A 141,088-nucleotide genomic window follows, 5' to 3' on the forward strand; every position below is an offset into this window, starting at 1 on the left:
TGCGAGTGTTCGTTTGTATTGGTGGCAAGGCCACACCCACGCGGCCATGTTTGAATGAAATGACAGGCTGCGCGCCCGACAGCAGCTGAAACGAGAAAGTTGCTCAGCAGCGCCAGAGAAGGGAAGCCGAAGTGGAACGAAATGGCAACGGAACACACGTTAATGGTTTGCAAACACAAACAAGAGGAAGAATGAAAAAAATAACCGTATATTCTTCACAGCAACATGAACATGAACCCAGTATTGAGAATTTAGGTTACACATTTTTAGCAGGGACAGCAAATTGCTGTTATTGTTGCTGCTGCTGTTGTTGTTGCTGTTAACTTAAGTAAGGTCATCGAAATGTCAAAAGTTGCATTTTTCGATTTGACACACACACACACACGCACACATGCAGAGTATAAACAAAAGGCGTCACGCACTCACCGAGTTTCATGTAGCCAAGTGTTTGTCGCGTTGTAATAATTAACATCGAAACACACACACTCACGGCTATAAAAGCATTTCGCATTTACACATACACACACACACACAACTATCTACCCACACACATCGCAATTAATTTGCAAGCTTTGCCTGCGTCACTGTTTTGTCGCCATGACGAAAATACTCGTTTGAATACTTATTGATCGCACTTTTTCTTTTCGTATATTACCCTTTCGCCCAACCGCTTCCCTGCCTCCCGCTTTCTCGCTTGCTCCAGCAACGGTTTGTGGCCAATTTTCGTCGTTGCCTCTTCGCCTCTTCCTCCTGCTTGCTCGCTCTGGCTCGCTTACACAGCTCAACACTTTTGGCGGCCATTTTGACTTCGATGCTCCCGTGGGTCTTAAAAATTCCACCACTCATGTGACAATCACACAAACACACACACACACACACACACACTCACGCATTTATAGAGAAGTTTCTCAATAGATATTTGTTGTTCCGTTTTACTGCTTGCCCATTGCTCGTTTGCCTTTGTTGTTTTGTCTTATTTGATTTTAGTTTATGCTGCATCTCCCTCACCCTCACTGGACTGCGCTGTCTCGTTCGCTTTCCACTCCAACTCACTCGCTCGCTCGCTCACTCTCTCTCACACGGGCTCGCCTCTTGGTTGGCTGCGCAAACGTCAAGCTTAATTTATTTATTTTAATTTTATTGATATTATTCTGTTATTCTGTTTGCGATGATTCCATTATATACATACATATATACTATATTTATTTATACACTTTATGCATTACGAGCTGCTTATTGGCATTTGAGTGCTCTAAAATTGCAAACGATGTTTCCCACTTTCCTGTACAGTACTTACACTCCAGCTCGATTAATTTAAATGCTTATTGACCTTTGGCTTTAGTGGCCTTAATCAATTTATTAGCCACGCTTAAAGTGCGCCTCCATACACATCCCACGCAGCTCTGCTGTTGTAATTCAATTCCAATCCGTTGCAAATTACAGTCCAACCTTCATCCTTCGCCCTTCCGCACGCCCCTCGCCTCTCCAGCTAAAGAGCCGCAGCTCGTGTTGCTCTTGCGTAATCTTTGCAGCTGCTTTGAACACGAAGAACCTCAACTTAAGCCCAGCGACTGGCCAAAGATAGCTCTGCCCAAGGTTACCTTTGGCTGAGCATAGAAACTTGAGAGGCGTATAAATATCTCTCGTAGATGAAACGCGCAGCCTGCAAGCCAGAGGGGAATTCATTATACTGTAACATTCTGTGAAACGAATGTATTTATTATCAAACAGTCTATTTTGAGTATCCATTTCATGTATTTAGAGAAACACGAGCGGCTGTAATCTATGCAATGTAATCATTGTTTACACATTACTCTTCATAAATTCATGAATTTATGCTAAAATATTATATACCTGGAATGAAATGTATTCCAGATGGAATACTCTTTCTTCCATATTCGGATAACTATCCATTTCAAGTGTAGTCACACTTAACTCTTATTCAAGTCTATTTTAAATAGGCCCTACTCAGACTACACCTTACTTTTGCAACCTTAATCAGTGGAAAATTCAGCTAAATGTCTGTCAGTCTGTGCCTGAGTGCCACTCTCAGAGGTATCTGTCACTTTTTAGCATCAAGTGAAGTCAGTTGAATGTCAAAGCATTAAAAATCACTTGCAGCTGCACTCCAGGGGGGCACGCAGAAAGGACTGTCATATGCTGTGAACAGAGGAGCTCAGAGAGTCTGTTTGCCTGGCAACCGCTGTCTATCCGGCTGTCAATATCACAGCAGACAGGATCAACAGACAGGATGAAGCCATCAGGCTTTTATGCCAACAACAGAGTGCGCTCATATTGTACATAGATAAATATATTTTATAGGAAAATTATAATTTAAATCAGTCTTCAGACACGAACCACATTTCAGTTTCAGTTTCAGTTTCAGCTTCAGTTTCAATCCAATTAAGTCAGTGGATGGTTAGTTTATATTTCGAAAGGCAAGCACACTCGCAGAGGTATCACAAATTTATAAAAAATCAATAGATTGTAGGCATATAGCAGGAGGAAAAGAAGGAGGAGGAGGAGGAGGCGGGGAAGGCGAAGGCACTTTTCTACCTTGGCCACAACGACACAAACAAGCCAAAGCACAGCGTGAAATTTTACAAGTGTTGCTTTTGTTGTTGTTGTTGATGTTGTTGTTACTGGTGGTTGGTGGTTGTGTGGTGCTGCGTGTATATACATATATTTAATGTGCGGAGGGCCGTTGGCTGTTGTGGGTGGTGTTTGTCTGTTTTACGGTTCGCCAACGTTCGAACAGATGCCCCGCAGAAAGCCGTCATCTAATTACAAGAAGACACATTGCTTGCCAAGCGTAATATGCCTAGCATAACTCCCATGCAGAGCTCGGTTTTAGCTTTAAGCATACTCGATTAGAAATGCTTCCTCTTCCATTGTCTCACACTGAAGGCATTTGAAAAGGGCTCCAATTTAAGGTGACTTGACTCAAATTTCTGTTTGTCATGCATAAAATAAAATATTAATTACAGCAGGTCGCTAGCTCACAACTGACACAAATGTCAACCCGAAGACCCATTTGCACTTACCTAATTGCTCGACAAAATCCTTTTTGGGTCCACAATTAGCTGCGAATTAGAATTGAATTAGCTTTTTGAGTGCGAGGCAGAGCGATGCTATTCTCTCCTCATCTACAGCGATTCTACACTGAATGTAGAGCCAATGTTGAAAATGTTACGTGTTAACATACATCTCTCTCATCATCTCTCTAACTGTGTCTGTATATATCTGACTGTCTGTCTAACTGTTGCCTATCTGCCTCGAAAATTGTCTCAGTCTATGTCTTATCTCTTTATCTATTGGTTTCTCACTGTCCAGCAGGCCAGATATATACGTATATGTATGTCTATATGTGTGTCCAAATAACATAACTATCGCCCGACTGTTTGTCTCTTTAACTGCGTCTCTTTTCGATAGTTTGTCTGCATCATTCGTTAAGTCTATAGGCATAGCTGTGGAATGGGCAGAAGAAGAGCTCAAGATGCTCAGCTAGGAAGCTTCGTAGAGCAGCTCTCAAATATGTCGTCGGCTGATCGAGCGTTAAGTCTAGCCCAGAGAAAGGCTCAAGAGTTCGGGTTGCTTGCTGATGTCGGAGTCTGAGTTTGAGTTGGAGCTTGAGCTGTTGCTCTCTATATAAAGGCAGGTGTGCAGCAGCCCTGCTTCAGTTGCATTCCTGGCCTGTTGGCGACCTGTTGGCTGCTCTTCTTCTTCTTCTGCGTGAGTATAGGAAATAATAGTAAATAAATTAGCTATTAATATTAAGTATATTAAGTCTAATTAAAAGAGTTAAGGATATTGTTTTGTAAGAATTATTTGTTAACAATAATTATAGTGGTAAAATTCTGTTCTATATTAGAGTAATGATTGTTATGCATTATTATCATTAAGTTAATAATCATTAGAATGGTTCATGATTAGTCAATTTTATAACTGGCATTAAGGTGATGATCATTAAGAATATGATTCTTCTTTTTAGGTAAGTACGATGAATGTGCCGGACTGCAGATGAGCAAATGTTTTATGCCCACCGACTCTACATTCTCATCTCACCTCGGCTGCCGCTCATCTGGGATGTGGTCACTGTGCTCTAGTGGAGCTCATCTTTTAGATCAAGCATATATGATATGATAGGGGAAGCTTCTTTAGGTTGCTTTATAGTCGGACTTCTTCGATAGCATTCATTTCAGTTTTCCCTTCTCTGATTCCAATTTCAGAAACTTCATTTACCACGCACTTTTGTTGAGTGTAGCTGTCCTTCGAAGCATTTAGCTGGCAGCTTAAATGGCCGCAGCTCTGCTCGCCTTTAGTCCATTGTGTGCAGTTAAAGGAGCTGCTTTCTGCTTCCGTCTGCTTTCTATAAATCTGCCTTTGCTCTAGCTTCAGTTGCGTGTTTTGTGTTCATTTCTCTGCAGCTGCTTTTGGCAATGCTGCAGGCGACCCACATCCACGCTCCCGCCCACGCCCACGCCCACGCCCACGGCACATGTCTTCGCCGTTGGCAGAAATAACCTTGTTTTCAACCACTTTCCGACAAGCCAAAGTACGTTAGCCCGACTCTGGCGACGTCGACGTCGGCGCCGACGTCTGTGCTATATAATTTTTACCTCAATACATACATGCATATATATTTATACAGTTATGTATTTAGTTGTGCTATGTGCTGATGCTTAAGTCGTGGCTCACACGCACACCTGCTGTGGCACACCTTGATTTACCTTACGGTTGCACCTGCTTCTGCTTCTGCTGCTGCTACTACTACTGCTGCTTCTTCAGCTGCTGCTGTTGCTGCTGCTGCTGGCCTTATCGATCTGTGTTTTGTGGCCTTAAGCTTCAGTTTTTTCCACCATTTTCCACACATTTTCACTGCGTTTCAGCAATACGTAATTGCCTTTACGTGGCCAAATTTATAAAATTGCATCTCTCTCACTCCCTCTCTCTCTCTCTCCCCATATCTCTCTAAATATATATATATATATATATATATATATATATATATATATATATGTAATTGCAGTTTTAAGTACACTTTCGTAAAACTCTCAGCCAAATTAAGCTCTTTAAGTAGTTCTGAGCTCTACATTTTCCAAAGTTTACGTACGTGTGTGAGTGGAGTGTACAAGTGTGTGTGTGTGAATATACTAAGTAAACATTATGAAATATAAGGCAGGCATTCCACACAAATTCCTAATATCGCGCTTTACCCTTGGTTTGACTTCTACTCGAACTGAATCCAATTCATAGTTGAATGAATGGCGTGGTTTATAAACAAACAGCGAGAGCTTAATGAATTATTTGCCTATGATATGTATGCGAGATAGGCACGTATATCATACAGTATATACGTAAGTTTGGCATAGACATAATGTGTCGTTACACAATGAACAGAGGCATAGGTAAACAAAAAGTTATATTAAAGTTATAAATAAGTTTGTGTGGATAGCAGGGGCAGCAGAAGAGAAGAAGCAAGAATCGTATATCATCCATCTATTATCTGGCAGCAAACGGATTCCGTGGTACGAAGCACAGCAAAAAAGCTTGACATTTTTTTGTGAATTGCTTGAATGAACAGCCACGAGCCATTGTGCAGAACGGGAATCTTCTGTGGCTTCTCTGACTGAGTTCGACAACCCATTGAGACGTCACTAAGAGTTGCCCTGACAAGTTGTGGAACATCGATGACAGCGTTGATGTGTATCGCACTGACTTTTGGGAATATCTCAGTTTTAATGTCAGCCATGATGGTATCACAATGCATTCCATATAATCGATAAATTATATAAATTATATATTTCAAACACAACACACATATTATATACATATAACTTGAACAGATGATCGATTCATATTATATATTTTCATATATATATTTAGATTCTTGAGCTTGAGTTTCCATAACATATGTAAAAATTTATATACTTACTTATAAACATTGGCAAGTTTGTCTATGTATATTTAATATAATTAGCACTTGTAATTTACTAGCTTATAATATATCATAATATATCAATATATATCATAGGTCTCAAGTAAAGTCAATTTGAAAAAGTTCAAAACGTATCTAGATGAGCTAGATGTCAAATAGAACTGAAAATGTCAAAAAATGCTAAACCAAATGTCCTTCCCTTTATGAATTTGAGTGTAGGTCTGCATAAAAGGCAGCAGGAATACCCTGGAGGGCATTTGTGGCTCAACAAATTTGCATAAAACTCAGTTTTTGGTGCCAAAGGCAAGTTATGTTTAGATTGACTAAATCAAGCCCACATTTGACACATTTTCCTTGATTCTCATTCTAAATTGAGCAATCTCAACTATGCATTTAAGAATTTATTCCCCAGTATAAGAAAGTTTTACCTATTTATTCATCTCGCCTGGACTTGGCTCAGTTAATTTTTACTCAGAGACCAAGTTCCTGAGTTCTCTTTATTTTGATGAAAAAGTTCAGAGTAGTTAACACAATTTGAATGCATAATGCGACAGCCCACTTGGGCTAACAAATTCTCATTATAGTTTTCAAGGACAAACCCTTGTCAGAGGCTTCGCTCTCAGTGGCGAATCAAAGGACAATGGCTTCAGCTTTGAGCGGGCATAAGTTAAATCTTGATAAATTGCAACAAAAAACGACTGACAAATGATGAATGTCACAAGGAATTGCCAGCGAGAGAGAGAGAGAGGGAGAGAGAGGGAGGGAGGGAGGGAGAAAGAGGGACAGAGAGAGGGAGACAACTGCAGACAATTGGTTGGCGATGCTAATCAGCAGCAAGTGCAGCTGCAATGCAGTCGGCACATGAAACTGATAGAAACTGAGGCTAAATGCAGAAAAAGAGTTTACTTACGAATTAACCGATTATGTAAATGGATAGAGAAAGGGAGAGTGAGCGAGAGAGGGCAGCTAATGCGTGCCTTATATAAGCCCCAAAAAGTATGCTATATGAAGTGCAAACAGAAATAAACAAAGCAAAAGTACAACAACAAGAGACAAGGCAGGTGAAAAAATAGTAAGAAAAATGCGCGCTGCCTAGACAGGTAGAAATTGATTTTCTTTTGCGTGGGTGAGCCAACGCTGAAGGTAAAGAGCGAAGAACGAACGCGGCGCGAATAGAATTTTATTCAAATGTGCCCAGCGAGCCGCAAGTAATATGCATGGGAAAACTGTGAAGGCGCTTAGCGCTTGACAGTGGGAGGGGAGCAGGTGGGGCGGTTGGTGAGCGAGGCAGGAGAGGTTCAGCCAGCGAGCCAATTGGTGGGCAGCCACAGGCAGGCGCATGCGTCATGTCCTGCGCCGTGGAAAGCTCCGAAAGAGACCTGAGCTGGAATTCCAGCCTGAATACCGACAAAAACACACACACACAGCCACAGCCGCAGCAGCAGCAGCAGCAGCGACAGCAGCAGCAGCAGCAGAAGAAATGAAAATAACGGTATAGCAGCAGCTACGTGCGAGCAGCGCCAGACAGAAGTTACCTTTGCTCCTGCCCGGACGACACAACGCACGCTGCCAACTGCTGCTGTCGTTGCTCACTTTGCAAAATCCATAAAATAAAATAGAAAAGAAAATAGGAAAATTATAAATAAATCAACAGCGAAATAAACGAAAATTCAATTGCGTGGGCGTGGGCAGCGTGAGTGAAACGAAAGGGTATCAGCGCGTTCGGGTTGACTCCGCGTTAAGTTTGTTCAGTGTAACGGTTTTTACATAACTCGACCACAGAGAGAGCGAGAGAGAGGGAGATAGTTGCTTTCCTGCCAACTCCGTTTTTGTGGACGCAACGAACGTGGCGTCCAACGAGGCCAACAGCAGCAGCAGCGCCGCTGGTGGAGCCAGCGGGAGCAGCGCTGAATCGGCCGCCCTGTTCTCCAAACTGCGTAGCTTCTCGATTGGCAGCGGCCCCAACTCGCCGCAGCGTGTCGTCTCCAACTTGCGCGGCTTTCTCAGCCATCGCCTGAGCAATATCACACCGAGCGATACAGGTTAGTCGGATACACCAATACCTATACAGCTATCTATATCTATATGTATGCATACAGCTCTAGTCTAGCTCTAGCAGTGTTTGTCCTCCATGCGAGTGGCTTACATAACTTGCCTAGGATATTCGCATCTAATTAAAATTAAACAAACTTCTCGCATGCAAGCACTGCTAAAAAAGCTCCAAGTGTTTCGGCCTCTACACACACTCACACACGCATACACCGTCTCACATACACAAACACACACACACACAGGCACAGTTTATGCTCAGCCAGGTGGGTGTGTGTGTGTGTGTGTGTGTGTGTGTGCAGGAACATGCGAATTTCGTGGCCCATTCCGTTTCTGCTTTTGTCACTGGCACAAAATGGAATTGAAACACTTACAGTTAGATTTTCAACGTGTCTGCGAGCAGAGGTTAAATCGCTTCTAGTTCTTATGTAATGCGCGACTAAACTGCAATGATGAAGGAAGCTTGATTTTGAAGTTTTACCAAAAATTCCAAAAATGTGCAGTATACAAATTTTGTTTAGCAATCGAAACCATTTGGCTTCTAGGCATTTATTTTATTTTATATTTTCTTACCTTTATTTTATTATTTAATTAGATCTGTTTAAGACTGAAGAGCTGTAAATATTTAAAATCAAATTAATTTATATATTTTTAATTTTTAATTTTTTAATTATCTAGAATATTTCACTATATAAAAATATTTTAATATATTAAACTAATACTCAATTAAAGTTTTAAAAATATATCTTTTAAATAATTTTTATTTATTTAACCTTAATAAATTGTTTCGTATTAAAAGTTTGTATTCATGTTCCTTTTGAGGCCAATTTTATATTCATTTTAAATAAATAAAATGTGAGAAACAATAAACATTTATATGTGTAAAATTGGTTGGATATTATATTCGGTTGTACTTAATACAACAAATTCAAATGCAAAATAAAATGTAAAAATGTTTTACTTAGAGCTTTATTACATATTTTGCCATTCATTTAGCATATACACATACTAAAATACATAATAATATACATATGTATTTCTGTGTCTACAAAATATCTATTAAAACATTTAGAAATTTAGTTTCTACGGATTTTGTTAATATACTAAAAATTAATAGTATATAGTATATATGAGCAACTTTTGGGAATAACTAAAACTCGTCTTTGATTCTTCATCTTTCGCTTGACAACTTACCTTAATTAAGCCCCATGCAAAAGGTTTAATACACTAAACTTATATTAATAGTCATATCTGTGTGTCAGTTCTTCAGTTCAGCTCGGATAACTGCAAGTGGAGCATTCTCTTACTTTTATATTATGATATTCACATTATGCAATCGACAATTATATTTTCAATTAAATACTGTGAAAATAACTGCCATGCCTTACATTCAGAGGAAATTTTTGCCAAAAGCAAATGAAGTTTGTGTTTAGTTTCATCATTAAATCATTAAAAGCAAGAAATTTGCTGAGGGTTGGCAAAAATCATTCCTGGAGACAGAAACCTGCACATGGTAGTCTCTGCTGCTGCTGTGGCTGCTGCGGCTGCTGCTGCTGCTGCTGTAGCATAATGAAGCCAATAAATATAAATTTGCCACAGAAACACACAAAGACAAACAGAGCGAGCGCTGGCTGCCGCCTTGTCATTAGATTGTTTGCCTTGTTTGCCCTTGTCGAGGCGTTTGTAACGCTGATGTGTTCATAGCGGTCTTCATGTCAAAACAAAAGCCATTCCAATGGGGTGGCTGACGGCGGGGCTGGGATGACTGCCTCACTGCCTCACTGTCTCACTGCCAGGCTGCCTGGCAGGAAGGAAGGTAGCTCGTAATAAGCCCAAACGAGAAACAAGTAACGCATTTGTCTTGATGCTGTCTGATAAAAGGAGCGAGCGTACGTCACAGACACACACACATACACACACACACACATAGAGCCCGTCAGCCCCTTTCCCAATCGAGAGACCGCAAACCAGCAGCAGCAACTCGAGGGTTGAACCTGCTTCTATTGAGCCATAAGCAGCAGCAAATGCATCTGCTGGCAATCGACTGCGTGATACCCGCTCAGCTTAGTGGAGCCCGAATTGATAAGAAAACTTTCTGGAAAATTACTTCTAGCTGTATTTAGATATAATTCTGTAGACTTTTACGGTTTATAGAAATGGAGTCATTTGCATATAACTCTCCGATTCCCGCTCACGTGCTAAATCAAGGAACATGAAAAGCTGTCCATATACATAGCTAATATGTAAGAGTAAAGATCTGCACATGAATAAGTCTCTGGTACCACCTTTAAAACTTGTGAAGGTTCTCTTCCATATATGTAATTGCGCACATAGATCTCATTTAGTCAGATTTCCGAAATGCAGACCCACAACTTGATAATTGATGTCACTCTAATCAGGAATGTTGGCTACTTAAACATCTTTAATCTCTATAGCTATAGAGTATCTATATCTCAGGTAGCCTTAAGCTTCACTCTATATAAGATTTGGCATCGAACATTTGTATACCCTATTTATTGGCCATTGTCCTTGAAGGCATCTAATGCAGATTGCATGTAAGAAACTTATTTCACATTTTTGTTCTATATTACCTAAGGGAACTTTTCAGTTCAGACTTAGTTATTCGCCTTTCGATATGCCCGCCTTGCACTCGCTGAGCGCGCAACTTGATGGGGCACCCGAGGACGAGAGGTTACTCTGGGTCTGGCAGCAGCCTTCAGCCACAGCCCCAGCCCCTGCCCCTGCCACAGACCCAGCCGGGATGCTGCTGCAGCAACATCAAAAGTCGTAAACTTGTAAACCGGTCGCTGATGGTGTTGTTGATTGGGAGGCATTTGTAGCGCCACAAATGTTCACATTTTGCGCCTTGTCGCACGAGCTGCGAAACGACAGAACTAGCGATTAATCAGGCTTGGACAGCCGACAAAATTAACAGAGTATATATGCATGTAAGTCTCTATACATATATACATATATACATATAGAGCAATGGACTCGCGCATACAATGTAATTTATTTGACTGGCAATTTGTAAGCGAAGCTGGCCGAGGCTTATTCTGTAGGGAAGGCGCTGCCATAGAGGCGTGGCATGGCGAATGAGGTGCCATTTAGGAGCTGTAGAAGCACGCACACTCACTGCCTGGCCACGCCCAGTTAATGTTTTGATTTATAGGCCAAGGCACGTATACGCCCCATTGTGCCATTAGAAGCCAGGCAAAATGAAGAGCTAGATGAAGCTCGGATACACTTAGTACATATTGGAATGGGAAGCGGCTGAAGCGAGTGTAACATAGCAAAAGTATCTATAAATTCATTAAGTGACAGGCAGGCAGAGACCAGTGCGTGATGCTTCGAGCTTTGCTCTCTGGTGTCACAAAATGTAAATAGCCTTGAGGCAAAGAGTATTCGCTTGCCATTTGGTGTAATAGACACGCTCCTCTTATATTTACGGGCGCTGTAAATGGAGCTGGTGCGACCATAATCTGCGGAGCTGCAGCCTGATCCCGGCTAAGTGGCTACGCAGCCTCCAGGGAATTGACTGAAAGCCATTTAAAGCTGTAGCAAAGACAACAATGATAACAGATAAAGTGGGCGGCCCACGTTTCACTTGTTTTCCTTTTCCTTTTCCCTTTCCTTTCTTCTTTTTTTGATAATTTTTGATTCTTTTGAAAAGTTTTGCAATTAAAATATTTGGCTTACGGCCAATTAACTAAGCTAACCCAATTGCAGTGAAATCGATAGGGCCAAAGCCAGAGACAAGACAATTAAACTTGACAACAGAAAACAAAGCGAATAAACGGATAAAGACGTTGCGAGAGGGCAAGTCCGAGAAATGAGAGAAAAGAGGGTTAAGGTGAAGCCAAATCGATCAAGTTGCGGTTAACACACACCTGAGCACAGTTCAATTAATGGCAAGACAGAGAACAAATTAGCAAACACCCACACACACACACACACACATCAACGCTACACACACGTCTGGTTCACATGTCATTAATCAATGAAAGCGACGCCCGAAATTAGGCAACGAATTTGATTGGAAACAGTGAGTGCCATAAATATGCGCACGGCTCAGCGCACAGCAAACTTTGCCCAGTCCGATCCACTTGAGTAAAGCAGCTTACAACACTTCACAAATGCTCGATGAGGGAAGGGTGTCTCTAAATACATGTGTATGTATGTGCGTCTCTCTCTCTCTCTCTCTATCTCTTTCCATCTCTCACTCTGTGTGTGCACAATGGAACACTTGTAAGGATTAGCGCTGCCTTTTGTAGGCTGACAAATGAAACGCGGCTTATCATAAATATTATGATTGGTTTTTCCTTTCACGCTTTACACGCTGCCGCTCAACACCCACTCCCAGCCAGTGTTGGCTAACGTACTTATATGTGTGTGCGATTTTAATTTGAAAGAAAAATGAAATTGTATTTCTATGCCCTGTTTACCTATTCGAGCAGTCGGACGGCAGAGGGCCACGTCTAGAGCAGAACAGAAATGTAATTTTCTTTTTGATACCCTGCAGCCAGTGGAGTGGGGGTGTATGGAAAGCTGATAAAACTTTATTTTTAAGTGGGTGGAAAGTGAAAATTGGTTTGGTGGCAGACAGAAGAAGGGTAGTTTGATCAATTGTTGATATTTAAATATATAAATTAGTGGAAAATATATTATGCTCCTCATATCCTTATTTATTCTTCTTTTACTACATACATATATTTCTGGGTATCTCACAGTCGAGCACTCCCCATCGTGATGGGCTCCCCTCCGCAGACTTTTTGAGCAACTGAAGCAAACAGAAAGCTCATAACTCAACTGCTTACTTATGTGCACTGCGCAAAAAAACTATGTGAAAAGTAATCTATTTTGCAGCTGCCTCTTATGCCAGGCAGCTTGAGTTGCAGGCGAGAATTTCAATTTATAGTGCACTTGGCCGGTTTTATCTAGTTGTCTGCGGATAGATTGAATTTCCACACACACAGAGAACAACAATATAAGTGCTTAGAGGGAAAGATAACAGTAAGACTTTTCTCTCTACAAGGCTGGGCAGAGGTTGCTTTGGCTTGCTTGTGAATGCTTTAGAATCGCAACAGATGCGCAATTCATACATAAAATATGAACTCGAGGCTTTGCTAATTGAGGCAAGTATGAAAAGGAAGCCGAGAAGGTATAATGAGAGCCGCAGAAGTTGACGTTATGAAACACAAACTGAAACCGAAATACAAATGGAAACAGAAAACGAAAATGAAAACGAATCCGAAAATGTAACAGAAATTGGTTTATTTGCTGGGAAATTCGTCAGCTGCAAACAGAATTTATTTTTATTTTTTGCCAGTCAGCGCGGAAAAATCAATAAAATTATAAAGGCGTAAACATAAATTGCCGCTGTTTGATGTTCAAAGTTTCTCTCTCTCTCTCTCTCTCTCTCTCTCTCTCTCTGTCTGTGTGAACTTTAATAATCCCGATGTTGTGCCAGGCCCCTGGGCTTGGCCTGGTCTCGTTCATTATTATAACCAACATGTTGGCGCTGGCACACGTTTCTGCACTTGACTCGAGCAGCGAGCAGCTGCGAGTGCCAACCCCTGGCTTTGATAAAAAGCAGCGCGTGCAGCCAACCCCAGGGTCAAGTAAAGCGACCCACCTGAGCCACGACTCAGTCGCCGTTGCCGTTGCTTCTATTGTTGCTGTTGCTGTTGCTGTTGCTGTTGCTGTTGCTGTTGCTGTTCCTGTTCCTGTTGCAGCACACCAAAACAAACCCAAAATTAAAGTCTTCCGCTGTATGAATGTCATGTGAACTGGCAGTTATCGACTGCTTAATACTCGTTCAAGCAGCATTCTTATGGATACCATCGACTGGCTTATAGCTTATCAACGTCTTCCATCTCTAAAGTATTTCAGATTTGATAATTGGATGCACTCATCTGTCAATACTCGTTCAAGCATTCCAATTGATTTCGATTTCAGTTCCATGCTGAGAGTTCTACAGCCTTTTCCATCTATAAGGCAGATCACCTTTAGATTAAAATCTAACACATATCAGCTTGTAGGTGTTCGCGAAGCCCTAGCTCTAGCTTTCAGACTAACTGATTGCATTCCCCGTCATTTGAGTTGCTCAACTGCTTCAACCTTTTAGGCAATTAAAGCAAAAGGATTCTCAGAAAATCTCCGCTTAGTTTGTGAATCTATTGCAGTCTCTGCCAAAGGCCATTCAATATAATTCTACATTTCCTTAAGAGACTGGACTCGTATCGAGCTGCTCTTGCAAACATTATAGCTTCTTGCTTTATACAAACTATGCATGTATACAATGGAGTCGACTATTACTAACGAACAGGAATGCAATAACTTTATTGCTTGTCTATTCAGCTCGATTCCAAGGGCTCTCTTCTATGATACATGGAGATTATATTCCTTCGCTTTAACTTTCTATTCATACGGCGCTATAATACCAATACACTCTCTTTTGCTCAGCGAGCGAGTGATAGCAAAGCTCACGCATACACACATATACACACACACAAACACACACACATCCACGATAATTGACTCATGTGCAAGAAGCCCAAGGGCTGGCTATGCTCAGCGCCACCGGCCCCCGCCTTCGATCAGCCACACCCACCCAAACAGAAACGCAAGGCAAGGCAGGTGGGGGTTTGCCCAGCAACAACAAAAAATAAAACAGCACACGAAACGTGGTCATGAAAATTTAATGATAAAACGAAATGTTATTCTAACGTCTCGCATATACCAAAAGACCCCATCAGACAGGGGCTGGATGGCTCGACGGCTCGACGGCTCGACGACTCGATGGTTGGATGGTGCGTTGGTTGTTGGGCTGGAGGGAGTTTGGGTATATTTTAATACCCTGCACACGTAACGTTTTTATGTTGTGTTTGTCTTTTCGGGGGTGGCAACAAGGTAGATAAATGTTGAAATTAGATCAGCATTGATAGCTGGCATGGGAGAGCAGACAGTTGTCCATTGGGTCTATAAATGGCAAGAATATAAAATAGAGCAACTAAAAGGTGCTGAGACTTCAACTTTAAACTATAAAATTGTTGCATAATAATAAAGGTATATACTTATGTACATATGTATGAAAAGTCCTGATAGTTTAAAGCTATCGACAGATTCGATCAACTATAAAGCAGCTCGAGTCGTTTCTTCTTTACTCTTCCTTTGCTCTCCTATCAACTCTTCGCTCCTCTTCCCTACTCTCCTTGCACTAGAACCACTCCATTGATTGACTGCTTTAGTGGACTGGGACTCAAGCCACTTCTTGTGGCTTGCGTGTCGTTCAAGCGCTTTGTCAAAGCTTGTGGTTGTTGTTTCGCTTTTGTGTGGAACAAAGCGAATATTACATGTAATTAGATGATTCTGAAGTGTGGCCACGCGGCTGTGAGCATGCTTGTCGAACTACCCTCGCGGCCCAATTGAAGTAATTGCATATGTATTTATTGTTAATGCCATTGTAGTGGCACTTGGAATACTCTATAGAATATGGTACGGTATTTGTTTTATGATTGAAATGTGTGCAAGCAGCAAGCGCTCTACTTAATTTATGTAAATATGTGTAAACTAATCTTAACAAATACACATTTTTGTTGTTCACCAGCAGGCAACCTTTTGCAACACAGAAACAACATTTCAATCATAAAAACAAATGATCAAATTCTATGATATTTCAATAAAAGTGCCAAATCAAATCAATTATGTTTAAAAAAGAAAAGAGAAAAGAGAGAAAAAAAAAAAAAAACAAAAACAATTAACTACTGTCTGAGCAATAATGAAAGAACTAACGAAATCTTGTTTCTGTGTCGTTAAAGGTTGTTCACTGGCATGCCAACAACTCACACACTAACAACAACAACAACAGCAAACACAGTAGCACGAAATCATGTAAGAAACAGCTGTGAGTGCAACTGCAACCGCAACTGCAACAAAGCAAACTGGAGTTAACCACAAACGAGCGAACCACCAAAAGTCAACCGCAAACGGATGCAGCAGCCCAATTTCCGGCAGCGGACATGAAATCGAAAAGCATCAGAGCAGCAAGCAAAAGAGCAGATCAACTATAAGGGCTACACATAGTACAAAGAAGGAGCGAGCGAGAGAGGCATAGAGAGCACGCAAGCTATTCTACAAATAAAATGTCCCCCTGCCTAAGCTACTAAACTGCAGCCTGCGGAGAGCAAGAGCGAGAGAGAGCGAGAGAGCGATAGAGCTTAAGCAATTCTAGAATCAAATCGAAAGAGCAGCTTGCAAAATGGACGCCTGCTACTGAAGTTGTGCTTGCAGAGTGAAAGAGAAAGAGAGATTGGAAGAGATCAAGCGATTCTTAGTACTTAATCAAAAGAGAAGCAAAGCAAAATGGCCTCGTTCCAAATACCGCTGATCAACCTGGAGGTGCGCGAGGTGAAGGAGATTGTGTGGGAGAAGATACAGGAGCCGGTGAATCAGCGTCGCCTCATCCTGGTCATTGTCTCCATTGCCTTGCTGTTGGACAACATGCTGTACATGGTCATTGTGCCGATCATACCCGACTATCTGCGCGAGATTGGCAGCTTCGATGAGGGCCCAACGCCGCCGCCACTCCGAGATAATGTCACTGGGCGAATCATTCCGACGCATCACGATCATCACGGTCAAGACTCGGCCACGGGCATACTCTTTGCCTCCAAGGCCATTGTCCAGCTGATGGTGAATCCGTTCTCGGGCGGCTTGATTGACAAAATCGGCTACGACATACCCATGATGATCGGCCTGACCATCATGTTCTTCTCGACGGCCGTCTTCGCCTGCGGCAGCAGCTACAGCGTCCTCTTCTTCGCCCGCTCGCTGCAGGGCGCTGGCTCGGCGTTCGCCGACACCTCGGGTCTGGCCATGATTGCGGATCGCTTCACGGAGGAGAACGAGCGATCGCAGGCGCTGGGCATTGCGCTGGCATTCATTAGCTTCGGCTGCCTGGTGGCGCCCCCTTTTGGCGGCGCTCTGTACCAATTTGCGGGCAAAGAGGTGCCGTTCCTCATATTGGCTCTGGTCTGCCTGCTGGATGGCCTGATGCTGTTGCTGGTCATGAAGCCCGTCAAGGAACAGATCAGACAGAGCAAAGAGGTCCAGAACCAGGTAATACCCATCTGGCGCCTACTCATGGATCCCTACATCGCCGTCTGCGCTGGAGCATTGACCATGTCGAATGTGGCACTCGCCTTCTTGGAGCCCACCATCTCGCTGTGGATGGAGGACACTATGACCACGGACAACTGGAAGATCGGCATGGTCTGGCTGCCCGCCTTCTTTCCACACGTGCTGGGCGTGGTCATAACCGTGAAGATGGCACGCAAGTATCCGCAGCATCAGTGGCTAATGGCAGCCGGCGGGCTGGCCCTGGAGGGCTTGTCCTGCTTCGTCATACCCTTCTGTGGGGGCTACAAGACGCTCATGCTGCCCATCTGTGTGATCTGCTTCGGCATCGCGTTGATAGACACGGCGCTGCTGCCCACGCTGGGCTACCTGGTGGACGTGCGCTATGTGTCCGTCTATGGCAGCATCTACGCCATCGCGGACATCTCCTATTCGATCGCCTATGCCGTGGGGCCGATCATAGCGGGCGGCGTTGTGGAGGCCATTGGATTCACAGCGCTCAACTTTCTCATCGCCTTCTCGAATCTGGCCTATGTGCCCGTGCTGCGCAAGCTGCGCAACATCTACGACTTCAAGCCGTTCGAGAACGAGGCCAACATATTGATGCAGGATCCGCCCAACAAGGAGTACCAGACCTACGTCATGCACGACCAGAAGCCCGTCGAGGGCGAGCTCAAGAATCACCTCGAGTACGGCCAGCAGTACCAATCGGAGCAGGAGACCAATCTGGACGAGCAGCAGCAGCACCAGCAGTACGACTATCAGCAGGCCGCTGGCTACCAGCAGGATCAGAGCTACCAGCCGGGCTACCAGGAGCAGGGCGGCAGCTATGCCCAGCCACGCGTGGCGAATCCTTTCCAGCAGGCACAGCAGCAGCAGCAGCAGCAGCAGCCAAGCAGAGGTCCAGCTGGACCAGCGAATCCCTTTAGACAAGGATTTTAAACTGTTGTCTTCAAGAAAAGATATTATCATTTCTATATATACATATACCTATAATTTTGTTGAACTCACCTTGAATTTGGTTTAGGATATTACCTACATATATATAAATATATATATAAATAGTAAGTGGTACGTACACTATAAAACTGCATATGGCATGCAAATAGTTCAAGTTCAGCTGCTAAAGCCCCCACGCACCAGTTTTGTATCATACACTGATTGCACGCAGCTACACATAGGATATACATATATGTAGTATATTGGCACCGTTATCGATGTCGGTCCAACTATACTCAGTACTCTATACGCTGAAGCTAGAGCAACCAAAGCATAGTCATAATTGGATCAAACTCAAGGAGCAGCAGCGCTCGTTCCTAGTTCCGATCTGCAACAGATATCACATATATATATATATATATATATATATATATAGACACATAGTTATATACATATTTATACAAGCCGTAGCACGTAAGCGGCGCAGCGGAGCAGGCTGGACAGGTGCCACAGGTGTCGTCGTGCTGAGGAGCAGGCAATGGCATTCATATCGCAGACATATCACAATTTGCACAAACCGAACTATATACACCCTTTCGTGTGCCATTGCGACGCATCTGTGGGGCATCGTGTTGCCGCCCGACCGGCTGTGCCATATCATTTGGAGTTTTGAAAACGATTTTTGATTTCAAGTATTTACTGATATTTCTAACATAAGACACAACCAAGGTAACGATACATATCAGAGTCTCAATGGCTCGCCTGTTTAAATTACCAAAGTGATATTAACTATTGCTATTAGTACGATATATGTACATATATGGTGCATGTATGCACGAGTATACATCAAATATCGTCTATATATACATACATACATATTTATATATATACATATATATGTTTAGTCCGTAACAAGAATTTGAAAATATTAGATGTTTCATATATACCTACCAATCAATTATTATTTGCTTTGTCGACTCTATGCGACCGTTGGCTAAGCCCCCTCTATATCTATGTGTATACAGGGTATAGCCTAGGCCTAGCAGCTCGATAATAGCATAGCATAAATGTGTGTACCTTGTGTATGTATCGACAGATACATTATCTCAACTTAGCTAACTGTACGTTAAATATATATATATATATATCATTTTAATTGCACTCATATTTTGCAGACAGCTTTTTATAGCTGCTCTCTATATATACATATATTATACACCTATTCTGTCTAGGATCTAAGTCAACTGAACATTTTTGTATAACAATTACTGTACACAGTTAATTATCACAATCTTTTATAGTCTGTTATATAGGTCAATTGGATTGCGTAATCAGGCAGGCAGACTAAGCTGAAAGTGAGGCTGACAGCTATCAAGTCAGATTCTTGAGATATTCTAATGGGATATACTAGTTTAGTGGAATATTGGAATATAGTTTTTTAGTTTCTCTTCAAATTATTTTGCTTTAATGTAAACTTATTTTATCTCTAGCTCATGTCACTGTTTCTAGATCCAAATTGGGAATATCTAAAATGAACTCATTTAACAGTTTAGTGTTATGGATTGATTACAAAATGTCATCAAATTTAGTTGGTCTGTGTTAGCACATATATACATGAATATATATACATATATATCTATTCCATAGATATTTATAGATTTTGAATGTGTATTACATAATAATTACGCTAGTTGAAACTCTTGAACATTCTATATCCGTAAACATATCAGTGACACGGCCATTTTTTCAAATTAACAGCAAAGTTATCTAATCTGCGAGTATATATATGTATATATACATATATACCATATACAGTTAGAGCTTATTTTGAGGAATTTTAAGAAGCAGAATACCAGCCTAGTTTATATAGCCCATATACTGCAAAAATATATACATATATACATACATATCTATCGAACTATATGTCTAGCAAATGCACTGATTTTCAAAGCAATTAGTTAAGCAACCGTTTTGAATAGATCATAATAAGTATATATACATATATATTCAATACCCGATATATACTGTTTTCTCCTTTATGTGGCACTCCGTTTGTAACCTGTATATTATCATTTAGCATACATAACATATATATAAATATATTTATAATACATTTTAAGCAAGCTCTTAGTAAATATGAATGAATGAAAACTCATGAAAAAATCTCCCATCAAACGTATCAATTAAAACAAGTACACACCGTACGAGCAGAATCTTAAAAAAAACACTATATATACTATATAGAATGGAATAAAGAATTAATATATATATAGTTTATGTATGATTACGATCCATGTTAACATAGCATAGAAGCATCAAAGGTTCATTTCAAACACACACACACACACACACGTCACAAGCAGAGTCTTAAAGATAATGCCACGATCCGTTACGAATGAATCGCTACATATACAACACTAAATATATATATATATATATATATATATACAGTCAGTATCAGTATACATATTTAAATAACATTTCGGAAAGCAATATACCAATTAGTTAAAAAACAATTATATATAAACTATGAAACAGAAAGAGAAACTAGATTTACATACATATGAAGCTGTACAAACATTCTGTTCATTCAAAATGGTCTTCTGTTCCGAAACCAAATCCAAATCCAAATTCAAAACCAAAATCAAATTCAAATTGGAAAAAAAGGAAAATTTTCAGAATTAATCCACTGATTTTTTTTTTTTTTTTTTACATATAGCAGAGACCATTTGACAAAATGTTTGAAGTATCTTCCAAAAACAAAATAAAAGTAAATAAAAAAAATATTTAAAAATAAATATGTAATTAGATATATATATAAAAATAGATATATACACAAAATACAAAATATAAAAAAAAGATATATATATATATATATATATATATATATATATATATATATATATTATATAAATTTACATTTAAAACAGTTAAAATGTGGCATTCGGACGCTATCGACTGCATAATACTCGCTCACGACACAAAAAAGGATTTTGATTTATTACCCCATACATACGAAATCTACATCCGATATTAGATGTTTAAAGTTAATATACAAACACACACACAATTATTGTGCAAAAACCAATATACTCCCTTTGTGTTCATCGTGAACGAGTATTGAAATGATGTTTAGTAATTGGATTGGAGTAGCCAATACGAACGCTGCACAGCACTAACGAATACTCTATGATACTTATGGGGTATTCTCATGGTAGGAGTACGTTATTAAGCATGCTAAAGGGCCGGCTAAGTGTAATATCTAACGAAATTTTATAAGAAATTGAACAATTTTTAACAAATTACGACTATATCTGTACGTATTGTAAAAATTAAACAGTGTTGCTAACATACACACACACGTATATATAAATATATAAATATATATAAATATATAAATATGTATTAAACAAATATATATATAATTAATGTACGATGTGCTACATACAGAAACACAAAGTTATAAACAAGAGAAAATTAAAAAAAAAAATAATAACAATAATTTTAAAATTGAACTTAAAATCATAAAATATGTATTTAAAGTGTTGAATGTTCAATAATATATTAAAATTATAATTACAAATATATGAATAATATAATTTTTACATATTATAAAATATTTAAAAGTTAAACAAAAGCAAAAAAAAAAATAATAATAATTTTTAAATGTATACATTTCATTTTCGAGAAAAAGAAGAAGAAAAAACTGATTTAATGAGCTATAGGCAAATGTATTTGTACTATCCGAAAAGCCCTCAAGAAATTCCGCCACAATTCAGTTTTTGTATAGCAAGAAGAAGAGAGAAATTAGTTGCGTATGGTAAGTTTTGATCAAAGTGTTTCAAATACATATATTAAGATTAGATTAAATTATCAAAACTCCACAATTTGTTTCTGCTAATGTTATAGACGTTTGTGTTAAACTAGTATTTGTATTATTATATAAATATAAATATATATTTGTAATAGAGCCTCAAACAATTATGGAAAATGCTAAAGAGAACTTTTAACTCAAACTCAAACTCTAACTCTATTCTATACTCAAAACAGTTCTGAAAACGTTTGCTGTTCACAATTTCAAAGTCTATCCAAAGAAAACTTTAGTTTCTAACTCTTAACTATGTTCACTGAAAGCGAAATACTCTATGCTTGAAGTAATTATATCAAATATACAATTGACGGGTAACACTTCATGCCTATACCTATCATCTATTTATCTACTTTCCCAACCCGCTGCCCCTGCTCTATCAAGAAATCATGGCATTGAACAGCTAACGGCATACTAAGAATACGAATGGAATATACATATATATATCATAAATAAATTATTGTAATTGAAATGCGTATGGATCAAGTGAAATATTGAAAGGATAACGATAATGCATATTACAGAGCAGCAGAATACACACAAATACAAATACAAATACAAAAATACAACAACCAAATGAAATACTATTGAAATATAATTGTTAACCATGAAAAAGAAGTCTTTCAATTGGGACCTTAGCTATAATTATATGAATTACCTAATTGGAAAGGAGCGAGAGAGGGAGAGAGACAGCGTGTGAGAGAGAGAGTAAGAGAGTGAGTGAGAAAGTTGAATGTAGCCAAAGTTCTGTTGAAACTTTGCTTCTGTGGTTTGGTGGTTGCTCTGCATTTGGTGGTGGTTCCACAACAACGAACTAAAGCAAGAGCAGGAGCATTAGCAGGAGGAGAAGGAGCAGGAGCAGGAGCAACCGCTGCTGGTCGAAAGGAAATTATGTGCGTGCCCTGAGGCTGTGAAATTTTGGACGTTGTTGCTGTGTGGAAAATGGATTTTCTGTTTTGCAATTTCCATTAGCAACTTTTTGGCCACGAGCCTCTGGCACGCACCAGCGCTGAGCCCCAAAAATATGAAACTAACTTTAGCTTGCTGTGGCTGCCGAAAAGTGGGCAGCCCCATCTTATCCAGCCATCCCAGGCCACACGGTAAGCGGGCCATGTAGACCAAGTGTCTGTCAGATGCACTCAATAGATGTTGTTGATGTGAAAGCGAGTGTATTAGTTCTAGACTTGAATTTTATGAAAAGCTCTCGAAACTAGATACAGATATATGTATGTATGCTGAAACAATCTAACATTCTAACAACTATTTTCACACTTGACATATTGCTACAATCAAACTTCTCCAATTTGGATTTGTTATTTGAAATTTTAAATATTTTTTATTAAAGACATTCTTGTTTGTCATTTAAAAAATCTTTAATTTTTGTTAATGATATCCGCTTTCAACTTTATGAGATCAATATAAACCGATTCGAAAATATCCTGAATTAGATTCTATAAGAGCTGGATACTTATTTTCTGTTGATAGCATTACTTATGTTCCATCATGGACTTTCCATTTGTGCCATCAATATCCAACCCATAGTAACTCCAGCATAACTCTTAAACTTTGGGCTCTAGATAATTTCAGCTTTCCATAAATCTTTTTTCATATGAATTACTTTTTGTTTTTCAGTTTTGCTGCTTACATGCCATCATCATATATCATAGTATCTATCATAGTATCTTTTGATATACATATGTTTGTCTATACCCAAAACTCGAGAACCATACGAGCTTTATGCAGATTCGATACTGACTTTGAGTAGTTCACTTTTGTGTATTTTATATATTTCATGTGCTTAGGGCATCTTCTAGTCGTCGCTATGATATAATGCAGCCCAAGGGGCAACAAAGCAATACGTAAGCAATTTACGCTTTCCGCTTGTTTCAATTCAAACAATTAAATGAGAAAAGGAAAAAAATACACACAAATAATATGAGGCTGTTCATTTTGTTTGCGGCACAAAAGTCTATAATAAGAGAGGATGCCTGGTTAGGCGCACAAAACAATCCCAAGAACAGGCCGCAGGAGCACAAAAGCGCAGCCAAAGACTCAACGAGAATATATATTGGAAGCGGCGTAAAACAGCAAGCGCTAAGGCCGTAAAGGATTTACGGCTCAATTGTTGCGTGCGTGCCAGAAGCGGAAGCAGTGGGAGCAGGAGTGGTAGCGGTAGCTGGTGTGGCAAGGGCGAAACACCCTCAAATATAGAAGTGAAGCCCTTTGCACCCAGCAAGCGAACAAAAGGAGCGAAAGCTCATTCATTCATTCATTCACACACTCACTCACTCAGTCCCTCACTCATTCAATCATTCAGTCAGTCGAGAATGCTGTGGGCATGCAGCTACCCCCTGCTGCCCCCTGCTGCACCCAGCTGGGCTCACAGCTTGTTCGACTGGTGTTTCGTGTAGACGACAGAGTGAGGGTCGCCTCACGGATTCACGGATTTGTTTTGCCTTTTTAAATTGCTTCGCTTCATTTGCTTCGGTTTCTGCTAAATGCAGAGGGATACGCAGGTCTAAAGATCAACAGTTTCAAATGCAGCATCGATTCCCCTGCTCTACCCTGCCCTGTCCCTTACTGCCGGCCGTTTCCTGCTCCATCTCTGCCGAGCTGTGCGGGCCGTAATGAGCCGCGGTCGTGGGGGTTGACTGTTTTTGCTAAATTGGAATCGTGGCTGCGAAGCAACATTATTTTTCATTGGGATTACATTTTTATCGCCGCGTCTGACAGGCGGCAGCAGTTGGCTGTCGTCTAACCTCCGCCCGGCATCAGCATCAGGTTTAGCTTCAGCCTCATCCAGCGGGGGAGCGAGCAGCGAGAGAAATTCAAGGCATTCGAGCGTGATTTTTGCTGCTTAATAATGAGCTTGTTTGGTTTATTGAAGCGTTTTATTGCTGCCCGTTAAAATGGGAGGCGTGTGGCCAATAAGCTCCATCAGCTTAGCAGACGGGGTGTGAATCGTCCCCACATCAGCATAATGAATATCATAATGAGCTAATGTGCCAAAAAGCAAAACGAGCTGGGAGCACAAAAGCAACATCGGAGCATGAGTCGACAAAATAACTGACAGCCAGACACAAATTGAACCTGACGGCTTCATCAATAAGCGAATCGGTAGACAGCTGCTCCAAGGGGAAACGGAAACGAAAACGAATACGAATACGAATGCGAGTACGAGTACGAAAACGCGAACGGAATGGGAAGCGGATGTACGCCCTGTCTGCCCTGCAATGGCGCATGAATATCTGATTAGCCGCCCTCTGTCTGCCTAATCAAAAATCCCAGCATCAATCGATCAATCAATCAATGGGAAATGTGTCCATGTCAGAGCGCATAATTGAATGCGATGCAAATGCAATGTATCCAATTTGTGCTACAGTGAAGACTAGTCAATAGCGAACGTGCAAAGAAGCGAGTATATTCGACTCCCACTTTGATAGCGTTGCAGGGTATAAAAAAACAATCCAAAATGGATTCACTTACATGTTATGAAACTGGAGTAGGGTATTTTCAAGTCAGTTACTTTCTTGACTAGTTGACTTTCCTATTCAACTCTTGAAAGTTAAGAATTGCGACTATTTAAGATAAGACGAAGTCCTGGATGACGCAGAGTATTAGAGTTGCGTCGAAATGTTCACAAAAAGTCTCATTGAATGCGTTAGTCAAAGGAACTTGTTCTTTTAAATCAGTGAGCTCTCAGTTTAGTCGGTCGTCGAAATGAAAAAGATCTTAACGGTATAGTTAAATTAACATGCTATCAAAATGAATGAACAATTGAACGAGCTCTTCACATCAATTCAATGAATGAGGAGTTGTTTCTGCTTAATATGAGCTAGTTCATCGAATCGAACTGGAATCCCACATTTCACTAAACTAATCCAGCTAATGGAAATGATGAATGAAACAAACGACGTTCATGAAAATGAACATTTGAACTAGTTCACTGAATTCAATAGAACTGCCAGCTTCACAGAGCACAAGCTCCAGTTTAATTACTTAATTTGAATTTCCCTAAAGCAATTTATTATAATTTACGGCCAGGTCAGAGGCTGGGCGTCTCCGTTCCATTCCGTTCCGTTCAGTTCAGTTCAGTTCAGCTGAGTTGGCCTATTCAATCTGTCGTTAGGGGAGCTAAGCTGGAGTTAGACAGGTTGTGGTTAATGTTATTTCTCGCAAAGACAACCGTGACACAGCAAACAATAACAACAACAACAACAATTTGAGGAATAGCAACAATAGAGCGGATGCTCAAATTGGTGCCACGTGCCCCATTGTTCAGAGAGAGAGAGGAGAAAGATGGAGAGGGAGAGAACTGTAGCTAGTTATAGTCCAAGTCTTGGCCAGATAATGAAAAAAGGATAATAAATTGCATTAGACGCCGGGTGCAGGGACTCTGGACGGGGAACGCGGGACGCTACCACGCCACGCGTGCTGTGGTTTAGGTTGGGGTTGATGGCTGTTTAGACCGTTTTGCTTTTATCATGATTGTCGTAAAACCAGTTTTATTAATAACATTATGATAGCCATAAGTAGACGGGAACAATTCAACAAACGGATGACTCTATCCCCCTCGATCAAGTCTACAATCATTTTGAATTAGTTGCTGCTCTTTTTTATACCGTGAACCCATGAAGGCGGGGTAGAGGCATACTAGGCGGGGTAGAGGCGACTCGAGACACTTATTTGTTTCCTCTGAAATTTGTCATCGGATACATGAGTTGTGTCTGGGCTGCTCTATCTCACTTCACTAATAACGGAAATTGCCGTCTCGCTGGGCAACCGGAAGTGCTTACACACTCGACTTACAGTCCAACGAGTTTCACTTTAAAGGACATTCCGAAAATGGAGCCAGCAAGTGGAGGGGGCTGGCATTGAGCTCTTGAGTGTTGGGCTAAGTTTTGCTTGGGCCAATTCTATTGCGTTGCCAATAGCGGAAGCCAATAAAAAGCTTGATGGGCGTTCGCAAGCCGGATTTAGCTAGCTTGTGACCTTGATAGCTAGATAGATAGATAGCGCCTGAAGAGCCGGCAGCCTACGGGCCATTGCTTGCTTATATTCACTGCGGTATCTCATGCTGTCCGATCAGCTCCCAGCGCGAGCGACAGCCTGCCAAGCAGTGCGATAAACCCTATTCTGCTGCCCTACTGTCAGTCTAGTTAACCGATAAGAGACTTACATTTTCTGTGGAATCCAACTGAACACTCGAATATGACAGTGATTAACTAGTAGTTCCATTTAGTCGATATCGAAGAAGACATCTCAGATTAACGCAGTGAACAACACATTAGTCAGTAATTGTTATTTGCCGACTTATAGCTCTTGATTCACCTTTGTGCCTGCGCAATTTCTAATATCACATTTTATTTTGGGCAGTGTATTTTTAGCCCATCTAATCTAGACACCTAAGATTTATTTTCATTTATGTTGATTTTTGTTTTAAGAGTATTCCTAAATCTTTATCTAATGACGTTTCTTTTCGAATTCCCTTGCAGGATGGAAAGACTCCATACTATCCATACCCAAAAAATGGCTTTCCACCGCGGAGTCTGTAGACGAATTTGGTTTCCCTGACGTGAGTTAACACAATTTTCGAATTTCTTTGCAGTCGACTTCAAATATTTGCACAAGGCTCTACAAACTTGCTACTAGACTAATTCAAATACAAATACAAATACAGAGACAGAGAGAGACAGAGAGAGAGAGACGCGCATAGAGACAGACTAATCCTGTTTGTTATAATTACAAATGCAAATAACGAGCGCTTTTGTATGGCAACCGTCGTCCTCTGGGGCAACCGGAACCGGGCACCAGACCCAGCCAGACAACCAGTCCGCCGTACTTGTAAACAAACATCCCAAGGCCCCCAGCCGCAGCCCTCATCCCATGCCCCGTCCCACACTCACCTGTAAAAGCACAGCAGCAACCCCCGAAAATAGAGACACATACAGAGCTAGACAGATAGTGTGTGTAAGAGAGAGAGAGGGAGAGTTGGACAAAGAGAGAGAGAGTATAGCAGCAACTCGACTTCTGTCTGAGTCAAATGACAGATGGAAAAGTTTCTGCATATTATAACTATTTCCTTGTCTAACAGAAACATGCAGGCTTAAATACCCTACAAAAAATACAGAAGTAATAAATTTTTAATTCAGGATTAAATGTCTGGCATAGATCTTTGTAATGTTGTTATGACTACTACTCCAAGGGTATTCGAAGTCAAAACATTCGAAAGAAACCAATCGAAAACAGACTTAAGCTCAGACTCGATTACGAGTCTATACATATGTAAACAATTAAGATAGGTAATCCTATTCTATAATGCTCTACCATAGTAGCCAATCGATCTAGATGTTTACTTTCCCCCTCGACTCATATGTCTTCTGATTCAGCGATATAGTTACGGAAAATAAAATTTGTTGACATTAATTAAGCTGTATTAGATTAAATATTCTTTTTTCTTTTCCACTCTAAAAATGAGCAAAATAAATCCAGATCAACTGCTTACTAATTTGCAATTGATGTAATTTTTGTAGGTATTCATTTTAAGTTTTATCAAATTGGAAATAAGTGAAATCGATTTTTGATTTGGCGCGAATCTTAAATCGATTGTGAGATCCGCACGTTGTTTGTTCTTAAAAGAAATTGTGAGTGTTTGGCCACTAGGGATTCGGATGCTCAGTGCTCGAGAGCTCAGCTGAGCAGAGCTCTTGATTCGAGTTGTCCGTGACTAGGCAAAATGCCGTGGGGGAAACCCAATGTCAGATTCATGCCCCTTCCCCACATTTCTTGCCCTATTTCCAGCATTTTTTTCTTCTCGTTTTCTTTTTTGTGATTTGAAATTTGGGTCCCTGGGGTCTACGCTTTTTGTGCTCTTGCTTTTGTATTCTAACTGCCATAATGTCCTGCATATAAATGAGCTACGACAAAAAAAAAAACTTGAACGCAAATACAATTTGATAGAAGCTCAAAATATAAAAAGAAGGAAATGAAACGAAACGAAACCAAGGGAAGAAGTATGTGAACCCTTTTCCGCCTTCTCTACTTCTTCTTCAGACTCTACCCAAGATACCTGTCCCACCGCTGGAGCAGACCATGGCCGACTATGTGCTCGCCCTGGAGCCCATCACGACGCCCGCTCAGTTGGAGAGAACCAAGGCCATCATCAAGCAGTTCGTGTCGCCGCAGGGCCTGGGACCCCGACTGCATCAGTACCTGGTGGATAAGCGCGAGGCGGAGGATAACTGGGTGAGTTCTGATGCCTGATTGATTGACAAGTTTGTCAACTGATTGAGTGATTGACTAAGAAACCGGCTGACTCACAGATTGATAACTGATTGATTGACTAACACACAGACACAGACAGACAGAGGATCTGACTGAGTGCCTATAGTATTAAGCTCTAACTGATTGATCACGATTGATAACTGACTGAGGCGGCGATTGACAGTGACTGATTCAGTGTTGGGCGGACTAAGTGGAGAAGCAGAGAGTCCTTGCCTCTAGTGGGTAATACTTGCACCTGTTTGTTTCTATGCCATTGCACTGTGAATGTTTATTCAAATCCAACATCGATTCGCGCACTCAATTGTACATATACATTATTAGGGGGTAACGGTATTCATATATAAGCATTTATACGCACATATAGATAGGTTATACAGATTATGGAGCATAGGGCGGCTCAGGGGCCAGGGTGCCGACTGTTGGCTCTGGAGTAGGCGGAGCGGGTATATTGGGATCATTGGGAGATGGGGGCTGTGGCACAAAGATGGTGGTGCCGGTTGGTAAATCGCCATTGGGGGTGGTGATCTGGCCGGGAGCCGCGGTCGTATCATCCGGTGGGGAAGGCACTGTCGGTCCGGGATTCACTGTGGTTGCCTTGGTCGTGGCTGGTTTGGTTGTTTTGGGAGTTGTATCTGCAGCATTTGTAGTCTTAGTTGTTGGCGCTGCTGTCGAGCCCGACGGTGTCGTAGTGGCACCAGAATCAATTTTCTCGCATTTGAGGCCCAACTTATTCTGTGAGCACTCGACGGCGGGTATGTAGTTGGCGCATGTCGAGCACTCCTGCAGCACATAGCTGAAGTAGCCCTTGGGCGGTTCGCATTTCACCGGTACAGGTTCGCCTGTGCTGCAGGAATAATAGGAGGTGGGGTCCGCATAGTTGGGCAACTTGATGCGCGTATTTGCTTGGCACACGGGCACAATATTCTCGGTGTAGACGGGTGTGGGGCAATTATCCTGTGCCTGGATGCCAATGGCCAGCAGTCCAACGACTACGATTAGAACTGAAAAGCAGATGGATCCAGCATGAGGCCTGAGGAGCGTCACCTCCTTCTGCAATGCTCACCTTGTTTCATTGTTGCTGCTGCTGCTGCTGCTTGAGGCGTCTCGCTGCTTTCCAATCGCTGCAATCACTGCTCTAACCCTGCCGGAGGCAAAGCCTTTTATGGCCCGATCGGCGAGCTGTCAAAGGCACCCGTAATCAGCTCGAGCAACACGTCTAGATTAATATTCTTGTTGCGCTTGTCATTCTGCCAAAATTAAAAGTGAATCGAAGCCGAATTGCGCTCGCACGCCCATGTAACCTGGGTAATCTATGCCATATCTGCCCTGCCCCGATAAGAGCCAAACAAATTTTCACTAATTATTGAATAATCGGGCAAGCAGAGTGTGCACACCCTTAACCATGGCACTTAGCATAGCCGGCAGGCGGGGCAACAGCCTCCCTGTGTAGGGTAGCTCATATCTACAGCGTTTCCCCCGCGCGCTTATCATCGTCGCCGCTAATAATAATGGGCGTTCGTATCACTTGACTTTATTTCTGTATTTCTTCGGAAATACAAAGAAGAACGGAAATTCTATAGCGAAATTCCATTTGTGGTGATCTTCCATTTAATTGAACCCAAGGATCGAATGTTCGTTCGCTAATGTTCCGATAGCGATAGCGAGCCATTGCTCAACAACGCGTAATTATGTAAGCACAGCCTCGGATTGCGAGCACCTAGTGAAACGGGACTTGATTACATTTTCTGTATAATCGATGAACCTCTCACTAAACACATACGGGCTATAAAAAGACTTTACGCCACATAAGATAAGACCTTTGAATGGAAAACTACATTTATCTTCAATTTAGTTATTATTATTTTATCAAATAGTACTAAGTCACCCCAACTACAATTAATATTGGCCTATATGCTATAGCTGTTAAATATGATTTGCAATTGATATTTTGAAGTGTCCGACATTTTGATATATTGCAGTATGAAAATCTTTTTATAGTATAGTACTTATAAGCTGGAACAGGGTAGCTGCCAATCAATCAACATTCCTATATAACGATTTATTACTAATTGGCTAACTTAAGTGGTAGCTGCTAGTGTGCATACTTCCCAAAAATGGAAGAGGTATCTGCTAGTCTAAAATAGACTACTATTAAAGGCTTTACCAGGAGAATTTCTCTCTTTTTCCTTCAAATGTAATAGAACAACAGTGCATACCAAATAGTCTAGTTCTCTTCGGTCCTCCTATGTATCTGTTTTACAGTAGAAATGTTCATTATCAGAAAGGTATCTATGCTAGTCGAGCATGCCTCACTAGTTAAGATTTGAACACTTGAATGTTGTTATTCTTCTTTCAAATCTGAAGGAATGTCATCAGTCGTCATAAGATTACATCTTCTATCTCCACACTTGCGAGGTATCTGCCAGTCGAGCATGCCTCACTAGCAAAGATTTGCATACATTTCTTCACATCTGAAGGAATGCCATCAGTCGTCATATAGGTATGTAATTAATTATATGTAATTAGCTAGATGGCATACGTGCGAAGTATCTGCCAGTCGAGCATGCATGAAGTGGTGAACATTTTGACGCTGAATTCTTGGCATGTTCCATTTACAATTATTAATCAATTAAAAGTGTTAACTGTCATCGATATGTTCCGACAAGGTCAATTAGCTAATTGATTCATTCAGAGACTCACCTGTCTCTCAAGTATGTGTGTGTGTGTCCGTGAGTGTGTGTGTGTGTGTGTGAGTGGATGGGCCCCATAGCCATAGAGTAGAAGAGTTATTTGTGCAGTTAGATATTTATTTAGTTGTTATTTTAGAGTTCTGAATGAAATTCCGCTTGCTGAACATTAATTTAGTAGACGACTGACTCCGGGGAGGGGGGTGGAGCGACGAGTTAGGCTGAGGGCTTGGTCGATGGCTTCTTCTGGGACTTGCTGGGCGGCGTTGGTTTCTTGCCAGCCTTGGGCGGAGATGGAGCAGCGGGCTTCTTGGCCGCGGCGGCCTTGGCGGGTGTTGGGGCTGAGCTAGTCTTCTTGTGGGGCTGTGGGGCGGTGGGCTTCTTGCCAGGCTTGGGGGCATCGAGCACAACGGTGGGTGGAGTTGGTGGCTCGGTGGGTGGGGTGGGAGGTGTGGGATCGAGTGGCGAAGCGTGAATGACCTGCATATGCTCTGGCTCGAACTCGTGCTCCTGGCCGAGCATGTGGACGGGTCCATTGGGAGTCATCATTGGTGGCGCCTCGTTGACGACGTGCGTGGTAATGGGCGCATCGGTGGGCAGCACATCCATGGGTGGCGCTGGCACATACAAAGCCGGCGAGGCGCACTGCTGCAGCACGAAGGTGAAGACCTCACCGGGCGGACAGTGCACGGTCAGCTGGTTGCCATAGATGCTCTGGCAGACGTAGTACTCGGAGTTGCTGAAGTAGCTCGGCCAGCGTATGCCCACCTCCTCGCGGGTGCACTGCAGCTTGTAGTCGAGGCGCGCCTGCGACAAAGCCGCCAGGCTGAGCAAAGTAAGAGCGAACACTGCAATCGAGATTGAGCGGAAGATTGGTGATTGATTGAATGATTGTGTGATTGATGACCAAGCTGTTGCTCACCTTTCATCTTGTTGGGGTTGTGGGTTGTCGCTGGGTATCCGTCAGGTTTAGATGAAACTGCTGTACTGATGTTGTCTAGTTGCCTTAGGCATTTTATATAGTGCATCTTATCGCAGATCTGCGATCTCCCAAATGTGATCTCTGTTCTGCCTTATCAGTGTACCCTTCGCACTGGCCTCGATAAGAGGCGCACCCACGCACCCAAACAGCCAAGCAGCCAAGCAGCCAAGCAACGAAGTGCCCAACCCCGATGTTGTTTTTCCCGCTAATTAAGTTTGTATCTCGTGTGTTAATAATGCGCTTTCCATGTACTCCGCTCCACTCCACGCCACGCTCCGACAGGCCTACTACTACTGGCTCAACGACATGTACATGAATGTGCGCTTGCCCTTGCCGATCAACTCGAATCCTGGCACCGTTTTTCCGCCGCGCCACTTCAGGACCGTCCACGACGTGGCCCACTTTGCGGCGCGGCTGCTGGACGGCCTGGTCGAGCACAAGGAGATGCTGGAGAGTGGACAGCTGCCGCAGGAGAGGGCTGCCTCCAGGGAGAAGAACCAGCCGCTCTGCATGGCCCAGTACTACCGCCTGCTGGGCTCCTGCCGTCGTCCGGGCGTGGAGCGGGACTCGCAGTACTTGCCGAGCCGGCAGAAGCCCATCGACAGCGACGAGGACCGCCACGTGGTGGTCATCTGTCGCAATCAGATGTACTGCGTGGTGCTGCAGGCCAGCGATCGCGGCAAGCTCACCGAGAGCGAGATCGCCTCCCAGATACTCTACGTGCTCAGCGACGCGCCCTGCCTGCCGGGCAAGCCGTTGCCCGTCGGCCTGTTGACAGCCGAGCCGCGTTCCCAGTGGGCTGTGGACCGTGAGGCCCTGCAGACGGATGAGCGCAACCAGCGGAACCTGGAGCTGATCGAAACGGCGCTGGTGGTGCTATGCTTGGACGAGCCGTTGAACACCAATTTCAATGCACGTGGCTTCAGCGGTGCCACGCCCAGCGTCCACACCGCCGGCGATCGGGATGAGACGAACATGGCCCACGAAATGCTCCACGGCGGAGGCAGCGAATTCAACTCGGCCAATCGCTGGTTCGACAAGACCATGCAGGTGACCCCCCCTCCACCCGCCTGCCTTACCTTCAGCTAACCTTTTTCTCATTACCAATCAGCTCATCATCTGCACCGATGGCAGCTGGGGCCTCTGCTACGAGCACTCGACCTCCGAGGGCATTGCTGTCGTCCAGCTGCTGGAGAAGGTGTACAAGAAGATTGAAGAGCATCCGCAGGAAGACAACGGCGTGCCCCAGCATCACTTGCCGCCTCCCGAGCGCCTCGAGTGGCATGTGAACGACAAGCTGCAGCAACGCTTCGTCCAGGCTGCCAAGTCGGTGGACAGGGCCATTGACAATCTGGATTTCTATGTCTACCGCTACAAGGGCTACGGCAAGAACTTTGTCAAGTCCTGCCAGGTCAGCCCGGACGTCTACATACAGCTGGCCCTCCAGCTCGCCTACTTCAAGTGAGTACCGCAAGCTAGGGCAAAACAAGCCGAGTCTACGATTTCAAGTCTAGGCTAACTCAGCGCCTAGCTGAACCTATCGCTATCTGAGCTACCGTCGATCCTTCGAGATCCCTTCCGCTAATATAAGGAATATAGAATAATTCTCAACACTATTATTGCCTTTCAGACTTTACGGCCATTTGGTGGCCACCTATGAGAGTGCTTCCACCAGGCGCTTCCTGCTCGTAAGTGTTCAGCTGTCGATCGATGGATCGATCGCTCTATGATCTATCCATTTGTAACCCCCCTTGATTCGACAGGGTCGTGTGGATTGCATACGTGCTGCCAGCACGGAGGCGCTGGAGTGGGCCAAGGCGATGTGTCAGGGCGAGGGTGCCAACGTTCCACTGGAGAGCGACCGCGAGGAGGACGAGGAGGATGCCCGGAAAGTCAAATTTAGCATTTATAGCGTGAGTACTACCAGCCCATAAGCCTTTGCCCAGTTCCGTGTGGGTAACCGCTCTGCTTTCACAGAAGGATCATCTGCGTGAGCTTTTCCGCTGCGCCGTCGCCCGGCAGACGGAGGTGATGGTAAAGAACATCCTTGGCCATGGCATCGACATACCACTGCTGGGGCTGCGCGAGGCTTCGGTGGAGGTCACTGGGGAGCTGCACGAGCTCTTCACGGATGAGTCCTACAAGATATCGCAATGCTTTCTGCTCTCCACCAGCCAGGTATCCACGCTGTCTCACTGTCTCTCTCATTGTCTGCCACCACGCACCGAGCACCTTTTCATTCATTCTATTGTCTCTGCACCACATTTGTCTTAATGCTTAGCTTTTGCACCACCAAGAACAGCACCAGCACCAGCACCTACAGCTGCACACACGTAAGCCACTTAGCTGTAAGCTGCCCAGCCATCTGAGTGCCCTCTGATCTGATCTTGAGTGATCTTCGTGCTGTTTGGCTCTTCTATACGCAGGTCGCCTTCACCACGGACAGCTTCATGGGCTATGGCCCGGTCACGCCTCGGGGCTACGGCTGCTCCTATAATCCGCACCCCGATCAAATTGTCTTCTGCGTGTCCGCATTCTACGACTGCGAGGATACGAGCGCCTCTCGTTATGCCAAATCCCTGCAAGACTCGCTCGACATCATGCGCGACCTTCTGCAAAACTAAATGCAATATGAATAGTGGAAAATGGAAATTGGAACGTGGAATGAGATTTGGAGAATCGAACGTGGTATGTAGACAATGGAACGTGGAACGCCGGAATGGAATGCAGCGAAAATACAAGGAAACTTAGAAAACTTAGAAAAGGAAGCGGAACCAAAGCATAGATATCGTCACATCGGCTTCAAAACTAATTGAAAAACAATGAAAGGTGGAACGGACGAAAATGAAACACAACAAAACAAACATATCAGTAACTGTACCTTAGCAAACAATTTGTCCAAAACAAATATATCCGCAAGGAAATCCCTAACTATACAAAAGACGAGGTAGATCAATTGGTTGCGGCTATGCCGACTATTAAATACCCTTGGAGAGAGGCGATAAAAGAGAATCACATAAACTTGATCTATGTAGCTAGTTCATATTGGAACTATACGGTATAGTGATCCGATTCAAGTATTCATACACATGTTAAACCACTTCATGACTAAAGCCAACATCGACTACCTCTGCAAGGGTATCAAAAGTAACCTATATATATGTAAACAGTAGTTAACTAGCGTCCGCATGACGTCATCTGTTTATGAGCGAAAAAGAACATATACAATATATACTGCTAGTGTTGTAAAACTCATTTCAATCGACACCATTCCGATTGGGTGAGGCCACTCAAACTAAAGTCAATCATCTGTTAATCCCTCTGCTTTCACCCAAGCTACAAAATATACTTAGTAGATGACAAAGAGAAACTCTAGTCAATTAAATGTTTTAGAGCAATTTTATGCGCAATCGTTAGTGCGTTTAAATGATTCAAATAAATAAATATATATATATATATATATGTTGGTTAATTATGCAATTGATTGTTGTGTTAGCTTAGCTGTGTTAGAGCTTTCCCAGGCGAATTTGAATGAGCAGAACCCTTTAATGTGGCAGCCAGTGTAACGCAAATAGAATAGTCCCAATGAAGTGGCCTATTGGTGTGGACGCCACTGTTGCGAGATACTTAAATAGGCCGATTGCCATGAACAGACCCAGCTCAAAGAGGCGCCACTGTGTCTATCAGTTCAAGTAGAGGAAATTCTATTATTGTAGATCTGGTCTATTAATACGGACGCCACTGTAGCGTTCCGCTGAAAAGTATGCAATACTTTCTATGTTATGTTTGCTATGTAGAGAAATGTTATGAAAATTATTGAAATTAGAAATTATTAAATGATATCCGATATATATATATATATAACTGTTAACTATCTTTCTGTTGCTGTTTCATACAAAATACATATACATGAATATAGACACTATCTAAAACTATATGCTTTACCTAATTATTGTTGCTGTTAATGTTTGTTTTACGTAAAAAAAAACGAAACAAAAACAAGAATAGAAAATCATTGTACGTATATAGACTTGAATTGTAACAATACATATCAATAAATTTATATAAAGTATTTACCAAATGCAAAACATATCAAATAAACGAAACGAATATTAGATATATCTATATATACACATATATATGTATGTTTACCCATAACTGTTCTATGGCTAAAAATATATTTAAAAAAAAAAAAATGAAACTATATACTATACTACATATATACCATGTTATACACAACTGAAAATTCTTATATATGAAAATGTTAAAGCGAGCAAATGCATATATTGATAAATACTCTAACTAGTTGCTGTGTTCATTGTTGCTATTATTATTATTATTATTATTACAATTATTAGTACAATTATTATATGTGTATCTATGTTGAAAGCGGTTAAAGAACAATCCCAATCTACTAGCTGTACTACAGGCCTAAGTTCCATTTGAGTTGATTGTTAATGCATGCAAAAAGAGATCACTAAAGAAAAATAAATGAGAATTGACTCAACTCCTTATCTGACCTATATATAGACACACATATATATATAGATATATACCTACGTATATCTATATGTGTAGATAGGTGGGGTATTTGTCATAGCTGGCTGGTATTTCGCTGGTTTCTAAGAAAAGTAGCATATCCAATATTGCGTTTGTGATAAGCCCAAATCCAGGAGATAAGCTTTTGATTAATTTTTTTGGGTTTATTTTGAGAAATTAATTAAAAAGCAGAGCAAAAAAATAGTTTCGATGAAACGCATAAAAGACGCAATCGAACTTCTGCTGGCAAACATTCCGCACTCAATTGTCCATCGAAACACAATGAAGCGTAAGTCTGGTCCGGCATTGGGCTAAGAGAAAAGGATTTTAAAGGATTTCTTCAATTTGCAGTTCTCCATTTGCTGCTGAGCCTTTGCCTGGCCTTCCTGCTTTGCGCTGCGCCGCTGATCCAGGCACAGACGGTGCCACCCATTCCAACAGCGGCGCCAACACCACCCAACGGCATAGGTAACGGTGGTGGCGAAGGTGAGGTTCCACCGCCACCTTATGCGCCGACCACCGTGAAAACACCCACGATCGAAACCGAGTACCCGAATTACGCTGGATAAACGTAGTGTAGAGCATTTGCCAGTCGGCTACTGTAACAGTTTCTTAATAAATATATTGCGAATATCGCATTCGCAAAGGTCATTACGTATTTAGATATTTCATTGGGTATATTTATTGTCCGATAATAAAACTAGGCGCAATTGGACCTTTGGTCGTCTTCACATTAATTATACGGTACACATACACATTACACATACACATACATATCGTACACAGCACACAACACATGCAAAGCTGAACAGGTGAACTGAATTAGCTCTGCGCCATGTTGCGTCGAAACGATCCTCGCATCTGCGCCTGCAGCTGCTCGCTGTTGCCCTCCTCGTCCCGGCCAGACTGCAATTGAGAGGGAGACATCGAGACTAGTTAGCTTCGCCCGTCAGATGATATATATGCATATAGACTTACCTTGCAAAAGTTCAGCTCGAGCAGCATTATGGCCGAGAGACGCTTTTTGGGATCGTGCTGCAGGCAGCAGTCGATGAACTCGTGGCCCTCCTGGGACAGCGAATCCGGCGCCTGCGGCTTCTCGCCCATGCCCACTTTGAACATGATTTGGAAGTTTGAATCGAACTGTGCCCAGGGTCGCTGCAAGATGCAAGAGATAAACAATATATCAAATAATACTCAACGCAGTTGACATCATTCATAATACTTTGGCACTGAGAGCAGATCGAGCGAGACTAGCTGAATCAATCGATCAGTCAATCTACCCCTTCTCAGACCGTCTGCTAATGTGTCAGTCAATCCCTTGTCACTGAGTAACTCAGTCTATTAGTCTATTGATATATCAGCCAGTGATTATATATCAATATGCTATAAAGCAGTTGCATCTATCAATCATTTAGTCACTCTATCAATCAGTCAGTCAATCAGCAACTGAGTCACAGCACAATTCTCATTGCCATTCCATTGGCCAACTCACGAAGCGGTCGAACCATTTGATCAATTGTTGTGCGATTGCTCATTCCGATTCCGAATAGTTTTGGTGGTCAACCAGTGCCGCTTATCTGCTTATCAGTAGCCCCCGAGCCCGAGCTCCGCGCACTCACCTTGCCGGAGGCCATCTCGACCACAACACAGCCCACCGACCAGATATCGGCGGCGCGACCATGGCCATCGCTGTTCGTCTTGGTAAACACCTCTGGCGCCATGTAGGCCTGGGTGCCTACGTAGCCTTGCAGCTCGCCGGGCACCGTGGTGTGGGCCTGGATCTTGACCGCGGAGCCAAAGTCGCCCAGCTTGAGGCTGTTGCTGCCATCCACGAGGAAGATGTTCGCCGTCTTGATGTCCCGATGGACGATGCCGTGCTTGTGCAGCTCAGCGACGCCCGAGAGCAGCTGGGCCGTGAAGCGGCGCGAGAGCGCCTCGGGCAGACTGCCCGTCACCTCCACCAGGGATTCGAGTGTGCCCTCTGAGCAGAGCTCCATGAAGATGAGCAGCTCCTCGCGGTGCACCTCGATGCCATAGTAGCGCACAAGGTTCTTGTGCTTGATGCCCTCCAGAATCTTCAGCTCCTCGGCGACATTCTTGAGGGCGCGTGTCTCGCCCGGTTGAATGGCAATCTCCTTCATGGCCATCAGCTCCCCGGTGTTGTTATTGACCGCCGTGTAGACCTTGCCGAACCGTCCCTGGCCAATCTTGATGCCGCGATGCCAGCGGAAGTGCACGCTGCGTGCTCGGATTTGGACCTTGTCGCACGAGTTGAGCGCCTTCACCTGGCCAATGAGTCGACGCTCGCGCAGATGCTCCTCCAGATCTAGATCCAGGCGATTGACAGCATCGCGCACTCGCTCCTGCCGCGACGCCAGCGGTGTCGATGCGGAGCTGGGGCTGCTGCCCTTGGAAATGGGCGGCGTCTGCGGCACTAGGAGACGCAGCTCCCCGTTGGCCGGGCCATGTGGCGCCTCCACAAAGTCGCCGCTGTCGACGGAACTGTAGGCGGCCGAGTTCTGCTGCAGCAGCTCCTCCTTCAGGCTGAACTGGGGATGCAGCAGCTTGTTGTACTGCGGCGACTGCAGCGGCGGCGTGTTGGGATTCACTATGACGCCCGCCGACATCGGGGTGCGGGTGGGTGTCCTCGATCGGCTGGTCGCTGGCGAGGATGTCTTGCGGGTGCGCGGCGATGCCTTCTTGCGCGCCACCTTCTCCGGCTCCGAGGTGATGCCAATCACGTGCGATATGCAGCGGTCCATTTGCTGCTTCAGCTCCTCGAACTGTCGATCGTCCAGATGCTGGGTGATCTGCAGATCGCATGCCAGCATTAGGAACTCCAAGCCCTGGGAGGCCCAGCGCGGGCGCATGCCCCGGCCCCGCTCACAGCGCTCCATGACGAATTGCATCCACATCTTGGCGAACGCAATGATGCCCAAGGCCAGGTCAACCGTGTGCCCGCTATCCTTTTGGCCCATGATGCGCTGCTCGAACAGCCGTATCACGTCCTTGTGGTACTCGAAGCCGAACTTGTAGCCCTGGTGGAGAATCTCGCGCGTGCGCGACAGCACCGCCAGCCGGTCCTGCTCGTCCAGCTCGAGCAGGTTGTTGAGGCAGCAGCGCTGCTGCACGCCCTTGATGATGCCCGTCAGCTTGTTGCGCACCTCGAGCACATCCTGCTGCAGCAGCTTGAATGCGGCCTTCACGTCCGAGCAGATGAAGTCATGCTGCTGATTGGCCACGTCGTGCTCGTAGTGCTCCCGGTGGAAGTCCGTCGTCTCCACGTCCCGGCAGAAGGTCTTCGCAAAGAAGAGCACCTTGATGGAGCGCTCCCGCTCGACGGTCAGCAGCGCCTGCGTCTCGCGGCAAATGGTGAGCAGCTGCCACTTGAGCTCCTCGCTGTCGTTGCTGTGCGCCGTGCTGGCTATCTGTTCGTCCAGCTCCTCGGAGCGCTGCACCAGGCGCTTCGAAATGCTGCACAGCAGCTTGCTGATGATGTTGCAGAATTTCTGGGAGGCAACCGTGTGCATGCCCTTGATCATGGGACTGATCAGCTTGGTGAACATCCACTCCTTCTCCAGCACCGACTTCTGATTGGTCTCCGGCACGGCGACCAGCACCAGCTGGTCGATGTAGTCCATGTACAGCTCGAAGGTCTTGCGCACCGTCGCATCGTACTGGTTGAGGATGTTGATGTAGCTGTCCAGCTCCGTCTCATTCTCGGCCAGGGCTGTGGTGATGTGGCGCTGGTAGCGCTCGCGATGCGTCAAGGCCAGGGTCAAGCCTTCGCGCAGCTCCTTCATTAGCTGCTCCAGGCTGAGTGGATTGGGCCGCACCGGACGCGTCTCGAGGCGCATGCGCAAGAACTCGTGCATAAACTGCAACGGGATGCCGCTGAGGAACACAAATGTGGGAATGTACGAGGGCAGATTGATTGACTGCGCCTCCTCGCTCCAGTAGCCGTAGGTGCGCAGCTCGATGATCTGCTCGCGGCTAATCTGCGGATCCATGCGCGGCACGTCCTGCTCAATGATCTCCGTATCCAGCTCAAAGTCCTCCAAATCCTCGGCGCCTGGCCGCTCCAGGGCAATGTGCGCCTTGTAGAGCGCCACAGTGTGCAGCTGATGGAGGAAGGCCAACGACTTGGCCAATCCCCGGCACTTCAGCACGTTCTCGATGAACTTGCGATACAGCCCCGAGACCTGCTCGCCATCGTTGCTCGAAGTGCCCAGTGGCTCCACGCTGAAGATGTTGATGTCGTGCATGGAGCCCTTGCGCAGCTGCCCCCCCGGCAGCTCGTTGGACAGCTGGCTGACCTCCGTCGAGGTGGACCTGCAAAGCATTAAAAGGATTAGCTCGGACGCTTCAGCCTCTGCTGCTGTGCACCTACTCATTGCTGCTGGAGCTTTCGCCTGGCACGTGGGTCGAATCGTTCAGCATGAACTGCACTCGGGCACAGGACATGTTGCCGCAGCCTCGGCGCGCCGCCGGCCCGATGCCTGCCACGCTGGGTGGCTTCGACGAGTCCAATGAATTGACCGCCGAGTCATCGTTGTCCACGCCTGAGGACGACGAGTTGCCACTGTCCGAGCCCATGTACGATGTCTGCACCGGCCAGGAGAACTTCTCGTCTTGCAGCCTGTACAGGAATGAAGCCATTAGGTGTGTGTCTTACATTGGAAGCAACTGCCTGACCAGGACATACCCTATACTACACATATGCTCTTACTTATGCACATATTAATCGATATCACTGAGTTATCGATATTATAAGGACTAGGCGAATGGCTGGCTGTTGCTCAGAGATTAGAGCTTGAGCCAGGATATGGTATACAAAAGCTTAGGGACTCCATAGAGACGGACAAACAAACACAGACAAAGCTAACTTCTCCTCTTCTCCCTTTCCTCACCGTGCCAGAATCCGGCCGAGAATGCTCAGCTTGAGCTTGTTCTGCTTGGTAATGTTGTACCACAGGCACATGGCCTTGATGCGACCCACAAAGCTCTGCGACTTGTATATGGGATGCAGTGCACCCATGGCCTGGGACGACGGGTAAAGAGCCTCGGCTGCCTCCAGACGCGTCAGCAAGTCCTCGACCTCACGCAGCGCCAGCTCCTGCCGCTCCATGCAGTCCTTGCAGTACAGCGACATGCAGCCCTGGCACAGTTTGCTGGGCAAGGGGGCTGTCAGGTGGAGAAGACAATCAGAGATCTGACGGATTTATGGTTAGCTTAGCTTTACTCACAGCTGGCATTGGAATTGGCGTCCGAGTGTATGCCACTGTCCAGGCTGAGCAGGCTGGGCTCACGCCTGTAGGGCGGCTGGAACTTGTAGCTGATGATCTGATGGAGCAGATCGGAGACGCCCTGACGGGCATCGTATAGATATTTGTCCTGCTGCTCGACGGTGCGATCGGCCTGCCAGGCCTGCAGCTCCAGCCAGATGAGATCCTTCAGCTCCGTTTGCCACGTGTGCTCCTCCTGCGACAGCTTGCCATCCTGCCTATCCACGCTGCCCAGCTTGATCAGATTGGCGAACGTCTCGTGGAATTCCTTGCGCTTGCTGAGACCTGGCGTCGGCTTGCCGTCCGTCCGCAGCGCCGGCAGCTGAGGCGTAAAGGCCAGCGGCGGCGCCGACGATCGACAGCCAATGGGCCGCGAGGACACACAGCGATAGCGATTGCAGCTCTCCACCACCTTGGAGGCAATGCGTAAGGGCGCGCCAGCTGGCTCATCCGAGTTGAGTGGCATTATCTTGTCCAGCGACTCCAGCGGATGTGCGCCCTCGTGGAAGCTGTTGCCACGCGGCGGCACAATCATTGTGGATGCCAGCGAGTTCTTCATCTCGCGCTCCGAGTCGCGCAGGATCGACTGCATGCGCTTGTCCGTGCGTTTGCCCTCCTCGTTGACGAACATCTCGTTGAGCAGGGCGCAGTCCATGGTGTTGCGGCGCAGCACTCGGGAGCGCGCCATCCTTGTCATGCCCTTCTTGGGCGTGCCCCCCACGCTGGCCGGTGCATCTGTAGAGCTGTGGGTCGAGGATGAGACATAGATGAATGATGGGCTGAACGTCTACCCAGGAGTCCTGGGCTCTACTCACCTATCGACAATAGTACACTTCTGCTTGCGTTCCCAGTCCCGGGTCTTGATCTTCAGGCGGGTGCGCGGGGGCGTGGTGCCGAATGCTTCGTAGTGTGCCGCCAGCTCATCGTCCGGATGCAGATCCTCCTCCAGCGTGCCAATGCGTGCAGTTGACATGGGCATGGGCCGTGAAGACGTTTGCTTCACGCGGAATTCCACTCTGCAAACAGAGCGAGAGAGAGGGGGATCGAAAGAGGGATGTGGGTTTAGTTATCTAAGGCCAAGAGTTTGTTCTAATTTAATTGCAGCACTAATCGACGATAAACCAAGCAAATATCACGTTCATATATATCCCATATATTTGCACCATATTTAAGCTACGTTTGGGCAGGTAGGCGGAAGTGAAATGCTATCTTATCGCTCTGCTTTTATCTATCCAGCACTGCGCTCTGCAGCAGACAGCCAGCATGTCACGCCTATAATTATGCTTTAATTTCATTGCCGTTCTGATTTATATGCATATGTATGTCCGTCCATATCTAATGCTCGACATTTGATTGACGATTGCCGACTCAAAAATCTCTACGCGAATTTCATCATGCAAAGCGCAAAGCAGAGCAAATGAATTTCGCTCTTCGCCAGGTGTCACAGAGACGAAAAGTATACCCTATAAAGTGGAAGCTAGACAGAATCATGATATAGGCATATATTTTGAAAATTATATTATAGCTGAGACTCTTCTCCTTGAATATCTAGAAATTTTTGATGTTTCTTAAAAGTCTTGAGCAACCAAAAACATTTTTCAGAAAAATGAATTTTGTTTTCCCATTTCTGGTGGGGAGAGAAGAAGGTAAAATATACCTATAATTATTATATTGTGTTTGCTTTAGGCCATATAACCCGAATAATATGCATTCATTATGATTTTTATCGATTTTTCTTCTATCAAATCATCGTTTAATGTGAACTGCACTGAAAACCCGGCATTGCTCCAGTTTCTATAGGCTTCTTGATCAAATCGAGCAAAGTTACAGATGGATGGATATACATACATATATACCAAGGTTTCTGCAGTGTATAATTTATAGTGTTGCCTCTATCCGCCGGTTACATACATCTTAATAAAACCTATATACCTGCTTAGCGATTTGCACTGATTAAAATTCATTCACACTTATTGAATTCATATTTGGCATTTCAAATTATAAAATACTTAATTCTAATGTTCATATATTTATGTACACTATATTTTACTTACTTTCTGCGCGGCATTTTGTTTTTAATTATTTTGATTACAGTTTTAGCAGCAGCGCACAGTTGAGCAGTCACTCGAACTGATAAAAACGCGAGCTCACCGCGTCTCGACTGAGTTTTATTGTGTTTCACACAGTTTGGGGCAATTATTGGTAATATTAACGGGGATTAACATTTAAGTTGTGCAGTTAATGCATATAGGGGGAGTGCGGCGATAACTTTCCTGGATAAGAATGCGAATAGAGGCACTCACACAGAGAAAGACAGAGCGAGAGAGAGAGGGGAAACAGAGTAGCACTTGTCACAACAACCGTGGAGAACTTTGAGCTTTGATGAGTGTGCGTCAGCCGAATGAGGGTCTGTCCGCCCGTCGCACAGATCGTAGCAATCGATATGTTGTAGTTTGCCCAATGCGGAATTACGGTTAATGTGTATTTAGTTAATAACCGTGCAGGCGTTGAGTTTGCTGAATTTCACAAGGTAAACACAGAGTTGGAAAAGCGCAGTGCTTGATTTTTGTTGCTTTTGTTTTCGTGCTGGAAGTTGAGGCGACGACCACTTGATGCGGCGGCCATTGTCGTGCGAATTGAAATGCGGCGGCAGACTGTCAATTTATTAGCACTTTAACAACAAATTTACCCCATGTAGTCGCAGAGACAATACTGTGTATTTAGTACATACACACACTCACACTAACGCACACACACACGCGCGCGAGCACGAGCATTCTATATACCCGCATATTATGAATATAAACAGCGAGCAGCGACCGCAGCGCACAGCCAAGCGCGACAAACTAATCGCCGAGGGAACCCACAAAAACAGAGGAAGAAAAAAAGAGTCATCCAATTCCAATTGTCAGCGAGAACAACCACAGTAGAGAGAGCGGCCAAGCGAGCGAGCGACAGAGAGGGGAAGAGTAGCTGGCCACACGGACGGCGAATGCGAGTGAGATTAGTGGGTGGCAGCACAAGTGCCAAGCAAAGAGACAGAGAAATAGAGAGAGCGGAAGAGAGCCAAGCTGAGAGAGTGCAAGTGGAACGTAAGTGCAAAATGTTAGCGTCGGCAAATAGAAGATCGAACAAACGGTAGATCGAACCGAGTCACACATTTGCGAATGCCGCCATCTGCTATACCCTTTAGACATTGGCAACGCGAAACGGAAGTGAGCAATATACGGTTCAGCAGCTAGTTTGTGACATAAAGTTGACAGCAATTAAAGAGTTTAATGTATGAATTGAATTATTATTTGTGGTATTGCATGCAAAGCACAAGCACGTTATTCTTAGGTATTCCCTAGTCGAGCAAGCAGAAATATCGCTAGTCTCTGTGTGTTTATTATTCTTTATTGAGTTATGAAATTTTAGTAAAGTAGCGAGTTTACTCAATAACAAGCACTTGATGTTTATAAATATATTCAAAAATCTGTTCTCGTTTTGGGCCAGCGCAGCGTATACTTAATCTGCGTGTGATGCACATATCCCCAGTGCTTGTCTCTCTATATAAATAAATCAGGTGAGATGGCCAATAATATACGGTGTGAACCACTGTGCGTTAGCCATTGATAAGCATCTATGTCCACAAATAATCGATAGCATAACACGGCGTATGAGTAATCTGTCTGGGAATCTGTTTAACCTGCGACAAGGCACAAAATATTGTGTGCACACACTTGTACATACACACAGTTATGGGTATAAGTATGTACATATGTATGCATCTGTGTAAAGTGTCGCGGCAACAGCTGTGGGGTATATCAAGCCTCCAATACACTGTACTAATTACAAATCACCTTATCATGTATTTATGTATATCTCTCATGTTTTATATTAAAAAAAAGGTAACCCTATGTTTTATGAATTATTTATGGATATTACATCAACCATTTTTTCGCCATGATGCCCCCCTCAATAAACGTTATCAATCAGCCATCATAATATTTCGTTAAACAAGTTAATTAAATATGCTCGACAGACAGACTCATCGACTTAGCAAGCTTTGATTCATGTTCAAATTCTTAGTCTCATACTAACTATAATATAATTATATTATTAATATTAATATCAACTTCTTACTTAATTTATGCCGTCTTTTCAGTGGCAAAATACCCGAGCTATTTAAAACCGTATGCACATATTAATTTATTAGCTATATTTATATTTTAACATACTTAGTTTACCTACTACATACACATATACAAATCAATCAACGACGCCTCTCCTTTTCCCTATTCGGTATTTGTTTAGTAAAATTTATGATGAAAAATTTGTAAACATGAAATCAATTATGAAATGAAAATTTTGGCAGTTATTATGTGTATGTGATTATGTGAGTGTATCCAACAATAGGTGTGTGCGTGTGAGTGCATGCAGAAATGGAAACCAAAAGCTATTTTAAGCAGCGGAAAGGATTTTATGCTCCACAGAGCAAGACTTAGGGAGGGCGTGTGTGAGAGTGAGAGGCTATAAGTCAGTGGACTGCTGCCATCTCACTCTAATGCTCACATTCAAGGCAAGCAGCTTCTCCTCTATCGCTGCTCGCTCTTATCAACCCTCTTCTATGCATATGCTTCTTACTTAAGAGAGCTTTTACAACATACATATATCTGAAGTTCAAGTGCAAGAGATGCGTGGCGGCGGCCTTTTTGATCGTGAGAGACAGCCGGGCGAGGCAATGGACGGCAATGGCTACGTGAGCTGTTACGTGTTTGCTGTCAAATGAACAGTTAACAGGCACAGAAATTCCATTGAGAATTCCAGTGGAAACAAAAGACAATACGGTAACATGAGAAGAAAGCGAATTCGATTTCAAAACAGAATTGGATTTTGCGTCGAGTTGAGCTAAACGCATAACGAAAGAGGTTAACAAAACGGAATGTGCAATCGCACGTATGTGTGTATGAGTATACAAGCACAAGCACACATACACGCACGCACACACACACGCACACATGTTTATAGGTATTAAACGCGTTTTAGTATCAATACCCTACGGCACTCCCCGTGCTTTGCCTTCATCGGTGCAGCAAACTGGTATACGAAGGCGAAGAAGAACAACTGGGACTGGAGGCACAAATTAATTTCACTAAATTTCGATAGGCGACTCCCCACTCAGCGCACACACACACTCATGCACACTCACGATTTACAAAAAAATTATGTTTGACATTTATTTTGTGCTAAAAGCAAAGAAGACATGCGAAAATTTTCATAGGAAACATGGCTCAAAGGCGCAAATAACAAAATAATGGTATATGAATATGTGTGTATGTATATATGTGAGAATCAACAGTGAAAGCCGCCTAAGGCGGATGTGATGACAGTTAGTTGTCCTGCTCAAAGATCAAATAATATACAGAACAGAGGTTAGAGGTGAATGTACAGATACACATATGTATGTATGTATGAATGTATGTACATATATGTTAATGTTCATGTATGTAGGCGTAAATACATTTGTATATCAACACATGCTTCGAGCATGAATAACCGTAGCGGAAAAGGTAGAAATAAAGGTCTCTGATATGCATATGCGTATGTATATTTACGTTGTCTTATCAGACAAATGGCTTTTCTTATCAGCAATATCTTGGAAGAACCAATTTTAAGAGAGCCGATACACACACACTTGCATGCTGACATTATATATATACATGTATGCATGTATCCCAGTATTGGTATTTGCATGATAATTGCCACATTTTTCGGCAAAAACAATATTTAAAAATGAAAAAAAAAATAAATAAATAAAATAAACCGAATCGCGTTTTGAGTTTCAAGTCAAATTTATATTTTTATTGCCGCCTTGCACTTTTTTGCAGTAACAAAATTGGTTCGTGGTGTAATAAAAAGTTAAAAACGCAAATACAACAAAAACGTAGCTGGAAACACGTTGTTTACGTTTTGGCAGTCAAAATGGGGGAAATGTGCGAGCAAAGAGAGGGTGAGAGAGAGAGAGCGCGCACGCGAGCACTCACACACTGTTACATGAACATTCCACTCTCCAAGCATGTAAGCAGCACGCGTGTGTGTGTTATAAGAGAAGACAAGAAATGTTTTGGGCTTTTTTCACGACGCCGGCAGCGACAGAGCGTAAAATCAGAGCTGTGCCCGTTTCTGCTTACCTTGCAACATCCTCATCGACATTGTGCTCGCGTCGTAATCTAACGGGCGGCACTGGAGTTGCTGGTGGATCCGCAGTCGTTGGTGTTGTTATTGTTGCTGACTCTGCAGCAAAAGTAGGAGATGGGCCTGTAGCTGAAGCGGGAGAAGGAACTGGAACTGGATCTACGGGCAACTCCACCGCTGGCGCCGTTGGCGATATTCCCGACAGAGTTCCCAAAACCGCCTTATTTGACATTTGCGTGAGGTACTCAATAGTGCGCACTCTTCGTCTATTGTGTGACATTTTCTGTTGTTATTGTTGCTGTTGTTATTATTGGTTGCGGTCTTCTTGGAATTTCTCAACAGCCGACCAACACATGCACAGCCAGTGCTACTCACGCACGCACGCACACACACACACACATACACTACGTCACATATATACACATACACTCATGTATACATATATTAGCACACGTTCTTTTCACTTTTGTTGTTGCTCACGCTGGTGCTAATCGAATTTATTTAAATTTTGTACTTTCACAGCGCAGCAACGCACACGCGCGCACATAACGGAAGCTTTGATTCGAAATTTTAAAGTTTTTCCTTCGACTAACCGTGGCAATCAGGTGACAACGACGACGCGTCTCACCTGGGCAAAATTGCGGTCTTAACTGACGGTGTGACCGTTTTTTGTTAGCCATAAGATCCTCATAAGAAATGCAACCGGTGACCGCATCAGCTGACCGCAAAATTTAAGAAAACAACATTAAAAGAACGCTAAATATTGACTACGTAAAGACTATGTATATTAATTTCGGTTGAATAACAGCTAACACGAACATATATTTAATATGGGCTGACGTGTCATTTATAAAATGCAACAGTTAGTTTGTTATTGTTTTGTGTGAATATGAACGGGTTGAGAGTGCTGCCAGACTAGTGTAAGCAAATGGTGTATTAGCTCATAAAAGACTGTCTGCTATAAAACTTGCGCGCATTTATTTCGATATAGGTGTTTAAGCACTGGTGTTCAAATTAAAGCTGCTAATTAAATGATTGTAATTAAATTAGAAGATGGCATCAAATCAACTCATGGCATAAACTTCAATGGAAATATTATGAATAGGAGGTGTACTACTTGTGTAAGTCATTCATGATAAATGCCTGATTGCACGCACCTTGCACCTTCGAATGACCTTTCAGCTGCGTTGCTTTCGCGCTCTTGTTTGAAACGCTCGGGATGTACACACTGGCGATCATATATCAAAGTTGTTAATTACATCTTCCGCTCCTAATGAAATTAGAATATGAAATCGAATTCAATGCAAATACCATGAGATAGACGCCCGAGAGGTGTAACAATATTTGAGTTAGCCTTGACTGCTTGGACTGATAACCAGTTTGTTTTTCACAGGTGTCACACACCTTACATTAGTGTCCAATAACCATAATAAATACACACACAAATACACTGAGCGACGTCAGCTGGCCATTCTGTTTGCCCGACAAATTAGTTGCAGCTCAATAATTGAGCCGTAATGTGACTTGGCAGCTGCCAGCCCACTTCTCGGGGCCGATGCCTTTGTCCAATTTATTCAAATATAAAATACTCAAACAAGAAAAGATAAATACAAAAATATATAGAAATGTGAAGATGCGCAAAAATCCTACAAATTCGCATGTTTTCCCAATTAACACACTTTTTCCCCCATTGATTCATAAAACAAATACATATTTATCTTGTATATATGTGAAGATCTTTTTTGTGTTTGAGTTTCACTTTTATTTACAAAGAAATTGAATCATATTTCTCACTTAATTTTAACGGTATTCCACCTAGCCTGGCAACAACTACATATAATATATATGTATGTATGTGTGTATATGTCACATATTTTGCCAACTTTTATTGATAAGTTTCTAACGTTAGTAGGCTGGTTAGGTCAGATAACCGTTATCGACATATTGCTTTCCTATATTCATATGTACATATTTTGTTATTGCAAAAACAAAAAAACAAGTAACAACAACTTGTTCTGATAGTCATGATCAAAGAGTTCGCATTGTCATCGGAATAATATGATGAGTGCTTCTATTCATTGAATACGTAAACGAAAAATTCCCAATTTCCTTCATAAATACATATTGTTTTTTTTTCTTTTTTTTTTTTAGAGAAATTATAAAATATATTTATTTACAGCTTAGCGCACCGCTACCTAATTGGTAACTTAATCTAAACAGATATTTATAAAAATTTATTTGCTTAAAAGCTATATTAATCTTAATATTATATGCATATATTCTTGTCAAATCTGGAGGTGTTAGGTCAAGACCCCATCCAGTAGGTCCTTGGGGTGGTGGCGTTTCAGTCCTCTCCTTTTATTTCTGCGGTTGACTGCAGAGCCTAGTCGTCTGGCCAAGCAATTTGCAAAAAAAAAATCCCAAGATTCTCTCTCTCTCTCTCTCTCTTTCTATCACTGTCTCTCCTCTGTTTTTATCAGACTCTCTGTTTATGTTTAGCGGTTTCATGTTTTGCAACAAAAAAACAAGAGATTCACTATATATTTATTTAAATTGGAGAAATGAAAACTTGTTAAATAAATAAAAAAATGTGTAATATATTCGAGTGCAGCAATGCTTAATGTTTGTCAGTGTAATTAACAGTCACTATCACAAAAACGGCGTTGCCAGATAGTTAAATAGGGCAAACTGATTGCACTGTGTGCGTGAATCAACGACCTGTTGCTCTGTTGTTAGTGCTACAATTTTGTTAGCTTGCCCCTTCCACATGGTGACGAGTGGATTTCTCTTTAATTACATGATAGCAGCAAACAAAACAAATGATTATCACTTAAGCACAATCTGCTCCATGTATATTTTTATACATAAATAAGTGTGTGTGAGACAATATTTTATATGCGTGGGCGTCGAAAAACACACAAAGAAATACTTAAGGTACGCACACATAAGAACGTGCATGTACATGTGTACGTCTGCATAGAATAGCCCAATTCTTCAATTGCATGCACAACTACTCGCTCACTGGTTAATTCACTTGCTCGTTCTCTCTCCCGCTCCAGGCTGTCAGTCCAGCTAACGTATGGGCAAATGAGTAAAAGAGCGCCAGAGCGTTAGACCACTAACGTAAGCGAGAGCATTACGTTAATTTGCGCTCACGAGCAACATATGACGCCCGATCGGTGCTGTCTCTGTCGCTGACGCTGACGTCGCTGCTGTCGCTTGGAGCGCGCTGGGCTGGAGTTCGGTCAGTCAGTTGTTATCGAGCGTTACTTGAAGCTGGTTGGCTGACTGTCCCGTGCCAGGCTGTGTGTTGTTGTTAGTGTTAGTATTTAGTATTAGTCGATTTAGTCGTGTGTACGCGCTGCGAAAATCTGAGCAAACGCCACCCACCCCCACCCTCTCCTGCACCGCTCTCGTTGTCGCCGCCGTCATCATCATCATCGTCGCCGTCGCCGTCGCCGTCAGCCTCGCCGTCGCCGCCGCCTTCACCGTCATCTTTGCTGCCTGTTTTATTTGTGTGAGTGAACCAGTGACTACCAAAAAAAGAAAAAAGCCAAATAATAAATAAAGAGGTTGCGTTTTAAGTACAATAATTACACACACAGAAACCGTGCATAAACAGTCACAGCTGAAGCTTAGGTTGTTGCTAAGCGTCGCAGCATCTGCAACAAGAAAACCTACAATTATTAATTATACATATATTTATGCCCACACACACACACTCACAGTTACATGTGTATGTTGTCTACATTTTCATTGTGCTGCATAAGCGAGACACAAACGGCTCATTGTCTCGCGAAAAAAATCTCAAATGAAAACAGTTTTAAATAATAAATAAATAATTTTTGTAGATAAAAAACACAACGTCAGCTGCAAAAGATCACGAAATGCGGTACACGCGTTGTCGCCTGTTGTCGCTTGACGTTGTCGCAGACGGAAAACAAATTCAGTTTCAGACACACACACAGACCTATTTACACATGCACACCTACTCACACATTCACAGACATACACCAGCATGCGTCGCTTGAAAAGCCGCACTGGAGATTTGCACAAGTGCAAAGACAAAACGATTTATTTGGGTTCCTCATATTTTGCCTTGTCTAAAACCGTTAAATACATTATTAACAGTTCAAGTTAGTCAGCACTGTGCACACACATGTAAACTCATATGAACAGAGCGCGTACAGAGGCTGCGCAGCCTAAACCGAATGAAACGAAGAGCTGATACTATAAGAGTTAGATCATTTTATATTAAACAGAATGCATGATTACATTACATGTGCTGTACAAGTTGACCTAAAAGAGAGGTCCTACAAGAGAGCACGGAATGTTTGTAAGTGTGGATATGTGTATGTACATATGTATATGAATATGTTAGGTCTGTCCTCAAAGAGAGGAGTCTCAGTGCATGCATATGTGCTGAAAATGTCCTAAAAAGAGACAGGGGATATTTTAGGCACATTACTACTATAATTATACATACTTACATACACATATACATACCTATTTGATATTAAAAATAAATATATTATTTATGATGATTTATATATAAATTGACAAAGTATACTAAATAATTATATTATTATGGAAATCTTAACTCAACTTATGTATATATACCATAAAATTGTGAAAGATCGCAAAAATAAATAAAACAATTGAGTTATAGTCGAAATATAAATCAACAATATTTCCCGTTTCCAATAAAAACATATGAACGATCGGCGTCAAGTGAGAGTGAAGTGAAATATTTATTATTCAAATAATATGAAAATATTGTTATATATATGTATGTTTATATTATATACTTAGATAAGTTTACGTCTTTATACGCAGATTAATCATAAAGACCAAAAATAACTACGACAACAACAAAAGACGCGGAAATGGATTATATTGTGAAAGCTTACAAGGACTGGAAATTGCACTCGCAAGTAAGTAGAAAAAGTATATGTATATACCCTTCCAGTATATATAGAGTAGCGAGTGATTAAGCTATAAAGAGTGCTTGAAAGACTGCAGTAAATTCTTATACAAAATATGTATGTACATATTTTTCCTTACTCGTCCGAGAACGGAACACATTATACCCACTTTCTCAGTAGCTACAGGGTATTTAAATTATAAATTATATTTAGAGATCTTTGGGGTTGAGCTAGGTTAGGTTACAAATTACACGAATTTAAATGGTATTACATTAAATTCGTTTTCACGTTGTTGGTTGACTAGAAAATATCCTCTGAAATAGATGGAACTACATAGATCAAACTGGCTGCAAGAAACTAAGAAAACTTATATTTGTATGTATGTATATCAAATATATCTATTGTGAAAAGTATTCTTGACGCGCTATGAACATATAAAAGATACCCAATGAAATGTTTTATATTTGACTGTCTTGCAGGGTATTTTATGATTCGGTAAATCAGAGTTTATCTTCTAGATTAGCTTAGGTCTAAAATGTCATCTGAGTGCACCAAGATTAAGCAAACACACAAAAGATCGCAAATTGCCATAAAAACGAAATCGAATTGAGAGCACATTTCTGCCAAATGATTATACGTATATACCTATATATATATTTTATGTATATATATAAAACTGTACACATCTACATACATATATATTCGTTTATAAGAGCCACGCTGTGAAGTCATGGCAGTTCCTCGTGGCCGTTAACTTTTGTGGGCTTAAAGAGTACAAAAAAGTTATATGTACATGTATATGTAAGTGTATGTCTGTGTGGATGTGTGGATGTGGGCAACAATCATGTCAGACAAAGTCAGACTCAGATCTATTCAATACACACACACACAGAAGCAGAGAGACTGCAGAAACTGTTGCTGAGGCCCCTGTCGAGGTGCTTAACCGCATTTAAAAATATATTTTTTTACCAAGATCAGTTGTTGCTAAAGCCGCAGCAAGAGACGCAGCAACAGCAGCAGCAGCAAAGCACAAAATAATAAATAATTCTCTTGAAATACGATCGTGTCGAAATCTCGCATTACCCAAGAAAAACCACTTTGAATGGAACGTTACCTTTTGCTATTTGCTGTGTTTAAATACCCTGTAATTGTTGAGCAAAACCAGCAATGCAGTCTCAGTGGACAGAGAAAACTGAAAATTGCACAAAATATCTGTAGATATGAATCGATTATAAATAATAGCTAATTAATTTATAATATTGATATATATTTATGCGTAGGCCAGCTTCACTAAGAGTCATTGCCGACATGCTAGCCCAATAAAGTGAGCTTTCCATTGTCAAGAACTCCCGTTGTTTCATCATAGCTTGTTGTATGGACTGTTGTTCGTGCATGTCGATAAATATCGATATATAGAGAAGTCGACATATAACTTGCCCTGCCATACTTTATAGCATATTTATTGAGGTAGGGCTTACAGGGCATCTGTTAGCTGGGCATTGTCAACATGTATAAAAGTTTTGCAAACGCCACCAAAGTGTGCAGCATGGCTTTGGCTATGGCTTCAACTCTGGCTGCGACTGCGACTACGACTATGGCTGTGCGCCGGCTGCTAGTGCGGATCGTAGCCAGCGAACCAGGCGATGAGTAAGCCAAGAGGCACCAGCGAAAAGCTAACAGCCAACAGACAAGGGGCAAGAGGCAACAGTCAGCAATCGCACATCTGGCCTAAAGCAAAAAGGCAACAAGCCAGCCAGTCAGCCACTCAGAGAGTCGGCCAGTCAGCAATGCGGCCAACTTGCGAGACTCTGTCTGAATTGCAAATGAGTGCAACGAGCGAATAAAATAAAAGCCAAATGCATTTATGCACGTTGTGTGTGTGCGTTGCCACTTCTTGATATACCCTATACGCACAGTGAGCATGGGACCTAAAGTATATAAAGATATACTATAGATGCCTTACCGGTGAAAAATAGTGGCCCAAGTTATTGGGATTGCCCCTTCAAAGCTGAGTCACACTAAGATTCTGATGAAAGCAAAGCAGACTTAGATACAGCTAGATATGCCTGCTCATCGGACAGAGTATTGTGCAATTGAGTGGACCCGATTGCAATGGATTTTGTGGCTGTTGCCAGTTTTATTGCTAATTAGGCCAAATCACATGATAAGCACACAAACTCGCAATTGCAATTTGTACGTTTCATTGTTGGTTCGGTTGCCTGGAGTGCGTCCGATATGCGTTCTATAAATATCCTTAGCCTTGGGCTGGGCCCGCACCTTCGCTGGGTTCAATGGCCAAGCCTTCAAGCCAACTTGACGCGCTAAGAACCTGGCCCTGGGCCGGTTTTACTTAGCTTTGCCCAAGTGGACGCCATTTTGAAGAGTTTTTTCTTTTGACGCTTCGCTAGAGGTCCAAAGCGCTCGCATGCATACAGTGAATGCTCACTTTTCCTTTCAGCATTGAGGATGCGACACTCAGAAATAGATTAGAAGTAACTTTAAAGTGCCACCTCTAGCGAGTACTCCACGAGTACTTGCAGTTCCCCTTAGCGAGTACTCACTGTGTACACCTGGTTCTGCCCTTTCGGAATGCACTCAATAGGCAAGTGTTATATCACTACTTAGCCAGAGACCTTTCGGCATTTCAATTAGAGCCATGGGGTATTCAGGGCTATTCGGGGCTATCAAATTATTCAGTGCGTAAAGTCAGTCAAAACTATTTCCATGGTAATTTATTAGCTTGACTCTGATACAGCTGTATTAAGGTGGGCGTCGGCTGACTCAGTTTAAAGTGGAGAAGGTCATGTCAATAGGGTTTTTATTTATCTGTAGTATCTCCAAAGTGAGAGCCGCGCTTTGTGTTTCCTGTTGCAATTCCTGTTTTAGCCAGTTTGCTGGGCATTATCTTTGACGTATTTGTTTAATGACCAATTTAGCCATATTTATTTTTTTTCTCCCCTTCAACCGGTTTGGCATGCTCGCAAAAGACAAAACGACAACAAAATCATTCTAAAGCTTACATTTGAAATACAGTGGGGCGTGCTTTAAATGTAAAATTAATCTGAAATATATAAAACATCAAATTACAATTTTGTATTTGTGTTCAGCTTAGGTAGAGTCTGCTGTGATTCTGTAGAAAATAAAGAGAACGGTGAACTGGAGGATTAAAAGCAACAAATGTGAGAAACATCATAATTCATCTCTTATATTTATGACTTCTAAATAAGTGTGTATTCACTTTAGCGAGACTTTGCTGTAGTATTCAGTAGGCCTCGATATTGTTATCGTAAGCCGATCATCAAAGACATTCGAACTAATTTGGCAGTTATCATATTTTCAACTGCCTTGAGAAGAACCGATGGAATATAAATATGAATGTGAATGTATGCATGACTGTGAGTGCGAGTGTGAGTGGGAATGTGCATGAGTATCAATGCCATAAACGTGTCTTTTTTACTGAAATTCCAAGCGATACCTTTTCTTAATATATATTTATACCTATGTATATCTCTGTCTATTTATCTATTTGTCTCCTTCTCTCAGTAATTTGCACTGTTTCTTTAAAGCGTTTTGAGAAATTCGCTTTGTTTAATTATTGCTCCAATATGGAATCGAGATTGGCTATAAATAGATAGAGGCAATCTAATCTCTGGTCTACTTTAGCCAATACAAACTGCGAAGTTAAATTATAATAAAGTATATATCAACAGTTCAAGAAATCGTCGAACTCGACCGATCCAAAGGCAAACAAAACTAAAATCTTGGCAATAATCAATCAAAAACTCAAATGAAGATTGATTGTTTATATCTGAATAAATATTGCTATGTATATGTGAATATATATAAATGGAAATGTATATACCAGTTATTGTGGAGTTATTGTAAAAAGCTAACGGCAATCGCATATAATTGAATTTGTTGTTAATCGCAGCAAGTTTATGGAAATACGATAGAAATATACAAATGTATATACATAAATCGAGTTGTTAAGCAATACTACAAATTAACAAGCCAATGAAGAATGAAGAATTCAGATTTGCTAACAATAATCGATGTTTTTGTCATTATTTCCAGATATCGATATGTCTGTATTTTTGCGTTACGTATACCCCTCGTGTTTCTCTCTCTCTCTCTCTCTGTCTCGAATACATTAAAAAACTGATAAACATTATTTATAATATTATTGATAGATGTATTATTCCTGCCTAAGTTCCCATACGTTTGATATATATTGGTATTTTACGGCCCGGTGCAACTAGGCGTTCCGTCAAAGGGAATTTATACTTTGAAATATTATAGAAGTCACGTTGAATATTTTTTGTTGCAGCACGTAACAGATGTCTCCAGTAATGGGTAGTACGTAGTAGCGCTCTATACGTACTATATACTATAGCTAGCGTATACTGTGAAGAGCGCATGTGTGCTTAACTAGTGGATGACGTTGCCCTTCAATTGAGCAAACTGAAAGCTAAACACCTTAATCAACAGAAGCATATAGAGACATATTATATATGCTCGCTCGCATCATCTGAAGAGTACTTAGAAGCCATCCATTTAATTTATCAGAAAATATATGTACACGAAGCTATATAAATAAACTTAATACCCCTTAAGATTGTGGCACTTGGCTGTTTGGCATGGGGCTTTACACTTTCAAGTGCAACGCGCGGGCTACACAATTGATATGGCGGAACGAGTTGAGCCTGATGTATAGAGTGTCGGCAAAGTGATCTGATATAAGACCCGACAATTGATAACAAACATGATGTAGCAAAGCTCTGCTCGCCTAGAACCGTCTGTTTCCTGGCATTACGAGGCAGGTGTGCCAGTGCCTCAAGTACAGGTACAAGTCCATTGCTCGCTGAGTAATGATTCGACAATCTCTGTAGTAGCTTTCTGCAGTAGATACAAGTCATTATCAATTAATTAAACATGTTAGGCGGAAAAGAATTAGAGATGAGACCATTACTGACTTATCGATAGATTAAGCCTATGTTCTATTTGTATTTTGTATAAATGATGCAGGTGACAAACATTATATTTCTCTAAGTATATATGTACAATGCTTATATTGAAAGAAACACGACTTATAACACGAAATCTGACTCGTGTCACGCTTGCAGCTCCCCTAGATATCCGTTCTTTTAGCAATTAGAAACTGGAGAAGTGGTACGCCCATAAATGTAAGCATTAGTGATGGATATCGAAATTTAATTTACGCCACCTTCCGAGAAGCATAGTTTATTATTATTAAGTTAAATATCAGCTTTGTCATATCCAAGAATTAGAGATGTCCTCTTGACAAAAACTCCAACTCTCACATAAATACAGTTTGCATTGTTGTTGGGCAACAATTGAATCTACTGGTAGATAATGCACAGTTGATATAGACACGAAAACTGATTAAAATCCGAAATCAACAACATCGTGTCACGCACACAGCTCTATCATAGATCTTGCCTTACACCACAATTGGACTTCGTGTGTGTGTGTGTGTTAATAAAAACGTTCCATTTCGCAGTTGTCATGCATAATAATAATAATAACAATATCTAAATTTATATGTGTAAAGCTTCTTATATTTGAGTCACGTACGATTTGGTTCAGTATTTTCGTTTTCGTTTTCGTTTCGGTTGTTTTTTGTATTTTTATCAATTTGCAATTTCCTATTTTGTTAATTTTAATTAATACTAAAGATAGTGCGACGGCTAAACAGAAACAGTGACTGCCATAAAGTGTACCTCAAGTGTTACTTCAATTTGACCTTCGTCTAATAATTTGTGTGCGCTTGCACGAATCCATAAATTTCTGACATACTTACATAAACAACAACCAAAAAAACAACGATAGCAGCAACAAATTCGAAGTAGATTTCAAGCGATATCATTAAATTTATGGCATTTTCCATACGAATATTTATGTTAGTCACTGTTGAAAGCCGATTTGATTAGCAAACTTTACCGATTTCGACTCCGGCTCTGTTATCGATCAGCTGCAATTAGCTGAGACTGACCTTCGCGCTCGATACGAGTATCTCGGAGGAGTTCTCGAACTTCTTTGGTCGTCGCCACGTCGCGTCGTCCATTCCTACTACTGAGTCACATGCATCGCATGCCGTCTTGTCTGACACTTTCATTTAGCAACTCTTTTGGCTGTCTAAATTTGGGCGAAATCACACACTTGTCTTTTGATAGACATAAACAATTAAATATTAAACAATTATCACTTTCGGCCCGCAGCCTGTCGTCTGGTCTGCAATCACTGAAAAGTCCCCTTTTTCATATACCCATTAAAGGTGAACAGAAATGGGAAAAACCTCTATTTAATAAAACAAATGCTTTGTCGTAAGGCATTTAATAACAGCTAGAGACTCATAAAAGTGTACTTTTAGGCCAAACCCGATTAGATCTCATTTTGTATTTATAATATAAACTGAGAGATATATAATATATAATATATAATATAAATATATTTGACAGTATGAATTGTAGATACGTTTTGTATTTGTATCCGTATACGAGCATATAAAATTAATTTCGATCTATTTGGACTCATTAATTTGCGACAATCGATAACATTGTCGATAGCAACTATTTGCCGCATTTCTAGAAATATAACTTATTATATGTATATATTATGATAATGTAGGGTATCTACTAGTCGACTTTTTTTTTTTTGCATTGATTAGTTAGTTTGTGTTTACCATTTCAATTATGATTGTAATTAAAAACGATCGCCATTGAGCGAAGTCCCCTGATTTGATTCTTTTGTGGGTGGCGATTGCTCATCAAGAGATCAGTTGCCCACAGCATGAACAAATATAACATACGATATATATGTTTGTATAAACATCAATATATATATAATATGTATGTCTAGAGATCCGTATATATGTATGCGTGTGTATATCGAAATCCCATTGAGGGAAACCCGGCGCGTGACTAGCTTCTGCGATTTGTGTATGTCAATGACCGTTTTTTCTGTCTATTCCAAATCGATGCGAAATTTAGGTGAAACTGATTTGTATTGTCATCTATGATAGTCGCTGGATGGGAAGTGCTTATCAGTTGCGCTTAAAAACAGTTTTTATTTACCCTACATACAGTAAATTGCTGTCTCTCTCTTTTCCTCTCTCATCCAAACTCTTGCTTTCGCTTTTTCTTATGGCCGTTGTATACTGCTATTGCAGAAAACAGTTTGACAATAGTTGCGAGGAATTTGTTGTTGACTTTACAGGCACAATGTAAATACATACAGACATACATACATATAAATATGCAAACATTAATGACATGCATATGTATCTTTCTCTATGTATGTATGTGTGCTCTGTCTTGGAGGAAGTAATTGCGGCTCTGTTCTGTAAGTTGTCTTGCAATAATGCATTAATATTGCAAATCAAATATGGAGGTATCATTAATAAATAAAGTCACATGTTAATTGAAAGTCATGCCGGCAATTCGTTTCGAATAATTTCCATATGCAACCCAACAGACCAGCTGCTTTGTCTTTGTTGACTGCTAGCTGCTTGGTCAAACAGGTTTAAGCCTAACAACAACATATACAATGCACACATTGAAAGGCGCTTACGTTGGCCCAGCTATCACGTGAACAAAAAAAAAATTCTCTCTCGTAAGTAATAAAAACAAAAACAGTCGCAAATTAACTTTTGCACAAAACGAAAATCAACGCAAACAAAAACACGCGCTCAACGCTTACCATAGCAACTCTGTGCGCAGCATTGAGTGCAGCAATCGATAACACTTTGAGCGTGGATCTGGAGTAGCGATGAATCTGGCGTGACACGGGGTGCCAGCCACTTAAATGGGCCGCGAGCAAAAACTGTTTAACGTGCTTTTTATTGAGCATTAACAAATTTGTCACCTCTAGTATGCTTTGGTATTTTTGAGGTTTTCTTAATTGAGTGCTACGGGCACACTGACAGTACAATTTACAATGACAACAACTTGTAAACACGTAGTAAACGCAGCTGTAATTCAACGGCGCTGAAAAAAAACTAAGCAAAATAGAAAAAAGAATAACAATAATTTATTGCAACAATAAAAGCAAGTGAATTCACTTAAGGCGAACGATTGCGTTGCTTGAGTAAAATGTGTCTATAAATTGGTTGAATAGCTGCAACAGTATTAGTTTTGCTACAGTTTTCGGTTTCGCTTGGTTGCATTCACCGTTTCGAGGGAGTTCAGGTGAGTCAGGTGAGTGGGGCACCTCCAATGAACAAATCATAGAAATTGCTTGTGCGCTATTTATAATTATAGAAACACACTCACACATGTGTGTATTCGCAAGAGTAACGGTAAATCAATGACATCATAGCCACAGTTGCCAAAAACAAAAAAGCAAACAAAAACGAAAACAAAAAATGAAAACAAAAACGAAAAGAAAACCAAATATAGAAACAAGTGCAATTGTACATAGTTAATTAATACTTTCCCCCTTTCACTTTGCAGTTTCAAGAGATCGTGCCTGATATGGATGACAGCGAATTCATGTTCAACGAAAAACAATCGATACGCGACTCCTCACGCACCCTCAAGAAATATGGCAGCACCTGCTGCAACAATCTGAGAAACAATGAAATTCTTATACGACACACCGTGGAAAAGACGGACACACTGCAAGGAATTTCGCTCAAATACGGCGCCACGGTATGTAAACATCGATTGTAAAGTATCCTAATTGCTCTGTGGGGGCTAAATGAAATAAAAGTTATGGCGTGCCATAAAACATTGATTTCAAATGCATAACGTCGTTTATGCGAGGGCTGTACAATCAGTTTCTGAAAAGCTCCAAGTGAGTTGAAGGATGTGATATAAAGTGAAAACAATAAATTGTATATAATCTATAAACTATGCAAAAAGGGGTAAAATTAAAAAAAAAAAAAAAAAAAAATTCAAAACATTTAAGTTTGAATTATATACAAAATCAAATATACGTGAAGCAATGAGACAAATCACTGTCAAAGTTTAAAATTAAATAAAATGAGGGCGTATTATTTTATAATATCAGAAGGCTATATATATAGAATATATAGAAATAATCAGCCTACCCTCGCATACATCGCATATACTAATGCAAGCAACATTTCCCCAGCCAACATTTGATTTGTAGGTGGAGGCCCTGTAACTAGCAATGGCTTCTTTTTATAATCGTTCACAAAGGGAATAGAGAGTATATTGGCATCGTGTAATATACACATATCCGTTGAAAGTCGAAAGTAAATTTCATTTATATGCTCGTCTTATAAAATTATTCTAAAAGGGAAAATAAATGAAGAATACCATCGATTTTAAAATTTGTGAGTCTCCTGTTACACTATGAGCGAGTATTAGTCGGTCACTTTTCAGCTTGTTGGCTTTCGTTAGTGTCGTGTCGCATGCAAATTGTAGACAATTTCAAATGTCAGCTAACTTTCAACTTTATCGATTTAATAAGTAGACGGAAAGACCCAGTCAGTCGCTTGACATGGTTTAGACAAATAAGATAGCATTGGTTGGTGGCTGGGGGACGTTGGGAGAGGGCCCAGCAAGAGGAGGGGTTGGCTGCTGCACTGCAGCAGCGGGCGACCTACGACCGCTCGTCTAATTTCTTATCATTGTTTGAGTTTTGATTCTTATCAAGGAATTTTAAGCTAAAGGAAATTCTGCAGCCAAATGGGTCGACAGTTTGCTGCATATCATTGCTAGTATACAAAACATATATAGTATTTAGTATAGTATATACATATATATCATATAGTTAGATAATTAAGAATCTGTGTCAACATTTGATCAGCCAATGAAATGATAACAGGGAAAGAGAGAACTGAATTTTATATAAAGTGCTTAGCCTAATTAATCATCATCGTGATTCGGATTTGACAAAAACGAGTCGTGTCCACTCAGTCACCGATCAATCAATCAGTCGAGCAATAAGTCAATTAGATATCAATTTATAAGTTGCTAATATCTTAAGTGTATAGACTCATTTATTGGTAGCTTAAATATTAGCTTAGATATTGTTGTTTATTGATAGATATAATATTTGTATGCAAATATACATATAAGTATATAATATAATATTATATTATATAAAGCTTAAGAGGAAAGATTTTCTGAGATTCTCTGTGAGCTGAGGTGGCGTTCATTAGCAGAGCTTTCACTGTAATAGACAGATACGCTGCTATAGATTCCGCTTATTATAATTATACACAGATCAAATAACAATATTTATATATATATATATATATATATATATATATATATATATATTTCTTATATCCACAGACGGAACAGATACGTCGTGTCAATCGCCTCTACGCCTCGGATAGCCTCTTTTTGCGTCAGTTCTTGCTCGTGCCCGTGGAGAAGACGTCACCCTACAATTTGCAGGCAAATGGGGCTGACCTGCTGGCCGATGCACTGGCCTCGCCGCCCACCACGCCCGATGTGAATGTGCAGCGCGAAGCGTTGAACAATGCAAACAATTTGAGCCAAACAAATTGTTACAGCGGCAGCGGCAGTGGCAGCGGCAGCAGCAACAGCTGCAACACCAACATCTCGTCCAGCTCGTCGAGCACCCGTTCCGGCCAGCTGCACGGCACACCGCGTCCATATTCAATTGCCGGCGAGCTGCTGGTGCAGCCCGGCGATGAGGATCCAGCTCTAATGCTGCACAATCACAATGCCACGTGCAACACCAAGCAGAGCAAGTCCCTGGACTCGGTGGCCGCGATGACGCCCGAGGAGGAGAATCGCAAGTGCATGAATGATTTCCTCAACAAGATAGACAACACGATATCCGAGTCGCGCAAATATGTCGAACGTTCCAAGGAGTAAGTGTTAGAGACCCCCAAGAGACTTTTCTTCTTCTTATCATTTATTTAACCCTTCTCCGTCTCTGTCCCATCCAGCTTGGTAAATAGTCAAAGTGATGCGGACCTTTGCATCAGTGCCACAACGGACGTGTTTCCACAGCGTCGCAATCATCAGCTGAACAACTCCTACAAGAACAACAACCACAATAGCAGCAACAACAACAACCGTCCGTTGCACCACCAAAGGCACAGCTCGACGGGCAGCGGAAATTCGGATACGGCGCAGCTTCTGAATACGACGCAGACGCGTCGAGTGCAGAACTCCTTGAAGCGCCTGGAGAAGCAGCAGGATGATTTCTTCGAGTTGTAGCAGCTGAGCGAGGCGCTGCGTAGCATCAACCACGCGCTACGACATTACAATTAATTAGAATTACTGTGCGAATGAGAGATCTAACAAACAAGAGAACGAGACGAGAGAAAGTTCATTTTACAAATTGTTTTTAAATCTGCGGCGCAGCTCGAAACGCTGCACTAAATGTAAATTATATAAGTACAAGATGAGCAAAGAAGATAAAACAATACATACGTACACCTATATACTATATACCACATATATATGGATATGTTAAGCGCTACGCTATTTAAACCTGTACTATATACATATACACACGCAACATACTATCGTATAATGATAAATGATATCTATGTTATATTTTGATCCTATTGTTAGTCCAATTGTTCAGCCCTTTGTAATTGCCGCCAATTTGCTTGCAAAGTCTGTTACCTTCCCCACTTCCTCCCCGAAGTCTTTTTTGTATTTGTTAGCTTTAAATGAAATACGTACTTTTAGCTATGAGAATTATTAATCTTAATTCACACACACACACACCAACATCCCGCACACACATACACACACACAATTAGTCTTTAGTTACAACTAAAATATGGTTTAACATAACTTGACTGCTCTTTGGCATAAACTGTTTGCAAAACTTTAATTGGCCGATAATAACTGTTACATAAATGTTAAATATATATATAAATATTAGTATACTTGTTAATTTTAATTATTATTGCTTCTTATCTTTTCCATTATTTGTATTATCCCACACAGAGTTCTGTTCTCATCTATCCTAAGGCCAACTAAAATATGCAAATCATGTTGTATGAGAAGATTTTATAAATAACAAAATAAAGTAAGAATGTGTTAAAAAAATCAATGACTTTATTATGAAATATTGTAGAAGAAGAATATAGGTTATACAGGTCTCCCTAAAGATATTAGAATTATTTGTGTTTGGCCCGGTCTCTGATGTATTATTGTTATATATGAACATTATTACGTTAGGATCTAATATAATATGATAATTGCTATATTATATAGGGCTTGTAGGAACTATCAGATCCTTTATGTGTGCTAGGAAACGCATTTTCTTTAGATGGGGCATGTCATGGAATTCCCAGCTAACGCATGCGCAGCTGTGGTGAGGGTTCGCCTGTTCTTGTGCGTCACCTTGGCAACGTTAGGGCCAAACAAACAAAAAGACAGACAAAAACAGTCGTTCGAGAAAAACAACTTTGAATTATTATTATCTGAAGCACTTGTGACCATGTCGGAGCCGGAGCTGGATGCAGCTGTTATTAAGGCCACACAGCAAAGCCTGGGCAAGTGGATCAAGAAGCCGCCGCTGACAGAGAAGCTGCTGAGGAAGCCTCCATTCCGCTACCTCATGGACATCTTCACAGCGGTAAGACTTTAGCCATGGAACTCGTTCAATTAAGCTCTGCTTAGTTTATTAGGGAAACGGGCTGCCTTGAGGGTCTCTATACGCCGGAGGAGCAGCTCTTCGAGAACATCAATGATCGGTAAGGCATCCTTATCAGAACGAGGCTAAACTGAGACTAACTAAATCGATTTGAACAGCAATGATAAAATGCGGTTTCTGCAAAAGATGATCGATGCCACAAGTGAGTTGGGGAACCCGTATAGACCGTATAGAAAGCCTACCCTAACTAATCCAGAGATTCATTGCAGAGCTTACGACGAAGCAGGATCTCAAGGTGCGCACCTCCAAAATTGTGGCCGGACACGAGCCGAAGCTGACGAATGAGCTGCTACAGGCCATGGCCAGCATAATGGAGCAACGTCTGGAATGGCGTGATGCAGTGCAGCAAGTTTTGGCCAATGAAACCGAAAAGCCGAAGCCAGTGAAGGCAAAGGAAGGCAAGCTCAGCAGCAAGCAAGTCTCCCCAACTGCCAAGGAACAGCCGACGGCCCGCAAGGAGAAGCGCATCTCGCCCCAGGAGCAGAAGCTGCGCAAAGCAACGGATCAGGCGACCCAGGACAAGGAGAAGAAGCCTCAGCGCCGGCACAAGCCCTCGCCGGAAGCGGAAGCCAAGCCCAAGCTGAGCCGACAGAGCCCCAAGCAGAAGACTCCATCCCCTGTAAAGCCCCCAGCAAAAGTTAAACAAGCTTCAACAGACAGCGAAACAAAGTCCATGTCGCCAGCTCCTGCTGCCACAGCTCCGCCCGCTCCGCCCGCTGCACCCGTTACACCTGCAGCAGATGCGCCCGCCCCTGTCAGACTACCCTCGCCTGTCGCCTCACCCAAGCCGACTAGCGCCTCGCAGAGTCCTTCGCCCAAGGCTCAGCAGCTGACGGCTGAGCCCGCAGAGCCGGAAAGCCGCAAATCCTCTGGTAAAAGTCGGCGCTCTAGTGCAAGTCAGCGAGCACCTCCGCCCGAATCGGATGTTGCCCTGGTCAACAACGAGGCTAGCGAGCAGAGCCAGGCCTCCACTGTGCCAATCTCCGACTCGACACATCACAATAACAGCAACAACACCAACAACAGCGAAGTCAAGCGGGAAGGCACCTTTACGCGCGATAACTCGAAAGAATCGAACGGCTCCTTGAATCGCCCTCGCACCTCGCTGCGCCCGCCCAGCGCTCGTCCCGCCTCGGCACGGCCTGGAGCACCACGGCGTCGCAATGTGGAAATTGTGCTGCAGCCGAACGATCAGCTGAAGATGTCGGGCATAAATGTCAAGCTGGAGACCTTTGGGGACTTCGATGACGATGGTGAGAATTTGGTGGTCATCGAGGATGCCAATGCGCATGACATAGACACGGGCACAGCGCAAGCCCCGCCAGATATGGATGCACAGCAGCAGGGCCAGGGCCGTCTGGTTCAGCAGATATTGGACACTCAGAAGGAGCTGGTCGCCGCGCAGGTAAGCGAACCAGGCAAGGAAGACGCACAACAGACGCAGAAGACTCCATCGGCAGGCACGCACCAGAGCTCGGCAAGGCAAGTGAACGATCTACGGGATATCATACAGACCCTCACCAAGTCCGTGAATCCGCTGGGTAAGCTTCTGGACTTCTTGCCTGAGGACATCGATGCCATGCAGCTGGAGCTGACCATGTGGCGGGAGGCCTACACCCAAGCAGCGGCTGAGCTAAAGCGGGAGAGAAGCCTCACGGCCTCCGCAACGGAGCCCATGAAGCAGCAGCTGCTCTCCATTGAGGCCAGCATTGACGAGTACAAGGACCTGGTCGACGAGAGTCGTCAGAAGATTCTGCAGAACAACGAGCGACTGCTCAAAATGCTGATGGAGCAATGATATAATAAATTACAAATGCTTAGGCAGCTTGTGCTTCTTCAGGCTACCCTCGCATAATAGAGTGTACTAGTCTATAAGTCTCTAGAAATGTTATAACTGCAGTACGTCGGGTAAATAAATCTATACTCAAATATCAACCAACTGCCATCAGTTTCTCCCCACACCTTCAAGCTATAACTTTTTCAGATCGAATGTTGACTCAACATAGGATATAGATTGACTCAAATGAGAATGTACATGCATATATTTGTGTATATATATTTAATAGATTGCTTTTAAAAAAATAGTATATAGAAATATCGCATGTAAATTGTAAATAACAGTTCAGTGGGTGGTACATGATAATCGTTCATTATTTAAGGTCACTTAGCGTTCAAACCGAAACCAACATGCTTAAACAAATTAAATAATTTAGGTACTTCCCAGCGGAGGCTATTGTCCTTTTCATGCATAAAGAACTGTATGTCATGCTGCCCGACTGGTGAATACCCTCTACATGTATTTACAAACAGGATGCAGAGTAATGCTAGGCCTTAGCTGCGTCAGCTTCATCCTGTCTATTGTCCGAGTCCGATTTGTCTCCATCATGCTCCTTCTCTTTGCCCTTGTCTGTCTCCTGATCCTGGTCCTGCTCCTGGTCCTGGTCCTCATCGCCTAGCACATACTCAATAACATCGTCGATGGGAAAGTTGTTGAGCAGCGCCTTAATGGAATCATTGTGAATGACCACAGTGAACAGGAGTTTGCAGTATTCACGCATGCGACTGCCGTAGTCCAACTCGGCATAGGCTTCGCTGCCCTTGGCCAGATCGTGTCCACAATTCTCGATGACCTTGCACAACACCGACTCCTCGGAGCTGTTGGGCCAGTCGTACTTCTTGAGTGTCTGCGGATCGACCAGCATATCGATCAGTTTCGCAATGTTCTCCTTCAACTTAATATCCTCCTCACTGAGAACCTCGCCGTTGAACTCATCGTCGCTGGACGGGTCATCCAGATTATCCGCAATTGCAGCGGCCAAGCTAGCGGCCAAGGATTTACGCTGCTCCTTCTTGACAGTCGGCGACACAGCCGACTGTGGCTTCTCCTTGGACTCGGCCTTGACATCGCCGCCTTCAGCCGTCGGTTCGGCTGTGCTGGCCGCACCCTCCAAGGGCAATATGGTGTACACCTCGTTCTCGAGCACAATGGTCTGAGCATTGCCATCGCCCTCATCCACTAAGAACTCACGCACCACGACTCCGTTGTCGTCCGTTTTGCTGGAGATGAGTGACCCAGCGGATGTGTTGGCAGCCGGCGTTTCCTTATCCTGGTCTTTCTCTTCGTTCGCCTCCTCTTCGTCATCGACCAGCACGACGGTCTTTTTGGTAGCTTTGCGCTTGGCAGGGGGCTCTGTGCCGAAAATATCATCCGGATCGCACTCGTGCACATTGCGTATGTGATTACGGAGAGTGTCAGTGCTGTCGAAGTTCTTGTCGCAAATGGCACAGTCCGTGCGCTCGATCACCTTGGCCGAACGTTTAGCCCGAGTCGGCTTAGCAGCTGTATTCCACAATTATTCGAAATCAATAAGCGACAGACATTGCATGAGATATTATCAGGAAACTTACGCGAATGATCGCCAGCGTCCATGTGCTCCTTGAGCAGTGCGCTGGTGCGGAAACTTCGTGTGCATTCCGTGCAGGGAAACGAGGGACGTTTCTGACGCGAGTGTTCCTTGACATGGCGCTCGAGCCTGTGTTAAGAGTATGAGCTTAACTACTGATAAGAGATTGAATAGATTGCGTCTCACTTACTGTTTCTCTGTCTTAAACTTCTGAATGCACAAGGAGCAGGAGTAGGGACGCAGGTGCGTTTTGGAATGCGTGCGCAGCTGTGTGGCCTGTATGAAACTTTTGCCGCACTCGTTGCACTTGTGCGGACGCTCGCCCGTGTGCCGTTTCATGTGGCGATTGAGCACCTCCTTCACCGCAAAGGATTGGCTGCACTGCGAATGCAGAAGGACAATAAGAATTAATCAGGACTCGAAGTACTCCATTTACAACAGCTGCATACCACTGTGCAGGTATAAGGCTTCTCGCCCGTGTGATAGCGACGGTGTTTCTTGAGGGCTACCAAAGCCGAAAACTTCTTGTCGCACAGATCGCAATCGAACGGCTTCTCGCCCGTATGTGTGCGTATGTGAATGCTGGAAGAGTAACAAGGGAATTAGATATTGACGCGAACAGCAGTCCATTCAGGACGACTCACTTGAGCGTAGACAGACTGTAGAAGCAGTTCTTGCACACGTGGCACATGTACTCCGGCTTCTTCACCACCTGGGTGCCCAGATGCTGCTTGAGATGGGCGCGCAAATTATCTAAGCGATAGAAGACACGGTCGCACACCTTGCAGCTCATGGTGTCGTTCTCGTTGGCCGAGCACGAAGAATACTTCTGATGGCGCTTAAGATGATACGAGCGCGTAAAGTCCTTGCCGCAGATCTTGCAGGCGAAGGGCTTGCCCCTGGACTGGTGCTGCTGTTCGTGCAACTTCAGCAGAGCAGAGCTGCGCAGCTTGGCATTGCAAATGGAGCATGGAAAATCGTTGAATTCTGAATGCGTGATGAAAATGTGACGCTCATAGCTCGTCTGCGTTTTGAACGACTTGGGACAGTCGGGACAGTTGATATGGCCCAGCTGGAAAGGGATATCAAATGGCAATTAGGTATAATTTAGACTGGGAATGGAATTGCAGTTACATGAAAGGTATCGTAGCTCTCGCTGCAACAGAAGCAGATGTCTTTCTTCTCCATAACTACGGCGTCGCGCTCAATCTTGTCCAGGTTCTTCAGCATCTCCGCCTTGCGCAGATGGTAGCCACTGTCGTAGCGACAGAACTCCAAATGTTTTTTCAGACTCTTGACGCGACGGAATGTCTTGTAGCACTTGCCGCACACGTGCTCGACCATTTCTTTGAGCTCGTTGTTGTTGTTGCTGTTGCCGCTCTTGCGCTTTGTTCCGCTAGCACCGCCGCCTGGTCCATCCTCATCGTCATCATCATCGTCATCGTCGTCATCATCATCCTCGACACCAGACACCACAAACTCTTCGCCATTCTCTTTGGCGGCATCGCCGAGCTCAACATCGTCGTCGGCCAGTATGAAGTCAATGGTGTCATCATCCTCGACCACCACGACACTTGTCGTGTTGTCCGCTTTGCTGTTCTCGCTCTTGATGGCCTGCAGGACGTAGTGGTCCATCTTCTTCTTCTTGCTGGGCGATGTTTTTATCTTGGCCGTTTCCATTGCTGCGGCAGAGGGGCCAATTCGCTTCTCGTTTAGTATTTTCACACCTGGACTGGCAGCTTTGGGCGTGGCACGCTTCTCACCGGATTTCGAGCTGCCCTGGGCTTCATCGTTGTTGAGTATCTTGATACTGGTGCGCTTCTCCTGCTTGGGTCGAGTGGCCTTTGCGGCCACATCGTTGAGTAGCTTCATTCGTGTGCCAGTTCGCTTCGCCTTCAGCGAAACCATTTTATCCACGTCCATTACTCTGATGACGGGTGTGCTCGCCTCTTTGCTGGTGGCAGGTGCTGCGCCGGCGGCATCTTTGCTGGCGCTCATTGTCGATATCTGTGAAAAGATGCAGGACACCAAGGATCAGTGACGTTGCGTAAGTTAGCCTACTTTCAGGCTCGTGAATTATTTTCGATTGATCACTTTGCCAGAGCGTCACGTCAGCAACGCCTAGAAGCAGCGCACAATAAAAATGGCGGCTAGCCACCGATCGACAGCGAGAGCGAGCGAGAGCACGCTACGTGCTTCGTTACGACAAAAAGAAAAAGAAACGCAACAAGTTCTCTCGCTCTGTGACTGTTTGTGAAAAATATATTTAGGGTTGAAAATAATTCGAATATAAGATTTTGAAATTTGTTGCATACTTTTCAATATTGAATATTTTTATTGCCGGCTTTAAAGGAATCTCGTTTCTACAATAATTTCAACACTACTCAATGCCAATTAGCCGATTTAAATTCGACTTTATTTTACATTTGCGTTACAAAAATACGCATGCACACACAGACACATACACAGCAGTGTAGTTTCTCTAATTAAATGTGAAACTTGCGCCAATGAAAGTCATACGTCGTCTGAAGTCGTCGATCTGATCGACTGTAACGAGATGCAACAGATGTATGGGCAAAACAGTTGGCGAGAGCGAGAGAGATAGCGTAGGTTTGTCATACACTCGTTTTTGTTATTCACACTGACTGAAGACAAAGTGTTTATACTTTTACTTTGCCAAATTCTCAATTAAAAAAAAAAAAAACAAAAACATTTGAATACTTTTGCATCCGCTTATTTATACAATTCACTCACAGTTTACAGCTCGTGCAACGGCACGTAAGCGTACACAATGGCGTTAGCGTCTGACTATTCACAATGTTCGTAGACAGGCAAACAGCTGTGCCGAAATAAGAGTGACCAGATATGATATGAATTTAAAGGCATTTTTCATTTATTTTGCTAGAGGTGCAAGCAAACGAGATATTGTTATAATTTGTAACGTTTGTTTAATTGGTAAACATATTTCAGTTCAGTGATTAAATAAAAATCCACAATATCAATAAATCAACAATGTAACAGTGACTGACTTACGACTTTAAAATATTTTTAAGCGTAAGTATTCGATAACAGTGATATTAGACTTATCGTAAGCTATCGTTATTTTGCCATTACTATTGCTGCTAGCTACACAAAGCGAGGTAAGTTTGTGTAAATATTTAAGAAATACTATCGTAAAATATTTATAATTATTGTAGATATAATGGCTGGCTTATTTGACTCCGCACATACCGAAGGCCCCGGCTTTGTAGGCATACGTTTCTGTCAAGAATGTAACAACATGTTGTATCCTAAAGAAGACAAGGACAACAAAACATTAATGTATGCATGCCGCAATTGCGATTACAAACAGGAAGCCGACTCCAATTGCATATATGTGAACAAGATTATGCACGAAATCGACGAACTGACTCACATTGTGCCCGATGTGATATCCGATCCGACACTGCCGCGCACTGAAGACCACGCATGCCCCAAATGCTCGCATCGCGAAGCCGTTTTCTTCCAGGCGCAAACCCGACGTGCCGAAGAGGAGATGCGACTGTACTATGTGTGCACCAATCAGAACTGCACTCATCGCTGGACGGAATAACAGCGGGAACGGAAATGCCAACTCCGTCTACGACTGCCGACCTTGGCTTTGTTTGCACGCATAGCTCTAAGTTCATAATAAAGTTTATAATTTAAGTATATTTGAGAGCTGTTATTCCTAATGCAACCGCAAATATTTCGCATTCAGATATTGTGATCGAGAGAGCGAGCTAGAAATGAGAGCGGAGTACGCTCTCTCGCATGCAAAACGCTAGGCGCATCACTCATCACAGTGACAGTAATTCCAATATCTGTGTATCAAACCGATATGAACCGAAAACAAAGAATCGGCAATTTAATTAAACAAGTTTCTTGTACGCATTCGAGCCGTTTCTCGAGCTGATCAAACGACAGTTGAACGTTAGAACTTGGCGCGACGTGTTGGCGAGCTTAACATGAGAATCGAAGTAGAAGCGTAAAAAATAGATTTCAAGCATGGCAAAAACAAATGATACAGCGGCGGAGCCGGAACCGGAGACCAAGCTGAATTATATGCAAAAACTATGGCGCTATCGTCGTTACATGGTGATCGAGCCATTCTTCTTCTTCTACTTCATGGCATCCGTATTCAACCAGGTGGCCATGGCCAACTTCCCACTGGAGAAGGCATGCCGTGTCAACCTCGGCTACAACAAAGCCACCTGCATGGCCATGTTGGATAAAGCGGAATTGGGCATCGATTGCGATAGCTATGAGTTCGAAAACACTACCGATGGCGCATCCATGGACCAAACTTTGCTGGACGTCTATTCGACAGGCTTCAATTATACGGTCTGCAAAGCCGAAGTGGAGGCCCAGAAGCTGTCCGCCGATGTTTCGGGAAAACGTGCGCCCATAGGTAAATCTCACACATCTATTTTTACCTTAATGATTTAGCCAATTACGTAGTCAAAGCAAGTGCAACCAGTTTTTCCAGCGATTCGCATAGCTTTATCATATCTTCAGGTTCTGAGCTTTATTATTATTACTTTTATATAAAATCAACATTCATTCGGTAAGCATATACATATACTACGTTTACTGTTTATTTGTATGTACATATAAATATACATATAAGTTTCTATAATGTTAGGCAGTCCCCATTCAGAATTTAATACGAATTTGATTTCTCACAAATGCTTGGCATTCTTTTCGCTTACATAATTTATTATCGTACACCTAAATTTTAAACTCCGCGCTTAACTATTCTCATTAAAAACCGGTTCGTTACACATTTTAGTTTCTATTTATTTTTGTTCTTTATACGTTTTTGGCAATTTTTTTATTTTTAGCCTTAACGTGTCTGTCATTGTCATTGCCAATGCCTCAGAAATTGTTATTAGAAATTGACAGTTATTTTTGTATAAAGTCATTTGATTAAATGACAATAAAACATTTATTGACAACTATTGCATCAGCTATGCAGCAGAAAAATAGAAATTAAATTGCCTTAGGCATTGTGCAGCTATTAAATTCCAATTCGATTCGCATTTCTGTCTCTGAGTAGACATTTGTATGAGAAGAAGAAGACTGTACTAAAGTGGTCCATCGGGTACTTACATATGATTGATTGCACGAGTCAACAGAATGTCCATTGATTTCGTGATGAAATATGTAAAGTATAAACGTGTAATCATCTACGATACTATGATCATCATCTGAGTTAGTATGGTATATCATAACGGCTTATTAGTTAGCATAGAATGCATATGCATGTACGTTTATATGAACGTACAAATAAATAAATATATATATACATATATATGATATAAAGAATAATCATACCATATTCTATCTATCCTTCAGCTGCCATATTTCCATTGATTGTGCTGCTCTTCGCCGGAGGATGGGCGGATCGATACAACAAGCGCAAACCATGCATGATTATACCCATCGTGGGTGAAGCTTTAATGTTCACCTGTAAGTGGGCCATTGGACTCGATTATGAGCAGATTAGATTTATATGAACTACTTTGTAGGTCTCCTAATTTCGGCCATTTTCTTCGATAGTCTGCCCATGGAGTTCGGAATGTATTTGGAGGCGATTGTGCCCGCGGTATGTGGCGGTCTGACCTTCTGTTTGATGGCGATCTATAGCTATATGACGATTTCCACACCCGAAGAGGATCGCATCTTTCGGTTTGGCATCTTTGCTATGTTTTTAACCGGAGCTCCTCTTCTTGGGGCCTTCAGTGGATATCTCTTCAACACATTTGGCTACATAAGTGGGTTGGATAAATTATCTTCCAGAGTCATCATTTCATTAGTTTCTTTTTTTTAGTTTCGTTTGCTTCCGCCGTTGTCTTTCAAATTATTGCCATACTCTATATCGTGTTCTTCATCAAGGAGATCAAGCCAAAGCCCAAGACATCCGAGAAAGCGCCGGCTAACCCGGTGGAGGATCATGCTGCTGATAATATGGCCTATGAGCAAACCACCTTGGATGAGCCGCCCGTTAGCAAGAATGTTAACTTTCAATTGACGCCACATCTGGAGCCACCCAAAGTGGAGCCACCGCCTGTGCCTGTGAAACGTTCTTTGTTGAAGGAACTCTTTGATCCCACCCTGGTAGTGGACTGCCTACGATTTCCGTTGATCAAGCGCAAGAATAACGGACGCCTTCTACTACTTCTGCTGATTCTGGCCTATTTTCTTACTATTGGCCCAAGCTCGGCTGAGAATGACTATTGGTATCGCTTCACCCTGAGGAAGTTGAATTGGAATGGCAATGACTTCTCCATTTTTTTGACCTTATCCGGGCTGGCGGCTCTATTGGGTACTTTCATAGGCACTGCCATTCTTAGCAAGTTGCTCAAGTTCTCGGATCCCTCCATTGGAACTCTCTCCGCCCTGGCCATTGTCTGTTCGCGTGTGATGTTTGTATGTACACCTAGAATTGGTTTAACTGGAATCATATCAAAATTTTATTTCTTCAGGCTCTTGCCACTGACACCACGTCGTTCTATGTGGCCTGCGTCGTGGACATGTTTGTCAGTCTACGAGTCATTGCCATCAAAACCATTGGCAGTAGCATTGTGGAGGGAGATGAGCTAAGTGAGTTCTCAATCAATGGACTTTATGTGGTTAAATTACCCTTATTATATTCTGCTTTTCAGGCAAAATGTATTCCATCTTTGGCATCAGCGAACCGATTGGCCAATTCATATTTCCACCCATTTACAGTCTGATCTACCAAAACACAGTGGAGTCATTTCCAGGAGCCTTCTTTCTGTTTGGAGAAATCTTTTATGTGCCCAATGTTCTAGTCTTTGTGTAAGTTTTTAAGGAACCTTGGAAATGTTACAAATGTTGTCTGTAATCTGTTATTTTTCCGCAGCCTTTGCTATTTCGTGTTGCGTCATCGGAAGTCCAAAGAACAAAAGAATTCCGTGGAACTGGCCCAAAATAACGAAGGCAATGGCCAGGCGGATGCTGCCAATGGCACAGAGATTACTAGTCTATGAATCACCCTATACGAATCTATATACGCTACCTTTTCCCCATAGACAGACATTGCACAAGTTCTATATATAACTTATATATGAGCCATTTGCTAGATTTGTGGTTTTATTTTGGTTAAGTGAGTTAGGATAGGCTAAGCCCACGTCTTTGCTACCGGGCAAAGGAATTTCTGGGATGTACTTGCAATAAAAATAACTTAGAGAGAGTCTTCAGTTGTTGATAGACTATAAGCTGCCCTGTATAAATTGTATGTACATAAATCATTCAGGGAATTCAATATACGTAAATTTTACCTAATACAACTTGCATACATACATATGTGTATATATACATGTACATTTTATGCTTATGCTCCTATGCTCATTTTCATTTACGGTAACTCAGCATGGATTTCAGTATTTCAGGTATTTGCTTGCAGGCCAGTGCTTGTTGAACTTAATCCGCATAGATTATCATCATAAACCCAACTGACACCAATCGATAATGATCGATAAGTGTAAGGATGATAGTTTGTGAATGACAACTGTGAAGGTTCCATTGTGTTAATCGAACAATATAAAATAGCGTAGTTATACTTCTGCTGACTGTACCCATTACCAATTGCTTACAGGGTATTAGAAAACAGATGCCGTAGCCCTTCCTTCAGTTTGACTTTTACTTCAACTACTGGCTGCTGGCAAGGATTCCAATCAGCAAATGCATTCAATTTGATCAGCCAGCCGAAGTGCTGGTGGGTGGTGGGCGTGGCCCCACTGGGTGCTAAATGCCGTCTTGGCCACGCATGGAAAACAATTGGCAACTAATAATCACAGTTAATCTTCTTCTGCCTCGATAAAAGCTGTCCAAGCACCCAAACCCCCAGCCTCATCGCCTCTGCTGCAGTAGGATTGGTTGTCGTTTCCCCCACGGCTGGCTCTGCTGCTTCGGACGGGCTCTTTTCTAGTGATCGGCTCTTCTGCTCAGCGTTGGCTGGAGGTTGTTGAGGTAGCTTCTGCAGCTCGGCGCTGCGATGTGCTGTTTCCATGTGTGTGTGTGCACACGTAGGCGTTAATTGGATATGTTTCAGATGTGATTCTTCACATGTTAAATGTATATCTAACAAAGTAGTAGGTACATATATATACAATATATCCATTGTGTTAACTACTGAAACAGTTTTAACAAATTCAGGTAAATTTATTAAATTGCGCAATGCAGAAACGGTAATTCCTAATCCGTCTACGATTGCCGACCTTGGCTATACTTACAGTAATTATTGTAATAATTAAATAGTGCTCGAAAATAAAACCGGTGCCCAAATCTTCATCAAGAGAAGGTGGGCGAGCGAGAATGAAAGCAGATTAAACTGTCGTCATCATCATAGTGCCAAAAATTCTAAAATCTATCAGAAACGAAACGAAGAGAAAGAATCGAGCAATTTAACTGAACAAGTTTTTCGCACGTATTTATGAGCCGTTGTTCTGACTGATCAGACGACAGTTCAACCTTAGAGCTTAGTGCAACGTGTTGTCGAGGTTCTCATAAAATATGGAAATAGCACATAAAACTACGGTCGAGCCGGCGCCGGAGCCGGAACCCAAGTTGAATTATCTGCAAAAGATTTGGCGCTATCGTCGTTACATGGTCATCGAGTTATCCTTCTTCTTCTACTTAATGGCAAACATACTCAACGATGTAGCCATTAGGAACCTTCCACTGGAGAAGGCATGTCGCGTCAACCTCGGCTACAACAAAGCCACCTGCATGGCCTTGTTGGATAAAGCGGAATTGGGCATCGATTGCGATAGCTATGAGTTCGAAAACACTAACGATTGCGCCTGGATGGACCAAACTTTGCTGGACGTGGATTTGACGGGACTCAATTATACGGTCTGCGAAGCCGATTGTAAGGTCCAGCAGCTGTTCGCCGATGTTTCGGGAAAGCGTGCGCCCATAGGTAAATATCACACAATTAAATATCGCCAATTAGATAGTCTACGTAAGGGCAACCAGTTTGGCCAGCGATTCGCATAACTTTAATCATAAATTCAGGTTCTACTTTTATACCGAGAGCAGGGTATAATATCTTTGTTAGATTGTAGGAAATCATGTCTGAATGTATGACTGTGTGTGTGCATGTATGAAACAGACCCCATGAAATATTTCCATTCGTGATCAGGGCGACAAGTAGAGGCATATCAAGTTTCAAATCTAAACTAAACCTTTTCTTAATGTACTTCCAGAGATGTATTGAGTTCTCATTCTTATCTATCCCTTAGCCGCCATATTTACATTGATTATCATGCTTTTCGCCGGAGGCTGGGCGGACAAATTCAACAAGCGCAAACCATGCATGGTTATACCCATCGTGGGCGAAGCTGTATCATTTATCTGTAAGTGCTCCATGAAACTCATTGATATGCAGTTTAGATTAATGTGAAGTACTTTGCAGGTCTAATCATTTCGGCGATATTCTTCGATAGTCTGCCCATGGAGTTCGGAATGTACTTGGAGGCGATTGTGCCCGCGGTCTGTGGCGGTCAGACACTTTGTGTAATGGCGATGTATAGCTATATGACGATAGCCACGCCAGAGGAAGATCGCGTCTCCCGGTTTGGCATCTTTATAATGTTTTTAAACGGACTTCCTTTACTGGGAGTCTTCAGTGGATATCTTCTCAACATACTTGGCTACATAAGTGGGTTAATAAATTATCCTCCATAATCTTAATTTTTAAAAGTTCCATTGTTCATTGTTTTAGCTTCGTTTGCCTCTGCCGTAGTCTTCAAAATTATTGCCATTCTCTGTATAATGCTATTCCTTAAGGAGATCAAGCCAAAGCCCACAACATCCGAGGAAACGCCAGATAACCAGCTTAAGGGTCATGCTGCTGATAATATGGCCTATGAGCAAACCGCCTTGGATGAGCTGCCCGTTAGCAAGAATGTTAACTTCCAATTGACGCCACGTCTGGAGCCACCCAAAGTGGAGCCTCCGCCTGTGCCTGCAGTGAAACCTTCGTTGCTGAAGGAACTTTTTGATCCCACCCTGGCGAAGGAATGCCTACGATTTCCGTTTATCAAGCGCAAGAATCACGGACGCCTTATACTGAATCTGCTTGTTCTGGCGACTTTCCTAATCGTGGGCCCCTCCTTTGCTGAAAGTGACTTTGTGTATCCCTTCACTATAAAAAAGTTGAATTGGAATGGTACTGTGCTTTCTGTTTTTAATACAATCAACGGACTTCTGGGCATATTGGGTACTTACATAGGGACTGCCATCCTTAGCAAACGGCTCAAGTTCTCGGATGCCTCCCTTGCCATATTCTCCTCTCTGGCCATAGTCTGTTCGCGTCCGATACTTGTAAGTGAACATGAAAATGGAAATAAATATATTCTTGTGAAAATCTAATCTAATCTAATATCTCAGGCCTTTGCGAATAATACGACGTGGTTCTATGTGGGCTGTGCTGTGGACATGTTTGCCCTTCTGCGAGTCATTGCCACCAAAACCATCAGCAGTAGAATTGTGGAGGGAGATGAGCTAAGTGAGTTCTCAATCAATGGACTTTATGTGGTTAAATTACCCTTATTATATTCTGCTTTTCAGGCAAAATGTATTCCATCTTTGGCATCATCGAACCAATTACCCAATTCATGTTTCCACCCATTTATAGTATGATATACCAAAATACAGTGGAGTCATTTCCAGGCGCCTTCTTTCTGTTTGGCGAAATCTTTTATGTGCCCAATGTTCTAGTCTTTGTGTAAGTTTTTAAGGAACCTTGGAAATGTTACAAATGTCTGTAATTTGTTATTTTTCCGCAGCCTTTGCTATTTCGTGTTGCGTCATCGGAAGTCCAAAGAACAAAAGAATTCCGTGGAACTCGCCCAAAATAAGGAAGCCAATGGCCAGGCGGATGCTGCCAATGGCACAGAGATTACTAGTCTATGAGCCAATTAGAATATCCCTATATGAATCTATATATGAATCTGCATACGCTATGTATATAACTGTATATATACGCCATTCGCTTACGATTTGTGGTTTTATTTGGGTTGTGCTTTTTTTTTTTTGCAATAGCTAATCTCAGTTAATCAACAATCTGTCGCGATACAAGCTGGCCAAGTACTGACTGGACTGGTAATGAGGTCGCTCTTTATAGTACCATCCAATCGGTGGGAGTTCTCTTGGCCACTATAATAGGTACGACTTTCTTAAGCATTGAGCATTCAAACCATGGTCTTCTTATGCTTACACTGTCCATATTAGGCAAATTGTATTCCATCTTTGGAATCATCGATTCCATCACCAAATTCATATTTCTTCCCATTTACAGTCGGATCTATAATGAAACTCAGGACACATTTCCAAGCGCCTGCTTTCTGTTTGGCGAAATTTTCTACGTGCCCAACGTTCTGGTCTTTGTGTAAGTTTTCAAATCATGATATAAATATCTGTCTAGAATCTGATTTCTTCTTGCAGCTTTTGTTATTTCATGTTGCGCCGTCGAAGTCCAAAGAGCAAAAGAAATCCGTGGAACTAGCCCAAAATAACGAAGGCAATGGCCAGGCGAATGCTGCCAATGGCGCAGAGATTACTAGTCTATAAGCCAATTAGAATCACCGTATACGAATCTACATACGCTACCTTTTCCCCATAGACAGACATTGCACAAGTTCTATATATAACTTATATATGAGCCATTTGCTAGATTTGTGGTTTTATTTTGGTTAAGTGAGTTAGGTTAAGCTAAGCCCACGTCTTTGCTGCCGGGCAAAGGAATTACTGGCCATGTACTTGCAGTAAAAATAACTTAGAGCTTTCAGTTGTTGATAGCGTATAAGCTACCCTGCATACAGAAAGGAGTGTATACATAAATTGATAAAAATGCTTTAAGGAAATCGATTAAATGCTCTCGTTCACGTTTAGTATGGTTTGTATATAGGAGATATTTGCGCGTAGGGCCCTCCGGACGATTGATGATCGTTGGACTTATCCGATCTAATAGCTAACCATTCATATTCCGCATAAATCATTTTCATACAATGGATTAAATTTGGAAATTTACTGTTAGCCCAATTAATTTGTAAGTTCCATCTGTGAAGGATTCATTCCACTGACTGTTGAAACAAACTACCCTGACTTTACCCATTATCAAATGCAGGGTACTAGAAAACAGATGCCGTAACCCTTCCTTCACTTTGACTTTTACTTCAACTACTGGCTGCTGGCAAGGATTCCAATCAGCAAATGCATTCAATTTGATCAGCCAGCCGAAGTGCTGGTTGGTGGTGGGCGTGGCCCCACTGGGTGCTAAATGCCGCCTTGGCCACGCATGGAAAACAATTGGCAACTAATAATCACAGTTAATCTTCTTTTGCCCCAACCTCTGACCCCCAACCTCTTCGCCCCCCCTACGTTGTCGAATTTGGTAGCCACTTTTATTGCCATGAATGGGGTTTTCAGGAATCTGCTTCCTTGGCTATAAAAGCTGTTGTGTGAGCCACGAGAGCTCAGACGTTGCCTCAGCCTCGTTGCGCGTGGTTTGGCCAGATTCATCTTCGGAATTGCAGGCAAGACTGAAAGGTCCACTGAGAGGGCTTACACTCGTTAAATCTTTAATCTGAGCTAAAAATTATCAATCTGTGAATTAGTCAGAAAACAAATATTTTGATATTGATTAATTTCGTTAATTTTGTCAGCTTTAGAACCAGCTTCAATCATGCTGCGCTTGCTGCTGTTGCCGCTGTTTCTCTTCACCCTCTCAATGGTCTGCATGGGTCAGACTTTCCAATATTCCCGCGGTTGGACCAATGGAAAACGGGCCACTCCCTCGGCTCTGCTGAACACTGGCCATAATCTGGGACTGTTGGATGCATTTGAAATGCAAGAGAAGCCCAGCGATATCAAACTGGAACGGTAACTGATTGCGTGATTGACTTTGATTGATCTTTTTATTGGTTGTTTTTCTCCATCTTCTTGACTAGTTGCTTGATGCAGCTGCAGCACTTGGCGGGTAACGCCCTGCTGCATCACTCCTTTGCCAATGGATTGGCCTACAATGGGAATAGACCCGATCCGACAGATCTCAACATTCATGCCAGACCCAGACCCAGTGCCAACAACAACGACAACAATTTATTGTATCCCAGAGACAATCAGCATCAATCAAACGAGCTGTACGAAACGGTGGCTGATCCAGTGGAGCCAGTCGACTTTGGAAAGCATTGAGTGATGAAATTAGTTGGAAAACACAATCTACTGATGAATTATTATGACTAGCATTATTATTATTATTATTAGCATCATTATTATTATTATTATTGCTGTTAGCAAAAAGTGCTACAAAAATATATTAACTGTATCAAATGGTACAAAATACCGTTATTGCGTTCAGATTTTCCTTTTGAAGTATGGAAATGGAAATGGATAAACTAACTAGTATACCAAAACAGCCGACAAAAGGTACAAGTGGGCTAGTATTTCCATCAAGTATTTCCTCTGAGTACTTCCTTTAAGTATTTCGTCTATTTCCTCTTAGTATTGATTCCAAGTATTTCTCTTAAAAGTGTTCTCTAAGTATTTCCTTTAAGGATTTCCTCCAAGTATTTCCTCAAAGTCTGCAGAATCACACACTTCACTTTCCACTGCAACTGCTGACCTTTATATATGGCGACCTTCATTCAAAGTCTAGGTTGCGCTCAAATGTTGAGCCCATCGCTAGGTAGGGCTCGTTTCAGCCGACCAATGGGACACTTTTTGCTGCTTCAAGCATTACAGCTTCATTTTAGTTAAATCGGATTACCTCAGTGCGCTCAAAAAAAAAAAAAATACATATATGCTTACTTATCAAAAGTGCACCCACACATTTAAGATTAATAACAGATGGTGAATATTTCCGTAAAATGACGAGTTCTGTTAACCAAGGCTCTGCATATCCGAACAAAATATGGAAGTAACACATAAAACTAAGGACGAGCCGGAGCCCAAGCTGAATATATGCAAAGGCTTTGGCATTATCGTCGATATTTGGTGATAGAGTCATTCTTCTTCTTCTACTTAATGGCAGCCGTACTCAACCATGTAGCCCTAAGAAACTTCCCACTGTCAAGTCTCTAGCTCTTATATCTCCTGAGATCGACGCGTTCCTAAATATGGACGGACCTATGAAAAAAAATTTCAAGTCTCTAGCTCATATATCTTCTGAGATCGACGCGCTCATACATACGGACGGACGGACGTACAGACAGACGGACAGAGCCAAATCGACTCAGCTCGTCACCCTGATCAAGAATATATATACTTTATGGGGTCTGCCACGCCTTCTTCTGCCTGTTAAATACATTTCAACAAAACCATTATATCCTGATTTCCCATTGAAAATGGGTTCAGGGTATAATGAATACTATCAGCTATATAATATCATACCGAATACTGTTATTGCTCCTAAAATCTCTTTTTATTTATTTAATTTAAATAAAACACACTGAAATCAAATTTTACAGACTTTTTTTTCACTGTGTACCATAAATCATCTTCACTAACTTAATAGCTTTATTTATCTAAATGAGTTGAAGAATGCCTTGGCCAGCTAGAATACAGAAAGCGGCTCATAACTAGATTTTCATCAACTCGAATCCCATATGGAATTCTGAAACCGCTGGGTTTCTGCCTTTGCTAGGTTGATGTCTGTGCTTACATATGTATGTGTACTTACGCATATGCGCGGCGCCACCTGTGGTTGGTGTTTGAAGCCAACATGGGAAACCCGTTTTGATGCCATTTCCAACGGCTATGTGAGCAAGTTAATTAACCGTTGATATTGGCATAACTTTTGTGTTGCGCCATTTTGTTCAATTGAACGAATCGTTCAATGAACTATTACAGTGTGGGATGGAGAACACTGAGCTAACGCCACATATACACAAATACAAACAATGGGGTTCTTGAAAGTACAGTTTAATTCAGAAATAATTGCTTTTTTGCACTCTATTTTAATCAATGAATATCTATTCAAAATCTATGACTATCCATAGTATAATATACTGAATGAGTCAACTAAGTCAAATGCTTAGACAGCTCATTATGGAACTAGAAGTGGCTTTCAATAAATAATACCGCTGGAAGTCTAATCTGCGAGTTCTTAGCATTATCATCAATCAAATTACCCCAGATGGGGCTACAGATGAGGCTCACCCGTTTGAGCGGTTGGAGTCAACCGATTATGATGCACATTAAATCGAAACGGGTTGAAAAATCGATGCGAAGCTAAATTGTTGTTGCTGTAAAAGTCGAGGCGAAAATAAGAAAAATCTTATAAAATTTCATTCAATATTTATAAAATGAAAGCAGAAATCAAATCATTTTTATTCGTTGGCGTAGAAGATATGTGCGGGGATATAATTGCTCCTTAACGACAAATGCTGAACGCACTTCGATGCGAAATGCATGTCGAGGCACGTGATAATGTCCTGAGCGCTACGTCCTGAGTCCAGAGTCCTGACGAGAAACAGCCGCCATCAGACTTGAAGCGGGGTTGACGCCAAGCCAGAGCAGCAGAAGGCAAAAGAAAAGAAATAGTGAGCAGCAGCTTCTTGCTGTTAATTACTTTAAGTGGTCTGGACATGGCAGCGAGGTCGCACTGTGCCTGTACTGCACCTGTAGCAGCGACTGAGCTGCCAGAATCAAACGGGCTGCCATAAAGCTGAGCTGGCTCATCATTCACGCAATCCCTTCCCAAAGAGAGAGAGAGAGAGATATATATGACAGAGCGAGCCATGGAAAACGATGTTTTCAAATTGAATTCCTAACAAGCTAATCGATCCTCGGGGAGGGCAGGAGGCGCATGAGCAAGGACACACAACAGTGCCAGAGAGAGGGGAGAGGGAGAGCGGACACGCTTCGCACGCATCACCCCCGGCTGCTCGGGGAATATGAATTTATATCTTTTAATCTGCGACAGGCTGCAGCTGAATCGAGTGCCGGCAAAAAAAAAAAAAAAAAAAAAAAAAAACAAAATACAGAAGTGAAATTAAGGACGCAGGACATATTTCAACAATGCAACAGCAGCAGCAGCAGCAGCAGCGGCGATGCTGCGCTGTTTATTGTCAATGTCAAGTGGACCTTTGGGGTGGTGTCAAGTGACCCACCATGGCACCACCATGGCACGCCCTCCCAGGGGCTTCACTTGTAATTGCATTAAAATGCAATTGGATTTGCCTTTCGCCCGCTCCCTCCTGTCGTCCTTTGGTCCTGTCGTCATCGACTGTCGTCTGTTCCTGGCATCTAGGGGCCTGGCTCGCAGCTAGGCGCCAGTCGGAGCTGCGTAAACTGTATTGAAAGCTGATTTTAACGCCCTTTCATTGGCAGCTCAAGTGAGCAGTCGGGCAGCATGAGATGTCCTGGTCGAGCTGCCGACAAGGACATCAAATTGATTGTAGCACCTGCAAACTGAGTGGTCAGAAAGTGTCTCTTAAGCACAACTGAAGTGAAGCTTGAAAAGCATTTCCGTTCAGTTTTCCTTTCAAATGAGATTCAATTTGTCAATTGATTGAAGTGCAGTAAAAGTCGAATTCTTTAATCAATTTTTACACAATTTGTACATCGATCAGTCAATCAATCAATTGAAATTATTATCATTGCGTTACAATTATTAGTCATCAGTCAATAGTAGTAGTAGTAGTCAATCAGTCCATGCATTAATACCAGTATTCAATATTAACAATTATCTAAAGAAGTTATGTAAAAATCTAATATCAACCAATCGAGCAAACTAAAGTTAGTCACATACTATTTGATTGATTTGATTTCAATAATTGCCGAATCTCTGAGTCAAGCCTGCGAGACTTGACTTGAAAAAGCTGACTGATTCGTGGTTAAACGATAAAACGATAAATTGCTTGAGCTTGAGATGCACGATTCACTGATTGACTGATTGATTTACTGATTTACCAACTAACTTATTAATTAATGAGCACTAATCCACATAAATTTACGATTTATACTAAAATTTATGCAAATAGCCCTGATTGACTGACTGATTGATGCTCCAGCATTGATAGGAAATTTTTGGGAATCTTACTTAAAAAGCAATTAGGGCGGACATTGCAAAATCCTTTCAGATTATTCGAGCTCAAGTTGTCGGAACTTTCCCAGGATTATTTAGTGTTCCTATCTATTTGCAGCATCTGCTGTAACTCTGGAGCCGGGGGTCAACAATTGTATGGAAATCTCAACACTTGCCGCTGCAGGAGGACAACAAGGCAAACGGGAAAACAAACAGAGAAACAGTCAACACCCCCTGGCAGGGACAAGCGGATAACAATTATATTAAAGAGCAGGCAAAACGACATTCACACTGGATTTGTAACAGGATACGCGTGTAACCACGAAATGGCAAGTCCTTCAACAGCAAGGATAATGCGCAAAACACCCTTTCAATTAAATATTTGAAAACAACATTCGGCAATTACACAATTGACACCGATTGCTGCCTGAGGGGGCTGGTAAGCCCGCCTCTCCCTCCGCACTCTCTCAAGCAGCCCTTAACATTATTTGGGCTTTCAACTTCATCAATTTGAAATGCTGCCTCGTCGCGAGTCACGAGTCACGAGTCGCAAGGCACGCGCGTCAATGCTCGCCGCGATACGCAGCCGGGCACCGCAGGGATTTGAATAGTCGGAGAGGAATGGGAATGTACATGGGGAGGGGTTGGGGGTGGCAGAGGAAGAGGGTGGTTGATGCGCAGTCGAAGTCGCTGGCAGGTTCATAAACAACATCAACAAGGACAAGTTGTGCTCGTTAAACATTAGTCAACATGAACATGACATGGCCAATATCCCACCTCCCCCTCTCTCACTCTCTCTGCTTCCCTACTCTCTCACTCCTTCTTTCCGTCCGTTTTCACGTTCGTTTGTCGTGTGTCGCAAGTCGTGAACTTGCTTTTTATTGTTTGGCCCATTCGTTTGTCGTTTACTTTTACGGCCAGGCATTTATTTGGCCAGCAACAAAAAATCTGTGGGACTTGCGTATTTTAATATGCATTTGGGAAAAGTTTCTGGCCGGGCAAACGGAATGCCAAACTACCCGGATATCCAAATGAGTTTCGTTTCATTTCAATTTTCATCTTGGCGTCCCGCTTCTGTTCTGCATTTCATGCTCTTTTCACTGTTAAGAGAGTATATCGGTTTCCCTTGACAGCTTCTGTCGCTTTGCTTGCTTTGATTAAAGCTCAGGTCTTTCATGTTCGGTATACTCCTATATTCATATATCTTCGAGAGTTTCTAAGTTGAGATTAGAGTGCTTAACTGTTTTCCTATAGATCTGAAATGCGAGTATCAGCAGGTTGGTCATACCCGCCTTCGTCTTACTTCTTTTTGTTGTAATATGCGTGAACATTTCTGGCCTCGATGTGATTCGTGGCAACTGCAGGATTTGGATTTGCTCGCTGCATTATTTATGGCGCCGCCTCCAATTTTTGACTCGACTCTGGACTCTGGAAAAATTACGCAAAAATCAAAATTTACCCTGAAGGCCACTTAGAGAGGCGAACGAAGACAAGGATAACGATAAGGATACGGCCAAGGACAAGTAGTCCGTAACAAGGCAAGAGACAAGAAAAAGGTCGAATTCTTGCCTTAGCAAATAAAAAATGCAAATGCTGCGAGGCCATGAAATGGACAATTGGGACTGAGGCACAATCTAATGCAAAACATGAAAGTGAAATGAGAGTGACTTGGCAGAGACAGATAGAGAGAGAAAGAAAGAGAGGGAGATTGGGATTGACTGGCTAGAAGATACCCTGTTGTGGAACTAGGCATTGATCAATTCTGCTAAAGAAGAAGGGACAGAGTTAAATGAAGAGGATAAGATTAAGCCTACTTGATGCAATATGAAATATCCTGTAGATACATAGATTTCTTTGGAAAAGTCTAAAAAGAAATGAATTATCGCATGCGTCTCTATACTTAATTTCGAAAAGAGAAAAAGAAGAACTCTGCAAAGGTCTTGCTATGAAATGAACTACTTATATAGAAAATATGCATATAGAAAATAATGAGGCAGAAGTGAGTAGGCTATGACTCTGCGATGGGAATAGCTGTTTACATAATTTCTGATCAATACAAATGGATCTCTTATGAACTTTTCAAGTATCTAAATATAAATTTAAATATATTTATTAATATCTTTAAATATATAGATCTATTTGCAATTCATATTAAGTAGTAATCAAAGGCAAGTCACATATACTCCGTCTTATCAATTCTAGAACAGGGCATTCAAAGGCTGTCAAATATACAAATGAAATTAAAATCGAGCTACGGCAAGTGGGAATCTCAAACAATTTGAATTGAATATTTGAACAGTTTTGCTGCTTAAATAGACTTTAGAGATTTGGCCAAACAAAAAATTGACCCGAAGTAGCTTGATTACTTAGCTCTATTCCACCTTTTGCGCCCCGACTCCTCGCCTTCTCCTCCTCCCCCTCCTCATTCTCGTTCGCGTTCTCGTTCTCCTCCTCTTAATTGTGGCATTGATTTGCTTTAAACAATTTTCACGCCATAACTCTAATGGAATTCGGCATAAATTTTCCAGCCTTTTCAATATTTGATGAGTCGCTCTTCTGGCCATTTTTCTTTTTTAGACCAGGCCATAAAATTGAAATGTTATTTTCGTAGCTGTTCCTCGTCAAAGTGGCGTTTATTGGCTGGTTATAAATTTGTGTGTTTTGGCAATAAATACGTGAAATCGTAGAACGTGCCGCATTCGACAGTCCGCAGTCCGCAGTCCGCCCTCCACAGTTCACTGTCCACAATCCTCATCCAGATCCAGTTGCTGTTGACACTTGTAGTCGGGGTTACACGGAAGCCAAACCAACCCCTCTTAGCTTGGCTGACCACTCGATTCCCTTTGTCTGTCCGTCTGTCTGTCGGTCTACTTGTTCGCTGTTTTGGAGTGCTGCCTGTACCTCACTCCTCACACTCTTCACTTTTCACTCTCTGTTTTATGCCTGGCTGATGTGATTTTGCACTCAATTGAAAACAACTTGATTAAATTTTCATGTGAAAGTGCGAAACACGAAGTTTTCTACACTCCGAATGCCTGATGTATCTCCTAAGTGCAGCAAAACGTTTTTACTCTTATTGCCTTGGAAGGGTCAATCAATCAGAATAGATATATCCATATATGCATTTGCATAGATATATTCCGAAATAGTTGTCAAGCTCTCTTATCAGTCCGCATGCTGATTAGACAGGTGGAGCACTTGCAATTTTGTATTTTTATCGACTTTGACTGTTATTAATTGACATACTTGAGAATAACAATTAAGTCGAGTGGTTAGCAGATAAGACTGCATGCCAGCTATATTTGTAAAGTTCTGAGTGGCCTTAGAGATATGCATAACAATCAAACTGCGGGCATTCAATATTCGAAGGGATTCAAGTGGTTCAGGTAAGTATAAAATATAATGAGTAATCATATCTTCTGAAAGCCTCTGTAGAGCTCAGAGAAGTGAATATAAAAATGAGCTGCATAAATATACTGACATATAGATACTGATAATGATAATATTACCCGTATTATCACAATATTAAAATTTTTATTGGCATTGTCTTAAGGCTGAGCTCCGACAAGTGGTAAGACTAATGAGCTAAGCAAAATATGTGACTGCATTTAAAATTGTAATAAATTATTAATTGATTTAATTTCATTTTGGGGCGATGTCTCCAATGAGATGTGATTTGCCTCAGTTGGCTCTCTATTTATAATAATTGATATTCTCATGGGCCTTTGGCGATTTCAGGGGGGGGGTTTTTGGTATCATTTAGCCAGCCAATTTATTGGCCATAGCCAGCGACAAAGCCGTGACAAACCAACGACAAAGCAGCGACAAAACAACGTGTCATTCATGAGCTATTAGCATATGCTTTGTCCACAACAAACAAAACCCTATAGAGAGGAATACAAAAAATACTAAATATACATGAAAACTAAAGTGTTTTGCTCGGGAGTAGCCGACTAGGAGATACTCCAAATTTGTAGCATATATGTAGTACAAAAACACGTATGTAGTAAAATACTAATTTGATATAAGTCTTTAGCGGTAATAATCTTCCATTTAAACATAAAATTTTCGATATACTCACTTTTCATCAATAAGAAAGAGTTAAGACGTAGACGTATATATGAGCATAAATTTCAATTGTGAAGTCTAGATCGACTCAACTCTTCATTCTGCTCAAACAGTTAATGTGTCTGCCACGCCTACTACTACCAGCTACATACGTATCCACAAAACTAAAATACCCTGTTTCGCCCGCTGTCAATGAGTTCAGGCTATAAAAATAAAAAATACGCAATGAAACTAATGAGGGGCCAAATGATTAATTTGGAGAACGGCGCTGTGTGGTCATTAGAAGTGCTGTTAGTCGTTGTTGTTAGTTGTCGCCGTAGCACCGGATCCCAAATTCTAGTGGTAGATCCGGTAAAAACAACAACTACAACAACAATAACAATAAAAACCAAAAACGGGGTTTAATGGCTGCCCTTGCTTAAAGGGGGATGTAGAGCGTGCTTCTCACTCCATTTACTCCATTTTTTAACTCATTTACAGTAATAGACATGCACACACACATACACACACACCCACACATACGGCGACAGAGAGAGCTAATGACAGCTTGCTGTTTGCCAAAGATAGTTGGCTACAGATATAACTGTGTAATGGGGTAGTTATACTTATAGAGATAGTTCAGAAGAATTGAGAATATTTCAAATTGTGCCTGCAGTTCACGTAGGAAACTTAATGTTAAACAATAACTCTATATATATGCTAGTTCTGATCAAGCAAGATGTATAAATAAATCAGACTTGAAAGTATTTGCAAAGATCAATCATAGAGGTCCGAAACAAGTAAAACTATAAGATATCATGATATATATGGAATATCATGAGATGGCAATGAAACATTGAATGTTTAAGTTTTCAGCTATCAATCATGATATATTGCTAATCATGATTATCGATTAAATGATCCCTATTCGGCTATCTCCTTCAAGGAAAGGGTAACTTATAGTCGATCACTTGCAGTTGAATTCCTTGCGCTGTGTTTGCTTTTAGGTACGCTGTTAAAAATGGCTTCCTTTATGACATTTTTTGGTTTTATGACTGCCATGTGGCAGGTTGACAGGCCAGCCAGCCAAGCAGGCAACCAACCAGCGACGGCCATAATTAGAGGCTAGACGTGGCTCAACGTTAGCCAAGCAACAATAGCAACAGCAACAGCAACAGTAAAGGCAACAGCAACAGCAACACACAACAATAGCAAACTCATATTTAATTTAAATGTCTCCATGATGTCCGCCAATTATTCGCTGTCACTGTGCGCCGTCTACTGTGACTGCAACTGCGACTGCGACTGCGATTGTGACTTTTGTGAATGGCTGTCAAACTTCTGGCCGAGCATTGTCAGCGAAATTCCCCCGAAGGCTAGCCTCTGCTCGATTGTTCAGAATTTTAATATGAAATTGCAGCTATGAGGGAAAAGGCTGAAAAACTAATTTGAAAAGAGCTTCGACTTGGCCTTAAATCCCGTTCAATCCATTGCCATAATCCAAATTGACATGCCAGCCGGCTGGCCAAGAGGTTGCGACTCGCAAAATCCTACTCTCTGCTGTCCTCCCACTCAGCCACTCTCTGGCTCTGTTCCACTTAGCCCCAGCCTCTGCTCTTTGCTTGTCTTGTTGACCAACCGCATGGCTGTTCATTTGTATTTGTATACCCTGCACACATTGAGCGCAGGACATGCAGGGTATATTGTTTCTGTGCCTGACATCTAGGAGTATATTTTGTCTACTCCAGATTAAAGCAGCCAACAAGTCCATTCGTCCGTCTGTAGTACATCCTTGATAAACTGACATATTTGAAGACCATTCCGATAAGATCCGTACTGCTGTGGGTATCTGCTAGTCGGGCGCTCTCAACTAGAGAGAATACTCTTCTCTGCTTTCATATACCGACTCGAGCAGTTGGATGGATGCCACCCTCTGTTGGTCACTTTCAATTTGGTTTTCTTTTTGCTGATTTTCGGCAATCACCCACATCTCCCACGTCCCTCTCTCCCTCGCTCTCATTCTCTGTCTCTGGCGCCTGTCATTTCACTAAGTGGACACAAATAGATTGTGGCTGCAGCTTCTGGCCGTTGGCCGTTGGCCGTTGGCTGTTGGCCGTTGGCTGCTGTCCGCAGCTTGGCTCAATAATCAATCAAAAGCCTGGGCTGGCTTCCAGTTTCCACAAACTGTGCCAATTAGAGTCGAGAACCCCCTCTGACGAGAAAACAGGCTGGCGAGGCTGGCGAGGCTGGCTCGGCTGGCGCATGCAATGGCGCACAGCCCAAAGGATCTCTCCACCGAGCCTCATTACAAGCTAACAAAGAAATAAAAACCCACAAAATTGTCCAATTAAACGCAATTTATGCGATATATTTCCGAGTAGCAAAGCGGCAAAAGACAGCCAAATTGAAAAGGTGACTCTCTGGAAGTTTCAATAAAAATACCATTTGATCGCCCGACAGAGCGACTCGTCTGCCGCTCCGTCTGCAACATTGTGTGGCGCCTTCCCTTTCAACTTGTTGGCAAATGGTTTACTTCCTCAACCAGCGGCCGACCACCTTGCCAACTCGTAGGAGTCGCAGTCGAGGCTAATGTGACAGCAACCAACACTTTAAGATCCCTCTCTGAGTGAGAGAAAGAGAGGGAGGGAGTGAGAACTACCTGCTGACTGTCGACCTGGCGGCATTCTCTGTGTTTGTTTTGCCTTTGAAGCGCAGCAAAAACACGTAATATATTTATAATGAAAGGCCGCCAGGATTATCATTATAGAGAACTCCTCTCCAGTCCGCTAATTGTTGTTGGTTTTTTCTTCCCCTTTGTGTTTCTTTTTGTCGGGCTATATAGCATATGGCATTAGAATATTATATATATCCTGCCTCAAAGCGACATACATCAAAATTAATGTGAATTAAATTAAATTTCGCTCGTTAAGGCACTCAAATGCTTGACAACAGGATTTAGTAACTAAGACTCTATTCCGTTGGATAACTTTAATGCAAATGACGAGGAATCCCTTGGGGAAGGGATTTCATCTTCTAGTTCCTGTCATGTCACAGGACATGAAATGTATTCGAAAACAGCAAGAAATCATACGATCTTGATGGGCTCGTAACAGCATCGAACTTAGACTACATAGACTACTACTTCATTACAATTTCATTATTTGTTTGTCATGGTTATCTTTGAGATATTATAAATAATAATACTTCTATTTATTTATATATTATATGTATGTATAGAATAAAATTTATTTGCAAATAACCAATAAGATGTATTAAAATTTAAGTTTTAGATCTAAATCAAGACGATCAACCTATATACATATATATGCCACCTGACGATTCACATATTTATACCTTTATAGATGAACATATCAATGAGAGATTCTTCCAGCACATGCCTCAAGCCTAAATCCAAAAGAGTTCTGATAAATATTAAAACAGTTTGTTGATTTCTTTGATTTCGTAATGTATTTATTTCAGTTAGTTATATCTTGCAATAGTTATTTATAATTATAATACTAGGTAATGCCATTCGACTTACGAACTAACATACAATACAAGCCGTATATTTAAAATTCTTTTATACTTTATGAGCTATTACATATATATATGTGTATGCTTTATAGAGTTGACATTTTGTGAGCCTTTGAGAGGTGTTGGGCAACTGAAGTTGAAAATTAAATCATGCAAACACTGCGCTACAAACTAAAGGAAACTACTTAAACTTACGTCGAGTTCTTAAGCATATGATTATATGGTGTAACTGTATTTTATGTGGAAAGTAAAGCTAAATATTTACAAATTGATTGATTCGTCTTCTTCGGGGCTTCGCTGGGCCCATTCCGTTCGTTTTTCAACTCTATTTACAAAGCAAACTTTATCACAAATAAACCTTATACACATACGCACACACACATGTGCAGATAGTGCTATGTGTATGTGCATATATACGATCTACCATTTGACAATTAGCAGCCCGCTGCATGGGACGCCTCCGCCCAGGGCTGCAGGCCGTGCAGCGCCGCCAGCGGAGCTCCATTTACGCCGGACTGTGAGCTGAGCGGCGCAGCGGGTGGCGCAAAGCCCTTACTAATGGCCTCCGCCTGCAGTGATAACATCAGCCGATTGGCTGCCTGTCGCTCCGCCTCGCGCTCCTCCGCCGTCTGACGCCTGCAAGCAAAGAGAGAGAAAGAGAGAGAGAGTGAGTGAGATTTGATGAGCTTTATCTATAAGTTGACATCGACTAATGTGCATATTCATTATGGCTAAAGTACACATGGCTAGCTAGACCTATATAGCCGACAGGCTGGGCAAAGTAATCGAATCAAATATGCTGATTGCCCACAATTCACAATGCACACTTATAGCCTGGCCCCGGCTTTTTCGCTTTTGTTTTATTGAAAATTAATTTCGAGTCGCTTTGCCGTTAAATTACATTTTAAATGTTGCGCTTAAGTGGGATTTAAGAGCGGCAACAACTCCTGTGGCCATCAATAATTCAACTGTAATTGCAACTGCGCTTCGCTGCTGCAGCAACAGTTCCATTCCCAGCCATTCCATTCCCATTCGCATTGCCCTTTCCCAGTTCCACTTCCATTGCCAGTTGTTGCAACTGTAAATGCAATTTCGCATTGCTGCAGCATTTGCTTCATTCCCTTTCATTCCCCTTTACTCTTCTTCCTTCTACTTCCCATTCTCCTTCCAGTTCCATTTTAGTCTTGCGCTTTCCCTTTGCCTTTGCATCTTGCGTTTGCGCAGCATTTGTGCTCTAATTGTGGCCACACACACAAACACCAACACCAGCACACACACACAAACACTCATACAGACAGATAGACTGCCGTTAGGGTGGTTGTTTTGCCTTTGCGCCATATTGAATATTTCATGATCTAATGAAGTTCTTATGGTTGCCAGCTAAAGTTTTTGTCCCGTGTAATTACTATCCTAAATACTTAGCTCGTTAGTTCGAGTGTATGTCTACGTGTGTGTGTGTGTGTGTGTGTGTGAGAGTGTGCGACCCACACATATCATTTGTAGTATTACATGTAGTTAAATATGCTATCATTAAGGCTTTCATCAGCAATGTCATCATTCAAACTAAAAGTTCATAACTCGAATGCGAGCTTATTAAAAATTCATCAATCTCATTGCCGAATTGGATGATTGTTAGCTGAATGGCAAAAGAGATAAAACAGGTAATTTCGTGCATAGAACTTATTTTGATATTTGCTCTGACCCCTACTAGAAGATATGTATACATATTTTGGTCCACTCTAATTCAATTATTGTTCAACAGCAACAGCAACAATAACTGCAATTTCTATGTCTGACATTCGGTTTGAGTGAGTTATATATTATGCGACTATGGGTAGTATTTCACTTTTACTTTCTGGCATTTTTTGGATGCTTTATCTGCGAGGCATTTTTACAGCTACCGCATGAAAAATTCAACAAAAATTGATTAAAAACTCCAAAGGCAAAGTAAACTATGTGTGTGTATGTGTGTGTGAGCTTAATTTGAGCGGAACAGAGACAGAGAGAGAGAGAGAAAGAGAGCGCTAGAGGCAGGCAGGCAAAGCTCTGTGTGTGTATGATTGAGTATGTGTGCGGGCTTGATTTAAGCGGAACTGAGAGACAGAGAGAGAAAGAGCGAGTGAGGTAGAGACAGAGACAGACGACAGCCTCTGGGCTTAATTGAAGCGCAACAGAGACAGAAATAGAGGCAGCACGACTGTAATTTATCTTGTGCAGCACGAGAGTTTTTTGTTTTTTGGGTTTTTTGTTTTTATCGAGGTGGAAATGGAAAACGCTTTACAAATGTTAACTGTTTGTCTTTTGGCGCCAGGGCGATGAAAATGTTGCTGTTGTTGTTGTTGTTGTTGTTGCTGTGTTCACGATAAATAATGGGCAGGCATTAGGCTAAAATGTTTATTAAAGCACGACACACTCGCACACAAACAGGGAGAGAGAGAGAGAGAGAGAGAGGGAGAGAGGGAGAGAGAGAGAATGAGCAGGAGCGGAAGAAAAATCGGGGCAGCGGGTGATAAATGTGGTAACAAATTTAATGGCAAGTCAATTGTCGCGCTGTTAGCAGCTGCTCAAGTGCCAGCCGAAAGCAGCTAATTAAAATCATTTCATAGACGCACACACACACACACACATAGAGAAAATAATGTTTTTGGGGCTCTCTGGTAATTATCTTTCAAGACATAACAATTTAGCCAGTCCATTAATTGGCTGGCCCCAGCAAGTCCCGCAGGACTTGGCCAAGATTTCGGCCTGGGCAGGACACGTGCCTTAACGTCGCAGCTTCAAACTTAATTTACAAATGGCCAAACGCAGCTGCAATTAATTTCATTTGATTTTCTTTCTCGCTTTGTTTTTGCTTTTGGCCCAGCAAACTTTGCTCTTTGCCAAATTGATTTTTCGTCTTGCGGTTCAAGTTTTTGCCAACAACTTCTTCAGGCCAAACTCACACACACACGCATTCACACACGCGCATAGTTCATTTGTCATTGTGTGCGTGTGTAAATTTTTAATTAGACAGCTTTCAGCAGCTACGCCAAAAACTTTGCCATATGCCGCACAATTAATTTCGTGTGAGTTTTGCTACTCGAATTTAAGATTCGCCCCAACATCCTGCCTTCCCCACACCCATCCTGCCCTGCCCAAGTCTTTGTCTTTGTGTTTGATGCATGGCCGTGTAATTAAAAAGGGTTTAACGGCAAGTTGTTTTATGCGCAGGTTGCTAATTAAATTATGCATACTCTTCCAGTATCCAGCAGCTTAAGAGCGGCTAATTGGAAATGGAAATACCCTGTAGTAAATAATGAGATATGCTGGTTCTAGTTTGTTTGTCACTAAAAATATTTGAATCGGATATCATCTTTTACTTATCATGTTTACTCTCATAGCAACTGCCCAAAAAAAATATACCTCACACAGGCGTCGCCCGTTCGCTGGGTATTCAATTCCTGCAAATCTTTGCCCAAGCAGACAACCGTTAGACGCCGTCATTTGTTTGGCCCCAGCGCAAATAAAACAAAGTGCGCAATGACATGCCATTTTTTCTCTTCCACTGACAGACATGCTGTCTCTGTCACACCCGCGCCAGCACGCGCTCGCCATCTAGCGCTTTCTAACTGTTGTCTGTCTGCCATTTGCTTGACTTGGCGACTTTTTGATGCCCTTTCGAAGCTTGTTGCGAATAGCATATAATAGATAATAAAATATTAGATAGCTGTATAAATATCAGACTGTGTTATTAAGTCTCCTTAATTAGAATCAAATGAGAATCTTCATGTTGTTGCACGTGAAAGCCTTTCACACAACAGTTGGAATATATTTCCAAGTATGCTTAGAAAGGGTATTTGAGCTCGTCAGAGCGCAGCCAACTGTGTTTTGCTTGTTATTTCTTTTTCGCTGCTCCTTTTAATTTCTTGTTCGCTAAACACATTGTCAAATTGACGGGCAACAAGCTTCATTCAATTGCTCAGTCTTCTTCTTCTTCTTCTTGTTAATTATTAAGTGTTGTTGTTGCTTTTTCTTTTTTATTGCCGCTGTTGTTGTTGCTGGCAAGCGAAGGCCTCTGATTCATGCCTTGTCTTTGTTAAAAACGAGTTACAAAAAAAAAAAAAAAAAAAAAGTAAAAGAAAAAACAACAAACATATTTTGAAATCTTTGAAGTGTACATAACTCATACGCCATGTTGAACGGTGCTAATTATTCAAATTACTTGGCGCGCAGTTGCATTAAGGCAATTATGTGAAATATACATAAATATATGTATATATGTACATAAGTATATGTAAATGTAGTTGTATTTACGAGACATACATAATCATGGGGCTTGTTTAATGCCGTTGCCATTTCACTTAGCCACAAACGAGCCGTGGCCATTGCCGTTAACAAAATTGCGTTTTACATCATTAATTTTTACGAGCTAAACTAGGTCCAAAATGGCTGATAAGCTCTAAGAGCCAAACAGCCAACAGCCAAGAGGACTTGGCCAAAAGGCAGTGCCAGCCAAGGGAGTGTGGGGGAGGGAGAGAGTGTGGGAGAGAGACGGGTCTGGCTTCTGGCTTCTGGCGTTGTCGTGCTGTGGGAGCTGAGCCTGCTAAGCGGCAATTAACGCGTCTCAAATGCGCCCACTGTAAAAAGTTTCGTTGCTGTTGCTTGAGGGCAGAAGGCAAAACAAATAATAGTCGACTGTGCTCGACTAGCAGATACCCAGTGCATGGGTTTCATGAGAACAGGTGTGTAGTGGAAAACAAATCCAAGGTATTTATATTTCTTTCTACTTAAGAAATTCTCTGGATAATATGGCAATAATTACAGTTTGTCATAATATATATTATATATTGTATTGACTTTCAGCATATACTGAGATGGACAGATAGTTCAAAGCCTTTTCCTGAGGTACATTCTTATACTATCTATCCTATCCTTATACTATCTAAGTTGGGCCACATCTCTCAGTCGCTTTCATTGGGTGTAGGGTAGCGTTGCTCAGCTTTTGAAAAGTTTTTCGTTTGTCATTATCATAATGGTAATTGCATATGGTCATATCATGTATCATAAATGTAGGGACGGGGCGGTGCTCTGTAGTGGGCGAGGGAATTATTTTGTTATAATTCTAATGTTAATAATAAAATAGAAAGCAATTTGAGACACGCAACGGCGTTCAACGCATCAATGCCTCATTAAATTAGAGACAAACAAGCGCGTGACATGTTTATAGCTGGCATAATATGCGTACACTGAGCGAAATGGAGGAAAGCTAACTTTACGGAAATATCTTTGAATTATTAAGGTGAGTATGGGGAATTATTTGGCGACATTCAAAATTTTGCCCCGCTTAATAAAGTGTTTTAATTTTGTATGTAAAGAAGATTTTCTTCGAGTGTAAATAATTCTACATATAATTAGAGGGAAGGGAGCTCATATGCTTGATAAGGCAGCGATTCCATAGTTGAAATTGTTCATTAAATTCCATTTGCTCTACACTGAGGTAAATACATTCACTGCAGGGGAAATAAATCAAGGTAATGAATAAACAGCTGTGCAGCTTATAAATTATTTTATATGTAGACATTATATGTATTTTAAATAGATACATATATGAACATCTATAGTACTAGATACTCTATCCAGCCATGAAGTTTAAATAAATTAAGAGCAAATCAAGGCTCAAGTAGACTCGAGCATATCAAGATCTATTTGTGGATAATAATAGTCTAGACAGCTAGTTTATTAAATGATATTTTGTCATTATTTCTGAACAATATTAAATACATTTATGACTAAATTAAAAAACAAATATTTTCGTTTTTAAATTATTTAGTTTGAAATATAGTTTAGATTTTTAAAAATCTTGCCCAACTGGAACGATTTGATTTATTTGCATTTATTTTCGGAAAATATAAAATTGATGATTTCTTATCAATTATTTTTATACCCTGAACCCATTGAAAATGGGAAATCAGGGTATAATGGTTTTGTGAAAAGTATGTAACAGGCAGAAGGAATCATCGCAGACCCCATAAAGTATATATATTCTTGATCAGGACGACGAGCTGAGTCGATATAGCCCTGTCCGTCTGTCCGTCCGTCCGTCCGTATGAGCAAAAGGATCTCAGAAGATGTAAGAGCTAGAGAGCTGAAATTTGGCATGCATACTCGTGTATACCATAGGCAGTACAAGTTTGCTTTATTTTTTCGATAACTCATCAGATAACTTTTTTATCGAGAATAATCGAAAAATCGACATTGTTTTTTCAGCCCAGTTTGAACACTTTTAAGCCTGGAGACTTCAAATTTGCGTTGTATATAGAGTTAATAGACACAAAGATTTTGTAATTTACAGATTTTGGATACCACGCCCCATTCGCCCCCAATTTGTAAAAAACGCATTTCAAGTACTAGAGACTTGTGATTTGGAATGTACACACATTTTAACCATATGATTACGCTCTGAAAGTTTCATTAAGATTGTATGTCTACAAAAGAAATTATTCAACAAATAAATTCTCGTAATATTGCCCACATTGCAGCCCAAGCGCAGCCGCTGCTTACTGCGCAGTTAGCAGAGCGCGTGCTTATAAGTGCATGTGTATGTATGTGTGCATACAAGAAGTCCAGAATGATTAGAATATCAGCTTGGAGGGTTCAGGGTATCTCTTAGTCGAGCAGTCTCGACTGGAGCCTTCTTACTTGTTAAATGCTACTTTGTAATTATTTTGTTTTGAGCAATATAGAAAAAGTTATTCTAATGCAGAAAGAAATAGATAAATTTCCTGAATTTCTAGATTTTGAACAGACCTCGAACATGACTCAAACTATTTTTCAGGCTTTAATTTATAGAAAATATTTGTATAATTATAGTAAATATTTTCAAGAATATATTGCTGAAGCTCATGTTTCCAATAAAATGTAACTAATCCAGCAACTGCAAGAGTTCTAAATGCATATACTCTATAAGTCACATTTATTTTCATATCTGCTTAATATAACTTAAGCTGAATTATGATTATGTTTTTCATAGCCTCCATTTTGTGTGCTGCTTATCATCGTTTGCCTAATAGGAAACCCTCGGCTCATTATGGAGCAAGCGCTGCAGATGACTGAGCAAACTAGATACGAAAACGAATCCACCCCCGCAGAGGGCCAACCCCTAAACGGAACGCAGTGTGGGTGGGTCAGAGCCAGAGCCGGAGACGAGGCGGGGGAGGTTTGCGCTTTTTCATTTAATGTGCTCATGCATAATGGAAAAACCTTTTACCCCCAGATATAAAAGTGAGCTATATATACATATATACACGTATATATTTATATTTTTCTCTCTTTTTTCTAGTTTAAAGAGGCGTGGCAGGGGGGCGGTGGAAAAGGGCGTTAGCTGTCAGCACTTGAGAGCATTGCATATTGATTTTTGTTGTTCCCTAAAACTGTAGAACTTACCTCCATTTGGTGCGACGATTCTGAAACCACGTTTTCACCTGTGCATCGGTCATCTTGAGGCCGCGTGCGAGTGCCGCCCGCTCGGCAGATGCCAAGTACTTTTGCTTGTGGAATCGCTTCTCCAGCTCAGCCACCTGGATGCGTGTGAACGAGGTGCGCGGCTTTTTTCGCTTGGGCGGCGTGCGATTCTGATACGGATGTCCGATGCGTCGGGCAATGGGAAAGGCAGCTGAAAGCAGAAGAGTCCTCAGTTAGCTGCAGTCCAGGCAATTAGTTAGGTATACATCAAACATATATAAGTATATCTAAATAGATAATAGGACATTTCCGATATTTGCTTCCGGCAGCCCTGTGACTGTGTGTGACCTCTGTCTACCTGCTGTGAAATCAATTTGGTGAAGAGCCGGAGTCACTGACTCGAGTGCCTAATTGCCGCTGTCTGAGTGCGATCTTTAACCTTTATCATCAGAGGCAGAAGACGACGACGACGCACGCGACATCAATTTCATTCAAAAGGTTGAGTCATAAACTCTCCTCGTACTTCCTAGGATGCCTATGTGACCTAAGTCTAAGGCCGCCTTCGTCTCTCTTAATGGGTGCGCACTGTGCCGCTGGCTAACTGGCTAACTGGCTGGCTGTCCGTTTGTCCGCCTGGCGCTGAACCTTTTAAAATTCCAGCCAGTCGACTTACTTTCGCGTGTTGTTGTTTATTGTGTGCGATAAGACGAGCCAACCAAGCTACACCAACAGCAACAACAGCAACAACAACAACAAACTCAGCAACAAAATATTAAAACGTTGTCGTCGTCGTCGTTGTCCTCGACGACAATCGGCCGAAACCGGCTTGACCAACGGCTCATAGGGGTCATTTGTTAGTTAGATCTGGCTAAATATTTAAGCACATTAAAATTACTCGAAGATGCGAACCCAAATGCAAAATAACCTCTGTAATAGGTATAAAATCATTTTCTAATTAATTATAAAGACTAGAGTGGAATGCATTGAGTATTTCCCAAGAAAATTGAGTAAATTGAATGAAGGAAAATCTATAGGTGTTCTGAAGAGCTAATTCAGCTGAATTTTATGTACACATTACGAGTTTATATGCTTTACGGTATGTGTGATGCATCTTCTTACATCTAGACCTTTTAAGAGGCCTTCCCCAAGCGATCTATGTACAGAGGTATATCTAAATAGCTCTATCAGTAAAGGCCACAGCCCGAACTTAAATTTCAGGTGATTGCCATTATTTTTCCTACATAAATTGCAGATTGTGCGTGTGCCTGTTTCTTCTCCTTTATAAAATGTACCTATTCCATAAACCATGCTCGTAATTTCCTTCATTTTCTAATCGCTAAAGAGCTTCAAATGCTATCATATTTGCAGCTCAGCTGAATTCTTTCACTTGCTTTTTATATCCGCAGAAACTTTGTTTCGCTTAAGGCAACTCTCAATTGGCCGCAATAAAAAGCCCAACAAAATGGCAAAAATTTCCATCAATCGGAAAAGTCTCGACCCCGAATACCGTTATGTATGGCTGGGTGTTAAGCTGACAAATCATGTTTTTTATTGTGACTTCGCCCAGGAACCCTTCAATTTCCATTTGCCCTCAGCAGAAATGGATGTGGGACGCGTGCTCGGAAGGGTTTGAATGCCATTTGAATATTTCAGGTAATATCAATTTCAATAAAAAGCCATTTATCGCACCACATAAGCAGGCGCTCATATCCTTAAAGGATGCGAAGTCAAGCACTCATTCGCGTAAGCATAATTTTATGGCTTACCAGCAAATCCCGCCCCTCCCCTCAGTCGGATTTCTCTTATTTATGATGTTTTGGCTCAGTTCTTGGTGTATCTTAAAGATACTCTCACAACCTGTCTGTGGGCTGTGGTGGCTGCTGCCGTTGCTGCTGTTGCCGTTTGCGTTACCGAAAATACGTAAAATAATGCTAAAAGCTTTTAGCATGCATTATTGATGGCGCCTGTGGCCGAGACAGAGGCTGAGACTAGCGGCGCTGGCTCACCTGGCGTATGCGCAATATGTAGCAGCCAAATATCTACACTCGAGCATTTAAACTTTGAACTTGCATGCGATTTGGCCACTTTTTGGCTAGAAAGGGCTAAAAATTTAATTGGCGCCCGCTGCGTGCGCCTGTCAGCAGAAAGTTAAAGCAACGGCATTCCAATTAACATGCAACGCTTATTAATCATAAGAGTAAACGCGAGAGGGAGAGGGAGAGAAGGGGAGAGAGCTGGAGCGGCCAATGGGCAAAGGGTCACACTGTGACGCTGGCTCGTTTGTCTTGTTAATGAAAAAAGCCAAGGCGCCAGCTTATCAGCAAAGCCGCAGCGACACACGGCCCTCACACAAGCACACTCATTCACACAGACACCAACACGAGCACAGAGCGACAGATGTCGCTGACGAAGTTGTTGACAAAACGAAACTGGTCAAAGGAAGCTTCACTCGCTCTCCCTCTCCCTCAGCCGACACTCTCATATAAGCATGACAAAGAGAAAGAGTGTGGCCAAGTTCAGTTTAGCTTGCATATCGGATCTCCCTCTCCCGCTCTCTCCCTTCTGATCCGTTCTTTCTGTTTGTAGGCTGCGCAGCTCCCTCTCGCACTCGCACACTCACACACTCACACATTCGCACACTAGCTGAGACTAATTAAATGCTGCCCATGTCAGTTGAGGCCGCGTCGCATTGAAGTGTGGTATGCTGGCGATAAATAAGCCAGGCCGAGCCAAGTCCGCAGCTCACTTGAAGACCGCCCAAAGTGTAATTAATTCCTTTTTCGGGGGCACAGCGCGAAATTAAAAAGTCATGTAAACCAGCTCATTAAAATAACTAAAAAATAAAACAAAAACCAAAACAAAAACTAAACTAAAACGAAAACGAAAAGGCATATAAAATAAGGAGCGCAGCGGATGTTGGCCATAAAAGCAAATCGCACCGCGATCGTCCAGCTAAGCAGCTTTGCGGCTCACAAATATGAGTTAATGCAGCCAACTTCCTACTAACTGGGCCCCGGCAAGCCCAGGCGAGTCCAGTCGAGCCCAGTCGACTGACAGCACAGCTGATAAAAAGGGTATGCAGATTCGTAATAAAATCAACGCGTTCTCATTATTTAAGCGGCTCGCGCTGTTCGAACAACCGAAGCTCATAATGTAAACAAATTAAGGAAGCGAACAGCGAGCATCCATCCAGCTCGGATCGAACATACCTATACCAACACATACGCATATATGTATGGGTATTTATAAACAGATGCCTATACCTATATGCAAATGAGTAGAGCAAAACTTTTGCTTCTGGGCGGTTTTTTGTTCTTTGGCTTTGACTTAAGCTGCGATTGTGCATTTGAAGGCAAACATGTTTTTATACTTTAGGGCGTGTGTGTGCCAGTGTCTGCATGTGTGTGCAAGTGTGTGTGTGAGTGCGTATGTGTGTGGCACTGCTTGGGCAAATGACATGCCGACAGGCATGTTGGCTTAAAAGACTTCTCTGATCGCGCTTATTAGGAAAGGAACACACAGTCACAGTCTACAGGCTGCGGCACACACACACACACACACTCACATATCCACATACTCTCTCACACTCATGTGACGCATGTACATCGTAACAGTAGCTGTTGCTTGTTATTTGGGGGCTACCTCACTTTTAACCGTGAGCTTCACTCACCTGCCAGCCGATCCTTGACCGCCTGATGGGCGAGCGCCGCATGGTGCAACGGCGGCAGCGCCCAGGTGAGCGGCGTGCGCTGCGGCGGCACACGTAGCACATGACCGGCAGCCGCTGCCGCTGCCGACGGATAAAGATGCGGATACGAGTAAAGCGCTGCGGCGCTGCCATAAGTCGAATTGGCAATGCTGCTGGCCAATTTATAGGCGGCCAAATCGTGTTCATCTGCCTGCAGCTCTTTCTCTTCAATATTTCTATCCAAATTGCTGTTGTTGTTGTTGTTGCTACTGCTGTTGTTGTTGTTGTGTTGGCTGCTGCTGTTGATGCTGTTATTGTTGTTGTTGTTGTTGGTTTCAAAGGGTTTCGAGAGCAGGCGCGATATACTGAAGGGCAGATTTTCGCTGGATGAGGAGCGCGTCTGCTCCGATTGTAGTGATTCGCTAAAGGAAAGAGACAGGGGAGAGAGAGAGAGAGAGAGAGAGAATGAGTGAAATACAAGTTATTATTATTGTTGTTGCTCTCATTAATATTAAAAGTGTCACTAGATAAGAGCGAGACAGAGAGAGTGAGACGGAGACAGATAGAACTAATTATGGCTAAAATGTTGCAAACTAAAATCTGAAAACATTTGCCCACGCATATGGCATACACTTAAAGAAAACTAATGGGTTTATTACGCAAACTGAAGACAAACAAATGGCAGAAAACAAGTTTAAAATTTTGAAATGTTTTATGAATGTAATTAACAGAACATTCATCAATTTAAATAGAGTTTAATGATTGAATTCAACGTAACAGCTTCAAATGGCTGGACTCCTTAAACTACTGTTAATTTCTAAGGTATGCAGATCAATGTTCTTCTCAAACTCTTATTCTTACATTGGTGTTGCTATCCCAGTAATAATCTGTAATCAGAATGCAGCTTCACTCGGAAAAGATTCTCATGCAACTTTACATTTAGATTAAAAATAATTTTGACAAGATACAAAATTTAATAAATATCATAGAAATAAGCATAAGAAATACTATTGTGGGATATTGATATATAAATTGTAGTTTGAATAGCAACACATATTTTATTGTTTATGTCATTATTATATTTCCAAAATATATTTGCATTTAAATTAAAAGTTATTTAATTAAATAAGCTCAGATCGAATCTAATTATTATTTCATCACAATCGAGTTGAGTACGACAATTTTTCTCCAAGTGTATTTCAGTAGTTATTGCTGCTGCTGCTCGATGTTGGCTGCTGGCTCTTGGCTCTTGACTGTGTTGCAGATAAGGCCTAAAGTATTGGCTGGAAATACGCAGAAATCATGTTTTCGTCTCGCGCTCAGCCTTCGCCTTCGTCAGCGTATATGCTGCGTATGCGTAATATTTCGCATGAATCTTGGCAAATTAAGTAATTATGCAAATGGCATTTGATTCGAATTCTATAAATCGCCAGTCCGATCTACACTTGACAAAAAGCATCAGCCTCAACGTCCATAAGTCAGCGCAACAACTATTTTATGAGCTTTCTTCTTTTGTCTCGCGACTCGCGGCTCACATTCGCTTCGCTTTATGTGTTTTCAGCTTCGCTTTATGGAGCATTCTCTATTAAAATGTTAATCCCATGTGATGCGCAGGGCCCCCCGACTGGGGCCTGGTCTTTGTGTTGCTCGAACTCGTTTGGCGCCCATTTGGGGAGCTGTTATCGCTGCGCGTTTTTGGCGCCTTACTAATGTGCCTTTTTATCGTCGGCAGAGTCGGCCATGCCCAGCTCTGTCATACCCTATAATTCCCTCTCTCTCTCTCTTTCTCTCTCTAGGCGCCTTTGTAAATTCAGGAAGTTTTCTTGGCGTCTGCTGCGGCTATTTATTAGCGTTTAAGAGCTTTGTTCACGCCAAACCCAAATTGGAGCGAGTCGAGAGCTCGTTTCAATGCGATTCGATTCGATTCGATTGTGAATGAAAGCGTTTATTGGATCAGCTTGTTAGCTATTCAAATGCGCCCAGAATGGGACTTTGTGTAGTCAGACAATGCGAACGTCATTTGAATATATTCATTTTATGGACTCATCTAATGATTAAGATAAGTTTCAAGTGTCGTTCCTGACTGCCTAATACTCTGTTTAAGTAGAGGGATGAGATTTGAAATGAGACTGAAAGAGGGTGAGAGTGGGAGAGAGAGAGAGAGAGAGAGAGAGAGAGAGAGAGAGAGAATCAGACTGATCTTGAGACAGAAAGAATGATCAAGATAAATAGAAAGAGGAAGAGTGAGATGGGGTTAGAAAGAGAAAGAGAGAGACAGAGAGAGAGAAGTTTGAGGCAGACTGGATAATAGATAAATAAGGAATGGAGACTTGATCTAATCGAATCGAAATCAATAGAGATGTTTACTATTGGAGCTGAAGAGTTTGTGAATAATTAAAGAGCTAAAAGTTAAGCGAAGTTTGAGTCTTAAATTTTTTTTTATCAAATTATAACAGCAACTGTGAGAATACAAAATGTTTACAAGCATGGCAGATCAAATTATATGTACAAATATGCCCTACCCCCTTGTTAACAGAGTATGATTATGAGAAGTTCTCAATACAATAACTAAGCCCAATTAAATTTGTTTTAAGTAGACATAAAAACATGAAAAGATCTGTTTGACACCAAAATCTTGTGTATATCTATGGGGCTATTCATATCTTTGTACAATTGTATTGACACCTGATTAATAGTTTACCTGAGCGGAGTTTCCGATTCGTCGTAGCAGCTGCCATTGTCCATGTCGACGTCTGAGCCGCTGCCGCAGGACATTCGTGAATCGGAGTCGACATCAACGTGTATTTCCTGCTCCTCAACATCTTCGCCGTGCTCGTGCTCGTGCTCGTGCTCGTGCTCGTGTTCATCCTCCTCGTGACTGGACATGTTGAGAGCTGTTAGGCTTATGTGAGGCGCCAATTTGAACAACACTTTTGTTTTTTCTATTTTTGATTATTCAGATATATGCATATACGTATATATCGGGATCTACTTATGAATCGAGTATTTCTTTTGCCTCACTCACTGCACAGTTGACGGCGCTTCGATTGGCTTCACACTTTGGCTTTGGCTTTAATGAAACGAGGCCGCGACGCGATTTCGTTAACCGTTAACCGGCTCGACAAATGGAACTGGGCTCAGATTTGAGATCGAGATCGATGAGTGACCGAAAAAACTCCGTGCTGCTAGCGGGCGCGTGCTGGCGGGCGTGAACGCTTTTCATAAATGCAACCAAAAATATGCCGACGGACTGTGTCGCTGCCGCAGTCGTTGTCTCGGTCGCTGCCTCAGTCGCTGCTCGTTAAGTGGCTTAGCGAGCACGCAAAACCAGTTCCGCTGACGCCGGCAGCGCTGTCGCCGTCGTCGTCGCAGTCGCCGTAGTCGCCGCGGCTGCTTCCCTCCTGTTTGGTTAGCTTTAACGAGCCTGTTTGCCACCTTGTTTGAACCTAACCTACCATAATAAACGCACGCCTACCCTCCCCCGCGCACTTGCCTACGCCTGTGGTGGTTGCTCTGCCGTGGCTCCGCCTCGCGCGTGTTTGCCTCTCGCTCGCTCGGCTCGCTCTCTCGCTCGCTGCGCCGGCGCGCTCGCCTGTGCTGAGGTGGACAAACCGGTCTGGGTCTGCGCGTCGCTTGGCAGCACTGGCCGGCAGCCGTGCAGCAATTGGCGCAGTGGGCGTGACACTGCCGGCCTCTGATTGGTCGCTGCGGCGCAGTTAGTCGAACAGTTACAGTTAGCGCTTGCTTGCCAGTGGGAGTGAGTGTGAGAGGGAGAGGGAGAGGGACGGGGTCGGGGAGCTGCTTTTGCATTTGCGACGACATTTTAAATGGAAAACGTTTTGCTTTTGGGGTTTTTATTACGCACGGAGACGAAAGCACGAAGAGAATGTATTTTCATTTTGATTGCTTCTATTTTCGGCTTAGCGATGCGAAGCGAGGCGAAGCGTTCCGCCATCTCGTTCCTGTGCGAGCAGGCCAAAGCACGGAGAAGTGCAAATGTGGCAGATTAATAGCACAATTGGAAATAGCAGCGTTTTGTCAGCTTCAAACTCCACAAAGCAGGGGAGGCGTGCCGGCCAGAGGGGGTGGGGCGCGCTACAGCTCTCAGAGTGTGGTCCACTTTTCGCAGCGGCTTTTCCTAATGCCTGCCCCGGGCTTAAGCTATTGACAGCCGCTGCGCGAGATCTCTATTAGCAGCGAGCGCAAAATGTTCCGCTGCTATCGCTCACCTGGCATTCTGGCAGCCAACGATAAGATATGCCCCACTCACCCACCGCCTCCCGCGCGTCCCCATCCCCGCTCGACGCCCACTTGGTGCCTATGCAAATGGAAATTATTTCGTTTTCAGCATCTTTTGCTGCGTTCCAAGTTCACTTAAAGGTTAATTGACAGTTTTATTGGAGAGTTTCTTGGCCTTGAGCGTGGCTCCAACTCAGGTGGCAAACTGGAAGGCTAGCTACCTGGCTACCTGGCTAGCAGGCTGTCAGGAATGCCGCCGCGTCTTGATTCTGCAATTGCAAATGGATAGCTATGTAGCTATTTTTGATATGTTGGCATGTGCCATGTACGCACATGCCACGAAGACAGAGAGAGAGAGAGACAGAGAGAAAGAGAGATGGAGTATTAGTCATTTTCTTCTAACTCCAATTCCAAGTTTTTCCTCGTGCTCGTTTAACAAAGAAAAAAAGGTAAATTAATCAAAGAAATTCAGTTTTGCACTTAAAGCAACATTTTTTTTTTTTGGCAACAGCCAACAGCCAACAGCTACAGCCAAATCTTGGCCAACAATGAAGCGAACAATTACTGCATATTTAATTCAAATCGCAGCAACTCGCATTCTACACTGAACGAACATTGAACTGCGAAGAACAATTTAAATGAATTTTCTGTTATATATATATTTATATATTCCAATTGAGCAATAAACTTAAAAATATTTAAATATATATAAAAGTTGAATTATAGATAGTAAATTAAATTAAGAATAATCTAGTGGGGAGATACCTGAACTCTGAGAAAATCATTTACCTGCACAAAAGCAGGCACACATACATGCACACTCACACACACACAACTTGTTCGTCTGAAATTCCATAAAATCAATTTATAAATATAATAATTGTATTTTTATATATTTAAATATAGAATTCCAAATCAACTTTGTATATGATTCTATGTCAATTTCCTTTGTTAAACACTGTTGCTTTATATTCGTTTCCTTACATTGTTTTTCTTGCTGTGCATTCTCTTATAGGCAAATGCATAGTCGCACTTATACAGACTCACACGCACACTCACACACAAGCACACACAATGGGACGCAAAAGGACGCTTTGCTGAAAGTCACGACGCATCGCCATCGACGTGGCTCGTAGGCCGTGTAAGCCAACTAATTGGATTTCATTTGAACAGCAGCAACAACAACAACAACAATGAGCAACAATTGCCATAATAAAACAGCAACAGCCACAGCAACAACAACAGCCACAACAACAGCAACAACAATGGGCCAAATGGTCTCGACTTGGGCAATTGCAATGCAATTTTAATGCAAAATGAGAGGCGGGCCACATTTTTATTGCATTTTTACTTGTATTTCAGTTAATAGCAGGTAGCAGCAGCAGCAGCAACAACAACAACAACAACAGCAACAGCATGAAATTGGTGCTTGGTATGAATACAAAATAAGGCCAAGAGATGCCACCACAATGCAGAAACAGAACAGAACAGGGGATGGGGGATGGAGGGTGGTTGCTGCCATTGCTGGCAAAATTAGTATGCAGCAGCTTACTGCAGTCAACAACAGCAGCAGCAGCAGCAGCGCGGCAGCAGCAACTACTTCGCATTGCCTTTGCTGCTCGGCTTCCATGTGCAGGACTTTTGCCACTTGACTTTATTGGCAACTTCATGGAATATTCAGCAGTCAAGTTCTGCGCAAGTGCCTTCAAATGGACCACCCCTACTCCCACTCCCATGCTCACTCACACTCCCACTCACTCATCAAATCCCCATGCCCCATCCCCTTTCCCCTTTCCCCTTCCTCAAGCTGCTAAGCATCCAATGCCTTTGCTGCAGCTTCATTTCATATGCATTTTTATTTGCCTCATATACAAATGGCAACCAGGCAATCACTGTGTGTGCGAGTGAGTGTTGTGGGCAAGGGGCGTGCCACGGCACAAATGTCACTTCAATTGCCAATACTGATTATGGCGCTGTCTCAGTATGTCGCAGCGCGAACTTTATGTGCGGCCAGCGGAGCGCTATTATTGGTGACACTTTTTGTTGGCTTCTTAAGGTTTATGCGAATGTCTTTCAAATGCCCACAAATTGTTTTCAGTGTGTGTGTGAGAGAGAGATAGCAATAGCAACAGGAGAGAGAGAGAGAGAGAGTTGGAGAGAAAGACTTATACCAAGTGTATATCCATACTGTCGTCATACCCACTGAATAAAACTGAAGAAGTAGATAGTGTGAGAGAGAGAGAGAGAGAGAGAGATAGACAGAGAGAGAACATGTAAAGTATAGAATGTATGGAATATATATGTGAAGCACATAAAGTATAGAGTGCATATATAGTATGAGGATATAACATATATATGTAAAGTTTATAAAGACTATAGAAGAACTATGAAATTCCAGCTCCCAAACTTTGGTTGATAAAGATTCCCTCCGGTTTTTCAAAGCCTCTATATGATAAGGGCTTACTAGAGTAAATAAAATCTCTGATGTTAAGTCTCTAGCTTCTATACGGTCGAATGTCTACATGTTCAATACCTCGTTTCCATGCAATTGAGAGTAGAGTATTTGGAAGCCGTTCACAGCTTTCACTCTATCTCGCTGGGGCTGCCTTTGCCATTTGTGTGATTTCCCTCAACACGTAAGACGCTTTCTTGTGTTTCCTGGCGACTTGCCGCACTCCCCTGGCGTTTGCTTTCAAAGTTCTTTTGGCCTGTCCGCACTTAGACGTGGACTTTGAGTTCGACTTGGAGTTGGTCTTCGATTTCGGTTTGGGTGGGGCCAACTGCTTGTTCGGGTCTATGCGAGATTTTGTTAGTGAATTGACCACACAATTTGCTAAGCGATAAATTAGCACATTAATTATTTAATCATGTGTCTGTGCCTCTCTCGCTCTCTCAATCTCTGTCTCTATCTCTATCTTAACTCTGTTGCTTTCTATGTGCGTGTGGGGGTTTTGGTTGTTTCTTGTTGTGGCGAGCGGTTGACTTGTTGAGCATCGATTGCACTGATTTGAGCTAAGGGAGAAAGGATACTGCGCTTAGCAGCTGAGATTAGCATGGAATGTGAACCGTCTCTAGCCAGCTTGAATCTTATAGTAAGGCTGTCGGGGAATTCGTAATTTTGTAGTACTGCGATATTAGAGCTGACAGTTTGTTCATTAAGATTAAATATATCTGAGATAATATATGACTTTATATGTTATTTATACCGAAACGCACAATTACCATTGGATTTTCAGGTATTAAGTACTATTCTAGACACACAAGACAATCTTAATGCTTCAGAGTAGTAGTTGCTCTGACTAAAAATACTGAAGTACCTCTTTAGTTATGGACTCCCATATATACATATATCATATAGTGCCAATCAGAATATACTTTTTAAAGGGTCTGGGGTATGGAATGCCAGTATATTACCCACCACAGTCATGTCTTCCGTAATGGCCATTCCATTTCCTGAGCATAATAATCGTGGCATACGAGAGTGTTCCTAATTAATTTCGCACCCACTCTCTATTCACTCTTCCTCTCTACCCACTCTCCCTCCCCCCATCTTCCACCCACTCTTATTCACTGATTTTTATGTAGCCACACAATTTTGGGGAGCACATGCGAGCCTCTGCGCATGCATATTGCATGGTATATGGGCATTTTTAATAAGTATCCAATTTTTTGCCACGCATTTTCGCATTTTGTGGCGCCCCCCTAAGCTGCTCTTCCTCTTCCTCTTCCTCTGCTCCCCCATGCTCTTTCGTCCTTCGGCGCCTTCAGCATATGCCGGTCGACAATTTTTATGCTTCGCCATTTTTGGTCGTTTTATAAATTAAATATGCCACTCGCGCAATTTCAGCCAGCGATTGTTTCGCAATACCCTGTAATGCACATATGCAGAAGGAGGTTTGCATCGCAAAACAAAAATTTACTCTGCTGTGTCAATTAATTGGAATCACTGAATGCAAGTAAAGAGTAGTAAAAACCGAGTTTGTTGGACTGATTGAACTACTGAATGATTGACTAACCGACTGATTACATTTCTATAAAATACTACCCCATTGATGACCAAATTCAATTAAGCCTAGAGATAAGTCAGTGGAAAAGCTAACGGCAAAAGTTGGAAAATTCTATAGGGCATTTCGTGGTCTATAAGAGTAAACGTGTGATAGGTGCTTTGGCACAGTTTTTGTGCCGGGTTAAATGGAATACAATGGGGTTGTTATGGCCTGATGGCGTCTGGCGCTGGGGTTGGGGTTGGGCTCGCGTTCGGGGTGCTCTCCGAATGTGCGACACGCCGTTAAGCAGTTCATTTGTAGGCAATTTTCGTATGATTGCAAACCATTTGCGCTGTGTGCTCGCTCCGGGTGCGTGCGATTAGCTGCAATATTTATGGAGCCTACTTAGAGAGCTTTGTGCAGTGGTAGCCATGATTTTTATTGCACCCAGAGAGCTAGAAAGAGAGGGAGAGGGAGAGGTAGAGAGAGAGAGAAACTGAATAAGCAATTTAGTCGTGTTTGATATGAGTTTTGTGTCTCATAAATTAGGCATTTAAAACTCTGCCTTTTTGGGCATTTGGTCTCGCTCATAAATACAAATTCAAATCGCTCTTTCTTTTGGCACATTTAACTAATTTGTATAACAGCTTTGCTGGGGCCCTGTTTGTGCTGCTCGTGTTGCGGAGGGGCTTTCCAGTCGCTGGAGACATAAAACTAATTAAATCAGAGTTTGCTCGTAAAAATACCAGATCTGTAGCATCCATTCATTTGAGTGTTCTCTGCTGAAAGACTTACGCCCCCATAAACCGGGCCCAAGACAAAGGCGCAAATATTTACGTTAAATATTTGGAAAGTAAATTATAACATTAAAAGTGAATAAAAAATAACGAATGCAGAGAAACGTTCATAAAAAATGATGCTCTGTGACAGGTATTTGTTGAAATATGTTTTCAAAACGAGCTCACGACACGTTTTGCATACCCTGTAAACGGCGAGACTGTGTAAAAGTGGGGTATCTTGACTGGAAGATATAATTGATAAGATTGAGCAGTGGAAAGATTTGACTTAAGTAGAAACTTTGTATTTGGTATGGAATTGTCTATGAGGAATGCAACTCCCTAGATATCCTATCTCTATCATCGCTCATCATCGATTATCTAATCTAAACACGCTTTCTATAGAGTATCTCCTAGTCGCCCTCATCACTTCAAGTGGCATGGCCAATGTCAGCTCAAACAAAATGCATTATAATCGCTCAGATAAGTTTATATGTCTATATATATAAATTATATATATATACACAGCTATAAATATTTCTATATACATATTCCAAATGTATTGAATATCATTTATATAGAACTTACACCTCTTTGAGTGTTCAGCTCGTGCCGTTATCTCAACTAGCCGAGTTAATTGCTTAATCTGCAAGGCTGCATTAGATGCTGCTCCGGCTCGGGTCATTGCTGGGCGAGCTCACCTTTCTACCTGGGCCAGAGCCGTGAGTCATGCGCTGGCTTATCGAGACGAGAAATGCGTGTCTCCGTCTTCAATAATTTTATAGCCCACGTTGCGGCAGCGCAGCTCAGCGCAGCACAGCAGAAAAACAAAACCTCGCTGCAATCAATTAGCATTGTGACCTGTTTTTTACCTGGCGCCCTGCCCTTGCCCTGGCCCCTCTGGCCGGCCCTCAGCCGCTCCTGTGCGCTCGCCCCGGCCTGTCTCTTATCAGTTTGACGCGCTTGTTAATGAACGAGCGAGGCCTCAAGCATTGCAGCGGGGCACGTGGTGGGGGCCTGCGGCAGGAGCAGGGGGTGCTCCACTCATATTTTGATGCATCGATTGGCTTTTGTTTTTGTTTGTTTTGTTATTGTTAAAAGCTTTTTGCTTAATACGCATTTTAAATGCTAATTAAAATGTTGTTTTTTTTTTTTTTTTTTTTAGGCATTTGTTGAGCTCGTTCTCTGCTTGCTTCTCCGCTCGCATTTGCATTTAGGCACTATAAAAAATTTGTCAGAATTGATGATGATGCGAAATATTATAAATGACTTTTACGCTCTTACACTTTTGCACGTTTTGTCATCATTTTCACATTACACTGTGCAACGCAGTCATTTTTCAACAGAGCCGAAGAATTTCCGCATTACAAATGAATATTTTCCAGTTTTCTGGCCTCCCATTTCCCAAAACAATTAAAAAATCCTCCGACTAGGGATCTGCTGCTCTAGCCGACTTGTCTCGTTCATCATGCCCAAATGCATTTTAGCTGAAATTAAAAAATGTCTATATATATGTGTGTGTGTATATGTATTGCCGCTGTTCATTAATTCCAAGTGCCCTCTGGCAGCTTAGCAGTAGCTGTTGCAACTGCTACAAAATTCAGGGCAAAAGCACTCACAGCCAGCACTGGGGACAGACTCAGACTCAGACTCCGACTCAGACTCAGCTAGCAACTGCCTTCAGCTGATGGACATGTGTAGCTGGCGCCGCTGCAGCAACTGAATCCCTAATTCTGGCCCAGAACAAACTCTCTCACTCTCTCTTTCTCTCTCACACACACTCTCTCTATCTCTTTCTCTCTTTAACTGTACCACTCTCTCTTGCAATAACAACTGTTAGTACTACTTCAAGGACAAATTAATGAAATGGTTTGCTCTTTGACTAGTTACTTTATATTATTTGTTCATTTGTTGAGAAATCGACATTCGCTAATATGCCACGCTTGAACGTCTTGAATGATTTACGAGTCTATCTGAAAATGAGGCCTTCAGCATTGCATAACGAAAAAAGCTAATATACTCTCTTCAAATTGTCATTAAATTGAAGAGCATCTGCTTCAGATTACACACTATCTATATCAGGGCCTACTAAGAATAGGCTACAGAGCATAGTCAAGGTCAGGCACTAAAGCACATCAAAAATTTAATGGCAATCATAAAATTAATTGAAATTCTCTTTTGATTACAGATTAATTTGATGGCTAATCGTTTAGCACACGCCTTGATCTGACATCACTTGATCTCCTTGGCTTGATGTATACCCTGTACAAAGCTGAAAGTGCCAAGCAAAGTAACTCACACAGAACTCGACCATTGGCAGAGTATTGGGAAGTCAGTACTCACTTAAGAAATCATTTATATTTGAGACTGAGACTAAGTTATACAGAAATGACAAATTGATAAGCTTCCATGTGTTTGCTTAGCAAACTTCTTCAGGCGACAATGCTGTGGTTACCCTTTAGGGTTTAGGATCGCGCAGCAAAGTCCAGCCAAATACCTCCGTCGAGAGTCGTTACAAGGCCCGCTGGCTGGAACATATTGTCCTTGCGAGTCTTTGGATTGACGCTGACATCAAAGTTGACGATGATCTCGACAAGTGCCGCCTTAATCTGAGTGAGGGCGAAGCGCATGCCTAGAGGACCCAAAGGACATTTAGTTTGGGATTAACTCTTAAGGGGCTCGCTCTACTCACCAACGCAGATGCGTGGACCATCGCCGAAGCCCATGAATGCGCCTTGATCGCGGTATGCCTTGATGACACTGGGGTCCTCGAAGCGCTCCGGCTGAAACTCTTTGGCATTGGGAAAGATATCCTCATCGAGCATGTAGCAGACGTGAGGTACAACGACAATGGTGCCCTTTTCCACCTTGAAGCTGGGCCCGTTCTTATTGGGCAGCTCAATGGACTCGGTGCACACCTTGTTGGATACAGCAAGTGGCGGAAAGAGGCGAATGCATTCTGCAAGCCAGATCGGAACTTATTGTAAGACCTCAAATATTTTCATTCTCATGTATATTCACCATGCACGCAGGCATTCAGGTAGGGCAGCTCGACCAGCTTATCAAAATCGATAGAGCCCTCATCGTTGAGATGTTCCCTCACTTCATCTCTTAGGCGCTGCTGCACCCTGGCATCGCGACCTAGCAGCAGCAACGTGTGGGCCAAGATCGTGGCCGTCGTCTCAAAGCCATCCAGCAGGAAAGTCATCGAGCAGGCCGTCACCTGGCGAGTGCTTAGGTTCTTCCTCTTGGCCAGCTGCTGAATGTAGTCCAGGAAGTCCATTCGACTCGAGAGCTGGCCTGCTGCGACTTGGCTATTGCGCTCCTTGATTGCCGCCACCATGAAGTCAACAAAGAAGCGCTCCACATCTTTGGGTATGAAGCGCCACTTCTTGACGCGTCGCAGCGAGGGTAGCAGGGCCATTACGGCAAAGCTAAGGGAAATGTACAAGGGCTGCTCGAATAGGGCCTTGATGTTGGCCATCACAGGCGTGGGACGATCGGTGAAACTCTGAGCGCTCAGGCCCAGGACGCAATCCGTGACCATTTCCGAGGTAAAGCAGAGGGAGAGCTGGTGGTTGAGATAGAGAGAGATGACTCTTTGATATGTGCTCTATGGCATATACATATATATAGGTTTAGTCTACTCACATCCTTGCCATTTACACCATCTTTAGGGGCAATGCGTATTTGCTTGTGTATGAATTCGTTCATTTTCTTGCACACTTTCATTGTCACTGGATAAGCCGATTTGATCTGCAAATGATTATCAATGTGTAATATATATAAAGAGACAAAAAGATATATATATATATATATATATATATCTCTCTCTCTCTCTCTCTCTCTCTCTCTATATATATATATATATATATATATATATATATATATATATATATATATATATATATATATATATATAGAGAGAGAGAGAGAGAGAGAGAGAGAGAGAGTGAGAGAGAGTTGACACATTTCTATAAACTGGATTTTTTCTTTAGTTTCCATTTCCTTTAAAATACATCCACCATCCGATAGTGTACGAAGGGTGTATGAGTAGTAAAATGTATATACTACATATATAGCAGTCAGTATACCATAGCTCATTTCAAAATCATATCAATTCACTCCTGTACTCCCACTCGCATAGGTGTCTCTTAGAGCTTACCCGACTTATGGTTAGACCGGGGGTTACGTCAGCGCGACGTTGCTTCCACGCGTCGCCCGTCATCGTGAACATGTTGTTGGCGATTAAGAAGTCGGACTTCTCGTCCATCATGGTGGCCATCTCGTTGTCGTGGAAGTGCTTGAAGTTCGACACGAATACGCGATGCGCCAGCTCCGGATTGACAATCAGCAGTTGAGGCATCCGGGACATATAGATGCCAACTGCATCGTATTGCTGCTTGTACTTGCTGCCGAAAGGAGAAGAGAATTATTTAGATTGAAGTCGAGCACACAAAAGAGAGTCTGGCGTTACTTGTAGATCTCATTCAGATCGCATGTGGAGTGCTGCTTCATTGTGAACAGATTGGGATAGTTGCCAGTGAGTATGGCTGGCTTCGGCCCGGGCACCTTGCGCTTGCGCCAGTAGCCGTAGTTCCAGGTGAGAAACCCGTAGCCCAGCAAGGCTATTAGAGCAAGTAGAGCCAACGTAGTGAGCATTGCGACAGCCGTAGCTCGATTGCTGGCTGCTTGCTTATGCTCAATTATAAATACTATTCGCAGGTCAGTTGGCCAGATAAGGAGCATCTTGATACCTTATCAGAGTGTAGCCTAATCAGCTGTTTGCAGAGCGCAGACCTCCCGCCCCATTGCCTTCTATCACTCAAAAATGAATACTCGCTCGCCTTTTGAAAATAGAGTATATTGACGCTATTTGTTCCTCTCTCTCTCTCTCTCTCTCTCTCTTTCTCTCACTCTCTGTTCTTCTCTCGCCCTTTCCCAAAGATTTGGCGAATATAGCTTTTATCGGAGTACAGAGTGAGTCCATTTGGGGCATATAAATATCCGTAAATATCAGCATAGCTGAATTCGGCTATTATTAGCCGTGCACGAGTATCATGCAGTCAGTTTCTTTAGACCTTTCAACAACGTGATTTGGTCCGATAATTTCATTTTGTACTTGTAAGCATGAGGTGGTTTTCGTTATAGTTTTTTAGTCGTAGGAATCACCCTCAAAACTCTGAATGCGGCATGACTCGACTAATTCTCCTGCTGAATATTGTTTACACTTGTATAATCTGCCCAGATGGACTGGCAAGCGTTTTTGGCAATAATACGATGTTCCTCGTTGCTTGCGCCGATGCCTAGTGGGGGCAATATTGCTCATATATGTTACAATTTATACGAGTATAGACTAATAATGACATCAAGATCAACTATACTACGTTGTATGTAATACGCTCTTGTCAAGATCCCTTATAAAGTATATAGTAAAACTAAAAAAGGAATCTCTAGTTTTAGACGCACTATGCTGACACAATTTAATATTGGTTTACACATTCTCTCTCTCCCTCTAATTCTCACGCTCTCTTATCATAATATAATATCGATTCTACTCCCTCTCTGTCTCTGTCTCTCTCTCGTTATTCTTCTTTCCCTCTCGCTTTATCTCATTCTCTCTCCCTCATTATCTATCTATTATACATCTACATTTATATATATGTGCATTTGTATACATATTTGCATATCTGAACACTTCGCTGATCGTTCATATCAGCATTCGGCTTGAGCATTTGAAATGGATTTATGTGCGCCGCTTGGAAGCACATAAAGAACCATTAAGAGACCAAATAAGTGACAATCTCAAGGCAGTGTCTATGCCCTCAACAGAGTGGAGGGGGAGTAGAGGAAGGGGACGCAGCTATCAGTGGTGCATTGCCATTACACCCACTCGCAGTTTGTATATATTGTTGTCCAATTGCTCAGCTAATGGATTGCGAGCGCAGTTAATAACTCGAGCACACACAAAACTGTGCCAACTGCTTGTGTGTTGGTGTGTGTGTGAGTGTGAGTGTGTGTTGGAAGGAAGTGGTGCAAGTGTGGCCTGAAATGGCTTGCCAGCTGCCGTCTAATTAAACACTCAGCCACAAGCGATGACGAGGCCTCGACTCCGGCCGAGGATGGGATGCTGAGCTGACCTGGCCACGTGTGACAAATTGACGCTTTTTAATTTCGCTTGCACCGTCGCACCACCGCACCACCAGCAACGAAACAACTTTAAAAATAAACGCAAAGCGCCACACGACGAATCGCCAATAACAAAATGACAAAATAACGAACTAACGAATTACGAATCACGCATACGCCCCATGTGCGCCACGTCTGTCGCCTCTCGCCCATCTCCCCATCGCCCCTCCGCCCCCTCTGCTGGCTGCTCTTGTCAACTCTGGCCTGATTGACGATGTTGTTCAAGTGGTTGTTGCTGTTGCTCTGCTTGTTGCTCTTGCTGCTACTAAAAAGGTGTTTTCATTTTGCATGCAAAACAAAGCAGAACCAAAAAAAACGAAAACGAAAACAAAAACGTCGCCTTGATTAATTGCCTCGCACAAGCAGCGACTGCTAAGCAGAGTCAAATGGATATAGATATACACATACTCATACATATGTATGTGTGTATTGGCTGAGGAAAAGAGAGTGTTTCAATTCCGCTTTGACTCTACTTTATTTAACAAATGATGTGCATGCCTTCTGCGACGATAATGCGAAGCGCCAGCTCTGTCTCTTTTTCTCTCTGTGTCTCTGTCTCGCTCGTCCTGTTGCCTGTTTCATTCGCCTTCGCTCGCATCGTCTGGCAAACCAATCAAAATGTTAATGACACTCGCCAATACAGTTATCATCGAAGCGGCGTCAGCTACGATGATATCTGTTTGATGGAGGGGTTGGAGGGGAAGGTGTGTGGTACAATGAAGGGTAGGAGGCAATTTGGACTTCAGTGAGCCTTTTAACCGTGCTCTGCCATAGCTTTTGTTCTCACACTCTAACAAAGAGCTGGTATTTTCAATATGTTCTGAAGTATGACAAACTTATCTCTTTCTCTCTCTCTCTCTCTCTCTTTCTGTCTGATGAATTGCAGTATGTGCGCCCAGTTATTTGCAATTTCTATGAAAACTAATTGTAGCCCAAACATTCTCTCACATCATCTCCGCTCTTTTCCCAGAACCCATAAGCAAATTATTCTTTTCCGAATTATTATGATTTATTATTATTATTATTACCCCTTACTATTATCATATTTGATAATGAAGAGTTGATGAATTCATTTCTAGCCAAACAGCTGTAGATTATGAATATCGATGGCTATGCGTATAACAAAATAGGATTGTTATGACAATATGATAAAGCCCAATCAAATATACTGATTTCGGGCATTAAAGAAGCAAAATTCGGACTAGAGCTCAGAAAAGCCTTTTACGACTGTGGAGCTTACTTGAGTGCTCAACGCCAAGATTATGTCAATTTGTTTATTTGTGCAGGTGGACTACAGGGGAGGGACGTGTGGTTTTGTCATTTTGGGTCAACAAAATATGTAGATATACATAAGAAAGGAAGACATATTTCTACACGCAATTTCTGCAAGTGTATTTGGACTTCGTCAAGCTCTGCTGCTCATTTCGTTTCTTGCATCTGCTGGTTGTCATTTGGCGTCTCCATTTCTCTACCCGTCGTCTCTTCGTTCAGCTCCCTCCCTGCATGGCCTTCTCCTGCGCCGTCTGCCTCTCCCGCTCCACTGCTGTTAAGTTGTCATTTCCATTATGAGCATGTCGCTTTAGCATTTAACAAATAGTTGAGACATTTACAAGCATCGATAAGCGCCAGCGCTGCGCCGTGGCACCTGGAGGAGACCTCCACAGAGCGACCGATCGATCGACGGGGAGAGCAACGGCCCAGCTCCACATGCGGCTGCGATTTGTGTTAATGTATTTATATTTGGGTCTCAGCCGATGCGTCGGCTAATTGATGTCGCTCTTAAATGGCCAGCTAAAGTCTTTCATATTCATACTCTGTCACACATTAATCAACGCGCGCAGCAGCCATAAAGCTCATAAATAACCAAATTCAAATTCAAATCGAAGTCGAAGTGGAAGTGGAAATCCAACTCCAAGTCTAAGGCCCATCTCTTGGCTGATGCGGCCCACACACAATAGCCGAGCACTTCAAGAGCGAGATTTATAATAATAATTGCCTGGCGCTTTCCATGCGAGCAAAGCGTCGCCACAATATGACAGACAACTCAAGAACTTATCAGAGTCAGTGACAACCCGATGAAGAAGAAGATGATGAAGAAGAAGAGGTGAGCTGGCGACACCGGATGTGCTGCATAGGCATATAAGCTAAAGCGGAAAACGTGTCGTGACACGAGAGCAGGGACATTCGTATTGGGAACTGGGCAGGAGGAGTAAGGTAAACGATAGCAAACGATAGTATAATATTACATGGGAGTGCCTTGCATTATGCATGTGCTATGACAGACAAATGGACACCTCGAAAGTCTGACGGGGGTAGTCAAACAGAAAAGGCTGAAAGGACTCAATTCGACTGCCTGATTAGGAATCTATATTAATTATGCTGCCGCACACTTGCGCTCTGTCAATTTATCGTCCTGCACCCATAATTATAAAATGACAAATTATTTTCTAATGCACGTCTGATCATGCGTGTCTGACAACTGTTCGCCTCAGCCTGCTCATCTCTAGGAGAAGTCTTTCGGCCATTGAATAGATCAAAATTGTGTTGACAAAAGGAAAAATTATCGATTGATAATGCGGCCAATTGTGGGCTGTGCACATAAACAAAGCATTAAAAACATATCGAAAACATTGTTTTTAGGTAATTTATCAAAAGATATGAGAAAGAGCGTGAGAGAGAGAGAGAGAGGGAGTGGGAGCGGGAGGAAGGCAGAGTGAGACGAGGCTGATTGGTGGGCGTCATTGTTTATAGTACTAATTACAAGCTGAGCGACAGACTGCAACAATTTGGAATCGATTTGTCAGCGAGAGCGTTATGAAGAGAGAGAGAGAAAGATAGAGAGAGGGAGAGAGAGAGAGATACAGTATGCGGGAGGGTGGGTTATAGTTCAAGCCATATGGCAAGAGAGTAGTATTACTTGTGATCATTAGAACGAGCATAAATCATTTACGATGATTGCTTCCACAGAATCGATGGACAAAGAAAGAGAGTGAGAGAGGCAGACAAAGAGAGAGAGAGAAAGAGAAAGAGAAAAACAGATCTTTAAGCAAGCTAAGCAACTGACAATCAGCAAAAGCACTTCCGATGCGAGAACGTGTAACGTGTGCTCGAGGCGGTAGAGAATGACCACCATATACCCTGTAATACAAAAGAGAGACTGCAAATAACTTCTAAGAGATATACCTAAGTATATTAAATTAAGGAATTAATCTTTCTTTACTGATTTCGTGAAAACGAGAAAAGTTGTGGAGAAGTTTAATTTTTATTTTGAGAGATATTTATAAAATGGCTCAAGGTCTTACTCAATAAACCATATTCAGAGAATTGGATGAGCCTGTATAAAAAGCGTTAGATATGCATAAACGATATATAGTATGCATTTAAAGAGCCCCACTGCTCTTTCTGGCATACCCTACCACCACTGTGTACAGGGTATAACGAGCTCTTTCAACTGCCATTTTGGAGTGGACGACTCAACGTGTTGGGAGTAAAAAGTTTGCGTAATTTGCTGAAAACGTTTTGTTTGAAATTGAAATTGGTTTTTGCTTTAGCCCAACAATTTAACCACAAGTCGGATAAAGCGGCTAAAACGTTCAAAGCGATAGACCCAGCCCCAAACTGCGGCGCGTATGAGAATTCTCGCAGCGCTAAGTTAAGCTGAGAATGCGCAAAGGAAATAAAAATAAAAATAAGAAGATTAATTCGAGCAAATGTTAAGTTTGCTGTGCGCGATTTAGCATACCCTACAATGAACTATATAATTGGACACGGCGCATCAGGCAAGCACGTTTCATATTAACAAAAGTCAGTCAGAGACACAGGAAGAGCGAGACAGAGAGAAAGAGAGAGGGAGAGAGAGGAGGTCAAATGCTTGCAATTGGCTATGAAAATGATGGCTATTGCATTTGCATTCAACGCGAATCAATTCCAAATGGCCATCCATCTGAGCTTCATCAGCAGCAATCAACAACGGCAACATCATCATCGCATCATTCACATTAAATAACATCATTATGATGAAAAAGTCTTTTCTGCTGTTGTTGATGAAAACGATTTTAAATTATTTTATTTCAATTGCAAAATTATGGCTCCACTTGGAACGGGCTTCGGCTGCAGCTTACCTATAGATGGGGATTTATTCAACCTCCCTGCCCCGAGCTCCGTTAGTGGTGTGGAAGGGGCGATGGAGACAGGGGGCAGCTGCTGCCTGCCGCATGGCTGCGACTATATCAATTTTTTGCGCTTTTTCTGTTTTTATTGCTACTCCATTAAAATTGAATTGACTTTTTTGTTGTTGTTATTGGTGTCGTTGTTGTTGCTGTTGTTGTTGGCATATTGCCTGTTAATGCCTGAAAATATAATAATAGTCATTAGGCTGAAACAGAAACGATTGTGCGATTGATGTTAAATTAAAAATTATTGATTATGCAGCAGCAGCAGCAATACCCAAGCTGAAAAATGTTCGCATCGTTGAATTTATTTTTGCATAGAGTTTATGTTCATATATTTGCATTTTTTATACTATGTACAATATATTAACAAATTGGAAGGGAAACTGTAAGCAAAATCTGTTCTCCCATCTCTTCAATAGAGTTCAAATAGATATATTTTCAATGAAAACCATAAATAATTATGCACATAATTATACATGATTATTTCTTTTGCTTTAACCTTTTCGAAATAAAATTTTAATGTGATTTCAAATTTAGGCGCGTTTCGGCATAAGCAGTGAAAAAGCAAGTAGTGTGCAGCAAAGCAGTTTGCCAAGCAGTGTGCTTACTTTGATGGTTTTCTATGTATCCGATAGATGGCGTAAATGTAGTGGTTTATGTATTTGCTATATCGTAGCATTAGACATAACTAATCTATATTTAACGACAATAATGAGCGAATAACACAACGAAAGTTGGAAAATATTAGTGTCGTTGAATTTTTAGTTTGCAAAATTAACAATAGAGTGCGCACTGTCTGAGTGTGAGAAAGAAAGGGAAAGAAAGAGACGGAGCGCAAAAGACTCAAAAATTGTAGCTTGATACCTATAAAATTTGAATCATCTAAAAATTAAAATTATGAATATAATTTTTTTGTTTTTGCTTCTCAACAAGGGGTAATAGTATAACATATTGTAATAACTATAGTTTTGTTAAATATATTTTCATTTGCTGTGGTGAGTTGCATACCTCAACGATCTGCAACTATATAAAAGTAAAATCACTACAGTCAAGCCTCATTAATAGCCGCCAGTTTTGCAGGGACCGCCCGGACGATGCGCCTGTCTCTACCTATACTTATATCTCTGCCTTCACTTTTGCCTTTGTCTTTGGATTTTCTTCATCTGATTGCTTTAAATTAGGCGATGTCAATGAAGACTGCGCCCATGTGCCCCTCAAGCCCCCACTACATCAGCCCCTCGCTCTGCCCATGGCAACTTGTGTGGTAATTGAAGTGGAACGGTAAATGTGGTTGACGTCGGCGCAGCAGCGGCAGCAACAGCGACAGCGACGCTGGCAGCAGAACACTCATACGCACCGTTGCTGTTGATGAAGGGAAATGATAATTACACACACTCACACACACCCGGACACACACACGCACACAATGGCAAATTTTTGTGGAAAAACGTACGTAAATAGCCAGAATCTCATTAAAAAATCTACGGGCAAGGGCTGCCTAATGAGCGCTTACAGCAGCTGAATAAGCCCCCACTATCCCCCCTTCGGCTATCTGTGCCCTGGTAGCAGCCCAACATAATGTAATTATATCGCATTATTTGTCATTTCGAGCAAATGAATTGAAACAAATTTAGTGTGACAAATGAATTGTTTATATGCGCGTATAATACACACACAGAGAGGAACAGAGAGAGAGAGAGGGAAAGAGCGAGAGAGACATACATATTATGTGTGTGTGTGTGTGTGTGTGTGTGTGGTTACAGTCAATTTGTTTCTCTTTTGCTTTCTAGCCAATTTCATTTGATTTGAATGCGTGCGAGAGGTTCTGGGCGCAGGCATTAGAACTTGGCCAGCTCGTATCTGTTGGCCATCTTTTGGCTGCTTGACTGTTTGGCTTTTAGCTAATTCGAGTTTATGAGCCATGTCTAATTACCAAATGAATTGTGCAATTATTTATTTTTGTTTATTAATTGGCTGCCCCACTAATGAGACACAGCTACAAAATTGAGCCATGAGACGAGCAGAGATACGACCGAGCAATGGGCTGATGGACTGATTGAATAGTTGACTGATCGATTGACCGTCTGACGGACTGACGAACTGACTGACTGACTGCTGCAACATAAACGTATTGAGTTATGACCCTGCCTGGCTGACACTTCTTGCGGTTTCATCAGCCAGCAATTCTTACGACCTGACGAAGTCCACGTCAGTGGCTGCGGCTTTTGGTTTTTGACTTTTGGCTTTGGTAACGAGCATTTTGGCCTACAATGTTGCCAACGCCAGCGGAAGCAGCCACCACACAGAGCCATTTATGCAAAGTGCTCAAGCATTTAATGCGGGCTACCTCTCTCTCCCTCGCCCTTTCTCTGTCTGCCCTTGCTCATTGTGCAACTCATTAGCACTTATTAAAACTAAGTGCAGTCAAAGGCAGAACTCGAAGTGCACTGAGAGAAACGCAGTTAAACTACGTTTTTTTTAGCTCTTTACTTACAAGTTCTTTATTTAGAGCTTAAGTCAGCTTCAGATTAGCAGCTCAACAAATGACAGAGTATGAGTATGTCTGCTTCGATATTAGGATCTTAAAGTTTAGCTAACATTGCCTTACAATCAATAAGAAGCAATCGATTGCAAATTCATTTCTGATGCCTCTCTTGTGGCTGCTATATACGTAGAGCTCTTTGTCAACCCAGTTGTTGGTCAGGTATCGTCTAGTTGAATCTCAATTATAAAGGCGTCGATCTCATGTAGCTCACCTCTGACAATCGCGAGACAAATTCATTCATGATTTATATTCGTATGACTATTATCACCTAAATATTTCTTAAGCTTTAGAGCTCTTTGCCTAATTTCTCTTATTCTCTCCATTGATGACTTTCCTAAATCAGAAATACATTTGAAAATTGTATTTTTCTTACCTATGTGAGAAGCTCTGCTTTTCTCCCAGTGCAGCGTGAGTATCAGGCGGAAATGATGGGCTTAGATTTCAGTTGCGGGCTACGTTCGACTCGTTCGCTGGGTGCAACATCGACAGCTGCTGCTGTTGTTGCTGTTGTTGTTGCTGTTGCTGTTACTGCGGCAGTTGTAATCAACATTTCAGCAATTGTCAGTTACAGTTGCAGTTGTTGTGGTTGCTGCTGCTGCAGTTGCCATTGCCGCTGCTGTTCTTGTTGTTGTTGTTGTTGCAAGTGTGCAGTGGCGCGTGTCGCCAGCAAACAGAGAAACAGAAACAGAAACAGAAACAGAAATGCGACTACAAAAAATGGCGTCCAATTAACGCGGCTGCCATATTTGTTTAGCTGTTGTTGTAATTGTTGTTGTTGTCTGTTGTCTGGGCAATAAAACATTTCATTTATTAGCCATGGCTGTGGCAGTCGGCCCCTGCGGCAAAGTCAATTCGAAGTCGCATTTGCCATTTCGACTGCAGTTTCATTGATTTTTCTTTCTCTTCTCCTTTTCGTTTTCGTCTCTTTTCGCTTGTTTGTTTTGAGTCGTGTCAGTAGGCAGTTAGCTTCAGTTTGGTTTCGCCCGCCAGCTGTTGCCCTGGCCACGCCCCCCTCAGCAGTTCACACTTTCACAGGTGGAACAGCGGCGGCGAAAGGATGCGCAGGCAGGCAAATTAAAACAAATTGGTCAACACAATTTGATTATAAAAGCAATAGCCAAGGCACACACACACACACACACACACACACACACACACACTCATAACAGTTTGATCATCTTGAACGCATTAGGGCGCAGCTGCAGGCGCCGGGAATCGATTATCCTTTTCTTTCGGCGCAGCGCAATCCTTTTGCATACGTGCCGCACCTGTTGTCATGGTTAAACGCGGATCCCAATTCGCTGCGTCTCTAAATGCTGCCAGCCATGCGAGCCATGCGAACCTCGATGCTATCAGTCTAATGGCGTCCTGGCCAGCCATTAATGGGCTGAGCTGCCCGAAGGCTTTCATTTGAATTGGACACGGCCTGACCGAGCGCTGCGAGAGGTGTGAAGAGCTGCGCTGCCTCTAAGTGTTGCGCCTTGCATAATTATATGCAATTTATATTGCGGCAGCAGGATCCTTCTAGGAACTCCTGCTGCTGCATCTCCAGCCAACAGCTACTGTGTTACCTGAGTGCCACAGGGGTCGAGGGTCAATTGAAATTGATGCCATTGAAATACTCCTAAATGTTCGCTCTTTGATCTGTTTGAATGCGAGTGCAAGGGCGAGTGCGAGTGCGAGTGGCAGTGGGTGTGGCTGCAGCTGCCTGCCACAGCAATGCAGGGCAGAGCAGTGCGCGTCTTAAAACGCCAAGAAAACGCTCAATTCACTGGTTACATCGATTAATATCAATAGCAATTCTATGCTTCCATTGTGATCTAATGATATAACTGGCCAATTGGGTGTAGCTGCAGCTGCCTGTTTGATTGCCTAACTGCCAGTTGATTGAATGACACGAGCGCGTTAGAAAACGCGCAGAAAACGCGAGTTGGTTTGGCAATATCAAACGATGTGAATGATATGAATGATCTAATGTGTTTTGAAATAAAGCATATATTGAATTGAATTGAATTGACCAGGTTCATGTGCACTATAGGCAGTTGCCTGCCTGAGTGCTTGCAGATTCCAAAACCCGCACGCGTTTTAAAACGCGAGGAAAACGCAGAGACTCACGATCTGTAGCAATCGGAATGCTCTGACATACAATAGTCGTTTAGTTGTTGCCGGGCTCACAACTAACATTGCTTCCCTCTACTGCATTGCATGTGTTGTGCGCGTTTTAAAACGCGGCGAAAACGCGCGCGTGCTTTGCGCCCACTAAGCTGGGCATAACTTGCTTAATTAGCAGCCAATATCACGCACTTCATACTGTCCAATTAATTTAGCATATTACTATAGCTAACTACAAGCTGCCGCAGTGCAGCAATTGTTGCCTCAATCGTTGTTGTTGTTGTTGCTGTTGCTGTTGCCTCTTGGCAATTACCTTTGCAGGTTGCTGGCTGACGTTGACGGCTTCGTTTGTTGCAGCAACGTCAACCAGGCCGTGGCTTGGTTGTGGCACATGCAAAACAGAAATCAGCATATCGCATGTTGTCGCAGCCATGCCCATAGAGAGCGGTCCCTACGCCCCTTCCCCCCCTGTCCGGCTAATGATAGAGCCTGAATGCGCTGTGTGCTGGCGCAGCAAAACGTCAAAACGTCAAGCATCTATTAGCCCGATTCTGTATTTTGTTTTTAGTTCGTTTGGATTCAACGCCTTGTCCTGCTCCTCCTGGTTGCCAGCCACAGCCACAGCCCGGAGGGGCCAATGCTTTAGAGTACCCTGCATAGTTTGAGTACGTTTAGCAGTTTGGGTTGATTGCTGTAAACAAGTGAATGAGGTAATGGGAGAGAGAAATAGAGAGAGAGAGAGAGAGAGAGAGAGAGAGAGAGAGAGAGAGAGAGAGAGAGAGAGAGAAGCCAGTTATCGATAACTAATTAATTATTTTTGATATCGAAGAATTCAGTTATCGATAACTAATTAATTATTTTTTATATCGTCTGATGATTTAAGTCTCTTGCCCAGCTAGCTTTGATCTATTATGTTTCTAGTCCAGAGCTTCAACCAGTCGCACATTGGATTATTATATACACAATCGATATTCAATGTCAATTTCCACAGCTTTGCTTGTAATATTATTTGTAGCAGATATATAAAAAGAACAGACAAGTCATATTTCATATGTGGAATAAGTCTAGGGTAACTGCTAGTCGTGCACATCCGTCCCTTTACCTGTGCCGGCGCTGCTCTATTTGAAATCAGCTAACAAAGTCTCCTCGACCTGCGCCGAGACCAGCTCAACTTCCACTTCCTCTTCCACATCGACTTCGCCTTCAGCTTCGACTTCGACTTTGTTTGTTCGACAACATTTCTCGTATATGCAAATGCCACAGCTGAGTGTTGCATGCAACCGATTCACTTGCTCTTATTACTACAGCTGTTGTTGTTGCTGCAGTGTAATATTTAGCAACAATTGTTGTTGTTGGACATGTCTCTGAAATTCGTGTCATGCGCCTGTGTAATTTAGCGTTTAATGAGAAGGCGTTTGTTGGTCATTAAACTATCGCCAGCCGGTGTCGCCTGCCCGAGTCGCCGCCTCCCCTCGTCTCGTCACGTAATTGTGACTTGACTCTTTTTACTCACGTATACATTCATATATAAATATCGTATCGTATCGCATCGCAGCTATATTTCGTGGCAATATATCTCGCCTGGGCGCTTATTAGCTGCTTTAAGCAGCTTGTAACGCAGCCATTGAGCCAGTTGCGTGTTAGTTTAGCGTGTTTTCAGCTCTTTTTTCTCTCTTTAGCCTTTTTTGTTAGTTTCTATTAGCTGCGGCTTCAGTGTGTAATCAAGGGTTAAGCACCACACGAGGTGCCTTAAAGAGGCGTGGCACACTTCAATTTACAACCGATTTTTATAAAATTGTATTTTTTGTTTCGTAAATTATAATTGTCCAATTATTTAATTAGGTATTGACAAAAAGCATGATGAAATGCATGATTTATTTTCTTGGTTCCCTTTCTAGTTTTCTCAGTCTATCTCGTGTTTTAGTCCGTATATACATACAAATATAAATAGATATTAATAAATTAATACATTCTTAGTTTATTGCTGTTTTCGAAAAATCAAATAGAAAGCGCTCTAGACTAATGATAATTAAATTATAATTATAGTTAACTTGCATAAAAGTATTGATTTACAACAATGAGCGTACATGTATGTACATTTATCTTTATAAAACCTGCAAAATATACACATATAAATATTTCAAGATCTTTTCGTGTTGAACAATTCAAGATCTCTCAGAAAAATGTTATATCAGTTACCTTTGTTGCTCTCATAATTCACCCAGTACATTATAATACATATGCATACATACTGCACGTATATACTATATAGGCTATATTTATCTACGTACTATATACTTTTTATTTATCGGAAAGCCTCAACATTTTAAAATAATAAGCGGCGCAATTAATTTTCATGTAAAATACAAAAAATTGTCACATGAAAAATGCATGTGAAATGCAATTAATTCAAGTGCTATAAAAACAGACAAGAGCCACCGCACCACACCCACGACACTATACCACCCAAATAACAACCAACTTTGTTGTTAAAATAATAAAAGATAAATTTTAATGACAATGTTGCCGCCATTTTTTTTTTTGTGAAACGTTGCCAGCAAAATCTGATTGCGGTTCTATTTATTGTTGTTGTTGTCGTTGTACGCGTTGTTGCTGTCATTTGTTGCAATCACATTAATTATAATTATAGCGCTGACAAAGCCTGGCAAAAGTATCTCATTTCACAAATTGCCCACAAGCCAAACCAACTCCGACTGAGACTCTGATTCCGATTTCGATTCCAATTGCAATTCGAATGCAGCTCCAACTGGCATTTAACTTGAATATTTGTGTCTGTGCGCCTTGTCTTTTGTTTGCCTTTTAAATTGGCGCATTAGCTGGCTAAATGTGCTTTTGCCTTGGCTTCAACTTCAACTTCAACTCGCAACGAGGCGAACGCACGTGACGAATTGCCGAGCTGCCAAGCTGCCAAACGGCTCGATAGCCCCGACCAACCAACCCCTTCGCGGCATGTCTTAGGTCTATGTATGCAGATGCCTGGGCCACGCCCCCAGCCACGGCCCCAACCATTGCCGTAGCCATAGCCGTAGCCACAGCCCCGTTTCGAGCCTTATTTGTAATTCATAAGCTTGACGGCGGCTTTTTGATGTTTCTGCTATACCCTGTTGACTTGTGGTAAATGGAGTATATTGGCTGGCCCTGGAGACTATGTATGACAATATTTATAATTATTAGACATATTTGCTTACCATAAGAGCTGCTTTACAACTGCCTAAGTATTTCAGAGTGCTGATTGGTATTCCCCGTGTAGAGCATGCTATACCCGGTAACACCCAACTGCAATGCGCTCCGCTCTCTTATTTCGGCTCATGCATTTGTCATTTGGCGGCAAAAGTTTTCTTCCAATTACACGTTGCAACAATATAATGACATAATGTGTCAGGCGATTCACTAGCTGCTCCTGCTCCCAGCGCCAACTTCAGCCCGAGTCCCACATTCACATTCACATCCAAACTCACATTCACATTCACATTCACATTGTGTTTATGCAAATCGGGCCATTGCGCGGCTTATAATTGGCTCTGCAATTGCAAATCCTGGCCATAGCGCAGAGGTTCCACAATTTGAAACTGGTAACTGGTAACTGGCAACTGGAAAGTGGGCCGCGTTGATTGGCCAGCGTGGCGGTCAGTGGCGCGGCCATTGCGATTAAGCCGAAGCGCGGCTTAGCGAACTCGACTTTGTTCGAAATTTGTTTATGGCCCGCCGCCATATTGTGCATCATTAGCTTTTGGCACTGTGTCTGCACTGCTGTTCGTCGTTGAGGCATACACTCAGAGAATCAACTGAGTAACTAATCTGGCTTGAGTCTATCAAATTATCAAAACATTCTTCTTTCTTCTTATTAATCCCAACTGAAGTCACTGTCATCACAGTTAAGCCATCTTTTTCCCTCGATAAGCGAGAATTCATTGCCCTTGGACCTCTTCATTGTCATAGATGAGTATCAAAATATATTAAACTATATATTGTTTTGAGATCAATTCAATTCTATTTAACAATTCATTCGATATTTATATTTCTGATAATAATAATATTATTATGAGCTTTAAACTTTCTCTACTCGTGGCTCTGCTCATTCCTTTCGTCATTCCCATTTCAACTGCACTTTTCGCTCAGTGCATGTGCGCTGCAGTCCTCTTGCTCAGTCGACATCTTCAAATCTCTGTCCCAGCCTTCGCTGCATTGCATTCGCTTAATTACCTTAATTGCGCTTTTGTTTTGTCTGTTGCCATGTGAAAAGCCAAAGTGTTAATTTTATTGCTACAGCAACAGAGCAGCCTCAGCATCAGCAGCCGCATAATTATCGAGTGGGCCAAGAGTCTGGGCCGAGTCTGATATGAGGCTGTAAGATCAATGCCCATGTGACTTCCACTTCGACTCCGACTTTGATGGAGTTGGAGTTGGAAAGCTAAGCTGAGACGTTGACTCAGAGGCGATATAATGGCGATCGGCCATTTGAGTTGCTAACCAAAGCAGGCACAGAAAAATAAATCAATTAGCTCGTAGCTAGCTCTGGCACTGCGTTGGCCTAATGGCTGACTAGACTAATTAGTGGCTGGCGATCAAAACAGTCGGAAACCCTATATACATACATATACATATATATCCATCTGCTCGACGATGTCAATTAATTCGCTTTGGGTTTCACCAATTAACACATTTTGTTTATGGTAATTTCGTATCGCAAATGATAAACCATAGATAACGCTGACTTTTCGTTCATTTTATTAGAGTAGCAAAACAGTTTTACGCTGACTTTTCGTTCATTTTATTAGAGTAGCAAAACAGTTTTACGGCTTTATATAATATATATCCAATATACATATATACCTGTATATGACTTTAATTTGCACAGCGCAAAAATGATATCACGCAAAAGCAACCACAAAGCATCTACAAAGAAGCTGCTAATTGAAATTAGTTAAAACCCACTTGAACCCCATTTTCGTATTGCGCAAATCACATCCAAATCGAGTCCAAAAACCTCGAAACGGGGCCTGAAATCACATTCCTATCGACAAAATAACAAATCAATTCAAATCAAATCAAATCAAATCAAATCAAGTTAATTAGCAGCCGAAGTACCCAGCTAACATTTAAGTTCGTGATCGACTCATCAGGCAATCGACTTAATAAGTGCCAAAAACCAAATAAGAGGGAGCTTTAACCAAAGCTAAGCAGTCTTCAGTCTAAGCATATTTTCATTCCGTTGATACCCTGTAAAATTAAGAAAAATATGAAAAAAAATGTTGTATTTTTATTTTACAATAATTACCACATCTCCAAAAATTAACATCAATAATCATAATTTTCTTCATCCAATTCGATATTCGGGTCGAAATTGTTTGCATCATCCTCATCCTCATCTTCAGCTTCTAAACTTTCAGTTTCATTTGTAAATTGATGCGCGATTTGCGGAGGCTCAATCAGAGCAAACAGATCAATCACTTCGCTTGGAAATTTTAATTTTTTGTGAAGCTTCTGTCTTTTTTTAAGACAGAGACTTGACAAAAGCGGATCAGATGAATCTAATGCCCTGTGAAAAACATCAGTGATGTTGTTTAGCCTACTGCTCTTTCTGGCATGCGACCTTCTGTCATTTTTATAAATTTTGTTTCGAGCTTCTGATGCGTTTTCTCCGAGAGCACCAACAGGAACTATGCAGCTATCCATTATTTGGTATCCATGGATCAAAACTTTGTGCACAGTTGGGGACATGGGATACCAAGAATAGTTATTCATATATATTTCAAATGTACGGACGCAGAAAGCTCTAAATTTATCGCTATTTATATAATGTTCGGATGAGATAGCAATTAATATTATATGAAAGTTCCTGATAACTTCATAATTCAGATTTAGTATGTCAGAAAACTTTCTAGGATCTGAAAACGCTCTTCGGGCGGTGTTTCCATCATTACTGCTTCCACTACCGTTCTGTTTGGGTTTATCAACTATAAGACCCATTTCCAGCCATAACTTTTCTTGTATTTGTTGCTTCCGTGCTGCGACTTGATTTTTATCTGCTTCCTTTATGCGCCATTTCTTTAAATCATTTTTATAAGATATTCTTAACACAAACTCTAAAAATCTTATCCAAGCATGAAGTGGGCTTAATCCATACTTAAGATTTTTTTCAGTCACTTTAAAACACGCTGAGTTGAAATCAGCAATTTCTAACAATTGTTTTGGTTTCGCCCCGCATAGAGGGCATGATTGGCACGAATTTGTACCCGTTACAATATTCAAAACCTTTCCATCAATAAGGGTCAGATGCATATCATACTGGATATATATTGTGTTGTTATTATATATATATTTATGCTCACTAAGACCTCTTATTTGCTCCTCCCAATATTTTTTTCATTCAATATAACGGCTGTGGTTTCCTTAACAAATTCGATTTTCAAAGGTCGACAAAATCTAATTGACTGCGGTGTTCTATTGAGCCAAATTATTCGGTTATGTTCATCCGTCAATCTTAGGGGAATTATTGTGGAAACAAAAAGGGAATGATCCATAGTATTGAACTCATCACTCTGAAAATATTGCTTATAACTGCTTTGCCCAGTTGATCCATCGAAACCGTAGCTCACTATTAATTTATAGTGCGTTGCATTTGGAACTACTTCTAAAACATCCTCTTGCAGCTTTAGAATCCGATCTGCTGTATGATTTAGTAAGCTCTGCAAAGGCACTTCCGCTTTTTTTTCACAAATTGATATTCCATTTGGCCTGCATTTCAACTTAGCTTTCACTACTTCCAAATAAGATGGGAAAATATCACATCCGTGTTGTTTACAGATCAACTTAATGTTTCCATACTGCTCTTTTGTTAACCCGTTTTCAATAAGAAAAGCCAATGCTTCAGATGGTTCTATAGAAGTTGGTAAATTTCCTTCTATTTTCTTTCTTATCTCACTCGCATTCTCACTGTGCATTGTTTTTCGTAGAACGAATGCCATATCATTTTCTTTGCATTTTTTTGCTGAAACCGATGCAGCATGTATAAACAGTTGGGTTGTGTGTTCTTCTTGACTTGCAAGATCAGAAGCTAATTTTCTCTTCAGCCGACTGCCTGCTTCTTCATAAGTAAGTTCTTTACGGCCAGCTTTATCTTGCGAGGACTTAACTTCTTTTAAGTTGATAAATATTTTGCCCCCGACCCACCGTGAATGTGTTGCTTTGAATCTATGCAGATTACGGTTACATCTGGGCAAATATCTTTTAACAAAAGCAATAAACTGGGCTACTTGGGTAGAAATACTGTTTTCTACATTTTCATCCACATTATTATTAATTTTTTCAATCATAAACAATTTCACCGCGTCTGCTTGGCGATTGTTGCTTGCCCATACGTCTAGAAGCTCTGAGCGCGTAAACTCATACTTAGCTATAAAAACGTTATTTTTTCGAAATGGAGCAAAAAGGAGCAAAAACGGTTAAAAGTCTCTAATAATAGAAGTTTCAGACAACACGTTTGCAATTAAACTTCATCACTAGTCTCCTCTATTTGTAAGTTATGTTCCACGAAACACGAACTATTTTGTTATTTTTTAGCTAAAATACACAACAACAAAACATTGAACAATTAGACAAGTAAACAAATGAACTCAAAAATTTGAATTGACAATTTATAGTACATACCATCAGTAATGTTTTCCATTTTTAAAGTTATAAATTTTATTTTTATTTACCGCAGTACTAAACTTCAAAGTTGCACAATTTTTCCCGCGCTTTTTTTGCATACAAAGCAACTCTGGGTCAGCTGACTTGCAGCCCCGCGTTATATAGTAGGGGCAGTCCATACAATTTTTAAAAAATTCATTTTATATTAGTTAAGATATTTATTATTGGAAAATAAAAAAAAAAGGTTAAAAATTGATTAAAAAAAAATTGTATTTATGCCAAAATTTCGGGTTTTTTTCCTATAGTGGATTGGAGCTTTCCAATGATGATTTCTTACGGAAGATTTCTCATGAAATATTAACATATTTATAGATCTTTATCATGGTAGCCAAAGTTAAGAGTAGAGCTAGAAATACTGCACTTAATGACATAGAATATACACATTTCGATCAGTTTGAGTGCGACGGCAATTAACAGTCAAAACTTCTCTCAACAGAACAGACATAGCTTCAGTAAAACAGATTAGGAAATTTAGTAGTTCGTATAGGATATTAGATTGTTAAATTTATTTGATATATTTAGATATATATTGATGAAAATAAAAGAGTTTGGCTTTGCAGCTATGACGGTGATGGCCGCACGAATACCGGAGGAAATCTTTGTCTGGGTGCAATCAGCAAAAATTATGCGAGAGGAGATTTTTCTTGCATTCTGAAAGGCAAAATGGTTGCTTGACCAATAACATATGGAAAGGAGACAGCGCAAATTATTCATGATCTCATTTGTCCTTAAAAATTCAATAATCAAATCAAATATCAAATGTTTTTCCTATATGAGTAAAGATTTGTAATGGGAATTTAGTGGGGCCTGGCAAAGATTTATTATAAGACACAAATCAATTAGTTGGCAATCCGGTCCGCTGCTGCCGCTGCCGTAGTTCGGGGCCTGAGTTTCATTAGCGAGGTGTCTTTAATTAAGCTAAACAATCAAAGTCAGCAATTGCCATAATTTAGTCATGGCAACCGATGAGAGGGACGAGAGCGGAGCCAACGCCAATTAACATTGATATCGAACGGGAACAGAGGGTAACTAGAAGCTAAGTCTCTGGCGCCAACTGTACGAGCAAACGTCACGTCGCGTCGCTTGGCTTGATTATTTTATAAATTCATTCGAGTTCCATGCAAAGCAATTGATGTCTGCTTAATAAAACTTAATGTTTCATATAATTTCTGCGAATTGCCAGCGATCCGTGCCAAATGACAAAATGCTAAAAAGATATAGATGGCATCAGGCAAGGGGAGGGGGCAGAGGTCGGCTTTCTGCTTGGCTGGGGGCCTGGGAGCTCTTTTTTTTTTTGGCGTTGGCGTTGGCGGCACTTAAAAAGCTGTATATGTATGCTCGATATACATATATCTCCCTGTGTCTGTATCCGAGTATATTTGAGCTTTTTCAGGCATATCACATCCGGCACAGATATGGTGTGGGTTATTATTTGTGCTAATTGGACTGTCATTTCTGTGTTTGTTTCTCTCGTATGAGTGCTGAGTGCCTTTTGTTTCGTTTCGCGCGCTGTATTCAAACTGGCATCAATTTCACTTTGGTCGGAAACGCCCACTTTTTCATGCGAATCTCTTTTATTAACATAAATAAAAAACTTATTTTCTTAATTGTATGCCTAATATATGCGAGTGTAATATCTTTAGTATGATCATTTCTTTTGACAGTTATTATTGCTTAAAGTTGCAGTTAAACGACACGAAGACAGACTGCCAATACAGACTATTGAAGACTCGAAATCCATTCTCCATTCCACACTTCGGACCCTATGTATTTAGTGCCACTTATCTATTTTTTATGTACTGCCTGATTGGGAATTACAAGCACATATATCAACTAGTCAAGAGCTCGAAGCCCGTTTAATATCATCTGTTAAAATTAATATTCTTCAGTTGAGAAGCGTTTATAGTAATACTTGTCGAGTAGACAACAACATGTAGTCACACTGTAGCCATAACACTGCCGTAGCTATAGGATTGAGTCCCATTCCCATTTCCCGCTGGCTTTAATCAAATATATTTAATGACTGCCCACAGCAAATGGCCATTAGTCCCACATTTCAAGTAGGAAATATTAATAAATTATTCGGTAAGCAAATTTGTCAAATTACGAGTCGGAATTCGCCTGGTGTAAATAGTTGAAAATAATTCATAAATAAATTTGCATCTAGTCAGGTCTCTGTGAGCGTTTCGTGGCACGCCTCGATGCAGCGGCACACAGTTGTTAATTAAGTGCCATTAACTGAAGGATATAAACGCAATTAGCGCCGAGTGGAACTCAAGCAAAACCGCCAAGCAGTCGCACCCCCATTTCGTAAAGCCCCATGCCCCGCTAGGCCTCCCCCTCGCCCCCCTCTCGTATGCAAGCGGCGCTGTTGTAGATGTTGCGTAGCCGCGAGCAAAGTGCCGTCTGCTTAATTAGTCTGCCTCAGTCTAAATAAGTACAGATATGAACAAACACATATACATATAGTTGGGAGAAAGAGATAGAGATAGACAGAGAGAGAGGGAGAGAGATCGAGTGGCACTGAGTCTGTATGTCGCAACTCATTTAAGTCGCATTTAATAAAATCAAAATCCATTACGCTTAATTTTGATTAAAACATTGGCCCAGCGTCTGCTCATTAAATTGTCACGCATGTTGTGTCAACCTCTTCAACTACACCCGTTGCTCTGCTCAGCTCCCATCGGACAAGTTCCATAGCCATGGAGCACTTTGAAGTTGTCTCCGCGAGGCCGCCAACGCTGACACTTGCCTGACATCCCGTTTGACAGTTTGCATTGTGGCATGACACAAACTTCTCCCTCTCTCCCAGTCTCTCCCCAGTCTCCCAGTCTCCCACTCTCTATCTCTGTCTCGCACACACTGCTCTACACTTCTCTCATTTGTTTTTCCATAATATCTATGTCGACCCCACTCCTCTCTGCCCGGCTGACGCTTCACCTCGCTTCTATTTGCAACATCTGTCGGAGGGGCGGATCGGGCCATGGAATGGGAGCAGATTCAGCGACATTCTTAAAAACGATTTAATTTAATTTTTATTGTTGACATAAACGTAATTGTCAGACCATTTATCCGCATTAAGTCCTCTGATGCGTAAGGATAACAGCAACAACAACAGCAGCAGAGACAACAATAACAGCCACAAACAAATATGGCGTCACCATCATTGGGTGACAACAGGGTAGGAAGAGACAGTGGAACAACTAGATGAAACTCTGATCAAATTTAACTCGATATATTTGTAGAGTAGATATTGGAGAATGCCAATATATAAGATTTCTTGCATTTATCTATATTATCTATATTATATTCTATATTATTAATCTATCGATTACAAATATTGATTCTCAACAAATACTAGATTCAGTTTCCTTCCCATGCCAATCGCAACCATTGTACTTGATGGTGCGAAAAAAAAAAAACATAAATATTTACAATTTGGCACAGTGTAAAATGAGTTTAACTTTATCTGCTTTTGTGGTTGTTTACCAGACACAGGCTTATTCTGGTATCCTGGGCAAAGGATGTTTTCGGCTGAGCGGAGAGGCAGGGCATAGAGTATCTGCAGAGCTGTTATTTGTCGTTTGTTTCGTGGTCTATTTATATGCAAGTCAGGTTTTTGTCAACAAAATGTTTTGTGACAGAATATGGCGAGATGGCGACAAAGCGAGAAGGCGAGAAGGCGGGAAGGCGGCGCCCTGGCAGAG

General features: G+C 42.1%; 15 protein-coding genes and 2 long non-coding RNA genes across 23 annotated transcripts; 9 read left to right on the forward strand and 8 right to left on the reverse strand.

The window, feature by feature from the left end:
• Positions 1-7,709: 7,709 nt before the first annotated feature.
• On the forward strand, positions 7,710-36,752 carry LOC6575458 (choline O-acetyltransferase; the record flags this gene model as incomplete). The annotated part of the gene is made up of 9 exons (XM_002001431.4): positions 7,710-7,980; positions 27,428-27,507; positions 28,986-29,177; positions 33,168-33,935; positions 33,997-34,346; positions 34,516-34,573; positions 34,649-34,798; positions 34,863-35,063; positions 35,312-36,752. Coding segments are annotated over 9 exons (2,268 nt in total), but the record flags the coding sequence as incomplete, so codon positions are not given.
• LOC26527719 (vesicular acetylcholine transporter) lies at positions 7,890-20,719 on the forward strand. The gene is made up of 2 exons (XM_015167997.3): positions 7,890-7,980; positions 15,808-20,719. The coding sequence occupies exon 2, from the start codon at positions 16,352-16,354 to the stop codon at positions 18,065-18,067; it is 1,716 nt and encodes a 571-aa protein (XP_015023483.2). The 5' UTR covers positions 7,890-7,980; positions 15,808-16,351; the 3' UTR covers positions 18,068-20,719.
• On the reverse strand, positions 29,455-30,389 carry LOC122757018 (peritrophin-55). Its single transcript, XM_044008094.1, has 2 exons — positions 30,280-30,389; positions 29,455-30,217 (listed from the first exon to the last, which is right to left on the reverse strand). The coding sequence occupies exons 1-2, from the start codon at positions 30,287-30,289 to the stop codon at positions 29,595-29,597; spliced, it is 633 nt and encodes a 210-aa protein (XP_043864029.1). The 5' UTR covers positions 30,290-30,389; the 3' UTR covers positions 29,455-29,594.
• LOC6575460 (extensin) lies at positions 32,003-32,928 on the reverse strand. Its single transcript, XM_032728269.2, has 2 exons — positions 32,826-32,928; positions 32,003-32,751 (listed from the first exon to the last, which is right to left on the reverse strand). Exons 1-2 carry the CDS (start codon positions 32,830-32,832, stop codon positions 32,120-32,122), a joined length of 639 nt encoding a protein of 212 aa, XP_032584160.1. The 5' UTR covers positions 32,833-32,928; the 3' UTR covers positions 32,003-32,119.
• An 852-nt stretch (positions 36,753-37,604) lies between the features above and the next one.
• LOC6575461 lies at positions 37,605-38,082 on the forward strand. Its single transcript, XM_002001434.3, has 2 exons — positions 37,605-37,713; positions 37,776-38,082. The coding sequence occupies exons 1-2, from the start codon at positions 37,635-37,637 to the stop codon at positions 37,991-37,993; spliced, it is 297 nt and encodes a 98-aa protein (XP_002001470.2). The 5' UTR covers positions 37,605-37,634; the 3' UTR covers positions 37,994-38,082.
• On the reverse strand, positions 38,083-49,544 carry LOC6575462 (mitogen-activated protein kinase kinase kinase 4). 2 transcript variants are annotated; one of them, XM_002001435.4, is made up of 8 exons: positions 48,886-49,544; positions 43,528-43,728; positions 42,674-43,455; positions 42,338-42,611; positions 41,818-42,066; positions 39,047-41,759; positions 38,403-38,582; positions 38,083-38,330 (listed from the first exon to the last, which is right to left on the reverse strand). In XM_002001435.4, the coding sequence occupies exons 1-8, from the start codon at positions 49,167-49,169 to the stop codon at positions 38,247-38,249; spliced, it is 4,767 nt and encodes a 1,588-aa protein (XP_002001471.1). In that variant the 5' UTR covers positions 49,170-49,544; the 3' UTR covers positions 38,083-38,246. The 2 variants fall into 2 exon arrangements, with proteins under 2 accessions (XP_002001471.1, XP_015023484.1); XM_015167998.3 differs by lacking the exon at positions 48,886-49,544 and adding an exon at positions 44,767-45,538.
• A 2,165-nt stretch (positions 49,545-51,709) lies between these two features.
• Positions 51,710-53,230, reverse strand: LOC116803712. Of its 2 annotated transcripts, XR_004363762.2 has the most exons (3): positions 52,616-53,230; positions 52,491-52,551; positions 51,710-52,422 (listed from the first exon to the last, which is right to left on the reverse strand). It is a non-coding gene; the product is annotated as an uncharacterized LOC116803712 (long non-coding RNA). The 2 variants fall into 2 exon arrangements; XR_006356923.1 differs by having other exon boundaries at positions 52,491-53,230.
• Positions 52,147-65,683, forward strand: LOC6575463 (probable myosin light chain kinase DDB_G0279831). 3 transcript variants are annotated; one of them, XM_002001436.4, is made up of 5 exons: positions 52,147-52,406; positions 53,726-53,823; positions 62,286-62,483; positions 64,101-64,648; positions 64,727-65,683. In XM_002001436.4, the coding sequence occupies exons 2-5, from the start codon at positions 53,776-53,778 to the stop codon at positions 64,998-65,000; spliced, it is 1,068 nt and encodes a 355-aa protein (XP_002001472.1). In that variant the 5' UTR covers positions 52,147-52,406; positions 53,726-53,775; the 3' UTR covers positions 65,001-65,683. The 3 variants fall into 3 exon arrangements, with proteins under 3 accessions (XP_002001472.1, XP_015023485.1, XP_015023486.1); XM_015167999.3 differs by lacking the exons at positions 52,147-52,406; positions 53,726-53,823 and adding an exon at positions 61,759-62,030; XM_015168000.3 differs by lacking the exons at positions 52,147-52,406; positions 53,726-53,823 and adding an exon at positions 61,759-62,021.
• A 101-nt stretch (positions 65,684-65,784) lies between these two features.
• On the forward strand, positions 65,785-68,407 carry LOC6575464 (TRAF3-interacting protein 1). The gene is made up of 4 exons (XM_002001437.4): positions 65,785-66,378; positions 66,423-66,496; positions 66,555-66,598; positions 66,666-68,407. Exons 1-4 carry the CDS (start codon positions 66,070-66,072, stop codon positions 68,252-68,254), a joined length of 2,016 nt encoding a protein of 671 aa, XP_002001473.2. The 5' UTR covers positions 65,785-66,069; the 3' UTR covers positions 68,255-68,407.
• A 91-nt stretch (positions 68,408-68,498) lies between these two features.
• Positions 68,499-72,720, reverse strand: LOC6575465 (protein suppressor of hairy wing). 2 transcript variants are annotated; one of them, XM_002001438.4, is made up of 7 exons: positions 72,615-72,720; positions 70,995-71,867; positions 70,505-70,932; positions 70,310-70,442; positions 70,051-70,241; positions 69,865-69,989; positions 68,499-69,796 (listed from the first exon to the last, which is right to left on the reverse strand). In XM_002001438.4, exons 2-7 carry the CDS (start codon positions 71,856-71,858, stop codon positions 68,781-68,783), a joined length of 2,757 nt encoding a protein of 918 aa, XP_002001474.2. In that variant the 5' UTR covers positions 71,859-71,867; positions 72,615-72,720; the 3' UTR covers positions 68,499-68,780. The 2 variants fall into 2 exon arrangements, with proteins under 2 accessions (XP_002001474.2, XP_015023487.1); XM_015168001.3 differs by lacking the exon at positions 72,615-72,720 and adding an exon at positions 72,176-72,372.
• Positions 72,721-72,897: 177 nt separating this feature from the next.
• Positions 72,898-73,552, forward strand: LOC6575466 (DNA-directed RNA polymerase II subunit RPB9). The gene is made up of 2 exons (XM_002001439.4): positions 72,898-73,000; positions 73,058-73,552. The coding sequence occupies exon 2, from the start codon at positions 73,063-73,065 to the stop codon at positions 73,450-73,452; it is 390 nt and encodes a 129-aa protein (XP_002001475.2). The 5' UTR covers positions 72,898-73,000; positions 73,058-73,062; the 3' UTR covers positions 73,453-73,552.
• A 92-nt stretch (positions 73,553-73,644) lies between these two features.
• LOC6575468 lies at positions 73,645-80,908 on the forward strand. Its single transcript, XM_044007992.1, has 14 exons — positions 73,645-74,289; positions 75,237-75,350; positions 75,410-75,655; positions 75,712-76,310; positions 76,367-76,484; positions 76,547-76,703; positions 76,768-76,893; positions 78,419-78,828; positions 79,151-79,264; positions 79,324-79,569; positions 79,633-80,234; positions 80,301-80,418; positions 80,481-80,637; positions 80,699-80,908. The coding sequence occupies exons 1-14, from the start codon at positions 73,887-73,889 to the stop codon at positions 80,823-80,825; spliced, it is 3,537 nt and encodes a 1,178-aa protein (XP_043863927.1). The 5' UTR covers positions 73,645-73,886; the 3' UTR covers positions 80,826-80,908.
• A 231-nt stretch (positions 80,909-81,139) lies between these two features.
• Positions 81,140-81,577, forward strand: LOC116803713. The gene is made up of 2 exons (XR_004363763.2): positions 81,140-81,300; positions 81,357-81,577. It is a non-coding gene; the product is annotated as an uncharacterized LOC116803713 (long non-coding RNA).
• A 770-nt stretch (positions 81,578-82,347) lies between these two features.
• Positions 82,348-83,261, forward strand: LOC6575469 (pro-corazonin). Of its 2 annotated transcripts, none has more exons than XM_015168005.3 (3): positions 82,348-82,447; positions 82,577-82,793; positions 82,862-83,261. In XM_015168005.3, exons 2-3 carry the CDS (start codon positions 82,597-82,599, stop codon positions 83,103-83,105), a joined length of 441 nt encoding a protein of 146 aa, XP_015023491.1. In that variant the 5' UTR covers positions 82,348-82,447; positions 82,577-82,596; the 3' UTR covers positions 83,106-83,261. The 2 variants fall into 2 exon arrangements, with proteins under 2 accessions (XP_015023491.1, XP_002001478.1); XM_002001442.4 differs by having other exon boundaries at positions 82,367-82,447; positions 82,583-82,793.
• An 11,194-nt stretch (positions 83,262-94,455) lies between these two features.
• LOC26528638 (T-cell leukemia homeobox protein 3) lies at positions 94,456-108,840 on the reverse strand. Its single transcript, XM_032728122.2, has 4 exons — positions 108,351-108,840; positions 105,632-106,071; positions 101,944-102,172; positions 94,456-95,157 (listed from the first exon to the last, which is right to left on the reverse strand). Exons 1-4 carry the CDS (start codon positions 108,533-108,535, stop codon positions 94,956-94,958), a joined length of 1,056 nt encoding a protein of 351 aa, XP_032584013.2. The 5' UTR covers positions 108,536-108,840; the 3' UTR covers positions 94,456-94,955.
• Positions 108,841-116,989: 8,149 nt separating this feature from the next.
• LOC6575470 (probable cytochrome P450 28a5) lies at positions 116,990-119,342 on the reverse strand. Its single transcript, XM_002001443.4, has 6 exons — positions 119,128-119,342; positions 118,816-119,062; positions 118,302-118,406; positions 117,672-118,221; positions 117,343-117,609; positions 116,990-117,282 (listed from the first exon to the last, which is right to left on the reverse strand). The coding sequence occupies exons 1-6, from the start codon at positions 119,310-119,312 to the stop codon at positions 117,116-117,118; spliced, it is 1,521 nt and encodes a 506-aa protein (XP_002001479.1). The 5' UTR covers positions 119,313-119,342; the 3' UTR covers positions 116,990-117,115.
• A 15,992-nt stretch (positions 119,343-135,334) lies between these two features.
• Positions 135,335-137,487, reverse strand: LOC122757015. Its single transcript, XM_044008092.1, has 2 exons — positions 137,340-137,487; positions 135,335-137,252 (listed from the first exon to the last, which is right to left on the reverse strand). Exon 2 carries the CDS (start codon positions 137,003-137,005, stop codon positions 136,031-136,033), a length of 975 nt encoding a protein of 324 aa, XP_043864027.1. The 5' UTR covers positions 137,006-137,252; positions 137,340-137,487; the 3' UTR covers positions 135,335-136,030.
• Between the last annotated feature and the right edge of the window lie 3,601 nt (positions 137,488-141,088).

The sequence above is a fragment of the Drosophila mojavensis genome, unplaced genomic scaffold (assembly GCF_018153725.1).
Source record: "Drosophila mojavensis isolate 15081-1352.22 unplaced genomic scaffold, ASM1815372v1 contig_231, whole genome shotgun sequence".
NCBI lineage: Eukaryota > Metazoa > Arthropoda > Insecta > Diptera > Drosophilidae > Drosophila > Drosophila mojavensis.

Excerpts from the sequence above, each read along its gene's own strand:
- LOC122757015 (XM_044008092.1), bottom strand. The coding sequence starts at position 137,005 with ATGATTGAAAAAATTAATAATAATGTGGATGAAAATGTAGAAAACAGT.
- LOC6575462 (XM_002001435.4), bottom strand. The coding sequence starts at position 49,169 with ATGTCACACAATAGACGAAGAGTGCGCACTATTGAGTACCTCACGCAA. Across the intron at positions 43,729-48,885 it reads GTCGATGAGGATGTTGCAAG|AGTGGAATTCCGCGTGAAGC; the intron begins GTAAGCAGAAAC and ends CTCTGTTTGCAG. Across the intron at positions 38,331-38,402 it reads TCGAGCTGAACTTTTGCAAG|TCTGGCCGGGACGAGGAGGG; the intron begins GTAAGTCTATAT and ends TCTCAATTGCAG.
- LOC6575463 (XM_002001436.4), top strand. The coding sequence starts at position 53,776 with ATGGATTATATTGTGAAAGCTTACAAGGACTGGAAATTGCACTCGCAA. Across the intron at positions 53,824-62,285 it reads ACTGGAAATTGCACTCGCAA|TTTCAAGAGATCGTGCCTGA; the intron begins GTAAGTAGAAAA and ends TTCACTTTGCAG. Across the intron at positions 64,649-64,726 it reads TATGTCGAACGTTCCAAGGA|CTTGGTAAATAGTCAAAGTG; the intron begins GTAAGTGTTAGA and ends TGTCCCATCCAG.
- LOC26528638 (XM_032728122.2), bottom strand. The coding sequence starts at position 108,535 with ATGTCCAGTCACGAGGAGGATGAACACGAGCACGAGCACGAGCACGAG. Across the intron at positions 106,072-108,350 it reads GAATCGGAAACTCCGCTCAG|CGAATCACTACAATCGGAGC; the intron begins GTAAACTATTAA and ends TCTTTCCTTTAG. Across the intron at positions 102,173-105,631 it reads GGTCAAGGATCGGCTGGCAG|CTGCCTTTCCCATTGCCCGA; the intron begins GTGAGTGAAGCT and ends TTCTGCTTTCAG.
- LOC6575470 (XM_002001443.4), bottom strand. The coding sequence starts at position 119,312 with ATGCTCACTACGTTGGCTCTACTTGCTCTAATAGCCTTGCTGGGCTAC. Across the intron at positions 118,222-118,301 it reads ATGGTGTAAATGGCAAGGAT|CTCTCCCTCTGCTTTACCTC; the intron begins GTGAGTAGACTA and ends CTCAACCACCAG. Across the intron at positions 117,610-117,671 it reads CCTGAATGCCTGCGTGCATG|AATGCATTCGCCTCTTTCCG; the intron begins GTGAATATACAT and ends TCTGGCTTGCAG.
- LOC6575469 (XM_015168005.3), top strand. The coding sequence starts at position 82,597 with ATGCTGCGCTTGCTGCTGTTGCCGCTGTTTCTCTTCACCCTCTCAATG. Across the intron at positions 82,794-82,861 it reads AGCGATATCAAACTGGAACG|TTGCTTGATGCAGCTGCAGC; the intron begins GTAACTGATTGC and ends CTTCTTGACTAG.
- LOC26527719 (XM_015167997.3), top strand. The coding sequence starts at position 16,352 with ATGGCCTCGTTCCAAATACCGCTGATCAACCTGGAGGTGCGCGAGGTG.
- LOC6575466 (XM_002001439.4), top strand. The coding sequence starts at position 73,063 with ATGGCTGGCTTATTTGACTCCGCACATACCGAAGGCCCCGGCTTTGTA.
- LOC6575465 (XM_002001438.4), bottom strand. The coding sequence starts at position 71,858 with ATGAGCGCCAGCAAAGATGCCGCCGGCGCAGCACCTGCCACCAGCAAA. Across the intron at positions 70,443-70,504 it reads TACAGTCTGTCTACGCTCAA|CATTCACATACGCACACATA; the intron begins GTGAGTCGTCCT and ends TTACTCTTCCAG. Across the intron at positions 69,797-69,864 it reads GGACGCTGGCGATCATTCGC|CTGCTAAGCCGACTCGGGCT; the intron begins GTAAGTTTCCTG and ends TGTGGAATACAG.
- LOC6575461 (XM_002001434.3), top strand. The coding sequence starts at position 37,635 with ATGAAACGCATAAAAGACGCAATCGAACTTCTGCTGGCAAACATTCCG. Across the intron at positions 37,714-37,775 it reads CCATCGAAACACAATGAAGC|TTCTCCATTTGCTGCTGAGC; the intron begins GTAAGTCTGGTC and ends TTCAATTTGCAG.
- LOC6575468 (XM_044007992.1), top strand. The coding sequence starts at position 73,887 with ATGGCAAAAACAAATGATACAGCGGCGGAGCCGGAACCGGAGACCAAG. Across the intron at positions 74,290-75,236 it reads GGGAAAACGTGCGCCCATAG|CTGCCATATTTCCATTGATT; the intron begins GTAAATCTCACA and ends TCTATCCTTCAG. Across the intron at positions 79,265-79,323 it reads CGAAGCTGTATCATTTATCT|GTCTAATCATTTCGGCGATA; the intron begins GTAAGTGCTCCA and ends AGTACTTTGCAG.
- LOC6575464 (XM_002001437.4), top strand. The coding sequence starts at position 66,070 with ATGGGGCATGTCATGGAATTCCCAGCTAACGCATGCGCAGCTGTGGTG. Across the intron at positions 66,379-66,422 it reads TCATGGACATCTTCACAGCG|TTTATTAGGGAAACGGGCTG; the intron begins GTAAGACTTTAG and ends AGCTCTGCTTAG. Across the intron at positions 66,599-66,665 it reads AAAGATGATCGATGCCACAA|AGCTTACGACGAAGCAGGAT; the intron begins GTGAGTTGGGGA and ends GATTCATTGCAG.